The 144,179-nt window shown below is 41.1% G+C and overlaps 4 protein-coding genes across 4 annotated transcripts; 1 reads left to right on the top strand and 3 right to left on the bottom strand.

The window, feature by feature from the left end:
- Positions 1-54,412: 54,412 nt before the first annotated feature.
- On the bottom strand, positions 54,413-67,571 carry LOC127975806 (ankyrin repeat and SOCS box protein 2). Its single transcript, XM_052579793.1, has 8 exons — positions 67,348-67,571; positions 66,452-66,567; positions 66,089-66,244; positions 65,141-65,386; positions 63,611-63,782; positions 61,144-61,588; positions 60,430-60,583; positions 54,413-54,959 (listed from the first exon to the last, which is right to left on the bottom strand). Exons 1-8 carry the CDS (start codon positions 67,470-67,472, stop codon positions 54,826-54,828), a joined length of 1,548 nt encoding a protein of 515 aa, XP_052435753.1. The 5' UTR covers positions 67,473-67,571; the 3' UTR covers positions 54,413-54,825.
- An 8,062-nt stretch (positions 67,572-75,633) lies between these two features.
- LOC127975817 (ataxin-3-like) lies at positions 75,634-96,206 on the bottom strand. The gene is made up of 11 exons (XM_052579811.1): positions 96,139-96,206; positions 90,443-90,607; positions 90,324-90,368; positions 82,280-82,365; positions 82,135-82,201; positions 81,969-82,056; positions 81,749-81,869; positions 79,013-79,176; positions 77,476-77,599; positions 76,363-76,403; positions 75,634-76,286 (listed from the first exon to the last, which is right to left on the bottom strand). The coding sequence occupies exons 1-11, from the start codon at positions 96,160-96,162 to the stop codon at positions 76,249-76,251; spliced, it is 963 nt and encodes a 320-aa protein (XP_052435771.1). The 5' UTR covers positions 96,163-96,206; the 3' UTR covers positions 75,634-76,248.
- A 10,279-nt stretch (positions 96,207-106,485) lies between these two features.
- LOC127975809 (gamma-aminobutyric acid receptor subunit rho-1-like) lies at positions 106,486-114,512 on the top strand. Its single transcript, XM_052579797.1, has 10 exons — positions 106,486-106,936; positions 108,198-108,248; positions 108,490-108,596; positions 109,313-109,380; positions 109,857-110,080; positions 111,242-111,324; positions 111,525-111,665; positions 113,259-113,411; positions 113,723-113,919; positions 114,030-114,512. Exons 1-10 carry the CDS (start codon positions 106,821-106,823, stop codon positions 114,324-114,326), a joined length of 1,437 nt encoding a protein of 478 aa, XP_052435757.1. The 5' UTR covers positions 106,486-106,820; the 3' UTR covers positions 114,327-114,512.
- Positions 114,513-123,254: 8,742 nt separating this feature from the next.
- Positions 123,255-124,342, bottom strand: LOC127975962 (involucrin-like). The gene is made up of 2 exons (XM_052580026.1): positions 123,499-124,342; positions 123,255-123,468 (listed from the first exon to the last, which is right to left on the bottom strand). The coding sequence occupies exons 1-2, from the start codon at positions 124,329-124,331 to the stop codon at positions 123,255-123,257; spliced, it is 1,047 nt and encodes a 348-aa protein (XP_052435986.1). The 5' UTR covers positions 124,332-124,342.
- Between the last annotated feature and the right edge of the window lie 19,837 nt (positions 124,343-144,179).

Raw genomic sequence — 144,179 nt, 5'->3', positions numbered from 1 at the left:
TCAAATTTGTTAAATACAGTCAGCACAAAAATATCAAAAAGCAAATTAAGTTCAGGATTGGGTCAAAAGAAAATGTTTAAACAAAAAATACAGACACTAAACTGACTCCCTTACTGGCCAAAAACTAGAGAAAACGTAATGTGTTTGTGTCTGAGTTTGTGTGTGTGTATGTGTGAGAGAGAGAGAGACCATACACAACATGTCTCACCATAACTATGTATTATAATATTATCGAAGGTGATGGTTTCCCTCCGTACAGTGGCGACCCAAGCCATCTGACGCCTCTTGGTGATTTCAGACACCTTGTGTTTTTTTTCCAAGTAGGAAACTGTTGAAAACTAATATGATTCACGAGGCGTTTGCCCTGTCGATCATGAAACCGATTACAGCAGTTCACAATACAGCAATACTGAACCATTTTCCCAAAAATAATCAAAATTAATGACCAAATGACCAACGTTACCTAATGCCTACTATACAGTACATCTACTTCTGTACCGCGATTCCCACAATGCATTGCGACGTGACGCAACGATCCCGACCTCTATAGTTAGCCTCTGTTAGTTCACGGTTGTGATGATAATGGACTTATTCCCATGACAATGAACCATTTGTGTAAAGTAAATATTCAACAGAAGCATGTCAATTACATGTAAGAAAGTGTCAGTAAAAGTTGTATGTATTATTTGTGTAATTTTAGGGACTAAACTTAAAAAAAACAACTTAGTAAAAACAACCGTTAGAGAGAAAGTAGTTTGCTACTTGTCAGCTGAGCTGCCGCCCGGTTTCCATGGTATCTCCCTCCACACAGTTTAAATGCACCTCGAATGCGCATGCCCATCAAACACATTACACAGCGTTTACACAGTACATAAAACTATAAACTTGTCCTGACACTTGATAACATATTTATTAAGTTGATAGTAGGCCTAAACTGAATTAGAACATAGGATCAATATAATATAATATAATATAATATAATATAATATAATATAATATAATATAATATAATATAATATAATAATAGCTTTAAAAATGGTAAACATAGTGTAGAAACTAAATACATTGCTGCACTACAAAAACACATTGATTCAAAGTTATTTGAAGCATGAATAAAATTTCACAAATAGCCTATGTAAACACACATGTATTTTTAAAATTTATTTTCAAAATATATTTCAATATATTTAACAGTTCTTCACACATATGTGAATATATTAAATTTCCATATGGGTAATGAACACTTATTTTCATGAACCTTGCAAACTTAGTTGAATCCAGCTGAGAGATCTTGTGAAGTGTGCATTTTTATCCAGCATGATCTCGTATTCTCTGTGTGACGGTCGGTCTGTGTGAATTAAATGCTTTAAACTTTAAACTCGTGATTTCAAATTATGCTGTGCTTTATGCATTTGCCCACTGTCATATTTATGTAATTTTCTCTGTGTGCTGTATGTAAAATGAGGGTTATACTGGCTTTATTTGAAAAATATAATTCTCAGTGCACACAAACTTCCAGAATACTGAGTGCTCTGTTGGTTACAGTGTTGACTTTCTTTTTAATTATATTTTTATTAAATGCTTATATATTTGTGAAAAATCTAAAGTATAAGTATGCTTTTTTTATCTGCGATTTTTTTCACACCAAACCCAATTTTCGATTTTAATCGATTTTTTTTTTTCTATTTAAAAACAAACTACAACCGACAAAGAAATTGCTCAAAACAAATGTATTCTTTATTTTGTTCTGATTTTCACTTATGCAGTTTAATCTAAATTTCCCCTTTGTGCATAAGTGTAACAGGAAACAAGCCTCAAAACATGCTTGTAAACGAGATGGCAGGCACTGCCATTGTAAACAGTAAACATTTAGCTTATCAGCTTTCTAATAACTTACAGTGACACAATGCACCTTCAAAATAAATTAAAATATAAATAAAAAATAAAATTGTGTGTCCCTCTTTGATAAAACACTTTTGGTTAAATAAATGTAACAAAAATTACAAAATTAGATCTATTACAAAAATACATACTTGTCACAGTGGTATTCATAAAGTGCTAACAAAACTTTAAACTCATTAGCATTAGCATTACAGAAAGGTCTGATTTACGCACTGTTACAACAGTCATTGTTTATTTCTTTTTTTCTTTTTACATTGACATTTGAGTTCATGATTTTAATGTTGTTGTTTTTTGTGGCACACTAAAGACTAATGACAGACTGTTGATCTTTGAATAATCTCATCTGGTCACCCCAGAGCCATATAGAGTGAGAGTTGCGACAACTCCATTGACTCCAATGGAACGCTTTTTTACAGCAATGGCGGCTCGTGGAGCCTCTAAATAGTTCCCGGAAGTAGCAGCAAACCGATGCCGCGCCGTAGAGATGCAGCAGAACAAACCGTTTGCGACGCACTTTTAAAAGGTAAGACGTCAAAATAATACGATTGTATATTATCAGTACATCTAAATAACAATAAATTGTAAGTTAAAACCTTGTAGTAGATTATTACTCATTAAATGAGTAGATTTAAGGGATGTTATCAGATAACTAACAGATTAGGCTAGGATTGGAGCTGAATAAAGTTAGTAACGAACACCCTAATAATTGTAAAATCTGTTCTCTTAATTCAGTTTCATCCATCGTGTTTGCAATTAGAAAAAAAGGAGTATAAACATATTTTTTTGCAGGGTGGGGAAAGTTAGCTAACGTTACATAGCCTATTACGTTAAATATAACGTGTGACAACGGTGAGAGGAAGTGATAAAAATGAGGTTATAACGTTTGTTCCTTATTACACGTATTAAATTCCTTAATAATAAAATACACCCTATTGATTTAAATTTAGAGTGAATTGAGTTTGCAAAAACATGGGTGGAGTGTTTTTTAGTCATTGTGATTCATTGACTATTACCTATCTATATTATATAATAATACTGTATTATATACTTAAACTTGTTAGTGTATAAAAGTAACATACTGTGGGTGCTGGTGGGTGGATTAGTGGTGCCACTGGACTGTTCTGGGATGGATCATCAGTGATGATCTTTATTTTTCTTAGTGCTGCCTTTGCATTGTTTGATATTTTTTTTCTTGTCTCTTTAATTTTTTTAATAGACCCAGGTAACTGGCTGATGGTTCACTGGAATGCTGACTGGCTGCTGACTGACTTGCTGCTGGCTGACTGGGCTGTGTCACCTGTCCCTGTCTCTCCTCTCTAGCCATGTCCTTTTTCTTCACTCTCACTTTCCCTTCTCTGAGTGTCCTCGTTCTTTTTTCCTTCTTCTTTTCCTTTGAAACTGGTTGAGGCAGAATACATGGTATTGCTAATTTTAAATATTTAAAATATCACATTACTTCAACTAGTACGAGTTTGTACATATTATATATGAATCACCTGAAATAACATAGCTGTAATCAGCAGCCATTTCTTGTATGTTCACAGGTCTAGGGGTGCATCGTGGATTAGGGCCCTCCTCTTTTTGACCACAGGATGATGTACAAAGATTGTGGGAATAGCATCTGGTCTCAGCCTACTCTTGAATTTTTTGGTCAGGACAAATTGCTTTGGTCATTTCCACAGACAACTTTTTTTTGTCTACCCACATATAGTACATATCACATGGTGGTTAAATGCACAGTTATAGGTAACACTGATGACTCTCTGCAATGTCTCACCATGAGTCTCAGCTCCCTGGGTTTTGCAAGGCTTTGCTTGTTCCTTATTTCTAGTAAATCATTTTCAATGTAAAAAAGTGCAAATAAATTTAAGTATAATTACCTAACAATTTTTTGTTGTTGTAATTTTTATTTATATTTAGATTGCTCCTGCTGACTTGAGCCAACCATTATTTTCTCCTCTCTATGTCAGCTGGGAAGCCATACATTCGCACACCTTCCTCTGACCGACTGGAGCAACCCCACGCAGCACAGCAAACCATGGTGGATACTATGCAAGGACAACATGAAAGAAAGGATACATACAAAATGCTTGCCATGCTATTAAATTTATTAGAAATGTATTCATGAATTGGTGTAAATAGTTAATTGTATTTATTTGAATAAAAATACAAAGTAATCTCGTAATATATAATCACAATTTAAAATAACTGTTTTCTATTTTAAAATGTAATATACTCCTGTGATGCCAACCTGAATTTTCAGCATCATTACTTTTGAATTGCAGTGTACATGTTTATATATGCTTAAGTTGTTTTAAACCTGAATATATTGTGTACATGAATAAGTATTGTAAGAATTATACTAGATATAATAGATATATTATTTATAATACATAATTATATTACTATATGTAATTGTAAGAATTATAAACAGTAAGCTTCATTTTACATTTATTTAACATGCTAATTACTGCTGCTAAAAGTTAATTGACCCATACTGTAGTTCGGAGCGAGCTGAAAATCACCTGTCACCAGCCTGTCTCTGTACTACCTGAAAGTCATCAATATGACATTAGTTAACATGAGATCAGTGAAAAAAAAGGACAATATGTAACGTAAAAAGGCAACAGCAACCCGTGTTTATACAACTTAACGTTAGCATGAAATACGTTTTTAAAATAATGGTACTTGAACACATCCTCAAATATTACCCGATTTTATATTTTATAAACAACATTGCTGTAACTACATACTCATGCTACATACATATGTCGATGTGTTGTATAAATATATAAAATAAATGCATTTATTGACTCCTTATTACCAGAAATCGCAGTTCTGTCACTCTACTCTTTCAGTTTGAATGGCCGCCAATGCACTTCCTGGAACTATTTGAAGTCTACACGAATCACGTGACAACCAAACATTTCGAACTTCCATTGTCGCAAATCTCTCTCTATATGGCTCTGGGTCACCCTAACGTTTTGCTCTCTCCGCCATCATCACTCTTTATTATTAAGCGTGAGTTTTCGTTCTGTTATTCGTGTGTGTGCGCCGCGCTCGTTCTTGTTGTGTGTGTGTGACTGACAGACAGCCTCCGCAGCGTGCATGACAGATTTCGCAGATCTCACAGACAAACAACTTAATATGATCACACATTAGAAATGTTTGGTGAGATAAAATGTGCACGATAACATTATTCAGGAAAAATACATAGTACATAATTTTTTTTCCCCTCCAGTACCGAAAGCAGAACCGATAGCGTCAGATCTTACTGATACTACGGTCTTTCATAATTTAGCCCCGGGGCCAGTTTAATACCAGGTTTCGGTACCCATCCCTGCTGTTTAAGATGCTGGAATAAATTTGTTGTGCTGGTACCTTTTGTAGCAACGGCTTTTAAACACACTTTGGAATGTGGCGTTATTTTTTCTGTGTCTGACACTAAAAAAGCAAACCAATTCCAAACAATGGATGAAACGTTGCCTTTGTTTGGAACGAGCTCTGCACTGTTAACTGTCATGTTGTCTGTGTGCGGCTGTAAGGAAAGCGGGGGGAGGGCGAGCCCACACTCTGAACTACAGAAGCCTAAGCAGAGAGCCGGTGGTGGAAGTTAAATAGAAAACGTCTCCGGTTACTATCGTAACCTCGGTTCCCTGAGAGGCGGGAACGAGACATTACGTCAGCTAAGACGTATATGGGAACTCTTCCCTTCTCCACTTTCACTGAAATCTTATTGGTTAACGCCAGCTGAGGACAGCTGGCCAATTGACGCGAAGCATGCAAATACTGGCGGGTCACCGGGCAGTATAAAATGCATGGGCGCGAAAATTACGTCAGAATCACGACTGAACGCTAGCACAGCTGATCAAACAGCGACCACGGCGGCTAACGTAATGTCTCGTTCCCGCCTCTCAGGGAACCGAGGTTACGATAGTAACCGGAGACGTTCCCTCTCGAGGTGGTAACTCAACATTATGTCAGCTAAGACGTATATGGGAACTGTATAAAATCCCGCCGTGAGAGCAGTGAAGATAAGCCCTGAACGGAGTCAATCACCCCCTCGCATAAGCAGTACAGTTCTAGCCAATGGCCGTGTCGCTAAGAGTGCTTGCATCTGATAGGTGGAACTAGACCAATGAGACATCTGCTCCGAGCCTAACTAAATTAGCATAATTTCAAGCAATATATCGAAATCTGCACTAGCCAGGGCAGACACCAAGCATAAGCACTCAAGCATGAGAGTTAAACAGAGTCGACGGCGTTTGCGGTGACTACTGCATAAACCATATAATCCATAACACAGAGTTAGCAGCCATGGTAACTACTGTATAGCTGGTTATAACAGAATGAATAAAACTTAACTCACCGAAAGTAGATGTGACGCTACAGAGGGTACATCCAGCTTGTAAAACCTGGCGATTGTGTTCTGGGAAGACCAGCCAGCAGCAAAACATAAATACTGGACAGACATACCTCTAGACCAGGCCCATCAGGAAGCCTTTATATTGACCTCGCAGAATGAGCTCTGATATTGAGGGGATAATCCTTCCCCTGGCATTCGATAGCGTCCACGATCCAGTGAGAAAGTCTCTGTTTAGAAACAGCACATCCCTTATTAGATCCACCAAGCACATGAACAGCTGGTCCGACTGACGAAAGGTGGCCGAGCAATTCATATACATCCGTAAAACCCTAACAGGGTCCTGGCGCTCTGAGCATCAGCGTCACGCGAGGCTGACGGCTCAACAGATAAGGCGGGCAGGGAAACAAAACGGTGTATTGAGTGATTTCGGAACGAAACACGGTCTCGGCTGGAGAGTGACATAACAGTCGCCAGGCCCGAAACCAATGCAATATCGTTCACCGAAAAAAACCATGAAATTCTCCAAGGCACTTCGTCGAGGTGAGAGCAAGAAGCAAGGCAGTCTTCAGGGAAGCTCCTTAACCGCAATCGAGGTTAATGGCTCGAACGGTAGTAAGAGACAGAGCCCTCAAAACTAGAGCGAAATCCCACGGCGGCACGGAGGGCGGCCATGAAGTGCACAATCTCCTCGCTCCTCTGAGAAAACTGATTACCAGAGCGTGCTTACCGATCGTTTGCCCGTAACCGGGGAACGAAAGCGGCAATAGAGGTCACATACACCTTAGTGTGGATGGTTTCAAACTCCCGCTATCCATGCTCCGCCCACAACAGGAGACCCGCTGCCTGTTTGAATAGAGCTCTGGAGCGCACGCCGTCCTGGCGATTTATGTACGAGACCACAGACGTGTTGTCGGTTTGAATCAGTACATGTTTCCACTCCAATTTCGACCGAAAGGCTTGCAGGGCCATTAGGACACCGCTTCCATTATTCCAAACGGTTTATGTGCCACCATCTCTGTGACTCCGACCACAGGCCCAGGAGCACTGCTCTCCAGCCTAGATTCGCGTTCGCAGAGAAAAGAACTTCTGGGCTGAACATATCCGGGCTGTACCACGGTCTCAGAGTGCTGACGCAACTGTGAATGACCGTATGTGCTTGTGGACCGAAGACCACGCCTTCGGCGGACCTCGAGTTACAGCCAAAACTGTAGCGGCCGCAATGTAGCAGACCCAGATGGCACACCGAAGAAGCCACCGCCATCAGCCCCAGAAGCCTTTGGAATTCCCTCAGTGTAAATGACCTGCCCGGTCTGAAACAGCGCAGAGTCAATGAAATGCTCTAGAGAAAGATGGGCTCGCATCGCCATCGAGTCCAAACATATTCCAGATATGCTACAGTCCGACTCATAAAAATACGCTCTTCTGCATATTCACACGCAGTCCCAACGTATCCAAACGGCGAAGCTTTGTTTCCACGTGACTGATAGCACATCTCTTGAGTGGGCTAAAATCAGCCAATCGTCCAGATAATTCAACATGCGCATTCTGCTCGATCTGAGGGGAAAATTCGCTCTATCGCTCTCTCTCGAGCAGACTGAGAACTTCCTGTCGCAGAACAGGACGGTTTTGGGGCAAAGTCAGTGACGGGACCACGCCATTGAAGCGGGGAGGTCTCCGTTTGAATTGGAGAGAATATCCGTCGTGAATTATTCCCAGTATCCACGGTGAAACGCCTGGGATTCCGTCCATGAGATGACACCGCGGACGCGTTAAGTCTACACCCACTGATGGGATATTTTGACCAGGGCCCTGCCCCCGCGAGGCTGGAAGCACTGGCGGGAGGGCGGGCGCGTCTCGTAATGGTGTGACACTCTTGCGCCATCGAGAGGCCATTATAATCATTGACTGTGGCTCTGCGCTGTTTGAGACAGGGCGAGTGACACAATACTGGGTGCAATAATTAGTATACATGCTTCTATAGTATAATTTTTATTCATAAAAACATCATTTAAACACATATAGCAATCGTCACCCATAGTGATGTGGGGGACATGATTTATGTGTCTTAGTGGTGTTGGCACTCTCGCTCCTTCGCGAGGCCATTATAATAATAGGTTGTGGCTCTGCACTGTTCTGAGACAGGGCGAGTGACACAGTGATGAGTGTAAGAGGAAGTAAAGCTCTTTCGTTGATTGTATAATGCTTTTATTGTGGAACTCACACAAACAGCATTTAAACAGACATAGCAATCGTCGCCCGAAGAAAAATGGGGGACATGATTCATCTGAACATGGAGGGTGACACCGTGTTTATGTGGTGTTGGCACTCTGGCGAGGCCATTATAATCATAGGTTGCGGCTTTGCACTGTTCTGAGACAGGGCGAGTGACACAGTGATGAGTGTAAGAGGAAGTAAAGCTCTTTCGTTGATTGTATAATGCTTTTATTGTGGAACTCACACAAACAGCATTTAAACAGACATAGCAATCGTCACCCGAAGAAAAATGGGGGACATGATGCATCTGAACATGGAGGGTGACACCGTGTTTATGTGGTGTTGGCACTCTAGCGAGGCCATTATAATCATGGGTTTGTGGCTCAGCGCTGCTATGAGACAGGGCGAGTGACACAGTGTTGAGTGTAAGAGAAGAAAAGCTCTTTTGTTGATTGTGTACATGCTTCTACTGTGGAACTCACACAAACCGCAATTAAACACACATAGCAATCGTCTCCCGAAGGAAATGGGGGACATGATGCATTTGAACATGGCGCTTGGGGGCGGGGCCTCCCGCTCACTCACTCTTTCACCATCAGGGAGACGGCTCGATGGCGCGGTGGCTCTCTCGCGGCGCGGGGTCCTCGTCCTCAACTGACCCTGACGTTTCCTCCCAGGCTCTTACCACTGCTGGTTTCGGCCGAAACGAGCGTCCGGTTCAGAGCGGGGTGCCACTGCGGGCTATTTTAGCTGGTTTTAGAGCCTGGTGAGGTGCATAAGAACCTCGCAGAAGAAGACTGGAGTGAGCGACGGGGCATCACGTGGCTCATTGCCTTGGCGCGCTTTCTGCGTCTCGTCTGAGAAAAGTTCCATGACGTCATCAATGAGGCCGGAGGGAGCAACTGGAACGTTTAGGGGCATCTTACTGTCCGCGTCTTTCAGGATAGCTAGGGTAAGCCCTAGGTGCCTGTAAGGACGACCATGAGTCCCATGAAATGGCTGAGCAGAGCGCTAGTAGCCATCAGCGCGAGATCAGTTGCCGCGCGCAGATCCTTGATGACGTCAGCGCTACTGTGCCGCCGTCTGCCTGAAACACCTTGAGTATTGGGGCGGGGGGTGGGATTTGGGGGGGTGTTCCGCCCCATCCTCGTGCGTGAACATGGCCTGCGTAGCAGAGTGGGTGCGAGCCGATTGGGGTGCAGCCCACGACTTCACCACGAGCTCTCGCACGCCTCAATGCCGTCTGGTAGCAGCTCGACTGGAGGAGCCACCAGTCCAGTTACCTTCCACAGGCTCGTCAGGTGCGTTTTGTAAGTGAAACCCAGCTCTGTGAGGGCGCCTTTCCGAAGACCCTGATGAGCTCCTCCTGGAGGTCTGCAGGGCCCTCTTGGTCGGGGCGGTCTTTTTTCCAAACCTTTTCCGACGTCGAAAGCGACATGGAGTCGTTTTGCTCGCCAGCTCCGAAGAGGACGAAGTTCGCGGGGTGGAAGCTATCGTCCACCACGTCTTCGGGCGGGGGAGGGCCCACCAGCGGCTCGCTGGCGGCAGTGGGCCTCATTCCCACTATTTTCCGAGCCACTGGCTCTGAGGGCGCGCACTGGCAGCTCGGCACAGTGGGAGCACATGTGGTCCGTGTGAGAAACCCAGGCAGGTCCCACAGAACTGGTGAAGGTCCGAATCTAGCATTAGCAGCCATCGGATGCGGAGAGGAAAACAGGGTGAGTAGTCCTCTATTTCAACTTCCACAATGACTTAGATAAGACTTCTAGCGTGAAGAAAGAGATTCTGACGTAATTTTCGCGCCCATGCATTTTATACTGCCCGCTGACCCGCCAGTATTTGCATGCTTTGCGTCAATTGGCCAGCTGTCCCCAGCTGGCGTTAGCCAATAAGATTTCAGTGAAAGTGGAGAAGGGAAGAGTTCCCATATACGTCTTAGCTGACGTAATGTTGAGTTACCGCCTCGAGAGGGAACCGATTTTCATTAAAAACAAATCGCCCTTAACCTCAAATTCGAGTTAATCGATAAAATCGATTTATCACCCAGCCCTAGTTTGGTACCAGCTCACACAGGAATCAATGGAAATGAAATAGCAGATAAGTTAGCAAAAAATTCAAAAAATGCAAATAAATTAATAAAAATAAAGGATATTGAGATCCCATTAGGAAGAGGAGAAATGTAATAATTTATTAAATCAAATATTCAAAAGAGTAAATTTTATAATCAAATGAATTCATCAGTTAAAGAAGTAAATAATTTTGGAAGATGTAGGAAAGATGAGGTGATTTGAAATATATTACAATTTGCACACGCCGGGCTAAATGCATTATTATAAAAAAATAGGTAAACATATTACAGGTAAATATAGTTTTTGTGTGGCAATGGAAACGTTGAATATGTAATATTAAAATGTGGGAAATATAATATAGAGAGAATAAAATTGATAAAGAATTTAAAAGGTAATCATAAAGAAAAAAAAGAAGATAAATTGGATATTAGGGAAAGGATAAAAGGAAGGCATTAATCATAGAATAGCAATGAAATATATAGCAGAGACAGGATTAAATAAACAAATTTGATTGTCAAATGAATAAAAAAATAAATAAATAAACAAAGAAATAAAGCAAAGAAATAGGGGACACACTGGGTTTTTTAAACACGCAGCAGCCAGAAGTACAGAACCCGAAATAAAATTCATATTAAAATAAATAAATGAATAGATTCTGAATGGAGGCGAGACTATCACCCACATATGAATAGGAACATGTGGTAGCGGTATGTGCCAGTGGTGCGGAGTACGCCAAAAAAATCCAACCCAGCCGGCATTTCAGCGTTGAAACAATGTCAGGTACCATGGTTGAATCAACACTGAATTACCTTTCGATTTTGCAAATTGGATCAACGTTGAAATCGCGACGCTGTTTCACCTTCATCACGGGTGAATTATGGTCGTTCTGCAGACCTTGGATTAACGCTGAATGAGGTGTTGATTTTAAAAAGTGAATCAACGTTGATAACACGATGTTGTTTCACCGTCGTACCTTCCACCATGTATAAATACACAATTGTATGTTCATTTAGATCCTAGTTTGCATTTAGATCAACACCGTACAGGATAAAGGCTATAAATCAAATGACTGGCACCAATGGCTTTATAATCAACTTCAATAAACTACCACATGCTCAAAATTGATTTTTAGTGATTTCTAACGGGAATCCCCCCGGAATGTGTCTTCTTTACCATGGGGAATGCTGAATGAGATTTCTACCGAAGGGGACTCTAAAATGTCAGAACCAACAGCCTCGTGCATACAGTGTGGTTGTGCTTCGGGTGATCCTTGAAAGTGTCCCAGCGTTAGGTCCTTTCTGGCACTGTCCCCTCCACTTGAACGCTTTTATGTACCATACTGTATAAACATTTACATTAACATTTAATCATTTAACGGACGCTTTTATCCAAAGCGACTTACAAATGAGAACAATAGAAGCAGTCAGGTCAACAAGAGAACAACAACAATATACAAGTGCCATGACAAGTCTCAGTTAGTCTAGCACAGAACACATAGCCAGGTTTTTAGCCATTATTTGTATTTATTTATTTATTTTTAATGTGAAAGACAAGAAAAGAAGGAAAAGTGCTAGTATTAGTTGGTTAAGTGCTGGCGAAATAGATGAGTCTTTAGATGTTTCTTGAAAATGAGTAAAGAGTAAAGATTGGGAGGTCATTCCACCAGCTGGGCACAGTCCAGGAAAAGGTCTGTGAGAGTGATTTTGAACCTCTTTGGGATGGCACCACAAAGAGTCATTCATTTGCAGAGCGCAAACTTCTGGAGTGCACATAAGATTTAACCAATGAGTTTAGGTATGTTCACAATATTTCACAATAACTTTGATTTCACTAGCTAGGACCACGCCACAAACCAGCTATGCAACTGGGGAAGAGTAGAAAGAGGATGAAGGGGTAGAGGGAATGGGATGATGGTCAGGTTGATCAGGGCATTTTGAATTGATGGCTCGAGACTAGCAGAGCAGTGTGAGGTGGCCCGGTATATATGGAGGTTTGGAAGTCAGGTGATTGTTTGAGGCGTGGCCCTGCTCCCGAACTTTAGTTAACCTCACTTAACTCCATATTGTAAAAAATATATTTAACTGAAAACTGAATGCAAAATAAATCACAGAATATTTTAACTTTACAGTTCAGCAACAGTGAGGTTGGAAACAAAGTGGACAACACTATTCATTAAACACTTGTTTAATGTATTCAGATGAAAATTTACAATATTAACAAATTATTCATAAGCAGTATTTTCAGAGACCCCAGTTAAACTGTTTTAATCAGAACACTAGCAATGCAGTGTAGTAAAACAAGTCAAATCAAATTCAGTACATTTTTTATTTACATTTATTAAACTGAGTACAATCAAAACCTATCACAAAATGTGACCAATCACGGAAAGTAGGGACACAAGTCGGTTCTGGGGCATTTTGAGTTATTCACAGATTCTGAAAAGTGTAGTCTCCAAGCTTTTTCCAACGATGTGTAACACATGAAAATCTGATAATATTTGGAGAAGTTGTGGCCATTTGAAGGTAGGCACTCAAAAAAACTCAAAAAGCAGAAAATAGCCTCTGAAGATAAGCCATACCCCCTGCATAGCAACGACAACGGGAAAAATCGGACCGCATACTATTAATAATAAAGGAGAATGTGCATTGTAAATGTCAGTAATTTATCTTTTTTGAGTTTTATAAAAAAGATTTAGAGACTGAAATATGTGAATTTTATCTTTTTATAAAAAATCTTTAATCTTTCAAATGTGGCCATCATTTTTAATGTTATTATTTTAATGTTTATGTAAACAAAAAGTACATATTGATGCTAATTTTATTTGTTATTTGCTGGTTTTCTACATAAAACTTGGTGAATTGATTTCATTGTGTAGCATTAGGACTTTTTTTAACAGGATTCTGTGATAACCGATGAGCTAGCTAATAACAATAGGTAGATATGGGATGGTCTAAACAGGAGATAACGTGTACGTGTTCTTAGAATGAACACAAAATGACAAACTTTGATGTTTATGGAAACTCACCCCATAAGAAACAAAAGTATTCTTGCAGATCTCGATGCCTCCAATGAAATAAGTCGTTCGGGCACACTTTCTCTTTGTCGGGGTCTTCTTTGTGGATGTAACCATCTCCGAAGTTTGCACTGTGCGTCTGTTTGCCTCTAAATGTTACGGATTTTCCCCATTTCTCTGTCTTTATCCCCATCAAATGTTACTATCGATATAGCCTCTGATATCTTACGGTCCAACTCGTCTGATGCCAGTCCAATACATTCTTCCTCGCCATCATCTTCGCTCGGTTGTAGATTAGGGATATTACAGTCTTATTATGCTGCTTTCATCATCGCTCAGATCGTCTTCAGAATCAGTGAGCGCTTGTATATATAAGCATCCGGCTTGTTGAAGAAGTACTTAAAAACATTTTCGGTGTAACGGCCACGGTTCAGCTCGTCTGCGATCATCTTTGCGGCGTACATCTTCATTGAATTTTGATATCAGCTACAGCTGGCCAGAGCGCTGCATACTAAGTAAAGTGAAAGTGATGTGACATACAGCCAGGTATGGTGACCCATACTCAGAATTTGTGCTCTGCATTTAACCCATCTGAAGTGCACACACACAGAGCAGTGAACACACACACACACACACACACACACACACACTGTGAACACACACCCGGAGCAGTGGGCATCATTTATGCTGCAGCGCCCGGGAGCAGTTGGGGGTTCGGTGCCTTGCTCAAGGTGGAAAGAGCACTGTACATGAACTCCCCCGACCCACAATTCCTGCCGGCCTGAGACTCGAACTCACAACCTTTCGAATGGGAGTCTGACTCTCTAACCATTAGGCCACGACTTCCCTCAGAGGGCGGGGGCAATAACAAAAGAAACAAAAGCCGGCTTATCCAGTATGGAAATACACAGACAATGAAACGCCCCTACTGCGTGCTAGAATCTCCGACAAACAAGCTGATTTCAACCTCAAAATGTACGCTTTTAAATATACCAATACTGCTATCTCAAACACGGAGAGGCTTCTTTGTGATCTCAACTAACAGATTCTGCAAAAAAACAAAAATCACCAATTTTGAAATTTTTTTTCAAGTTTTTTCATTTAGCTCGAAAGTTGTGCTGCCGACTTGTGTCACTGGTTTCCGTGACGGGTCACAAATGTCAATGAATCTCTAGCAGAAGTGACAGTGCAGTGTAGCAGATGAACAATTTCTTACCAATGTTTCAAGAATAAGCTGGATCCTTAATGACTCTACAAGGAGAAAGGAGAAATGGTTTACTGAAAAGTTTTTAAAAAGCAGAATTTCATTTTATACCATTTCTTTAAACCAGTGGTTCTCAAACTTTTTATACCAAGTACCACTTCAGAAAATATTTGTTATTAATATTAAGTTCCACCATAATGACCAACATTAAATTTCAGCAGCGTAGTAAGCCTAACTATTCAGCTACAGCTCTACAGTTAAAAAATGAGGCAGTTTTTATTCTAATAAGAATATTAATTGTTGTCAGCCACTTAACCATGGTAAGGCAAGTTTATTTACATAGCATATTTCGTACACAATGGTAATTCAAAGTGCTTTACATAAAAGAAAGTAAAATAATAATGAAGAAAAATAATAACAAGAATAAAACAAGCCATTTTTAAACTTTTAAAATTATATTTAAAATGAATTTAAAACAGTTAGAAAATTATTTTACATAAAATAAAAAAACAGTGGAAATATAGTGCAATCAGTTTGGACATTGCACAGTGCTCATTTAATAAATACACAGCTAAACAGATGAGTTTTGAGTCTAGATTTAAATGTGACTAGTGTTTTAGCACATCTGATCTCTTCTGGAAGCTGATTCCAACTGAGGGCAGCATAGTAACTAAAAGTGGACTCCCTTTGTTTTGTGTGAACCCTTGGTATTTCTATCTGACTCGATCCTAATGATCTGAGTGCTCTGTTAGGTTTATATTCAGTGAACATATCTGCAATATATTTCAGTCCTAGGTCATTTAGTGACTTATATACGAGTAAAAGTACTTTAAAATCAATCCTAAATGTAACTGGAAACCAGTGTAAGGACCTGAGGACTGGTGTGATATGCTCAGATTTTCTGGTTCTAGTCAGAATCCTGGCAGCAGTGTTCTGGATGAGCTGCAGCTGTCTAATGCTCTTTTTGGGAAGAACGGTGAGGAGCCCATTACAGTAGTCCACCCTGCTGGTGATAAAGACAAGTTTCTCTAAGTCTTGGCTGGAAACAATGTTTTTTAAATGATAGTATGCTGATAGTTACTGCTTTGACATGACTACTGAAACTAAGGTCTGTCTCCAGAATCACACCAAGATTCCTGACTTGATTTTTAGTTGTTTGACCCCTAGAGTCAAGTTATGCATTCACCTTGAACACTTCATCTTTGTTTCCAAATGCAATGACTTTAGTTTTTTCCTTGTTTAACTGATATATATTCTGGCACATCCAACTATTAATTTCATCAATGCATTGGCAGAGGGAGTCAATGGGGCTGTAGTCATTTGGAGATAAGGCTAGGTAAATCTGGGTATCATCAGCATAGCTGTGATAGGCAATTTGGTTCTTTCTCATTATTTGACTTAGTGGAAGCATATCCAGGCTAAACAAGAGCGGTGCAAGAATTGAGCCTTGTGGCACTCCGCATGTCAAGGACGTCCACTTAGACTTATGCTCTCTTAGACTCACATATTAGCCTCTCCCTTCTAAGTCTAAGTATGATCTGAACCATTTGAGTACCATCCCAGAAAGCCGACCCAGTTTTCCAGTCTCTCTAGTAGTATGTTATGATTGACAGTGTCAAACGCAGCACTGAGATCTAGCAATACCAGCACCGATATTTTGCCAGAGTCACAATTTAAGCAAATACTGTATAATTTATTATCTCAACGAGTGCTGTCTCTGTGCTGTGATGCGGTCGAAAACCAGATTGAAAATTGTCCAGGTATCCATTTGAGTTTAAGTATTTGTTCAACTGTTTAAAAACTACCTTTTCTATAATTTTGCCTATAAAAGGAAGATTAGATATTGGTCTAAAATTGCTCAAAATGGTGTTATCAGGAGCCTATTTTTCAGGATAGACTTAACAACTGCAGTTTTTAGGGAGTTCGGAAATGTCCCAGAAAGAAGTGAGGCATTCACCACTTCTAAAAGATCTGCTTCCAAGAGGTTAAGCACACTTTTGAAAAATAATTTAGGTGTTGTCTTTACTATGTCTTCGAGAACTTTGCTATCAATTGCTTCAAAAATAGACATAGTATCTTTTTGATATTGTGGCCTAATCTGTCTGACCTCTGCATTACTTGAGGGTGTGCTAATAACCTTCCTGATATTGATGATTTTCTCAGAAAAGAAGGATCCAAACTCACAGCATTTGCTGTCTGATAGCATATCACTGAGAATCTGACTTGGGGGGTTTGTCAGTCTCTCAACAGTGGAAAAAAGAGTACCATTGTTATTTAAGTTACTGTTTATAAGGTTTGAGAATAAATTCTGTCTACCTGTGGCTAGTTTCACGTTAAAAACATGAAGGATGTCTTTATAGATGCTATAGTGAATTTCAAGTTTTGTCTTCCTCCACATCCGCTCGGCTTTTCTGCATTGTCTTTTCATAGTCTGAACTGCTGTTGATCTTCTCCAAACTGATTTCTGTCTGTTTGTGTTCTTACTGACTATTATTGGAGCAATATCATCAATAACATTCTTAACTTTTGAGTTGAAGGAATCAAGGAGAATATCAACAGAGTCTGCAGAAATGCTTGGTGTTAAAGATATAGCCTCCATAAATAGTACACTTGTGTTCTCATTTATGCATCTCCTTCTGACAGAGACAGATCTAGATTCAGTGGTAGCAGAGATCAAAAAATCAAAGAAAATACAGAAGTGATCATATAGTGCTACGTCCTTAATAACAGTGGATAAAATGTTTAGACCCCTACTGATGATTAGATCCAGAGTGTGTCCACCTTTGTGTGTGGGTCCATGCACATGCTGAGTCAAGTAAAAAGTGTTTAGAACCGTTATCATTTCTTTTGTAGTTTTTTTTTTCTGTGTTATCTATGTGAAAATTAAAATCCCCTGCAAAAGCAAAACAGTCAAACTCTAAGGAAATCATTGATAACATTTCTGTGACCTCTTCAACAAAGGCTGGAGAGTATTTTGGAGGCCTGTAAATAATAATAAACAGAATGCGTGGAGCACCTTTCAGCACAATCCCTAAATATTCAAAAGACAAGTACTGACCAAATGAAACTTGCTTGCATTGATAGACATCTTGAAATAGAGCAGCTACACCTCTATGGAAGCATATGGGTAGCATTATTCAATTTGGAATGTAATATGCAAAATGACAATGCAATATGTCAAATGACAATGCATTTCTGTATTTACATTTACATTTTCCAATACATTTGTGCAACGTATGGTGCAAAATGAAAATGAAAAATAAATTACATAATTTTCATTTGCCATTTCACACACTAGTTTTAATCTGTAAAATGAATACTAATTTTAACGCTTTATAAGTTGCAAAATGAAAATGAAAATGTTCTACAGAAATTAGATTAGATATGTATAACATGTTCAAGCAAAAACTGTGGCAAAATTATCATTCAAATGCAATTTTTCTTAATTGCATTAACACTCACAGTCAAGACACTTACAGTTGCATTTTCATTCAATGTCCCGCAATGAATGTAGCAAAATTTAATGTGCACATTGAAAATGCATTCCGAGCCGATCACGTGTCTGCCCCCTCGCGCCACGTCAATCACTACGTGAACAAGGCGGGGCTTGCAGAAGGTCAGGAGACTCAAATCTCAATTAGAGGATTCAAGTGAGAGAACATAGACAAGACAGTTGGCCCGTGTGCGTTTTCATCATCTCGGTTTATGGCTTCAATATTTCATCCGCACTTGTGGGCGGAGCTGAAACACAGCTTTTATCTGATTGGTCGAATCGCTCCACCTTCTGCTCGGTCTTTTCATTCTTTCAGGCAGAATAAGAGTCAGTGCGAGTAAAGCACTGTGATGTCTGAAACCACCGCTCACTGTTAATTAGCATAATATTTGATTCAGATGTAGCTGGGCACATAATTCGTGCTGCTGAGACCTGCAAAAGACCCTGTAAAATTATTTCTAGGTTACTGTATTGTATAAATATTGTCCCACTGATAAAAGCAGTGCAAATAGTTCTGTCTCCTTGGATAACAGTGAAGTGGAAATAAATATAGTTACATTTATGAAATAGAATTAAATAGGATTTTTTGGGAAGGTAAGTCTGGTCAGTTATACAGCAACGCGAGTCAGACGAGTCTGAAGATTTGAACTGAATTTGGTGAAACATTAAAATTCTAGTCTGTGTCAATTACTCTCATAATAAATAATAATAATAATGTTACCAGTATTTATAAGTTGCATCAGTCCAAAAATACTTGATGTGATGAAAATACATGATGAGGAAAAAAACATAAGTCGCACTGGACTAAATCGCATTTATTCAGAACCAAGAGAAAACATTACCGTCTACAGCCACGAGAGGGCGCTCTGGGGTAGGCTACAGGAGCACTGAGCAGCCCTCTCGCGGCTGTAGGCTGTAGATCTTGGTTCATTTCTCTTGGTTCATTTCAAATTAATTTTGATAAATAAGTCGCACCTGACTGTAAGTCGCTGGACCACCAAACTATGAAAAGAAGTGCGACTTATAATCCGGAAAATATGGTAAATATATGTTGTCTTACTCAAGCCCAACAAAGAAGACTAAAAAGAGAAACATCATTCAATTTAGTATGTAATAAAACGAATATTACTAATTTAAGAAATGTAACTATATACATTTTCACAATTATTTATTAATGTCACACACACATACCTGGTCCCTTTAGACTTAAAAGATGATGAGAGTGGTAAATGTTACAGACATGGAACTGTTCAGTCTATTATTGATTTTTTTTCCACTTCACTTTTATCTAAAGAGACACAACTATTTGCGTTGTATTTATCAGTGGGACAATATTCATACAATACTACAACTTGATTACGTAATCAGATTCCAAAACTCAAGTACTTGTAATTAGAGTAAACTACTTTTTAAAATACTCGTAATCAGAATACAGTTACTTTTTTATGGATTACAGGATTACATATTATTTGCACAATGGTAATAAGTGGTTCACAATTATCTGATTCATCTAAGTTTATTTTTTAACGTTTATATTTTTCCTAATAAACCTGCCACTTATATACGTTCATAATTCTTCAAGTTTTTCCAGCGGAAACAGGGAGGGGTGTCAGAATTGCGCTCAAAAGAAATCAGCGACAAGATAATGAAAAATGGAGGGGAACCTCTTTTTATACAGTCTATGAGGGGAATGCAGTTTCACTGTAAACAGTGACTAATAACGGATAATGTATTGACAGTATCAAGATCGCGTCAGTTGAGGCTTGTGCAGTCCGTCTGACTCGTGGAGAAATCAAAACTATAAGCACAACCACACACACAAAGAAACAAAACATGAACAAACACACTGTGGTAGAAAAAAATCTAAATATTCTGTATAATATGTGCAACATCACACGACCAGGAGTGATGTTTTCCCGACTTTCTGCTCGATTGCAAATGTGATACTGATTTTATACATATTCAGTTAAATAAACAAGTAATGTTAACTGACTTACATTTTAGAGACATTGTGGATCGTTTTTACTTCATTTCAAACAAAAATAACTATAAGCAAAGCCACAGCAGATCTCATCCCCAAGCAACATACAAGTGTTTCGTTACTAAATTATTCATTTTCAAATGAGTCAGTGATTCAGTGAGCCGGTTACTTGCTTCATTTGTTGAATGAATCAGCCATTTGAACGAATCGGTTGAATCAATGATTCAATCATTAAGACAGTGACTTGTCACCACCTACTGTTGGTTTAATATAATTTTTAAAAGTATCATTGCATTTTTCCAACATTTCATATTTTGTATGTCAAAAAAGTACAACATTAATCTAATAACATTATTTATGCATTTGGACAGATGGAGTTTGTTGATATTGTTTTCATTTTAATAATAACAACCATAATGTTATATTATTCTAATTTAATGTATCTTATTGATCACATGTAAGAATTCAACATAAATGTAGACATCTACATTTAATCAGTTTAGGAAAATATTTCCCTTTATAAAGTTAAAAAGTATAACAGTAATCAATTTAAGGCAAATATATATAATATATATATATATATATATATATATATATATATATATATATATATATATATATATATATATATATATATATATATATATGTTGAATAAAATAATACCTGATAGAACACTGATGAGACTGCTTCAGAATATATTACATTTGTGCCAAAAAAAAAAAAAAAAAAAAATCCCCAGACAGTAACTTCCCCAGGTAACTTTTTTTCTCGGACAAGTGAATTATTTATTTACTTTTTACATGACAAGCTCATGTAAAAGCTTAATGTCAAGCCCTGTATTAGCAATATTATTGTTGTGAGTTTCATCCTCTTTAATTCATTTTTGTAAAGTTGTTATTGTTTGTCTTTTTCTCATTGTTACTCTGCACTTAAAATGGTTTGAGATGGATAGAAATGTAATTGCTGTGTGTCTTTTTCAAAATTCATGTTTACAATGTACCTATAGTTTGATGTTTATCAATGATACAGTCATATTCACTTCTAGATTCAAATTCGAGATTTTTCAAACAGTTGTATCTCGGCCAAATACTGTCCAATCATAACAAACCATACAGCAATGGAAAACTCATTTATTAGGAGGTGCTTATTTCCTCTGAATAAATTTTAAAAACTTTAAATTTGATCACCCTCAAGTAGAAATTAAGTAGCATGTGACCTGTGCTGGCAAAATTAGTCACAATGAGCAAAATTAGTTGAGTTTTTTAATTTTTTATTCTCATTAGAAGTCCTAGAAATCTGGCCAAAAATGACTGAGCTACACCCGTTTGAAGTCGAAAGAGTTGGCAAAGTCAATTTTGAGAAAAATCAGGTTAAAGTTTTCTAAAGGTTCCAAAGCAAAATCACAGAGCAATGTTGAATCTTTTCCTCCAGTTCTTTTCTTAATAATAATTCACGTTTTTTATTTTACATCTGAACAAAAGCATTCAACTAAGAAAAACAAATAATCAAATGTAAAATCCCTTTATTGTGTTCATTACAAATAAATGAATTATTAAAAATTCATTGAAGAGCAGTGCGTGACTGTGATTCTGTGTATATTTATCAGGATATATATAATTGTAATTTGAATGTCGGATTGAAATGAACACTGTTATTAGAATAGTTAATTGTTAGTATATGTGCGGCTAATAATAATGATAATAAAAATAATAATAATAATAATAATGTGACGAGTGGGACGGGGCCGAGGGACGTGGGAGGAGCGAGGGCAGTGGAGTGATTGGAGATGAGCTACACCTGTTCGACCCACGGAGGAGATGGAAGAATATAAAACTGGAGCGATGACAGTGAAGGACGAGAGAGGACCAGGCCTGGGCTTTTAGTTGTGTTTGCTTTTTATGTGTGTGCATCAGTCGTCCGTGAGGGGCTGATGCGCTGTTTTGTGTTTATTTTGTAATTAAAGTTTCAGTTTGATTGTCCGCCGGTTCCCGCCTCCTTCATCCCGATGATTATGGAGTTTTTATTATTACAAATAATTAGCATGTTTTTGTGTTTTGTTTTGGTACTAAAATTGGTACAGAGTACCATGGATTTTCACGGGCACTGGTACCGAATACAGACTGGTACCGTGACACCACTAATAGTTAGTAAAACTGAAGACCTTGATTAATCTGTTCAGGTGCACTGCAGGTTGGAGCAAAACTCTTCATGTAAGTGGATCTCCTGCAATATATTCTGAACATTTATATTTACATTTAATAATTTAGCAGACGCTTTTATCCAAAGTGACTTACAAATGAGAACAATAGAAGCAATCAGACCAACAAAAAAAAAACAAAAAAAAAAACAACAGAATACAAGTTGATCATTCAAACAGGCAGAATGACTTCTAGACTGATGACTTACAACACTGGTGTCCAGTCCTGGGCTGGAGGACCAACGCAGAGTTTCTGCTTATCCTTGATCAGCTGCAAGGGTCTGCTTAACTGGGGTTGGATCTTAACTCTGAAAAAAGAGAAGGCAACCAATATTATGATGTTAAAATTTAAAGTAAAAAAATATGATTTAGAAATATGCACAACCTCTGAAAATGCACAAAGATGAGAAGAAAGCTATGTGTTTGAGAACTTTCAACCCACTGAAATGTATTATTTTAAATTATTAGCAATACTAAGTCACAGATGCATTTTTATTTAATATTATTAATATTCTTGAAATATGTTACAATTACCTTGTGGTTTATGAAGGTATTTTAATCTCTGAAATAGAAAAGATCTGTCAGTGATGAATGGTACCATACATACATCATATGTAATGATATTTAATAAGAGCTCTCACAAAATACAACAGATCCTATTATAAACAGAGATGCTGTCTACAATGGATGTGGAACGGCACGACACAACACATTCCTGACAGTAAACTGATGCTTCATTCTATTTATGATGTACTGCCACAAAGTTCAAATGATTTTTAACAGTCACTTTGTCGCGTCCAATGTAGACACGGTGTGAGAGTGTGTAGCTTGCAGATAGAGAATGGGAATCTACGTCACTGTGCATTGCATTCAGGATATACAATACAACTCACCAAGTTTGCTGCAATTACGTCAGTCATGGCAGATCACGTGGCGTTTGCTTACTTGATCGCGTTTAAGATGTGTGTATAAGTGGTGTTTTGGAAGGGTGTCTTCCAAAACAAGATAACATATTGGATATACACTTTAGCAGTAGCTATGACATGGGTGTTTCTGCTAATACAAAATGATAAAAGTAACCTATAAAAAAAATTCCCTGGTTTAACACACAAGATTTACAGTACCCTCCTGCTGAGCTCTTTTTAACATTTTAAACATAACACCACTGATTTTCATATACAGAAAATCACAATTCTGTTGGATTTATATTGTGATTTAGACCAACTATTTGAAAGTGAACAGAATGTTGTCAAGTTGTTAGCATTTTGCTAACCACACGCAGGTGAAGTATAAACACAGCAAAATAAACTAGACAATATGAAGAAACCAAACAAATAACATAATGTATTATGTATCATTTGTATAGGAGCATACATTTATGACCACATTAGATTGTATGTTTTTAAGATTAACATTTTAGTTATTGAAAAAAGTCATGCAAAATAAACATACACAAACTTTATATTAACAATAAAGTAAATACAAAGTAAATACAATAAAATAATGTTTAATAAACATGATTTATAAGATGAAGACGACATAAAAACGTATTGAACTGTTTTAAAAGTCCATATCAGAATTTCTGAAACTGAAGGCGACTCGCAATAAACGTGAAACACACGTCATCGGTGTCATCAGTGAATCCAGCCAATCGTGGATCAGTTGTGTCGCCATCAGAACCTGTGCCGCTGCTCTTAACAGTTCTCGGGCTACTCTCGAATCGTTCTCACGGTACTTTGATGGCACACGTCACAGTCACGTGGAGTCAGCGCTGTATCAAGTCGGACAAAATTTCTAACCGGCATGCACTGCTTCAAGTCACCCGACGATCGGTCTTCGCAGAGCTCCATGAAGTCAAACAAGCCTTATGTGGAAAATAATGTGTTTTTTGAACCTTAAACTGCATAAACACATTGCATTACACCAAATACATAAAAATGCTCTTTTCAACAGCATCATTTCATTAAAGTCTGCATGAAATTAAAATTGACTTTACTATACTAGCACACATCCGTGCAAACAGATCCCCTGTAAAAAAAAAAAAATAATAATAATAAAGAAAAAAAAAAAGTCTTCTTAATCTTTAATCAAAATCAGAACAATTCCGCTCTGAAATGACAACTTCTTTTCTGATGACGTCAGTTTGACAATTTGGTCAGAATATTCTTAAACATACCTCCAACCATTAGATTGCTATAAATGAGAGACAGAGAGAAAGAGCGCAAACAATAAAACTATGCCCTCTACACGGACTTTAAAGGAAAGGATGCATATGTGTATCCTTCGCACTCTTCGCGCTCTCAAATCACCCACAATCCTTTGCGTGCAGCTTTGCTATATAACATTAGTTCAAAAATTCTAAAAAGTCGAACGTTAACGTAGTCGGAGCGTTGACGGTTTTTATTTACGTTACCAAACATTTGTTATAACTGTAGTAAATATAAGTAAAGTTTGACGTTTAAATGCCAGTACAAATTACTACCGTATTGATATTGTAAATTATACAAATACAAATGGTTAACTGAACCGGACCTGTCATTTAACAATTGGTTGCTTCATCTGCATTTCTTTTATAAATAACTAGTTAAGTTGTCCAAAGTAATTTAATGATACCATTCACAGCGTTATTCAAACGGACCTTTTCACTGGCATAATGACGCAATTATGTGCACTTGCTAGCCTGTTCCATTTACGTGTTCTCCGTATGCTAAAGAGGAGTCTCACCTAGCCTCTGAAGGAAGTGACTTGGAAGGATCAGTCCTACCAAGGAAGTATCCTTGACATTGAGAAACGCCTACTGTTTGTAATGTTCCTGTAAATAGTAAAATACAGTTTTTGAAACTGTTCCTATAAATACCTCTCATCTTCACTGTCCTGAGTTTCTAAGCAAGCAGGAATATCTGAAGGAGTATCATCTGTGAAGATGATGTTTGTTAAAGAGGAGAGTGAGGAGAACACGATTAAAGCAGAACTCTGGAGAATAAAACACGAGGAACAAAGAGGTGCGTCTTTAGTCTTCATTCATCTTTAATGACTGTTTCTGATACATTAAAATCAATCTAACAAAGATTTAACCGGATGCCAGTGAACCCCTTAACAGTTTTACATTCCTTAATGTGAAAATAAGAGCTTAATTATCATTAAAGTGGCTTAACTATGTGATGAGATGTATATTTTATTTTCGCTCATTGTTGTTTTAGAGTTTCCTGAGACAGGTGCCCTGTTTGTGATATGAAACAACCCTCAGCTTACAGATTGTGTACGTTTTAATACAAAATTCTACGAATAAATAGCGTTTTGGAGCTATTTGTGTATTCTATTTGTGGCGTTACTTGTCAAATGTAGCGCTTCAGTTAGAGCTTTTATCTCGCCGGCGCCGCCGCGCGGTCACGTGACATCCAGAGCGCGCCAAACTAATGAGTGGTGAATTATGCAGCTATATAGCTGTATTGTCTGTGGCAGTTTTTTGGTAAACATTACAGCATATTATACATTGACTATTACGTCTAGGACATTTACACTGTCATTTTATTCTGTGAGTAATGGGAGAGGCAACATTAATATGGGTTTCTTAACCCTCAGTCAAGTACTCATAATGTGACCATACAGCTTAACTATTTTTTTTTTTCAGTGGAATAAATGTTGTATATTTTACTTCAATAATATTTATTTCATATTCAGAGGAGATATTTTGGTAGTAAACACTATTTGTGCAATAAATATGGCCCATTAATGACTTAAAATATATGTTAAATATGTCTATTACTTCTATCACAATTAGTGTAGTATGAAGGTTACAATTGTAGAGAAAATGGTTTTAAATTCCAAAAAAAAAAAAAATAATAATAATTTGTGATTCCATGGTTTATCTATAGGTACCTATGTGGCTCTTTACTAAATATATCTACAATATTGTTATCCTTACCGTAATTTGATGTTCTTCATTTAAAAAAATATTAAGACATGATTAAACATCTCAATTCTTAAATGAGAAATGTAAAAAGTTAATAACTTATTAATTAAAAAAAATATATATACATTAATTAGTCATTTTTATGTATATAAAAAAATACTGGTAAATATAGATTAATCTCACTGTGATCTTGAAATTAATCTAGATTAATCGAGATTAAAATGGCTCATTCGAATTCTGCCGAATGCATTCAGAATATGTGTGTTACCCAAATAAAATTGACAAACAGTAAGTATTTGAGAAGGGGTTTATCAAGATAGGTGGTGCATTAGAAAAGGGGCTCATCTCCTGTTTCCAAAATGCATCACAAAGTGCTTGAAAAAGCTGTAAACTAATTCCACATTGCACAAGGTGCAAACAACCTTACGCCTGCTTCACACCAATGTTTAAGTTTGTAGGTGTCAATGTACAGAAACCAAATAATTAAATGTAAAATAGCAATGGTGTAACGCTGAGTCAGGGGCGTTAGGATCCATAAGCAGCTTTATTTCAATAATCAACAGAGTAAACAGAAACAGATCAATCAGGGGCGTTAGATACAACGTAAACAAATCAGAATCATAAACCTTGACAGAGCGTAGAATCAGGGCTGGCGGCTGGCAGGCAGAGACGAGAGAACAAGGCAGTGGTCGGTAAGGCAGGCGGCAAAGAATCAGAGTCCGATAAGCAGTCCAGGTCATACACGGGAGATCAAACAATGGGAAAACGCTCGGTAATGTCTGCATGGGCACAACAAGACTTTGCGTTTGAGAGAACAGGGCGAGTTCATTAAATAGGGGATGGAGATGAGCGACACCTGTGCAGGTAATCAGCCCCAGGTACGGGGTGTTATGGGAAATGGAGTTTTGAAAGAGGTTAATACTCAGGCGACGGTTCCCTCTGGTGGTGATCGGAGGGAGCCACAGAGGTTGTGTTTGTGACAGAGCCCTCCCCCTGCGAGCGGCTCCTGACGCGATGAGGTGATCGTCGCCGGGGTCTTCCTCGGGGTCTAGGAGCGGGTCTGTCTGGGTGATCTCGATGGAAGTCCGTGATGAGAGTGGGGTCCAGTATGTCATCAGCATTGACCCAGGACCTTTCCTCCGGACCGTACCCCTCCCAATCGACCAGATACTGTAGGAATCGGCCCCGGCGACGTGAATGCAGGATTTCGTGTACCTGATAGGTCTCCTGGCCATCGATGATGAGGGGAGGCGCTCTCTGGTCACCAGCCTCCTCTAGGTTCTCCGCTCCTCTCGGTCCACCAGCGGGCTTGAGCAAGGAAACATGAAAAGTGGGTGAGATACGGTAATGAGATGGGAGAGATAGTCTAAATGATACTGGGATGATTTGACGGAGGATTTTGAAAGGGCCCACGTACCTGGGACTAAGTTTCTTGGATGGTAGTCTGAGGCGAAGATCCCGTGTGGACAGCCAGACCCATTGTCCGGGCTGGTAATCCGGATGAGCTCTGCGGTGTCGATTGGCCTGATTTCTGGTCCGACGAACTGCTCGGAGAAGGTGAACATGAGCGCTGTCCCAGGTCTCCTCACAGCGTCTCAGCCAAGCATCAACTGCAGGTAATTCGGATGGTTCGCCAGACCATGGGAAGAGAGGAGGTTGAAATCCTAGGATGCACTGGAAGGGAGTCATGCCAGTGGAAGGTTTTTGAAGGGAATTTTGTGCGTACTCGGCCCAGAGAAGGAAGCGGCTCCAATCATTTTGATTCTGGATGCAGTAGGATCGAAGGAAACGGGAGAGTTCTTGGTTCAGACGTTCGACCTGTCCGTTGGATTGTGGGTGGTAACCTGATGTGAGACTAACATTGATGCCCAACTGTTGGCAGAATGCCGACCATACTCTGGAGGTAAATTGGGGACCCCTATCGGAGACAATGTCCTCCGGGAGGCCATAGAACCGGAACACATTCTCACAAAGTGCCTCTGCTGTTTCGAAGGCAGTCGGGAGTTTGGGTAATGGGATGAAGCGGCAGGCTTTGGAGAAGCGGTCGATCACAGATAGAATTGTGGTTTTGCCCTGCGAGAGAGGCAGATCAGTAACAAAGTCGATGGCTATGTGGGACCAAGGACGTTGAGGAACGGGTAACGGGTGAAGAAGACCAGCGGGTAATTGATGGGATGATTTGTTGGTGTTGCAAGTGATACAGTTTCTAACGTAATTGATGGTGTTTGCTTGCATTGAGGGCCACCAGAAGCGGTTAGATAGGAGCTGGATGGTGGCGGTTATACCGGGGTGTCCTGAGCTTGGGGTAGAGTGGACCTGATGTAGTACTCGTTGTCTCAGTGTTTGAGGGACGAATGTGCGATTCTGGGGAGTCTCAGGAGGTGGAGGTTCGATGCGTTGGGCCTCAATGATCTCAGTCATAATATCCCATTGGATGGGTCCAAGAACGATCGTGGGAGGAATGATGGGTTCGTGGTCTGGAGTTTGGTTGTTGGTTTCGTAGAGACGAGAGAGTGCATCTGCTTTGGTATTCTGGGAACCCGGACGATAAGTGACTTGAAAATTAAATCTTGTGAAGAAGAGCGACCACCTGGCTTGTCTGTGATTCAAGCGTTTGGCTGACCGGAGGTATTCAAGGTTGCGGTGATCCGTAAGGACTGTGAAGGTGTGTTTAGCCCCCTCTAGCCAGTGCCTCCATTCCTCGAATGCTGCTTTCATAGCGAGGAGCTCGCGATCTCCAACATCATAATTCCTCTCGGCTGCGTTTAGTTTCCGAGAATAAAAGGCACATCGGTATAATTTCGGTGGATCTCCCTGACGTTGTGAGAGTACAGCCCCGAGACCTGAACTTGAAGCGTCTACTTCCACAATGAATTCCTGCTCTGGATCAGGATGATGTAAGATGGGCGCTGTGGTGAATCTATCCTTGAGGGCCTGGAAGGCGTTGAGGGCGGCGAAGGACCAGTGGAGACGCTGAGAGCCCTTCTTAACCATAGAAGTCATTGGTGCTGCGATGGAGCTGAAGTCGCGGATGAACCTTCTATAGAAGTTAGCGAAACCCAGGAAGCGTTGTAGTTCTTTGAGAGTCTGGGGTAGGGGCCAGTTGACTACAGCGCGAACCTTCCCCTCCTCCATGGCTACTCCTCCAGCGCTGATTACATAACCCAGGAAGGAGATAGTCTGCTTGTGGAATTCACATTTCTCCAGTTTAGCATACAGTTGGTGCTGGATTAGGCGTTGGAGGATGGCTTTGACCTGTTTCACATGTTCTGTATACGTTTCGGAGTAGATGAGGATATCGTCTATGTAGACTATGACCCAACGATTCAACATATCCCTGAATACGTCGTTCACAAAGGCTTGGAACACGGAAGGACTGTTGGAAAGGCCGAACGGCATGACCTGGTATTCGTAGTGCCCAGTGGTGGTTGAAAAGGCCGTCTTCCACTCATCCCCTTCTCGAATTCGGATCAGGTTGTAGGCGCTTCGGAGGTCCAACTTCGTGAAGTACTTTGCTCGGCGTAGTTGCTCTAGAGCCGCTGGGACGAGTGGCAAGGGATATCGGTACTTCACCGTAATGTCGTTGAGGCCGCGGTAATCTATACAAGGGCGGAGTCCTCCGTCCTTCTTCTTCACGAAGAAGAATCCTGCAGAAGCTGGTGAAGTTGAAGGTCGAATGAATCCCTTGGCTAATTCCTCCTCGATATACTCCTTCATGGCTGCGGCTTCGGGTTGAGATAACGGAAACACTCGGCCCTTGGGTGGTTGAGCGCCTGGCATCAGCTCAATGGCGCAATCGCCTGGTCGATGAGGAGGTAGTTGCGCAGCCTTGGTTTTACTGAAAGCCTCCTGGAGATCGTCATACTCTTGAGGCAGTTGAGAGGCCGATGAGGAAGTATGAGTGATCGTGGGTCGGGTGCAGGAATGGAGACAATGTTGTTTGCAGTAATCTGACCATTGTGATATCTGTTTCTTGGACCAGGAGATGATTGGATTGTGTTTTTCCAGCCAGGGCAGTCCCAAGATGATGGGGTTATGAGGAGATTGGAAGCTGTAGAGGTGGATCTTTTCAGAATGGAGGGCCCCGACGGTGAGTTCTAACTCCTCAGTGATGGTTTGGATGCGACCGGAGCCCAGCGGTCGCCCATCTAGAGCTGCCACTGCCAAGTGAGAGGTACATGGAATACAAGGGATGTTATGAGTCTCCATGAAAGTGGTATCAATAAAATTTCCCGCAGCTCTGGAATCAATCAATGCCCTCACCTCGATGCTAATTCCCTTAACATATAACATGACTGGTATTTCTAACATAGAAGAAGATCTAGAAGGATAACTCACCGCAGCTGAATGTCGCGGCGGTCGAGTGGGGCATGAAGCCCGTAGATGTCCAGCCAAGCCACAGTATAAACACAAGTTGTGCTGTCGCCTGCGTGACTTTTCCTCCTCGCTTAATCGGGTAACTCCGATTTGCATGGGTTCTGGATCCGGGCTTGAGCTGTTGACTGGGGTGAGTGATGAAGTTCGGTATCGGGGCCGACGTGCCCGAATCAGATTGTCTACCTTGATGGACAGATCGATGAGTTGTTCGAGGGTTTTGCCCTCATCTCGGCAGGCTAGTTCGGTCTGCAGCTCAGCATCCAGTCCCCTCCTGAAGTGCAGGCGTAAAGGGTCGTCTGGCCAGCCAGTTTGTGCAGCTAGGGTGCGGAATGAGAGAGCATAATCTGCGGCCGATCTTCCTCCTTGACGGAGTGCGATAAGCTGTTCGCCAACCTCCTTTCCTCCCGCGGGATGTTCGAAAACCTCTCTGAATCGGAGCAGAAATGCTGAAAAGGTGGTGAAAACTGATCGATCACCGTTCCAGATGGCTGTGGCCCACTCTAGTGCTCTCCCCGTGAGCAAAGAGCACACAAACGAAATTCGGCTGTCCTCTGTGGGATATAACGAGGGCTGCTGGTTAACAAACATCGAACATTGTAATAGGAACCCCTTGCATCTGGCAGGTGATCCATCGAACTTTTCTGGGAACGCCAAGCGCGGGCTTACTGAAGCGGGAGGTGTGGCCACGGCGGCGGCCATTTGCTGTGGTTGAGGTGCTGCTGGAATATTTCCCTCCGGGGTTTGCAGGCGGAGTGATTGGAGGGTTCGGATCATTTCTTCGGTGAGAGAGGTGAGTCGATTCAGCTGCTGCTGATGGGCTGTCAGCGCCGCGGCTTGAGCGGATACTTCTGCAGTGAACTGGAAAAAAGCCGCTGGATCAATATCTGGCAAAGTCTTCTGTAACGCTGAGTCAGGGGCGTTAGGATCCATAAGCAGCTTTATTTCAATAATCAACAGAGTAAACAGAAACAGATCAATCAGGGGCGTTAGATACAACGTAGACAAATCAGAATCATAAACCTTGACAGAGCGTAGAATCAGGGCTGGCGGCTGGCAGGCAGAGACGAGAGAACAAGGCAGTGGTCGGTAAGGCAGGCGGCAAAGAATCAGAGTCCGATAAGCAGTCCAGGTCATACACGGGAGATCAAACAATGGGAAAACGCTCGGTAATGTCTGCATGGGCACAACAAGACTTTGCGTTTGAGAGAACAGGGCGAGTTCATTAAATAGGGGATGGAGATGAGCGACACCTGTGCAGGTAATCAGCCCCAGGTACGGGGTGTTATGGGAAATGGAGTTTTGAAAGAGGTTAATACTCGGGCGACGGTTCCCTCTGGTGGTGATCGGAGGGAGCCACAGAGGTTGTGTTTGTGACAAATGGATAGTCTTCAATGTAAAAATGAAATATACAATCAAACTTACATTTATTCAGACACCTTCAACATTTCACACATTAAAACAGTTTTGCTATATATATCAAAAATTATACCTGGTGTCTGAATAATTTTGAGTTTGACTGTTAAAACTACAAAGTAATTCAGTCAAGAGCAGTGAGTGATTTTCATTTTCATTTTCTTGGATTAACATTACAGCAGCCAGTCGCTAAAATAGTCCCAGTCACTTTAAGAGACGATGAACGCATCCAATATAATACACATCCCAGTTTTTTCCTCAACTGTTTACTTTCACTTAAGAAATAACTGACCGTTCCCTTTCAGTCGGTCACGTTCGACGTTACGAATGGGATCTCGCCCGAGAGCCCAATCACCTTCAAGTGGTACAAAACGAGCCAATGGTACACAAAGTGTACCCCGCAGAGCGGGTATATAAGGAGCAACGCGAGCAACTCGCATTCAAGCTTTCGCTTCGGAGCCGAGCACATCACTTGCTGCAATCACCGGAGTGTTTGCAAGCAAGAGCTTGTGTTGGTGTGACGGCGCGATTCAGCGGTTCGTCTGGGTTTCCTGCGACAGCTCCCGCGTTCCCCTGAGCGCTTCAACACCTCTAAAAGAGACAAATTTCTCTCACAAAAGAGATACGGGCCGATTTGCGTCTTTTTAAAGATGTCATTTCGCCCGTGTGTTTCTGGGTGCGGTCGATATATCGTTCCTCGTGACGGTCACGATCGTTGTGTCACGTGTCTGGGCTTCCAGCACGCTGAGACTGCGTACGTGGATGGCTCATGTTCTCATTGCGGGGACATGACCATCTCGGCGTTGAGATCGAGACTCGATTACCTTAAAAGGTATAGAGTCCCCTCTACCACACCCCGTTGTAGCTCTTCTTCTCGTGAGAGGGCTACTTCGGCTGGTGGCAAGGGTGATCTGAGGGTTACCGTGTGGGCTTCCCCAACGAGCGAACCTCCTCGGGCCACACCCCCCTCACATACGCCGCAGCCGGTCGAGTTCCCGGATGAGTTTGCTGGACCCTCTCAGGCTCCTGACATCTCATTCGGGGCTCGCGAAGAGGACCGTATGTCGATCGCCGCATCACTCGGCGGGCTTGAGTCCTCGGGAGATGAGGGTTCGGCTGCGTTGCCTCCCTCGGGAGTGCCAGCATTGTCCGAGTCCGATCCCGAGCTGACGGCCGTGCTTTCCCGGGCAGCGGAGAGCATCGGGCTTGTGTGGAATCCTCCACCCTGTCCCGAGCGCTCGAGGCTGGATGATTGGTTCCTGGGGGCTGCTCATGCGGATCGCCAGCACCCCCCTCTGGTTCCTTTCTTCCCGGAAGTGCACCAGGAAGTAACTAGTTCATGGAAGGCACCTTTAACTGCCCGAAACCATTCTGGTTCTTCCTTCGCCTTCACTGCCCTCGATGGCGGGGCGGCCAAGGGGTATGCTGGGATTCCCCCGGTGGAGCGTTCTGTTGCGATGCAACTGTGTCCACAGAGCGCCTCCACTTGGCGTGGTGGTCCCAAGTTGCCCTCCAAGGCCTGTAAGTTCTCATCCACGCTTGTGGCCAAGGCTTACAGAGCTGCGGGCGAGGCCGCTTCCGCCCTGCATGCCATGGTCTCACTTCAGGTCTATCAGGCCAAGCTGCTCCGGCAGCTGCACGAGGGCGGTGCTGACCCAGGGGTTTTGCAGGAGGTGCGCACTGCTACCGACTCCTGCTCCTTGGGTCTGGTGATGTCCACTTTGGTGGTCCAGGAGCGCCACCTATGGCTGAACCTGGCAGACATGAGGGAGTCTGATCGGGCTCAGTTCCTCAACTCCCCGGTCTCCCAGGATGGCCTCTTCGGTGATGCGGTAGAGAGCTTTGCCCAGCAGTTCTCTGCCGCCCAGAAGCAGTCTGAGGCCATTAGACACATCCTGCCCTGGCGGCCCATTGCTGCTTCCACCCCGCCGCCGGCGCAACCTCAGCCTGCTCATCGCCGAGGGCGCCCCCCTGCGGCCTCCTCCACTCCGGCTCGGCCACAGCAGCAGCCTTCACCCCGGCCACAGCGAGGAGATGGCCGCAGAAGGGCGGCGCAACCCGTCTCTGCCCTTAAACCTGCCAAACGCCAGGCCAAGCAGCGTTCCTGAGACGGGCGACCTGGAGTTGGAGACGTCAGCTCATCAGGAGATGGTAGCAGGACCACTCCTTCCCCCGGAGGAGGGCCGGGGGAGAATCCTTTGTTCTCGTTTTCTTTTTGTTCCGCCACTGGCCCTGCGGCCGGTGGTACCCAAACCTTCACTAAAAGAGCTGTTTCCTCTACCTCCGGGTCCCAAGAGGCCACGAATGACAGCTGGCGACGTGCTTCCTCGCCGCTCTCGTTCTCCTCTCCCCTTGCCAGTTTCCATGCAAAGACGGCTCAAGAACGCTTCGCCTTCTCATGCCCTCTTTGCCACTTGGATTCAGACGAGTACCCGCACACGCTATGCCTCCCATGCCGGGGCTGTCTGCTCCACCACGCTGCCCCACTGTGGGTACGCCTGTAGTCCCCTTGACCCTGCTGGTTTGGTTCCTGGGAGCCTGGCTAGAGCTCCCCATGCCTTGCCGCTGGCTCATCCGGACACTCAGGCTCGGCTACGCGAATCAGTTCGCCCGGCGTCCCCCCAGGTTTCAGGGTGTCCACGTGACGATGGTGGGCAAAGATGCCCCTGTCATGCGCGCGGAGGTTGCGACCCTGCTGGCAAAGGGCACGATAGAGCCGGTCCCTCCAGCCAACATGAAGTCCGGCTTTTACAGCCCTTACTTCATAGTACCCAAGAAGACAGGTGGGTTACGGCCAATCCTGGACCTGCGTGCCTTGAACCGAGCTCTGCACAGACTCCCGTTCAAGATGGTAACGCCCAAGCGCATTTTCGAATGCATTCGTCCGATGGATTGGTTTGCAGCGATCGACCTGAAGGACGCGTACTTTCATGTCTACATTCTTCCTCAACACAGACCGTTTCTTCGGTTTGCTTTTGAGGGGCAGACATATCAGTACAAGGTTCTCCCATTCGGGTTGGCCCTGTCTCCCCGCGTCTTTACGAAGGTCGCGGAGGGAGCCCTGGCTCTTCTCAGGGAACAAGGTGTCCGTACTAGAGCTCCCCATGCCTTGCCGCTGGCTCATCCGGACACTCAGGCTCGGCTACGCGAATCAGTTCGCCCGACGTCCCCCCAGGTTTCGGGGTGTCCACGTGATGATGGTGGGCAAAGATGCCCCTGTCATGCGCGCGGAGGTTGCGACCCTGCTGGCAAAGGGCACGATAGAGCCGGTCCCTCCAGCCAACATGAAGTCCGGCTTTTACAGCCCTTACTTCATAGTACCCAAGAAGACAGGTGGGTTACGGCCAATCCTGGACCTGCGTGCCTTGAACCGAGCTCTGCACAGACTCCCGTTCAAGATGGTAACGCCCAAGCGCATTTTCAAATGCATTCGTCCGATGGATTGGTTTGCAGCGATCGACCTGAAGGACGCGTACTTTCATGTCTCCATTCTTCCTCAACATAGACCGTTTCTTCGGCTTGCTTTCGAGGGGCAGACATATCAGTACAAGGTTCTCCCATTCGGGTTGGCCCTGTCTCCCCGCGTCTTTACGAAGGTCGCGGAGGGAGCCCTGGCTCCTCTCAGGGAACAAGGTGTCCTTATCCTCAACTACATCGACGACTGGCTGATCCTAGCTCACTCTCGAGAGTGGTTATGCGAGCACAGGGATCTGGTGCTCAGACACCTCGCCCGACTGGGTCTTCAGGACAACTGGGAAAAGAGCAAACTCTCCCCTGTGCAGAGAATCTCTTTTCTCGGTATGGAAATAGACTCGGTCGCCATGTTCGCGCAGCTTACAAATGAGCGTGCGCAGTCACTGTTGAATTGCCTGAAACAATTCGAGGGCAAGAGAGCGGTTCCACTGAAACTGTTTCAGAGGCTCCTGGTGCATATGGCGTCCGCGGCGGCAGTCATACCGCTCGGGCTACTCCATATGAGACAGCTTCAGCACTGGCTTCACGACCGAGTCCCGAGATGGGCATGGCAATCACGACCATCACTCCGGCCTGCCGCCGATACTTCACCCCGTGGTTGGACCCCTCATTTCTACGGGCCGGTGTGCCCCTAGAACCGGTGTCCAGACATGTTGTTGTGTCAACAGATACCTCTGCCACTGGCTGGGGTGCCATGTGCAACGGGCATGCTGCGTCAGGCTCCCCAGACTTCAGTGGCATGTCAATTGCCTCGAGTTGCTAGCAGTACGTCTTGCTCTGCACCGCTTCAGGGCCCTGCTGAAGGACAAGCACGTTCTGGTCCGTACGGACAACACTGCGGCTGTAGCGTACATCAACCGTCAGGGTGGTCTACGCTCCAGCCGCATGTCGCAACTCGCTCGCCATCTCCTCCTGTGGAGTCACAAGCATCTGAGGTCGCTTCGTGCCATTCACATTCCGGGCAGGCTCAATCGTGCAGCCGACGAGCTCTCATGACAGCAGTCTCGCCCCGGGGAATGGAGATTCCAGCCCCAGTCGGTTCAGCTGATTTGGGAACACTTCAGAGACGCTCAGGTAGACCTGTTTGCCTCTCCAGAAAATTCCCACTGCCAGTTGTTTTACTCCCTGACCGAGGGCACCCTCGGCACGGATGCCCTGGCACACAGCTGGCCGCTGGGCCTGCGCAAGTATGCGTTTCCCCCAGTGAGCCTTCTTGCACAGACGTTGTGCAAGATCAGGGAGGACGAGGAGCAGGTCCTCATGGTTGCGCCTTTTTGGCCCGGCCGGACCTGGTTCCCCGAACTTGTACTCCTCGTGACAGCCCCTCCCTGGCCAATTACTCTGAGGAAGGACCTTTTTTCTCAGAGACGGGTCACCCACGTCCCGATCTGTGGAACCTACATGTGTGGGTTCTGGATGGGTCACGGAAGGTTTAGGTACCTTGCCACCACTGGTGGTAGCTACCATCACTTCAGCTAGAGCCATGTCCACCAGACATGCCTATGCTTTGAAGTGGAACCTCTTCGTCACTTGGTGTTCTTCACGGCGTGAGGACCCCTGGAAATGCCCGATTGGGTCAGTGCTTTCCTTTCTTCAGGAGGGGTTGGAATGAAGGCTGTCTCCTTCCACGCTCAAGGTCTATGTGGCTGCCATTTCGGCTCACCATGACCCTGTTGAAGGTAAGTCTCTTGGAAGGCACGATCTGATCATCAGGTTCCTGAGAGGAGCAAGGAGGCTCAATCCGCCTCACCCTCAGCAAGTCCCCTCTTGGGACCTCGCAGTGGTTCTATCAGCACTGCAGAGAGCTCCCTTTGAACCCTTGCTCTCGGTAGAGCTAAAGTTTTTATCTTTGAAAACTGTGCTCCTGACGGCTTTGGCTTCGGTGAAGAAGGTCGGGGACCTGCAGGCATTTTCAGTTGACGAAGCGTTCCTGGAATTCGGGCCGGCTAACTCTCACGTTATCTTGAGACCCCGGCCTGGGTACGTGCCCAAAGTTCCCACCACTCCTTTTAGGGATCAGGTGGTGAACTTGCAAGCGCTGCCCCTGGAGGAGGCAGACCCAGCCCTGGCGCTGCTCTGTCCAGTACGTGTGCTCCGCACCTACGTGGACAGAACTCGGTGCCTTAGGACCTCAGACCAGCTCTTTGTCTGTTACGGAGGCCAGCAGAATGGAAAGGCTGTCTCCAAGCAGAGGTTATCCCACTGGATAGTGGATGCTATTGTCCTGGCTTATCAGGCTCGAGACCTGCCATGCCCCCTAGGGGTGAGAGCTCACTCAACTAGGAGCGTAGCTTGCTCCTGGGCGCTGGCGCATGGCGCCTCGCTAGCAGACATCTGTAGAGCTGCGGGCTGGGCGACACCTAACACATTCGCAAGATTTTATAATCTCCTTGTAGAGCCTGTGTCCTCCCGGGTACTCGCCCCTTCGGGCCAGTAAGGACCTGCTCGGTGTCAATCCGCTTGCTGCGCCATTCCACTCCGCGGACTGGATGCGTGCGCTATTCCCCTCAGGTGAGTTCCTCAGTCAGAAACCTGGGTTCCTCCAGCACTGTTGATGTCCAACACTTGCGTACATGGCCTTTGGTCAGCCATGTGTGGGACTAGGTGCCTCCATGTGTCGTGATTCCCCTTTCTGGGTAATCCCACGTGTGTATGTCCACAGTAAGTCTCACCGCAGCATGTGTCTTTCCCTTGGCAAGCCCCTTGCAAGCTCTGTCGTTGAAACTTCCACCCTGTGGGCTGGGTACTTCAGAGTTCTTATGTATCACCACCTTGGTAGATACCTGCTTTCTGTAAGTCCTCCCACGGGCAGGCAGCCTTCTAGTACATGTCCAGCTGGAATATGCTACCCAGTGTATTCTGTGCGAGCTATAGGCCCTCACTCGTGCTGGCCTCACGACAGGGTGCTATCACTCACACGGGTCACTGGAAGACAGCCATGTGGCGTTTTGTAAGAGACCCCATTCGTAACGTTGAACGTGACCGACTGAAAGGGAACGTCTTGGTTACGTATGTAACCCTCGTTCCCTGAAGGAGGGAATGGAGACGTTAGGTCCCTTTGCCACATCACTGTTCCGCTGAACGGCCGGGTCACTGGCTCGGCTCCTCAGCGAAGACTTGAATGCGAGTTGCTCGCGTTGCTCCTTATATACCCGCTCTGCGGGGCGGAGCTCGCGATGCAAATTCCGCAGACCAAGGTACTTTGTGTACCATTGGCTCGTTTTGTACCACTCGAAGGTGATTGGGCTCTCGGGCGAGATCCCATTCGTAACGTCTCCATTCCCTCCTTCAGGGAACGAGGGTTACATACGTAACCAAGATGTTTTTTCGAGCATAATTTCCAAGGTGGATATTTTGACATATTTTGTATGTATTGGTCGGCACAAGAGCAAAAATAAGCAAATTCGATGTTCAAGTGTTTAGAGACGCCTTTCTCTTCGCAGAAGAGAGCTCGGTTCAGTGTTGCTGTCCGTGATACGCGGCTCTCTCTCTCTCTCTCTCGCGATCAAATTATCAACAAGTAAGTTAAATGGTCACACAGGTCAATATTTTTTACTTCACTTTTTTTACAACTTTGGAGTCTAAACTGGGAATCGATTATTTGAAATCAATAAGCAATATCAGAATCGGAATGGACAAAATTCTAACAATACCCAACCCAAGCCACATGTTGTGAAATTCACTGATTTATGAGTATTTTATGAACACTGATCAGTTGATGGCAAAATTAAAAAAAGATAGGTCTTTGATGCAATGTGCATACCCATGGCCATACTGAGAGAGTACTGTATGTAGGAGCCGCATTTGAGTTTATTTTTTGGTTTCATAATTTATTTATATTTGTCTTTTCTGTTGCATTTGAGTAGTATATCTTCCACAGCCAGGAGAGGGCGCTATCGTATAAATTGGAGCGTTCAGAGCATGACGAGGAGAAGGCGTGCCAGCAGATACAGTCTTTGACCTCGGCCTGGATCTGTGTTGCAGGAGCTTTTGCTTATAGGAGAAAGCTAAACTCCAAGCGCTACAAAGGAATATTTAAAGTCATTTAAATCAGTTCACATTTTTTGTTTTGTACTTTGTTTATTTGCAATAAATATCCACAAACATTCCATGACAACACTTGGATTTTCTTGGATTTGGGCTGTGAGTCTGGCCCTGTACGCGCATTCTCCAGGTGGTTGGAAACAATAACAGGGGGTTACAGGGAAAACCCAACATTGTTTTTTGCCATTACACTGTATGTTCCAGTTATCTAAAAAGACTAAAGATTTGTTTTTCTTTTCAATATTTGCTTTGTTTTCCTAAAATGAACCATATATCCCTCAATATCCCTTTGAAAAAAAAAAAAAACTTTGGAACTTTTAAACAGTTAGTTCAATGTAGTGGTAGGAGTGTTAAATAAAAAAAAAAAATAAAGATTATTATTTTCAGTTGTTCCATTTCTATAGGGTTGGTAACATAAAAGCTCTTAATTCCAAAGATAGTACAATCTAATCAGTGTATTCAGTAGGTAGCATTAGTGGCATTAGGAATTTAAATTATACAACATTGTGACAATAAAATGTTAAAATCTTTTGAGGATGCAAAATTAATAAAAACAATGGTTTTGTAACAATGCATTTATTTTTTACCACAGTATGTTTGATGTTTGGCAATTTGGTGTGAGGGACACATGCTCCTTTAGACACAGTTCATACATGGCTGTTGTACAGTTCCAGCCATTTACTGTTTAGAGCTCGCCTGAGGAAGGATCACATAGTCTGAAACGTCGCGCGGAAGGCTTGAACCCAACTATGGGCCTCCTTCATAAATCTGGTTGATTTTGAGTGCCATACAAAAATTATTTCCTTCATCTACACCGATTATGTGATGTGCTCAGTATTTATTTATTTGAGGAAATGTACACTTTCACCACATATCCTAAACATACCAACCAATTTTGTTGTTTGAAAAATAGCCACTAGTCTTCTGAACCTTATTTGGGAATTTATTGCACTGATGGGAAAATATTTCTGGGCCTCTGGAAGCTTTAGATTGGTGGGCACTTGGTTCAAAGGACCATGCATAACCGTAATTGGACTTTGTTCTGATTGCTGGGTATACAATTCCTAAGCCCAACCCCCAGCATTGTTAAAGATCTGTCTCAACAAGCCATTGAGGTCCATTTCCTTGTTATCAATATTAGTTTAGAAATTCGCCACCTCAGCCATGAAGTACACAGGGAATAAAGTTCCTCTTCTTCCCACCATCTCCTGCAGTCCAAATCTGGACCAAAGCAAATCAATGAATGGGTCCAATGGAGACACATTGACTGCTGCATGATTTGACACATTGTTGACCCCCTCTGTGTCGACTAAGGCACCAAAATTTAACACACGATCGTCCTTCTATCCTAACTTGCTAAGGCTCATTAGGATGTGCATGTTAAGATCGTTGTTGATGGCTGACACAGCCTGATTAAACACCTCTGGTACAAATATCTGATCGCAGTGCAGAATATTCATTCTGGTCAGGTTACTCTGGTTATTCTTGATGATGCTGGGCCGCTCAAGATCTTTGGGGAAAGAATCTTCAGCTACTGTGCAGGAACACAGCATTTATTACAGCAATTGCATGGGCTTTCACTGTCAGCTCATTTTTGAACAATGGTTGGGCACGGTCCGGGTAGTTAGGAACACACGTCATGTTTAGAAAGTACCCACCATCAACCAGGGCCAACACACTGCACATGGATTTGTGAAGTGCATTCACCCCATCTGGTCTGCTCTGGACTACTCTAACTTCTTTTCCCCACCTTTACTGAAGATTTTTGAAGAAACAGAGAATCCTTTCCCCTTTGGTACAAGGGGAGTCCTTAAATCTCATGTCAGGATCAATCCCGGTCAGTTCCTTAAAATGAGCGCATAAGAATCTCTTCTTAAAGAGAAAAGGCCTCCTTGCCTGAAGATCTGAGATACTGGGCGGAGGGCTGGCATTAATGCTGTGATGTTGTGCAATGCATGTCATTTTCAGTAATTCCTGGACTTTGCTGCGCTCGGCTGCACGAGGTCCTTCTTGGGAAAATAGACTAAGTATCGCCTGTCTCTTTATCTCTAAAGAACCAAAGGTTTCCCTTTCAGGAAGTTCAGTAGGGTCCCAGTTCACACATCCATAGCTATCCAGTTTAGGGGATTTAGATGTTGAAGGTTGGCTATCATCCACTTCATCTTCTGTTCGTTTAGGTTTTCTAAGTCGAGCCATTATATTGTTCCGGTTAAGATATTCCACCCTTGTCTTCAACTGACATAACAAAGAGTAATAACCACAACCAATTAACTCTCCTTCCTCTGCTTTGTCACTGAAACTGTTTGGATACTTATGGATGATTGACTGTGCAACTTCTGAACATTGCCGCTTGGTTGGATTTAAACATACCTCTATGACTGAATCCACAATCACCCTAACCATGTGTCTCCTATCTGAGGCTTCAGGTCGCTTTCCTTGTGCAAGACATGTTCTTAAATTTGGTGTCATCTTACCCCAGGGTATTTGAAAATCTGACACCCATGCTGCACTTTGAACTGGGACTGGAGTGGATATTGGACTCTGATTTGTAACTTGATTGGATCCATGACACTGCACAGGGAATGTAGAAGAGTACGGACGGTTGCTTGGCTGAGTAGCTAGAATATTTTCATTGCCTAAATGAAATATTGAACATAACAAATTTAACAGATGTAGTGTAGAAACGTGAAATCGTGAAATCGTGAAAACGTGAAATCGCTGGCGCCGATACAGGATGGCTGCCTCCGTGACGAGCTCCGCATATGTTTTTGTGTTTTTGTTAGTTTGTCCTGTCTTTAGTTATATTCCTGCCATCAGTTTCACCAGGGAAGAACTGCTGAACATTCGGCAGAACGCACCATAAGATGTTTTTCCGGATTTCAATTATTCAGATGTTTTAGTGAACGTTGTTATCGGAGGAGCGGCGGCGCTGATCAAGCACTTCAGGACGCACAGACGGGGGAAGCGAGCGGGAGCACTCGTCAGACTCAGGAAGCGCGGATTTCGAACGCCGTTGCCTAGCATCCATCTGGCAAATCTCCGCTCTCTACCCAACAAAACGGACGAACTCCTTCTGCTTTCTCGGACTAATAAGGATTTCACACACTCTGCTGCTCTGTGTTTCACGGAAACCTGGCTGAATGACACCATACCGGACAGCGCGCTCCATCTGCCGGGCTTTCAGCTGTTCAGAGCGGATCGCGAATCAGAATCCACTGGGAAGTCGCGCGGCGGCGGGACATGCTTTTACATCAATGAACGGTGGTGTACAGATGTAACTGTGTTAAAGAAGACGTGCTGCTCAAATCTCGAAACACTCTTCATTAACTGCAAGCCGTTCTATTCGCCGCGGGAGTTTCACTCGTTCATTCTGGTCAGTGTTTACATCCATCCTCAAGCGCATGTGAGCTCAGCTTTACAGAAACTCGCTGATCAGATCACAGAGACAGAACAACAACACCCTGACTCTGTTTTAATCATTCTCGGGGACTTTAATAAAGCCAATCTGTCCCGTGAACTGCCAAAATACAGACAGCATGTTACATGTCCCACAAGAGACAGTAATATATTGGATCACTGTTACACCACAATAAAGGATGCATTTCACTCTGTTCCACGAGCAGCTTTGGGACGTTCTGATCACCTTCTGGTTCATCTTATACCGTCCTACAGGCAGAAACTAAAATCAGCTAAACCTGTATCAAGGACTGTAAAAAGATGGACTAATGAAGCAGAGCAGGATTTACAATCTTGTTTTGACCTCACTGATTGGAGTGTTTTTGAAGCTGCTGCCACCGATCTGGACGAACTCACAGAGACCGTAACATCATATATCAGTTTCTGTGAGGATATGTGTATTCCTACAAAGACTCAAATAATTTACAATAATGACAAACCGTGGTTCACTGCAAAACTCAGACAGCTCCGTCAGGCCAAAGAAGATGCTTACGTGAAGGGGGACAATGTCTTGTATAAACAGGCTAAATACACATTGGAAAAGGAGATCAAAGTGGCAAAGAGGAATTATTCTGAAAAAATAAGGACTCAGTTCACTTCCAACGACTCCGCATCAGTGTGGAAAAGTCTAAAGAAGATCACCAATTACAAGTCACCACCCCCCAGCACCGTAGAGAATCAACGACTGGCAGACGATCTGAACGAGTTTTACTGCAGGTTTGAAAGAATACCCATCACCTGCCCTGAACGCCACCCCACACAACCATTCACACCATTCACAACTCCTGCATCCAGCCCTGAATGCCTCTCCAAACTACCGTTCTCACCATTAACAGCTCCTGCAACCCATCCTGAACACTTCTCCAATCAAGCACTCTCACCATTCTCACCTCCTGCATCCCCCCTCTCCCCCACACCTGCAATTCAGATCAGCGAGGATGCGGTGCGCCAGGTCTTCCGGAAGCAGAAAAGGAAAAAAGCACCAGGCCCAGATTGTGTTACACCAGCCTGTCTGAAATCCTGTGCTGACCAGCTGGCCCCCATCTTCACACAGATCTTCAACAGATCGCTGGAGCTGTGCGAAGTCCCTTCATGCCTCAAACGTTCCACCATCATCCCCATCCCTAAGAAACCCAAAATTACAGGACTAAATGACTACAGGCCTGTGGCTCTAACGTCTGTAGTCATGAAGTCATTTGAAAAACTGGTGCTGGCCCACCTGAAGGACATCACTGGGCCCTTGCTGGATCCTCTTCAGTTTGCCTACAGAGCAAACAGGTCTGTGGACGATGCAGTAAACATTGGACTGCATTATGTTCTGCAACACCTAGACAGACCGGGGACTTATGTGAGGATCCTGTTTGTGGACTTCAGCTCGGCCTTCAACACGATCATCCCAAACCTCCTCCTGCCCAAACTAAATCAGCTCTCCGTGCTCACCTCCATCTGTCAGTGGATCAACAGCTTCCTGACAGACAGGCAGCAGCTAGTGAGGCTGGGAAAATACACATCAAGCACCCGTACAATCAGCACTAGAGCTCCCCAGGGCTGCGTTCTCTCCCCACTGCTCTTCTCCCTGTACACTAATGATTGCACATCTAAGGACCTCTCTGTCAAGCTCCTGAAGTTTGCAGATGACACCACACTCATCGGCCTCATCCAGGACGGTGACGAGTCTGCTTACAGACAGGAGGTAAAAGAGCTGGCTGTCTGGTGCAGTCTCAACAACCTGTAGCTTAACACGCTCAAAACAGTGGAGATGATCGTGGACTTCAGGAGACACCCCCCTGCACTCCCCCCACTCACCATCATGAACAGCACTGTGACTGCAGTGGAGTCATTCAGGTTCCTGGGCACCACTATCTCTCAGGACCTGAAGTGGGACATTCACATTGACTCCATCGTAAAAAAGGCCCAGCAAAGGTTGTACTTTCTCCGCCAGCTGAGGAAGTTTAACCTGCCACAGGAGCTGCTGAAACAGTTCTACTCCACCATCATCGAATCCATCCTCTGCACTTCAGTAACTGTCTGGTTCAGCTCAGCTTCTAAATCTGACCTCAGAAGACTACAGAGAGTAGTCCGGACTGCTGAGCGAATCATCGGTACAACTCTCCCATCTATTCAAGAACTGTACTTATCCAGAGTGAGAAAAAGGGCTGTTAAAATCACTTTGGACCCCTCACATCCAGCACACTCCCTCTTTGAACTGTTGCCATCTGGTCGACGCTACAGAGCACTGAGCACTAGAACGACCAGACACAGGACCAGTTTCTTCCCTCAGGCAATCCATCTTATGAACAGCTGACAATAATGGCGAACACACTACACTTTATATTTATATACACACACACTTTATTTATCTAACACACATACTTAGTATACACTTAAATTTTGCACACAATATATATGTACATACATAACTTCACTTTGTAATATACCTGCCTACAATTGTCATTTGTATATTGTCATTCACTGTCTACATATTTGTATTTTTTATTCTTTTATTATGTGTTTTATGTTCTGTCACTGTCATTCTATTGTACTGCGGAGCTTCTGTCACGAAAACAAATTCCTCGTATGTGTACATACCTGGCAATAAAGCTCATTCTGATTCTGATTCTGATTCTGATTCTGAAATTATGAGTATTCACTAACAGTAAATTAATTATTTGACAAATATATATATATATTTCTACTTCATTGATCATGCTTAAAACCCACATAAGCCGTTTTTACTACTGTATATTACAAAACTAAATGAAATACTGACCATAAAAATGTAACAAATTTAACAGATGTAGTGTAGAAACATGACAAAGTATTTACTAACAGTAAATTAACATTATCAAATATACATATTTCTACTTCACTGATAATGAATATGGCTTAAAACCCACATTAACAGTTTTTACAATAGTATATTATATTATATACAAATGACTAACCTCTGATTTTGAAAAAATGAATTAATTTCCTGCAGTCTGCTGGTGAAAGGAAGTCTTTGAGGTCATCTGATGTTTAATATTGGAGGTCATCGTCTGTTTTCACACCAATTCTAGTCAATTCTGATATCAGGTGGTTAAATTGATCATCATCCAGCATTGGGAGAACACCTCTAATGACGGCTTCCATCTTTTAGCTTCTCACCTAAGACAAACAGAGTGGTGAAGTGCAACAAAATTAGCATCAAATCGTTTATATATTGGCAGAGGGTAATAATAGTCAGCTAGATTCTCTGCATTTACACAAATACTGGGGACTTGACTCTTGTTGCAGAAAGTGTAAACCCAGATCAACAACTGGCACTGATTTACACTTTTCAACAACAAAGAATAATTTTGAGAAGTGTATCAGAATCATTTAAATTTTTCAGAATGTGTATACATCATCAGTTTGATCTACCACAACAACCATTGATGTCTGGTACTTGGTTCCTTTGTATGTAGCAGTTAATGTTATAAAGGTGGAGTCATGAATGCCTTGCATCCTTACAGCTTCCTGAATGTGGGTGTTGTATAAGTGACTGCAAAACTAATCTGCTTCACCTACTTGCACATCTGGAGGAAAGATGGAGCCAGCACTCAAATAGGCTTGCAATAGCTGATGTCTTTCAGCTAGTGTACTCCCAAGGTTTTTGAAATTTCTTAATTTTCTTGCACATTGTTTAAAATATGTGTGCTTGCTTTCAAACCGCAAAGTCCATAGTCTAATCAGTGGTCCGAATTTAAGTGTGAGTTCAGGGTAGTGAAGTAAAAAATGATGTTTTGGTTTCAGTGGTGCATCTGGAAACAAGGTAGCTCTTAAGTGCACATATTCTTCAGTCAGACATTTCATGTAGGCTACTTGATCATGATGAATTTTTGTTGCACATATCATTTCAACAAGCTCCCTTAACTTCAAGCACAACTGCCAAATTTCATCATCAAGTGGATTTTTTATTCGATCCCTAATTAGTAATGGGAGCAATCGAAGCAGACACCAGTTCTGAGCTGCATGTCCTGTCAACCTCCACCATCAAGTTTTATTTCACATGGCTTATCATTCATGTCACTTCCACTTAAAGCTAGATATGTTTCTGTTCAGCTGAACATAGCTGAAGTGTTTCCCTACAGTGACAAGCTGTTTTATGTACAAAGCCAGATCTGTTGAAATAACTCCTTCAAAAAGATCATGTGCCAAACATAGAGGAAGCCCAGGATCACAAACGTGAAAGTGTTTTAGGCAGTTGAACACAGTCAAACTTGACACCATCACACATTTCTTGCCCTTCAGACATTGCCACACTGTTTTGGTAACTCTTTTTTGTTTTTGTTGGTCCTAAGTCTGTGCCCTTGCTTTCAAACATGTCTCTGTTTATAAGACAGTAACGGCAGAAATGTCTACTCTTACTGAAATTCTCAGTAAACCCTCCGATTCGATGTGACCCCAAATTATCTCCAACAATGGCAATCACTGCTCCCCTCACTGTCTCTCCATTCTCCAGTACAATTCCACTTTCCTCCATGTCCTTGAGATCACTCAAAAGAGGTGTGAAAACTTGTTGCTGCCCAAAAAACTTAAAATCTTCCTCTCTACAAAGCATGACCAATTGCATAGGATCAATAGATGATCTATTATGGGGACAGATTTTAAGATGTCAAGTACACAGCAACTAGTTTGTGTTTTTTTTTCTTCCAGAGCCAAGCGTATTAACTACCTCGAATGCATCTTGATATAAAATTAGAGACACTACTGATGAAGACTCTTTAAAAAGAGTGTTTTCTTTAAAATTTCTCTTACTGGTATGTACTGACAAAAGCGCTCTTTCCCTGATGCATCACAGCCTAGGTACACCTGCACAGGCTCCACATAATTGAAATGTTTTTTGAAAAAGGACTTCCGAGTCTGATCTGACTTAAAATATCCCTCATTATACATCTTAAGTAAGTTTTCTTTAGATAACCCACTTATTATTTCACTTATTTGACAGTCTGGAATTTTTAGCTTTTGTCAATTCTTCATTAACTTTGGACAAGGCAGAAATGTGTGTGTCAAGCTGAATGGCTGAACTACTGTCTTGAAATTCCACATCATCTAAGCCTTCAGTATTCACATCTGGCACAGCAACAGAAATCTCAGTAATATCTGCACAAACAGTTTTTTCTCTAAAACGTTTTTATGTTTTCTACTGAGATGTGCTGAAAATGACGACTTCACTCGAAAATATTTTTTACAGCCAGTAATTGGACATTACATTTTTTGCTATCTCGAATATGCCATTTTAGATGTTCACAAAGACTGGCGAATTTGGTGGACACGAATGCACAGCCTTCAACACTGCATCTAGAATTCAGATTGTGCTGTTCTGATCTGTTCAGGTTTTTTGCGGTTTGTTTGCAGTAAATGTGAGACTGAAGGGCAGAGAGGCTTTGGAAAGTGCATGGGCATTCAGGAACTGCACACGAAAACCTGAAGTTCGCCGTGTTTTTATGCCCTTTGGCATGATTAATAAAGTCTCCACAGAGACGCCACAGTGTTTGCACAAGAACATTGCGGGTTTTACTCTAGCACTATATGCATGACATGCATTTATCTGGGGTAATCAGTTGTCAAGCGATAATAGCGGGAAAAAAAACGACTTGACTTGACTGACTTGAAACCAAATCCACGAAAGCTTTGTTGAAAGCTTTGTTATTCAGCCAACAGTTCACATGAAGACTCACCAGCTCCTGGTGTGGTCAAACCCCAGGCAGAGACCCGTTAATTTCCAGATTTTGACGGTGAAACGTTCAAAAAAGGGAAAGAAAGGAGAGAAATGTGAATGTTTGCACAGTTTCACCAAAGCTCTCTCTAGCTCTCTTCACATCATAAATGTGAGGTGAATGCGCGCCGTTAAGTGGCAGCATTTATGTTTCATTTTTTTTTTTTTTAGTTACAGTAAACCAAAGAAATAATATATGTAAAGTAAAAGGAGGAATATTTGTACACACCTTAGCATCTGACTGGTTCTTCTTGCATCTGTGTGTCTTCCTTTTCTTCTTTCTCCAAGCGGGAAATAACAGCTTTTCTGTGATTGGTCAGGTTTCGCGCTATTTTGTTTTTAAACTGTATTTAGATTTACAGTAAATTAAAAATACTGTATTTTAGTGGCGCCAAGAGGATATTTCCCAAAATGTTACTTTAAAATACAGTAACATGCTGTATAACTGTCCTACAGTAAAATACAGTTCATTTTACAGTCAAATACTGTTCAATTTACAGAAATTTCTAACAGTGCAGCCAGAACTAACTCGGATGTAAAATCACCAAACTCTTTAATAAAGTCTGTATGGTGGCCTGGTGGCCTGTATACAGTAGCCAGTACAAACATAACAGGGGATTTATCATTAACATCTGTTTCTCTGGATAATGTTATATGAAACACCATTACTTCAAACGAGTTATACTTGAAGCCTGTCCTCTGAGAAATCTTGAAAACTTCTTCAGGCTTTCAATCATCCGATCTGCTACCTCTTTTGGGGTAGTTATCTTTTTGCTATTTTGCTGTCAATGACAATTTTACGTTTTTCAGTACCAGGGATTCAATTCAATTGTATTTTTTCAGTGCTTTTCAGAAGACATATCGTTCCTAAGAACCTTTACAGAAAGACATGTTTGTGTTACAATCAAAGCAGAACTTACTGAAATGTACATTTTACTTCTCCTAGATTCACTTACAGTGATATTGGCCAGGTCGTCATTGTAAATGAGAACTGGTTCTCAACTAACTTACCAAGTTAAATAAATACAGAATCTTCACATTATCTCCATACAATTTTTTATCGATGTTATTACATGTTTTGGTGGCTGTTCATCCTCCGTCACTATTATTGTCTGTAAAAAAAAAAAAAAAAAAAAAAGTATTGTGTACATAACACTTTGAAAAACAGGGTCCCTCAGCTTTCCCTAAAAACAGACTATCAGTTGTATGCTCATATGTATGTATGTGTGTGTGTGTGTGTGTGAGTGTGTGTGTACGCGCGCATATATACATACTTTTTAATGTTCTGTTAAATACGTTTAGTCTGTCATGATTAGTGATGCTAACCTTATTAAAAATGTTAAAGTACTTACCAACGAACATTAAACCCTTTGCAGGAAAAGGGCCGGACCCTTCTTTCTTCTGCCTCTGTCCCACTCCACACTTATCACAGCTTCATCAAGCTGGGACACTGAGTAATCATTGTTTAACATGTCTGCTGGTCTTCAGTACTCATCCTACAATTTTACCTACTTCCACGGTATTGTCTATGAAATAATATAAGGCAAAATCCATTGTTAAATTTTTGTCACTAATAATTATGGTGTTTTTTTTATTTATTGATTTTTCTTGTCTGGTGTTTAAATGATAACATCGGTGGATCGTGTTAATTCAGAGGTGTGTGACTATATCACAAGACAGATGGTCACTGCTCTGATTATTTTATCCTTTTTTTCAATATTATTTATTTATTTATTCTGAGATTCTATCAATGTTTTGTTGATAGCAGGTGCTTGCAGCATAAATGTCCTCCACGTGCACGCGTCTGGCATCGGTGTAGAGAAATTCATTTAAAGTTTGTGTTGCCCTCTGCTTTTCATTTCAACTTAATTTATTTTATGATATCCTATCCTCATGTGGATAAACATTGTTTGCTAAATGTCTTGAGAACATACATTTTATTTTTTAAATGAATTTAAAATATGACAATGGTTAAAATAAATAATTAAATAAAGCTCAGCGATGTTTGCCCTTTAAATCTTTTTGTAACTAAATATTTTTCACCCAAGTAACACCACAGCATCATCGAGCGATCAGCCATGGCTCCTGTAATATATTATTTAGCTGTAATAACATGATTCTTGTGAAGGCCTATATTCAGTACAAGTGAAGTAATGAGCACAGTGAATAAATATTCACTAGTGGGTCTATCAGCCAATAATTCAATAATTAACTTAACATTTTATTTCTGACAATGTACTGCTTGTATAATGTTTGCTTTATATGCACATTGAAATACATTTCAGAAGCCTCCATTAAATTGATCATTAACATACTTTTAAAAAAATCTAACTTTCTATTTAAAATCATGTAATGACAAATGTATCACATTGCACAACTTTCTTACAGCATTAATGATAATAAATGCTATGGTCACGCAGGTTTGTCGTTCCCTTAACACAGGATCTCAAGGCCATGACCGGTTAAGTACGTGTCCCCTCCTGATCACCGTAGATTACCAATTATTTCTCACAATTTTTAGTATTTGTACAATTTCTTGTATTTTTATTTTATTTTTTACATCAACAGTATTCTATAGCAATTAATTTAATTAGATTAAAGTGGATTTATTAAATATGACAGCATGAATGAAAGTTTCTTAATCCACAAGATCCCAAGACATAGGCCTAATTTTATATTAATTTTGCATCAAAACAGCATTTTGAGATTTGTGAAGTGCATCTCCTGTGATTCATCAAAGTCACCAGCATCTAGGCTCAAATGAATGCATGACTCATGCAAACTGCAGGTAATGTGTGTATGACTCTGATAAAATCATGAGATAATTATTCCTGCACAAATTAATCTCTAAATGAGGTGGTGTCTATTATTATAGTTTATGCAACATTTTAAGAATAAGAAAGTAGCAATGGCTGGGACAGACTTTTAGATGCAATCAAATCCCGTTTATGTGAGATTATCCTGATCCCGAGCAGGTTTGAGCTGACGGACCTGTTGCTATCACAGCAACTCTAGGATGAGCTTCAGAGAACTTTATGCTCCTGGAACACGTCAAATCCCCAGCAATAATATAGAGCATAAGAACAGGCCCCTCATCAAACACAACTGAATCAGCAAACATCAGGAACACTTGATGATTACAGACAGAACTTCCTGCAGAGTTTAGCTCCAACCGTAAGTAAATACAGCTGAACTTGTTAATCAAGGTACAACTGTTTTATCTTTCTCCTCAAAGGCTATTGAGGTTCAAATCTGAGTTGGAGCCATGTAAAAAAGTAGCATAATTTTCATATGATTTACAGTTTGATATTTTAATGAATATTAAACATTCAATTCAATTGTGCATTATAGCTGACACCTAGATGAACAATTACAGTTGTTTTTATGACTGTAAGTCCAGTAAGGTCCAGCACCTCCGAAATCTGATCCGGCACCTCAATTTGGCCAAACCCTTCTCCTCCAGGGGTGGCGTTTCAGTAAAGCAGACGGAAAAATGTGTCTTGAAAAACTATCCAAAATTCATATCTCTATTATAATTCGTTATTATTATTTTAAATCACATGGTTTTAGAAATATTTAACCAATGATAAGTATTTAAAGGAGCTTGTAAAACTTCATTACGGCATTGGATCCTCAAGCTCTAAGCGAAACATCGTCACTTCACGCGCATCCACTCAGATTGACGCGCGCACAGCCTGGAGGAGACAGATCTCCGCTTATTCCCAAACCCAGGGTATACGAATAACTGTTTGAATAGTACAGCATTTCTTTACTCAAACACTATGTCTGTAAAGGCTAATGTCTTTGTGTGTTTGAAGACTGGAGAAGTAGTTTTTTTTTTTTTTTTTTGCCATCTAGCCGATATTCTCTTGTATGTTTAGAATATCCTGTGCACAAGTGCTTAATCGTTTATATCATGAGACTTTGGCCAAGTGTATTAAACAGCAAAAAAAAAATATAAATTCTTAAAAAGGTGTGCAAATTATTATACTTTTGTTATTATCAATTTATTATACTAATGACCCGATTAATTGACAGTTCTGTCAGCTGTCCTGAAATGCGAGTGGGTCTTGTATCGCAGCGTGCAGGTCACTGATGTGCTGATGAGAAGCGCGCTCTGAGAGAGGTCATGGATTCAAATGACTGATTTAATCTTAGACTTTGTGTGGATTTATTTTATTTTATTCAAACCTACAAGGGGTCAAACAACTAAAAATCAAATCAGGAATCTTGGTGTGATTCTGGAGACAGACCTTAGTTTCAGTAGTCATGTCAAAGCAGTAACTAAATCAGCATACTATCATCTAAAAAACATTGCAAGAATTAGATGATTTGTTTCCAGCCAAGACTTGGAGAAACTAGTTCATGCCTTTATCACCAGCAGGGTGGACTCTTGTTATGGGCTCCTCACCGGCCTTCCCAAAAAGACCATTAGACAGCTGCAGCTCATCCAGAACGCTGCTGCCAGGATTCTGACTAGAACCAGAAAATCTGAGCATATCACACCAGTCCTTAGTTCCTTACAATGGCTTCCAGTTACATTTAAGATTGATTTTAAAGTACTTTTACTCGTATATAAGTCACTGCATGACCTAGGACTGAAATATATTGCAGATATGTTCACTGAATATAAACCTAACAGAGCACTCAGATCATTAGGATCAAGTCAGATAGAAATACCAAGGGTTCACACAAAACAAGGGGAGTCCTCCTTTAGTTACTATGCCGCCCGCAGTTGGAATCAGCTTCCAGAAGAGATCAGATGTGCTAAAACACTAGTCACATTTAAATCTAGACTCAAAACCCATCTGTTTAGCTGTGTATTTACTGAATGAGCACTGTGCAATGTCCGAACTGATTGCAGTATATTTTCACTAAAATCATTTTCTAACTGTTTTTAAGTGTTTTAATCATTTTAAAAGTTTTAAAATTGCTTGTTTTATTTTTGTTATTATTTTTCTTCATGATTATTTTACTTTCTTTTATGTAAAGCACTTTGAATTACCATTGTGTATGAAATATGCTATGTAAATAAACTTGCCTTGCCTTACAAGCCATGTTGAATAAATGCAAGAATTTCACTCATTCTAACCTTGAAAGCTGTGATTAAAACCATGCGACACATAGTCCCCTATGTTTTTAGGCCTGGAAATCGTTGTTTTAAAATCGCATGGTATTTCCATGTTATTCATGACCTTACAGACCCTATAAAAGCATCTGATGCACGCTCTTAATCACTTAAATTGGTCCACCAATGTGATTGTGCGAGTGCTCTGTTGCCTCTCTCTTCTGTAATCACGTGCCGGATCCGTTGCCCCACTTTGTTCCGGTACCTTGCAATTTACAAATTAAGCACTGGTGTATACCAATATCATGTAACATGTAACTTTAGAGATGGCCCCTAGATTTGAGACTCTCGAACGTCCAATGTCAAGCCAACCTTATGCCAGTTGTTTTTTGTTTTTTTACTTTAGTTTTCTTTTCTCTGCGCCGGATTGCTGAAGTCCTTTACCCGGGCATAGAGGTCCATCCAGAAAATTGTTGATAGACAGAAATTGTTGAATAAAGTCGTTATTTTAGTTTTATTTGTGTACAAAAAGGGTTCCCGTCACTTCATAACGTTACAGTTGAACCACTAATGGCAGATGAATTATTCTGATGACGTCTTTGATACGTCTATGGGACAGTCATAAGCCTCCCAGTTTTCATCCAAAATATCTTACATGGTGTTCCGAAGATGAACATTTTGGGGTGGAGTATCCCTTTAATGCTTAATCATCACTCAATCGACTAATTTCCTCATTAACTTTTCACTGCTTCATGTTACTTTTTTAACACTGAGTGAAAGTTATATAAACACTGGGAGGGTAAGTTTAACACTTTAAAAAGTATTAAAAGTTATATGAATACACAGTGCACAGTGGACAGGAGTGAGTGTCCAGCAGAGTCCGGTTTGGTGAATGTTGTGCTAAAGGCCCCTGGAGCTCAGGAAGCGCAGCATGGGGCCCGGCAGCGGCAGTGACTCCACACATCTCAGTCTCTGTGGCCCCAGCTGCTCTCGGATCCTCAGCCGACAGAGATGCGTCAGGCCTCGTGGAGACGCTGTGGAGACATAAACGTCACACACATCCTGCTCAGTATGCAGACACACAACTACATCACACCAACAAACACAACACTGTTCCCTCTGGAGCTGACCACGACGAGCTGGTGTTCACCTTTAATATGCACACGACAAGTAACTCCAATTTCTGGATGACTGACAGGCTAATAAAAGACAAACAGATATCATGAAAAGTAAGTTAACAAGTTCCTTAATTAAAAACAAAAAACAAAATCCTCATTTGAAATTTAAAGTTGAAACACTGAAATTGTCTTTTGTGTAAAAAAACAAAGAATGAAAGAACAACAACATTTATATTATTACTCTAGCAGTTAAAGGTTTTTGAACCGTAAGGTTTATATTGTTTTTTAAAGTCTCTTCTGCTAACCAAAACTTTTAACATTTATTTGAAGTACAGCAAAAAAAAAAAAGAAATGTGTAAATATTTTTTACTATTTAAAATAACTTTTGTATTTGAATACATTTTAAATGTATTCCTGTGATTAAAAAGCATTTATTAGGGGCCAAGCACCCGAAGGTGCCTATTGAAATCGTTGGCGTTATTTTTCTTCTTGGCAGCCCATAGAACCGCTTGCGGGAAAGCTGTGAACTTTGACACACTGATAGAGGACAGTCCCCACATTAACCATAGTAAAAGCACCACCACTTGTCCAAAGTGCTAATAACTTCTGATCCATAAGCCAGAAAATGAAAATTATTTTTTCCTCTGAATCCTTGGATCATGTCAAGTCGAATGGACCCCGAAACTGTTTTCTTTTTTTTTTTGCAATTTTCAATTGTTCGAAAAACCTACTTTTTCAAACTCATCCTAGATGGTTTGTCTGATTCACACCAAAATTGGCTCAGACAGGGACGGACTGGGACTAAAAAACGGCCCTGGACTTTGACTAGGCCCGGCCCAAAGCAATCGGCGCGTAAACTCGACAACAACAAAAATAATGCCTAGCGTGAGTGTCATGAGACTTTAATTGTGGCTCATGATACTATATCATCCAAATTATAGCAATAGCACTGATGTTGACTAGATGTTGAGCTGGAGTGGGTGTCTTTCTCTGCTCTTGGTCTAAGCTCAACCTGAATAAACAAACGATGGAATAATAATAAAAGAAACAGGTTTTATTCCAAGATAGCATGGAATAGTTTATATAATATGCTGTTATAAAACGTATATTATAAAATCTATTCCATGCTGTCTTAAAATGAATTTATTACTTAATAATCTTAATTTATGCAGTAATTAATCTTACTGCACAGATTATAATACCACATCTAAATGAAAATACACCATTACAAATTTAACTTCTATATTCAAAATCTTCAAAATTTGTAAATATTAAGTGTGATGTTACCAACATTTTTAAAAGTAAAAGCACAACATATTTCTTAATATTAGCTACTGCATGTTACATTTTACATCTAAAAGTTTAGCTTTTTTAACTACTGTAATCATTAAAAATGTAGCAACCTGAATATCACTTCCTAACATCATCTCTAGCAAGTAACTCTCTGTCTCCTCTCATGTTCCATACTTGGATCTGGATCTGCCTGTGGAACCCGCTCATCTTTCTGTTCCTCATCATCATCACTGATGGCATGTTGCTGCATAACTGTCTGGCTCACTTCACTGCTGCTAATATTTATCTGAGAGGTGCTGCTACTGGAAAATACTGATATATATTTCAGTTAGTTTGGGACATTTAGCGGCTTCAGTATCTAACTTCCGCATTTTTTTTTCTCAGCCCCACCCTTTGCTTTCAGTTTTTTTACCCGCGGTCGCGTAATGCATATTGTTTGTTTGTTGCTATGCTTCTTCTATCTAACGTTAAAGGGGGGGTGAAATGTTATTTCATGCATACTGAGTTTTTTACACTGTTAAATAGTTGGATTCCCATGCTAAACATGGACAAAGTTTCAAAAATTAAGTTGTACGTTTGAAGGAGTATTTTTGTTCCAAAAAAACCTCTTCCGGTTTGTCACAAGTTTCGGAAAGTTTTTTTCGAGTATGGCTCTGTGTGACGTTAGATGGAGCGGAATTTCCTTATATGGGTCCTGAGGCACTTCTGCCGGAAGAGCGTGCTCCCGTATAGCAGAGCACTGAGAGCACAACAGACTTCACTGATCAGAGCGAGAGCGTCGCTAAATGTCACAAAAGACGTGTGTTTTTGGTTGCCAGGGCAAGACAACTCTGCACAGATTACCAAAAAAAAAAAAAAAAAAAACGCATTAAGGGACCAGTGGATGGAGTTTATTTTTACAGAGCATCAACGGAGTTGTGCAAGTGTTTGTGTTTGTTCCCTGCATTTCGAAGATGCTTGTTTTACAAACAAGGCCCAGTTTGACGACGGATTTGCGTATCGTTTATTTCTTAAGGATAATGCAGTCCCAACGAAAAAGGGTCACGATCGTGTGTTGGAACCGCAGGCGGTGAGTAAAACTGCTTCAAATATCTCTGCCTTCTTGTTAGTGCGTCCCCTCCCATGCCGGAGACCCGGGTTCGAGCCCCGCTTGGAGCGAGTCGTTGCTGCTGCTGCTCTCGTTCAGTTTCAGCCTCGGGATCTGATTCTGGATCATAAATATACACTGAATCTGACTGTTAGCCATGGTTGTTTTGGTTGTTTTTTTCCTCACGGTAATGTCACAGCTTCCACATCCTCTCAACGCAAAAGCCTATTCGCGCTCGTGATTCTTTAGCTCCGCCCACACGTCACGCCTAAAGTCGGTCGTGTTTTTCCGGGAAAAATGGGTACAGACTATCTTTCTCTTATGAATATAATAAAACTAAAGACTTTTTGGAGTTATGAAGGATGCAGTACTACTCTATAGGTACTCAAGATTAACAGGATATTGAGTGAAAACGAGCATTTCACCCCCCCTTTAACGTCTTTGCTGTTGGTTTCTTCCTACTCTTCCACTTCATCTTCTCCTTACTTGGCGGCCAAGGCCTTTGCAGTGCATTGCTGCCACCTACAGTACTGGAGTGTAAAGACAGATTAGTGGGGGAAAAAAGGGTGATGACTGCATACTTGGCGGGTGGTGGGCCGGCCCGCCGGCCGTCCTGGAGTACCGGCCGTTCTGTGATTCTCCAGATCACACAGATGGCCAGTCCGCCCCTGGGCTCAGATCATCTTCAGACGATGCTGGCAAAAAGTTTTGGAATTCAAGTTGATTTGTCCAACCGTTCTCGAATGACACGTGAACAAATTTGACGAAAAGCATGCAAAAATGCATGTGAGGTTATATCTCGGCAACGGTTTGGCATATTGAGATCAAACTTGGTGTGTCTCATAATAAGCATGACCTGAGACTACCTGCAGTGGTTCGGTGCAGTGCCACCTAGTGGTCAGGAGATATGATAAATGCATATTCTTGCTTATAACTTCTGAATAGTTTGGCCAAAAAAAAAAAAAAGGTGGGTCATGCTGAGTCAAATGATATGCAGGATGATATGTTCTAAAATGCTGTATTTTTTTTAACGCATTATCGTATCATTACGAAAATAATTACAAGAATATTCAGCTCCATGCCCTGATGCTACTCAAAAAGTTTGGGGGTAGCGTCCCTTTGTGGTCAAAAGTTATCATCAAAAATTTGAATAACTTTTGAATAAATTAGACTATTGAAATGAAAGTGGTCTCTCTATATTCTTTGGGTCATGCCGAGAACATCGATACCAATTATGCCAAATTTGACCATACTTCCTGTCTGCCATTTTAATGTTGAAAACCTACTTTTTCAAACTCTTCCTTGACTGTTAATCCAATTTTCACCAAATTTGATGCAGATCATCTTTGGACCCCACTGGCGAAAAGTTATTGTCGTGTCGATATACGAAACAGTTCTCATTTAGTGCATCAACGAATTTGCTGGAAAGACTCCAAAATGCATCTGAGGCTGTATCTCAGCAAAACTACATATTTGCACCAAACTTTGTAAGTCACCCCACACTGACCATGCCACATCAATTTGGTAACAGCACCACCTATTGGTCAAGAGTAATAAACAATCAATAACCATTTATAATTACACTTATAAAAATGCTTATAACTTTTTTATTGCATTAGCCAATTGCAATGAAAATATTCCCTGGCTTCTGCCGACAACATTCATACTAAATATGCCAGAGTAAGATGAACTTCCTGTCCGCCATTTTTATTTAGGTTGAAAAACGACTTTTTTTTAACTTCTCATCAAACGGTGGTCCGATTTTCACCAAAAATCGAGTCAGATGATCTTCAGACTGTCCTGACAGAAAGTTATGGATTTTGTGTTTTCGCATTCCGCCGTGATGAATTTGAGGCATGGTGCCAAAATGACACTTGAGGCTGTATCTCTGCAACACTTTTACCTCACACAAAACACAACAAAATGATTTGATTACAGCACTACCTGTGGCTCAAGAGTCGTAAGCCATTTAATAATATTACTAATGGCTGTATTTATGATTTTTCAGCCATTTCAATTACAATCATCCTGAAATTGCTGTAATTGCTCATTGTTGCATTTGGTGTGATGCTCCATGTCATGCTTAGCTCCTCAATTTGCCGGTGGAGTGCTTGGCCCCAAAATTGCGGCTTGCAGCTATATTTATTATTATTATTATTATTATTATTATTATGTTAAAAACAGTCACTTTGGAGAAAAGTATCTGCTAAATAAATAAATGTAAAATTAATAGAAAGTTCAGAAGAACAGCATTTATCTGAAATAAAAATGTCTTTGTCACCAGTTTTGATCGATTTAAAGCATCCTTGCTAAATAAAAGAATGATACTGACTCCAAGCTCTTGAATGGTGTAGTGTATAATGCTTATCTTTGGATCTTTATATTCATCACATAATCCTGAAAAAAGGTACTCAAATGTTTTAAATACCGATGATAATAATAATAATCAGAAGTGTTTGTTGAGCAGTAAATCATCATATTAGAACGATTTCTGAAGATCATCTTCAGTTATTTTACACTGTAATAATATTTAACAATTTTAACAGTATTTTTGATCAGATAAATTGTGCAGCACAACTGTTTTCAACATTGATAATAATCAGAAATGTTTCTTGAGCAGTAAATGATCATATTATCATGATTTCTGAAGATTATGTGACACTGAAGACTGGAGGAATGATGCTGAAAATACAGCGGAGCATCACAGAAATACATTACACTTTAACACAGATTCACACAGAAAACAACTGTCAGATTGACATAATATTTCATAATTTTAATGATTTTGCTGTATTTTAGATGAAATAAATGCAGGTTTGGTAAACAGAAGAGATTTCTGTAAAAACAAAAACTTTTGACTGGTAGTGTAAATGTGTCACTGTTTGTTGAAATAGTTCAAAGGGCAGGGAGATAATCATAGCGATGCCAGCATCTCTGCATTTCTGCTATGGTTTTACTGCTGAATGTGTTGTGGCTCTTCGTGCAAACAGACACTCGTGAACTCACTTGTTTTCTCCTTAATGCTGGTCCACTCCGGCTGGTCCAGAAGGAGATCTCTGATCCTGCTGCAGAGCTGAACATTTCCTACATAGTCCAGCAGCAGATCGATGAGCCGCCCGGCTGTGTGTCTCCAGCAGGAGGACCAGATCCAGTCACAGAACTGAAAGTGAACCGATCGACACGGACAGAGCTTCAGAAGCTAAAACACACTACATACAGAGAACGCTCTGTGTATGCATAATATTCTAACCATGAAATATATATAGTTATATTACATGAAATAACTTCAATTTTACAAATCAAAACCGATTTTTTTTAAAAACAAAACAAAAAGACATTTGTGGGGTATTTAGGAAATCGTTGCCATATGCCAACAGTGTCCTACAATAGAAAAATACCAAATAAGTAGTTTTTTTTTTATTAAATTATGATTTTCTTTCAATTGAAATGCACATTTATTTTAGAAATCGGTGCATCCATTCATTATTCCCTTAAAATCTCCCGCAACACACACATGCACTCACACTTAACACTTTCTACTTCTTAACTCACAATTTTTGACTTAAAAACAGCACATCATTAACTACCTTGAAGCCAGCCCTTTTAATAACCCTGTTGCAATATATTATATTTGTTTCTCAAAATAACACTGAGATATGTAGAAATGAATTGCTGGCATCTGGGTTAACAGGTCAGACAGCACAGAATCAGCACCTTTACCTGTGCGTGAGTGGTGCTGGTGTGTGTCTGGTGCGGGTGAGTTCTGAGGGGAGCGTGCTGCCCGCTGTGGTGTGTGTCGCAGGTAAAGCAGGCTCGAGCATCGCAGCCGTGCTCCAGCAGCAGGGCCACAGTCTCCAGACAGCCGTGACGTGCCGCTAGCAGCAGCGGGCTGCAGGGGTCAGTGTTGGGGTCAGCTCCTGCCCTCAGCAGAGCGGCGGCGGCCCCTGTGTTCCTGGCAGCGACGGCGCAGTATAGAGCCGAAACACACCGGTTCTGGAACCCAGCAGAGCGCTCCTGAGAGAGTTTGCAGTTGACGTCGAATCCCGACTCGATCAGCAGACTCAGAATGGCCCGCTGGTCGTGCTCCGCCGCCAGATGAAGCGGAGAGATACCGCTCCGCCGGACCCTCGCCCGGCTGCTGACCGGGAGCAGTGAGGAAACTATCCTGAAAACACATCATTTCCCAGATTATCCTACAAATCAATCATTCATCAACACACTATTAAATGTCTTAAATTGTTCACAAATTTTTTTATAATCCACAACACTTCCTCCAGTGAAAAAGGGTTCTGGTCTGAATCAGGAGAGAAATCTGCACAGATCAACCAGCGTTTAAACAGCTCTAAACAAATATGTGACTGGATTTTGCTGTGAAAGACATTATATTTTATTGGATTCTAGTTAAAAATGTAATTATGGATTTGTTTCTTACAAGCACACAGCTTTTGGCTTCTTAAATCATGTGGATTGTGATGTTTTTATCAGCTGTTTAGACTCCAATTCTGACGGCACCCATTCACTGCAGAGCATCCATTGCTGAGACACTGATGCAGTGCTGCATTTCTACAAACCTGATGAAAATAACCCTAATCTTGCATGAACACATTTTCAGCAGATTATTATCTTTGGGTGAACTATTTTTTAAGACTGGATAATAATAAATTCAAATGTCAGTATAAACCCAATTTCCAAAAAAGTTGGGACACTGTACAAATTGTGATTAAAGAAGGAATAGAATATACAAAAATGGAACTTATATTTTATTCACGATGGAATATAGATAATATATCAAATGTTGAAAGTGAGACATTTTGAAATGTCATGTCAAATATTGGCTCATTTTGGATTTCATGAGAGCTACACATTCCAAAAAAGTTGGGACAAGTAGCAATAAGAGGCTGGAAAAGTTAAATGTACATATAAGGAACAGCTGGAGGACCAATTTGCAACTTATTAGGTCAACTGTGAACATGATTGGGTATAAAAAGAGCCTCTCAGAGTGACAGTGTCTCTCAGAAGTCAAGATGGGCAGAGGATCACCAATTCCCCCAATGCTGCCGCGAACAATAGTGGAGCAATACCAGAAGGAGTTTCTCAGAGAAAAATTGGAAAGAGTTTGAAGTTATCATCATCTACAGTGCATAATATCATCCAAAGATTCAGAGAATCTGGAACAATCTCTGTGTGTAAGGGTCAAGGCTGGAAAACCACACTAGATGACCATGATCTTCGGCCCTTAGACGACACTGCATCACATATAGGCATGCTACTGTAATGGAAATCACAACATGGGCTCAGGAATACTTTCAGAAAACACTGTCGGTGAACACAATCCACCGTGCCATGCGTTGTTATCAGCACTCAGTTCAGAAGCCTGCATCTCTGATGGTGTGGGGTTGCATGAGTGTGTGTGGCATGGGCAGCTTACACATCTGGAAAGATGAGCTCCATCAATGCTGAAAGGTATATCCAAGTTCTAGAACAACATATGCTCCCATCCAGACGTCATCTCTTTCAGGGAAGACCTTGCATTTTCCAACATGACAATGCCAGACCACATACTGCATCACTTACAACATCATGGCTGTGTAGAAGAAGGTTCCTGGTACTGAAATGGCCAGCCTGCAGTCCAGATCTTTCACCAATAGAAAACATTTGGCACATCATAAAGAGGAAGATGTGACAAAGAAGACCCAAGACATTTGAGCAACTAGAAGCCTGTATTAGACAAGAATGGGAGAACATTACTGTTCCTAAACTTGAGCAAATGGTCTCCTCAGTCCCCAGACGTTTACAGACTGTTAGAAAAAGAAGAGGGAATGCCACACAGTGGGAAACATGGCCTTGTCCCAACTTTCTTGAGATGTGTTGATGCCAAAATTTAAAAATGATACATTTTCTCAGTTTAAATATTTGATATGTCATCTATGTTGTGTTCTGAATAAAATATTGAAATCTGAACCTTCCACATCATTGAATTCTGTTTTTATTCACAATTTGTACAGTGTCCCAACTTTGGAATCGGGTTTGTACAAATCTGATGAAGAAACACACTCATCCTGATCTCAGATGACCTGAGGCTGAGCTGTAGGTTTAAACACAGCTGTGGACTGCAGTAATCAGCTGCCGTGTGTCGGAGGCGTCAGATCACAGATCATTAGTTCTCTAGATTAGACTGGACTCTTACTCTTTGTGTCCGTGCTGGCTGGCGATGTGCAGTGGCAGAAGGCCGGTGTGGGTGGCTTTGTTGGCGTCTGCGTGATGTCTGAGCAGGAGCTTCACTGTGTGTGTGTGACCGTGTCTGCAGGCCTCAGTTAAAGCTGTGTTTCCGTCACACGTCTGAGCGTTCACATCAGCACCTGTCGGGACAAACACAACCATGCTAGTGTTTCTGCTCTTCTGCTTTACAAAGACATTCCTCCATAGGAAATTCCTCTTCTAGTTTTGTGTTTTATATCTACTGTTGTAGCGGCTCTCTGAAAACATCTAAATCTTTTTTGCTTGGTCTTTGTTTTTAGTTAGCTATCATATTCATTTAATTGATTCGTGTCATGGTATTTAAATGTAAAATGATCGATGGATCAAACGGATAAGAAACTCTTATCACAAAGACTGAAGAAATAACGCTGATGACTCTATTTGGCATAGAGTAGCACGTTTGTGTAAAAAAAATCACCATCAGAGGGAAAACAGACATCTGACATGTCTAAAAATAGCTGTTGTTGGAGAATAGTTTATAACACAGCTCTCACTACAAAAAGCACAGATTGCATTGAAGTATTTAAAAACATTAACAGGACAACAAAGTGAACGGCCACTTCTACAGATACTAACAGACGATCCCAAATGATTGAATGTTAGTGAGAGTCTGAATAAATATATATTAGGGCCGGGACTCTGAATCTAATTAATTAGAGGCGTTGTAATTAATTAATCGAAATTAATCGCATTTTAATCGCATATAAATATTTGACCTGAGAACAGTGATAAGTATTTTTTTTTTCACATGGATTTATAGTATACCATTGAATAATGACTGAATACATAAGCTTAAGCAACAAAATATTGTTTATTTTTGTTCAACCAAGTCTAGCAGACCAGTGCAATTTTTGCCATGAAGTGTAGCAATAGCATATTTAGAAACAATTTAGAAATAGTACATTTCAGAAATTCAGGAAGCTTATAGGTGCTGGAACCTTCTGTAAAGAGTTTTTTAAGTAAAACACAATACTGTCAATTACATTCAGAACATTGGAAACACTGACTATTAGAAAACATCTCTCTGTTGCTTCAGAGGCCATAACATACTAAGTCCAACTCTCAATAACCTTGGCCAAAACAATAAAGAGTTCAACATAAACTGCCAGTTGCACCAACAAAATAATACATAGTTCAACATAAAGTGTAAAGTCCACGCTAGCTGCGATATGTTTTGCGTTGAAGTGATACTTGAGGCTCGATGTGCTGCAGTGATATCATAGACAGTATGCGAAGCGAACGCTAGTTGGTGCTTCAGTATAATCGGTCCGCCGAAACAAATCCAGTGAGAAACGTTCCGCGGTGCAAAAATAAGTTATTAAAAATGCGGGAATTTTTTTTTCTGTAATTAATTAATCTTAGTTAACGCGTTATTTTTTGTGTAATTAATTAATCTCAATTAACGCGTTAAAGTCCCGGCTCTAATATATATATATATAATAAACCCGGTGCTCAGTACCGTTCTTGATCAGGTGAGCGAGCGCTTCTGTGCGTCCGTGTCGAGCCGCTTCTATCGCGGGTGTGACGTGGTCAGCGTTGCGGGCGTCTACAGCGGCTCTGGCCCTCAGGAGCGTCTCACAGAGCTCAGGGTTGTCTCGTCTCGCTGCTTCATGCAGCGCGGTCCAGCCGTGATAACAGCGCTGATTCACAGCCGCACCGAACGCCAGCAGCAGCTTCACCGCGCTCACACTCTCCTGCTCACACGCTAAACACCAGCAGACAGAAGAAGAAGAAGGAGCTTTACAACACTTACTGAACCCAGCTGCAGAATGAAGACTTTGTCTTCTGTAGAGCTGCTTTACAACTGATGCAAATCTGTTTCATAAGATGGAAATGTGCTGAAGATGTGCTCCCCCTCTGGAGAAGACAAAAGAGGAAACTAATCCAGCAGATGTTGTTAACTCAAATATGACTCTATAATCCATAATAACACTTCCTCCAGTGAGAAAGTGTTCTGGTCTGAATCAGGAGAGAAATCTGCACAGAGAAAGCAGTGTTTAAACAGCTCTAAACTAATATATTTTACTAATATGTGAAACTAATTTTTCACTGGAGGAAGTGTTATTATGGATTATAGTCTCTATGTGTTTGAGTTAAAATCATCTTAATGCTGGATGTGTTTCATCTTTTGTCTTCTCCAGATGTTCACTGATGGACTGGAGTGCTGTGGATTATTGTGATGTTTTTATCAGACTCTCATTCTGACGGCACCCATTCACTGCAGAGCATCCACTGATGAGACACTGATGCAGTGCTACATTTCTACAAACCTGATGAAGACACACACTTCTGGTGATCCTGGATGATCTGAGAGTGAGCACATCTTCAGCAGATCTTTATTTGGCATTGTTCTTGAACTAAACTGAGGTGAACATCAACACTATTGTTTAGTGTAGAGTGAAGGCACCTTTATAAAGAGGCGTCTCTTTGTTCTTGTTGCTGATGTCGGGGTCGGCTCCTGCCTCCAGAAGAGTCCTCACACACTCCAGGTGTGTGCCCTGAACGGCGAGCAGCAGCGGCGTCTGCTCCTGAAGCGTGCGCTTGTCCACACACACACCACCATCTGACACACAGCACAGGAACATGCTTCATTACTGCAGCTGACCAATAATGACTAACACAATTAAACACTTATGAGCCAAGCCAAAGCACAGGAGTAACTCAACTTGTTCAACAAGTTTTTTGGGGGGAAATTTCTTCCGAATGATTTGAGACAAAGCCCTCCAGCTGTCAGTGCTCTGTGTAGGACAGGTGTGTCCCGAGCTCTCACCTGTCAGTAGAGTCCTCAGGCAGCGCGTCTGGCCGCGGTGAGCCGCTTCATGCAGAGCCGTCCAGTCCTCTTCACTCCCGCTCTGCACATGTGCTCTTCTCACAGAAGAGCTGACTCTGGAGGAGAATCCACCAGACTGAATCAGTGTGTGTCTGTTATAGTGGAGGCCGGGGCTAGCTGTCACATGGGGATGTTACCACAAGCTCAAGTCTCTAAACCTGTTTTCTCTTGCAGTGCTTTTTATAAAAATCTTAAATTGAAATATGTTTTGTCACTTCTGTCATCCAGGCTACACTTACAGTAGCTATCTGAAATATCTTATGAAGTGAACTTAATAATAGCACACACATACATTAAACATGTCATGAAGACAGATCTGTTCCCGAGACAAGGGTCATTTTCATGTCAGATCGGGGCAATTTGTCACATGATTTTTACTTAATGAATATACAGTATTTTATATTTCTGTTTCTGTTTTTGTATTTATTTATTTTTTGTATATTTTCTTCCTTTTTATATTTGATTAATTGTGTTTCATAATCGTTACATTCGCACAAAAAGCGCGTGATATGGGTTTTAATAGCAGTTCCACTGGGACAACTTACCCCAATCGCACAAATGACCATCGCCGTGTCTGTGTGTGTGTGTGTGTGTGTGTGTGTGTGTGTGTGTGTTTATAAAGAGACATTTCAAACTCAAGCCACGAAGACTGGCTGAAGAAAAGTGTGACAACCAGCCCCTGCTCTTTAAAGAGGAGTGTTTCCCGCTCCGATGCAATGAGAGCTGAAGATCACGCAGACACAAATCACACAGCTGTCTTAAACTGAGCGCATTCACTCGAGATGTATTCTGTTAATGGACGAACAGCGATAGTAAACACACACACACACACTCACTGTGACGGCTCGGTCTCGTCCCGGTTCGCATCTCCACCAGATGATGATGTTTTCTGAGGCGAGTTTGGTTTTGTGTTTCTAGACCGAAATAATGCGATATATTCGGCGTAAGAGAAGCGTCTCATCCTGTTATTGTCACACAGACAAAGACGCTCGTGCCGCGCGCGCCTGCGAGTGTGTGTGTGTGTGGACGTCAGTGAATGAACACACACACATACACGAGAGAGAGCACTCAGCTGTTCGCTGGGTTAATTTTAGGTTGTTCTTGACACGTGAGGACTGGAGTTTACCTTATTAGTCTAGCCCCTCGACCAGCTCAGATAATTACTGAGGAATGAGGGACAGGCTTTAGTTGAGTCAGGGCTCTATTGTCATGGCCTGCAGTCAAATGCTTGGGACTTTTGTTTAGCTTCCTTACAAGCGTTCCTCAGAAACGATTAAAGAGCTACACAAGAAGTGACTCTTCCAGTTAAGTGTGAGGGTTAGATTCTCTCTCATTCCTGACATGAATAACACTGATATCTGTGTAACTGTTTTGAGTTCTCTTACTGTCATGCATCAGATGAGGACTATGCTGGTATTCAGCCTGTTCGTCTCGTTTCAGAGATTCTGGCAAACTGGTTCTGTGAATTAGCACGTTACATGTTTATGAATAGGTCATGGAGCATTTATGGCATTTAAAATCTTCATGATTGTCATAAATGCTGTGATGTGTAAATGATCAAGAAATGAAGAGTTTTTAAATGTTTTGTAGTCACAGCACAAACACACGAGATGGAGTGTGTGTGTCTGTTTGTGTGTGAGTGTGTGCCTGTGTGTCTGTTTGTGTGCATGTGACAGAGTGTGTGTGTCTGTTTGTGTGCCTGTGTGGGTTGCCGAGATTTTGCCAGGTGAGACATGTTCCTGGATCAACATTATTGTCCAAAAATATAGACTTAGCCTAACCCTACCCATAATGTATTCCCAGAATCAGTGAAATGATATCTGATTAACAAGAGCATAGAAGCACCTCACTCTGGCTGTAAGCCTAAAACAGATATTTTCTGAAGAGTTATATCTCAGTTCTTATTGGTTGATTGGAATGTTGATCCAGGACCATGTTTTACTTGGTGATATCACACTCGTCGTGTGTGTGTGTGTGTGTGTGTGTGTGTGTGTGTGTGTGTGTGTGTGTGTGTGTTCAGAGCCTCCAGCTGATGCCTTTTATGGACATACTCCACTCTGTTTAGCTTCGCTTAAACTCATTACAGCAGGATTGATGAAGTGGACAGACATCTTTCAGCAATGTTACACTTCTGTTAAAACATGTAAGGGTTGACATCTAAAACTGAACGTATAATAATCAGGCCTGAAACACTGGCGGTGCATTTTAAAAACCCATGAAAGGGTTGACATTTTCTGCTTTAAGCTGCATTTATATAATGCATTTACAGTACAGAACCATGAATCTGTGTAGTGCAGGTTGAATCATCCTTTATAATGAGATACACTACATGTGAACTACACAAGCAGCAAACATTAGGGATACATGTTTTCTCATCAAGACTTTTATATAATACATTTTATTTTTCAGGGTTCTTTAATGAAAATAAAGTTCAAAACAACAGCATTCATCTGAAATCGGTTGTAATATAGAAATGTCTTTTCTCTCATTTTTGAACAATGTAATGTTTCCTTGATTAAGAAAGGTAATTCCTTTTCAACATTGATGATAATCAGAAATGTTTCTTGAGCAGTAAATGATCATATTATTCTGATTTCTGAAGATCATGTGACACTGAAGACTGGAGGAATGATGCTGATAATACAGAATCAGTTGCAGTTCAACAGACATTCACACAGAAAACAGCACCAGAGCGGCAAGAGACTGGTTTTTTTGGAAAAATTTCTGAGAAAACTGAACCAGAAGTCACAAGGAGACACAGGAGGAGGAAGGAGGTTAAATGGATTCTTTCTATCAAGAAATGAAGCTTTAATGAAAACACAGTGCTAGCATAGTTGAGACTTTGAGATGATAAATATCGTTATATATCGTTACGTTATTTCACTAACTAATGTTACAGTGGTGTAGTCTACTACGTGATACATTACCCACTTTTAAGAAGCGTGAGGATACATAACAACTTTCACACTTTCATTCATAAATTGACCTGTCTGTGTTTGCAAAGCGACAGGGATTGAATCACGGAATTCAGTCACAAATTATGTTTCTTATTTTGTATATACAGTCACAGTCAGAAACAGTTCGCTTCCCCTCTCACACATCTGCCACTCATCACCTGTGTCTTAACATTAATGTCTTTCCTGTGATAATGTCCTTTACTTCTATCACACTTCTGTCTCCTCTTAAGTGAGATCACATTGTATGCTCACTTATTCCTCAAATGAACTGTTTCAAATACAAGACATTGCATGAGATTAAGTTTGTAAATTATAGCCTGTGCCCTTTTGTAGTGTATACATATACTATTTATCATCAAACTATGATAACTGTGACTTAATTCAGTACATGTACGTCTGCCATATGTTGCCACCCCTCAAACATTCCTGCCCCCTTCTCACCACCCCATCAATATTTTCCTAGATCCGCCCCTGCATGCTGAACGGGTCAGGACCAGAGATGAGTGTCAGTCACGTCCAAGAGCTTCATCAGGGCCTGTGGATTATCAAAATAATATCTGACTAGATGAGTGCAGCCTCCTGAAGCAAACCACACTGCCAGAGTCACGCGAGAGTTTCTGAAGAAGAGAAAGTGAAACTGCAGGCCAAGTATGTCACCCGACTTCAATCCTTTGGTCTTCTGAAGAGAAAGACAGAACAACAAACCCTCTGCAAAGAGCCGCTGAGAAACAAGCTTTCTGTGAATCTGTGCATAATAATAAAATCCTAAAATATCGTAACTAATTACTAATAAATTCGAAATAATATTACATTTACTGTTCAAAAAAAAAAAAAAAAAAAAAAAAAAAGCCTAATTACATATACATGTATACTATTGGATGTACAAAATACATACATATATGAAATAGGCGCTTGCACACATATAAACTCGATCCACACACAACACTCGCACATAGGCCGGATTATATAACTTCTATAATCCACTCTTAATATATTCCAAGCTCAAGCACATGCATAAAGTTTGCCACAATGCGCAGGAAGAAGTAGCCTAACAATTCTGAAAAAGGAGACATTTTAATTATTTATTAATACACAAATGTTCTCTTGTCGGCTGCAAGATGTAATTCACAGTGCTGGCTCTCTCCACAAGGACGGGCAGTAAAGAGTAATGCAACCTTCACAGTATTTTCAGTTATTTCATTATCAGGAGAAAAATCATGTGATCGAGAGGACGCCTCCCTGTCATGCATAGCCTACATATTAATCATTTTCACACAAACACTTGAATATGAATAATAAGTCACATTGTGCATATGCATTTCAAATTAAATAATTTATTTTACATGCAATTATCCAAAATAAAACCATTTGTAATGAAAATAAAATATGTAGACAAATAAGTATAAATGCTGCGTGTGCACTGAGTCAGCATCATGCGCGCTACACAAATCTTGCACGCTGGAGTTTTGGGGAATATGATATGAAAACACCTGCATTTAAATGCGTCTGCAATTTATTTATTAAATACTTTTAGCAGACGCTTTTATCCAGAGCGACTTACAGTGCATTCAGGCTAAAATTTTTTACCTAACTTGTTCCCTGGGAATCGAACCCACAACCCTCTGCGCTGTTAACGCAATGCTCTACCACTGAGTCACAGGAACACAATACTTAAATTATATGAACGCAAGTAAAGAAAGTTCCCTCAAAAATCACTAAAGTTGTCAATTACTGAAGGTCTTTTTTACATCATGTGCATTTTGCTGATTATAATGAGAGAACTTGTTTAAACGTGAGGACGTTTTATTAATCAGTCCATTCTTTAGAGTTTCAACGATTTAGCTAAATTGTGCAGGTTTAATTTATTCATTTCTTGTTTTAATTAAGTCTAAATAATGGAAGTGAAATTATATTATATGTTTCTAAAATAAAGAAAATAATTTATAAAACACGCAACAATTTCTTAATCTTTTCCTCAAGAAGTTATCTGTCAAAATAAAGGATATGTAATGAATAACAAAGTAGTGTGTGACAAAAATACATGTTGTTTTATTAAAGGAATTTTAAAATATAAATTAAAATATAGGCCTAATGTGTGAAAATATTTATATTTTGCAAATAAATCCATGTAGCCTACCCCCCCTAAAATGATCCGATGCAAAGTAAACTATAATTTATTTAGAATAATATAACACATAATTCATATTATATAAATAACACTGCACACCTATTAAATGTGTCAAATCAAACATTTGGCGTGATGCTGTGCAGCTTAGAGATAAGCAAGCTCATAGGCTTGACATTTATCCTGCTTGAATTCGTTCTAAGAAATGCAAAACTCCATAAGGCCTAAACTTCTGTAAATCTGTAAATATTCAATATTTTAACTACAGTGTTTTTCTTTAATTTTCCCCAACTGCAGCCGTCAAATCGGTGAGGCAAAACTGACGGCTATTTGCAAAAATGTGCTTTGATGCGCTTGTTTGATAACTTTGGTTAAAGTGCCACCCAGCGGTCAAAGGCTGCAAATGCACTTTACAGACGCGACAGCGGCGGTAAAAACTACATTTTGGTTGAGATACTATTGTTTTGGTTGACCACCTACGCAGCATGCAGACACAGCCATGAAACAGTAGCGCAAACATTCAAAATAATATTCACAAAGGAATACAATTCTGATAAGAAAGATGCATGCTTCGTGTATATACATGCAGGTGATTTCATATGTGCATGTGCGTGAACTTTTCAGTGCAAACAGAAGGCATTTCAGTGTAAAAATAAGCCGTTTGAGCATTAAATGTCATGCGGCATCTGCATCTCGCAGTGGCACATCTACAGATGCAAGGACTTAAAACACTTGATGTGGCTTAATGTATTAAAACAGTGTTTTTAAAATACCAAAGAAACTCACTTCGGTAAATACAACATTTACAGTTAAACAATGTGTTATTTTAAATAACGTTTTAACCCTCTAATCAAAAAAAAAAAAATATATATATATATATATATATATATATATATATATATATATATATATATATATATATATATCATTAAACATCAAAGAATTACAGAATGATCTTGAATCTTCCTTTTCTGTCTAAGATACTAGAAAAGGTGGTATCCTTACAGTTATATTCCTTCTTAGAGAAAAATTGTATGTGTGAGGATTTCCAGTCAGGATCTAGACCGTATCATAGTACTGAGACTGCTCTCCTTAGAGTTACAAATGATCTGCTCTTATCATCTGATCGTGGGTGTATCTCTCTATTAGTTTTATTGGATCTTAGTGCTGCGTTTGACACAATTGACCAAAACATTCTTTTGCATAGACTTGAACACTTTGTTGGCATCAGTGGAAGTGCATTAGCATGGTTTAAATCGTACTTATATGACCGCCATCAGTTCGTAGCAGTGAATGAAGATGTATCATATCGATCACAAGTGCAGTATGGAGTACCTCAGGGCTCAGTACTAGGGCCGCTACTCTTCACGCTTTATATGTTACCCTTGGGAGATATCATCAGGAAACATGGTGTTAGCTTTCACTGTTATGCTGATTATACTCAGCTCTCTATTTATTCGCGGCCCGGTGAAACACACCAATTTGAAAAACTAATGGAATGCATAGTCGATATAAAAAACTGGATGACGAGTAATTTCTTACTGCTAAACTCAGAAAAAACAGAGGTGTTAATTATAGGACCTAAAAACTCCGCTTGTAATAACCTAGAACACTGTCTAAGACTTAAAGACTGCACTGTCAATTCTTCGTCATCAGTTAGGAACCTAGGTGTGCTATTTGTAAAACTGCATTATTTCATCTAAAAAAATATATCTAAATTACGATCTATGCTCTCAATATCAAATGCAGAAACATTAATTCATGATTAGATTATTGTAATGCTTTATTGGGTGGTTGTTCTGCACACTTAGTAAACAAACTACAGCTAGTCCAAAATGCAGCAGCAAGAGTTCTTACTAGAACCAGGAAGTATGACCATATTAGCCCGGTCCTGTCCACACTGCACTGGCTCCCTATGAAACATCGTATAGATTTTAAAATATTGCTTATTACTTATAAAGCCCTGAATGGTTTAGCACCTCAGTATTTGAATGAGCTCCTTTTACATTATACTCCTCTACGTCCGCTACGTTCTCAAAACTCAGGCAATTTGATAATACCTAGAATATCAAAATCAACTGCGGGTGGCAGATCCTTTTCCTATTTGGCGCCTAAACTCTGGAATAACCTACCTAACATTGTTCGGGAGGCAGACACACTCTTGCAGTTTAAATCTAGATTAAAGACCCTGGAACCTGAAACACTTCCCATAACACCCGATGTACTTGCTACATCATTAGAAGAATGGCATCTACGCTAATATTAGTCTGTTTCTCTCTTATTCCGAGGTCACCGTGGCCACCAGATCCAGTCTGTATCCAGATCAGAGGGTCACTGCAGTCACCCGGATCCAGTACGTATCCAGACCAGATGGTGGATCAGCACCTAGAAAGGACCTCTACATCCCTGAAAGACAGCGGAGACCAGGACAACTAGAGCCCCAGAAACAGATCCCCTGTAAAGACCTTGTCTCAGAGGACCACCAGGACAAGACCACAGGAAACAGATGATTCTTCTGCACAATCTGACTTTGCTGCAGTCTGGAATTGAACTACTGGTTTTCGTCTGGTCAGAGGAGAACTGACCCCCAACTGAGTCTGGTTTCTCCCAAGGTTTTTTTCTCCATTCTGTCCTCTGGCTTGCTTAGTTGGGACACTGCATATACAGCGATATCATTGACTTGATTGCACAGACACTATTTAAACTGAACTGGATGATGACCTCACTGAATTCAATGATGAATTACCTTTTTGCATTATCGAAACACTATTTTCCTATTTAATGCTGTTCAGTAGCTTTGTTACAATCTGAATTGTTAAAAGTGCTATATAAATAAAGGTGACTTGACTTAACAGCTGTTTTTAAAGCATGCATTGCCATCTGCTGTTCAAAACTAAGGTCAGAATTAACTCTAGAAAGAATCACCATGCATTCGGAAAATCTCAGAATCGATGATAAATCATTTCTCATGTCGCGATGCATGGATAAATTTCCCCAGGACTAATAGAAACTCACCCTGAAAGAAAATGGTGTTGAGGAGAATCATCTGTGTCAGCAGCTCAATGCTCGTATCCATTTCATTCACTTTGCAACTGGTCTTTCTGCTCCAATACTCGTTGATGGTGCTCTTGCTGAGCTCGGCCTTGCTGAAATCCATATTGTTCACATCAGCACAGAAAAATGTCTTGAACTGATCATTGAAGAGTCTCGAAGTTTAACCATCCTGCTAGATATTCTTCTGCAGCTGCTTGAAGAGCTGTGGGATGAGAGTCACTTCTTCTCCAGATGTTCACTGATGGACTGGAGTGCTGTGGATTATTGAGATGTTTTTATCAGCTGTTTGGACTCCCATTCTGACGGCACCCATTCACTGCAGAGCATCCATTGATGAGAATTTTCAGCAAATTACTAATTTTTTTTTTTTTTGGTTAACTATTCCTTTAAGAATGATTGTAGGAAACTTGCTGTAATTTCTTTCAGAATTTAATAGATATTCATATCTACAGATCAATAAATGAATACAATAATTTGCTCAAAAATGATTCAGCTTGTGTTTATGTACAAAGTCAAACATTAGCTTTTCTCTGGGACTTTGAAAAACTGAGGGAGTTAATTAACTGAATCATTTTTGGCCAAACTATTGTATCAAGTTGATGACCTGTAGATATGAATATCTTACTTATAATATTTACTTATTATATGATTATTGTTTTTATTACCAATCTTGTCTTTTCACTGTCATTCTGTTTGTACTGTGGGAGCTTCTGTCACTAAAACAAATGACTTTATTTGTAAACGCACATGCCAATAAAGCTCATTCTGATTCTTTCAGTTGGATATGATTTTAATGTGGGAATGTTTCACAATTTCGACAGTACATCTCTCCATCATGTTTACTTGTACACTGCTGAAGCTGTATGACGAGGTTCAGAATCAGATAGACCTTTTCTCCTTCTTTCCATTGTGAATGAAACTCCAGCACATCTTCAAGAGAGTCACAGAATCAAATTAATCCAGAGAGAAGAAACAAACAACATCCATTTAGGGGGGAAAGAAACATTTTTATTTAAGAAACAATAAGTTTATATAAGAGTGCAAGAATAACCAATCACTTAAAAACTATTGCTGAATGTGAAATGAGTTCAAGAAACGCTGCTGTGCCACCAAACGTATGAAATTATAGAAAAGAATGTGAAAACCATCCGATAGATCCAAAAGAGCTGCTGCCTGTCAACAAATGAGGGATGACTGATGAATGACTAAAACACGTGAAGGGCTGAATCTGAACGATGACTGAATCTGCCCTCACTATGCCGTCTACCTAGGGCACGTCCCCCGCCGCTCAGCGGTGACCAGCAGAAGTTCTTCACAACAGTCCACAGAGGAGAAGAGCAGAGAGATCCCAGAATGCAGCAGTGATCCCAGCGCTGACAGCTCCCTCCTCACGCCGTCCGTCTGAGGGAGAGGAATGAACCGGGGAAACACTTTCCTTTCACCTCGTTCAACTCAAAGAGGAGAAGCGAAGCTAAACGAATGTCCCTTGATTACACAGCAGGACCCGGGGCAGTTCTGAGAGGGGATGTGAGTCCCATCATTCCCAAAGAGAGTTGGGGTCGAGGGCGTTCAGGGCATCTGTCACCGGCGCTGGTGGACCGTCACTGGTCGGGTTTGGTCCCGCTTTCCTTCGCTCCGTCTACAAAACAACAACAACATCAGATCCCAGCCAGATTCATAGAGCAGACGTCTGTAATCAGGGAAGACTGTCTTACCGGCGGAGCTCCTGTCGTGAGCGGAGGACTGAGCTTGCTGCCTGGGAGGACATCAGACCGTCAGCATCACACCGTTACTGTATTCTGATTACTTTTCCTGATAACACTCTCATGTCATGCAATTTGATCAGTTCCTAATGTCTATAAAATTACGTTACTTAAGTTACAAATGCAGTGTTGAAAAATATGAAGTAAACACTGTGTTTTGTGTGTCAGTATGGCCTTAAATAAATCACCAGAGAAGGTGAGCTAAACATGCAGACGAGTCCTACAACATTTAGGTTTCCTATCATATTTCAAAATGTTGCACTCAATTTCCCATATTTTAATATGGCATTATAGTTTGGGAAAGGTTCTACTACTAAATGTGTACAACTTTGTTAAATTAACACTGATATAAGTCCAAATAAATGACTCTGGATTAAGCCGCATCTCATTCTTCTTCTGAGGTAAATTGAAGGCTTATTCCTCACAGCGTGTCTTGTTTCAGAAACAAAAAGCAGCCTAGATGAACTTGATGAATCGTAATGCTTTGTTTTCACAGGTGATGTGGTGCGTCTCAAGCCTGGCTTCACATGGATGATTACTTTATAGAGCAAGATGTGTGAGAAACCATTATAGGTGAGCTCAGACGCGCAGGACTGTACCTCATTTTTGTTTTAAACTGATTATTTATCAGAGAATATTTGTTGTCAGTATTACTTCCTTTAAAAACCGACGCTTCAAGCTTTCTGTAGATATCTTTCTCATGTCGTGTCAAGTATTTGCTGATTTTTTATTCATTTTAGAGACCCATTTCATAAGTATACAAATAAAATAACTTTAACAGTTTCAAATTATGTATTAATATTTTCTGTGCGAATTGTAAACCATGTTTATGTTCATTTCTCTATTATTCGGAAAAATTGCAAGTGATCATTTCAGTTGTTTTAACAAGCAATTTTTCAGTCAATATTAAATAACTGCAAGAACTCAGTTTCACTTTATAGAGTATTCTTTAGGTTTGGATAAGTAACCTTGAAAGTAAGGAAATTAATAATCAATCATTAATGTAATCAAATGACAAGTTTAAGGACTGAATCATTAATTTGCCGTCGATTACTTCGCGCTCACCTGTCGAAGTAAGCCTGTCTCCTCCTGCGCAGCTCCTCCGCTGTCATCGCCTCCTCGCTGCTTCCCGAATCATGAGACGAGCCGGCCGTCACAGCGGCGCCGGGGCTTCTGGGATCACTGCCACCTACAGCCGGCGGAGAGCCAAGAAACAGCAGATTAGAAAACCGCTCTGTTCTGACCTGAAGCTCGGGAGACGACGTGAACCTCAGATCTTTAGTTTCCAGTGGTTTAACAACACATGTTATTTTGTTAATATTTCTTCCTGAAGAAAGATAAATATGTGTAGTGATGGCAGCCAAAATAGTCCCCCCCATAAGACTTATATATTTTTTTTTTTGGGTGGGGGTGTGGGTCAGTCTCGCAATATACAATTTAAATACACAATATATTTGATCATAATATTCATAACTATATACTATTTATTAAAAACAGGCTTGCATAAAAGAACAGGCTTTTATGTTGATAAACAATAATCAGTCCAGCAGAAATGACTTTTGGACAGTGATGTATGTCCAACAGAATAATTCTACCATTATCTATTAATGTAGTATCTATTATTTCCCCTAAAACAGAGCGGAGCACAAGCCTGAGCGACAGATCCTGACCGTCAGACCGTTCTTGTGTGTGTGTGTGTGTGTGTGTGGGCAGCACACAGTTCCTAAGCCTCCTGATCATCCCAAACAAATGTATTTATATTTTGAAACGTACAGTGCTCCGTTCATTCAAGGAACTATAAGCCTTTTGGAAAATGTATTTGTGGCAGTCAGTTTTGATGTTGGGACTCAATGTATGGGAAACACTGGACACTGCTGTAAGTCAAATGGCCATAGTGATAACAAAACTAAAAGAGTCCACTCAAATTACCCAGTGTGCAGCACACGAGCGATGAGATGTGGAGGCTAGCTGTGAGGACAGCTGATGCCCAGAAGTCTGAGTCGCACGTGTTTCTTCACATGAAAGGTACTTGTTCCACTTATGAATAGGATAATCATTGGCATCAATTCTAGTAAGGTAAAATGTAATTATGCTTTCAGTCTTGCCCTGGCATCATTATCTGAAGCTGTGCGTGTACAAGATGTGTCTGCAGAGTCAGCTTCTTCATCTCACACAGACACGAGGGATTCTCTGGTACGGTCTCCTGCAACAACACTTAGCTGCCCGCAGATGGTCCTGCCAATAGAAATGACCTAATTTGCATGACCTAATCAAACCGATCAATCGGTCAACCTCTATTAGCATTCAGGTGTGTCTTGTTAGTCATCTCCACTTGCTTTAGTATAGTCTGTGAATATAGTGCAGTCTGTCCTGTGCTCTCTCGTCTGGTATTGAGTCCTCTGTCTGTGATTTACCCTTCTGTGCATTTATTAAAGAATATTTGACTTGTTCTTCATCTTCATGCATGTTTTATAGACCGCATTACGTGACAAGAATGAAATAAAAATAATAATACTAAATAAAAAAACCTGAATATAATAAAAAAGAAATGCAATCCCTGATTGTTCTGCCTATTTCTGTGATGAAGAACAGTGTGTCTCACCCTGCATGCTGAGCTGAATGGCCCTGCGCAGGTCAGCCTCCTCGTCCTCCACCTCCATGCCCTGTCTGCTGAGCGCCAGAGCCTTCCTCAGCTCCTCCTCATCCTCATCCAGCAGCACTTCATCTGCGGTGTGTCCGGCGTCTGACGTCTGCTGCACTGACACCCTGAACAAACCCATCAGTGACAGCAGGACTTCATCATGCAGATCTGTGTCATACACTCAGTGCTCGTGTGTTCAACCCTCCTGTTGTGCTGAAATCATGGATTTACAGTGACTTTCCATACAGTTATGCTTTTACTGCAGCTGGTCAGAGACTTCAATATTAAATATGAACATTATGAACTGCTATTTTGTTAAAATTAGCTGCACAGGCACAAATTAAAAACAATTTAATGACTAATGATGTGTAAATGACTACAAATGAGAAGTATAAATCATATGTAACATTACTGAGAATTGGTGTAGTCCTTATTGCTGTTTAGTTTTTATCAATAGCCTCTACATCAGGGGTCGCCATGTACATTTGGCATCAGCCCAAAAAAATCGGCACTAGATGGTGAGCCAGGAGCATAGTCAAGGGATAATTTAAGAAATTAATAATTGATGAAAAATGCAACTAGAATTGCCTGTGACAGACTGCTCATCCTTCACACCGCGTCTAAAGTATCTAAGCTTGTTTTATATATCACAGTTCTGTTCACAACGTATATTAAAACATTTAATTACATTTCAGCAGAGTTTCAAAGTGGCTTATTGAAACAATGGTGTTTAAACGTTATTCCTACAACATGACAAGCTAATAAAAAGGTATAATTACTGCTTTTTGCTGTGCAAATTTTGTTTTGTGATGAAGATAACAGTACATTTCCATCAGTTATTTTTACAGATTTCCGCTCATTTGAAATCAGATACAGATGAAGTAGCACTGTAAGATTAGATTTGTTTGAATGCGTTATTGAGAGAGTGATTGCTTGTGAATAAGTGTTGTTGTAGTAGGCCTACTTGTTTAAACAAGCTTTCAGCTGAAAATATTCAGAATAGAATAAACAAACAAATCCTTTGAGTACTATAACTTCCTGTTCACTTCACGACTGCTGCTCTACATTATCTTACGTCTGCTTCTCCAACCCTTGTGAAGGTAAAATGGGTTTATCACACTTATTTACTAGGCGCGCTGCTTTCTCCTTCTTTCCAAAGCGCTCGGACAGAAGCGCCCCTGAGGCGTCTGCTGTTGCTAAGCAACAATGACGTGCTCTCTCCATGAAGACGCAGAAATTTCAGCAAAGGATAAATGGATTTTCAGCACAAAAAAATCACTTTCAGTAGCTCTGGTACTAAATTTATTTCAAAATGGCAATCCATATACAGCTATGATCAGCTGTTCCTTCATCTTGGCTGAGCTTTCAACGTTGTTACGGGAAAGGATGAAGCTGATTGGTTAGTTCTTGTCACATGACCCGCGGTGCGCTTGAGGCATTCTGAAGAGTTGAGATGTTTTTATCTTGACGCGCCTGGAAAAAACGTGCGCATCGCACAGTGTGTGCATCCCGACCGCGTCGCTTCCATTATGAGAGAGCATACCGCGCACCTACATTGGAAATAACGAACTTGAGCAAAAGAAGCGATATGTGAACGGCCCCTAAGAATCGCGATCTTCTACAGTACTTCAAATATGCCGTGGACAATCACAGAAAGTGACCGAATTCAAGAACATGGTTGCGGCATCTCTCAAGCAACGAATAAACACCGATAACTTGGAGAATGCAGTGAATACTCCTCTTCTCGCGTCTGCCCTAGACCCTCGGCACAAACATCTCAGGTTTCTCGATGAAAACACGAGATAAGTAAGAAAAAAAAAAAACTATTTTGAACATTATCAGAACATTTTCCTTGATGGTGCATCATCAACGATTAAGAGGATGTAATGCCCACTCGTGGGAAAAAGCTGAGCCAGTTCTTCAGTGATGATTACAGAGAGTCCAGCCGAGACGAGTGGGAACCGTTCTTGCTGGAGACATGTATTCACCAGATGAGGATCCCATTCAGTGGTGAAACCAAAACACAAAGCGCTTCACAAAACGTATTCGCTTAGCACACCGTTATTTGTGAGTCCCGACAACGTCTGTGCCGTCAGAGTGCGTTTTCTCCGTGCTCTGCCTTATTGTTAACAGACTATGGAACCGAGTTTCCCCCGATCATGTCTACATGCCTGTGTTTCTTAACAAGAACATTTAAAACGATAGGAAAAAAAAGCAAAAAAGATTTGCTGACAGTTTAAAGTTAAGTGTAGGCTACGTTCTACAATAGCCTAATTGCTGCAGGCTGCTTTACGTTTTTTCTTTGTTCACTTTTTCATTTTTTTTGCTTTTAATCTGTACTTCTGTTTGTTTGCACGCATTGTTAAAGTTTTTCAGCTACAAAACATGATGTGTAATGTTCAAGCTTATTGTGTGTAAGCTTGTTCAAAATGACGGAAACAATAAATGTTGCTGAAAACTAACGTCTGTGTCATAAACTTAATTTAAATAAACGAATATTCCTTTTTTTTTTTTTGCTCAAATATTCTAATGTGATATTTGCGGAAAACGCCCATCCCTATTTTTAACGCATGTTTACAAATTGATGCTAATTACTTGTGTTCCTCTCTTGTAAAGGCACTGAGTGTGGGTCAAACAGCACAACAGGATGGTGAAGACTGTCTTGTTCTGTATGTCATGTGATGACGGCCAGTGCACCTCTGGGCCTCGTCCTCTCCAATCAGCTTCGGCCGCTGCTGCTGCTCCACTCGCATGATCCGCAAAATCTGATCGGCTTCACACTCCGGCAGGCTTCCCCGGATCACAAATATGCAATAACCTGCAGAGACGTTCAGCTGAGCAAGATTTCCAGCATTATCACTGTGACATACATGACGACGCAGAGGTCACGCAACACATGATCATGTATGAGTTTTACCTTCCTGCTGTAGCTGCGCTAAGAAAAGAGCCAAGTATGTGTCTGATATGAGCTCCGGACCGGTCAGCAGCGAGTTCAGATTAAACCACTAGATGAAGAGAGAGAGGCTGTAAACTCAACATCATCTCACACAGACTCAGACTAATGCTGCGGGTTAAACACGTACCTGCTGTCCCAGCTTACGCACCGTAAACCAGTGCTCCTTATAGTTACATATAAAGGCCTTCTCCTGTCTGAGAGCAAACATGAAGAGGATGAACGGTCACACAGTGGACAACAGGACTCAAGATAAAGCTTTCAGAAATACTCACATGGGATTGATCTGTAACTGCTGGTACTCTCTACTGTTGAAGAGAATGATCTCTAAACCCCAAACCCCCAGAGCGTTACTGATCACCTGCAAAACACAGTACATCCACTCAAGACACACCATCAAAACATCATCAAAACACACCATCAAGACACAACACATCCACTCAACACTAGGGCTGTATGAAATGGACAAAACCCTTCATTGTAGCTGTGATTCAGGTGTTGAAATATACACTAAGTAGACATTCAAAAGGCCCTTTTTACCGCCACACGTACTGCCGCGGCGGCGGTATAAAGTGCATGTGCAGCCTTTGACCGCTGAGTGGCGATTTAATCACAAGTTATCAAACAAGCGCATCAAAGCACATTTTCGCTAATAGACGTCAGTTTTGCCTCTCTGATGTGTAAGATGGCTTCAGTCAGGGAAAATGAAAGAAAAACACTGTAGTTAAAATATTTAATATATTTAATATTTAATATCCACAGACAAAGGTTGGTATTTATGAAGTTATGTGCATTTCTTAGGAATTCAAGCAGGATAAATGTCAAGCCTGTGCCTGAACCTGTGATTACATTTTCTCTAAGCTACATGGTATTAAAAGTGCTAGCCTATTTTAGGGGGGTAGGCTACATGGATTAATATGCAAAATGTCAACATTTTCATATATTATGCCTATATATTAATTTATATTTTCAATATAAATATATTTTTTCCTTTAATAACACAACATGCATTTTTGTTATTTGTTACATGTCCTTTAATTTATTGGGGAAAAAAACATTTGTCTGTAAACTGATTAAGAAATTGTTTAAACTTGAAGCACTGTATAATTTTGTTCCCATTATTTATGCCTAATTAGCCTAAAAAAAAGAAACAAATAGAATTGTACGATTAAATCTTTGAAACTCTAATAAATGGATGGATTAATAAACTGTCCTCACGATTAAACTCAAGTTCTTTCATTATCATCAACACAATACACACAATGTAAAAAAGAGCTTTAGTAATTGACAGCTTAAGTGATTTTAAAGGGAGCCGTCTTTACTTGCTTTTCTAGTAGTGCAATAGCATATGGCCTAAAAAAAAAAAAAAAACATTTAAACTGATTTTTAAATCAATATTTATAAATTTAAGACCTACAAAAGTAAAGCTTGGCGAGTCGAGCAACGAGCATTGCTACAGGTTGATTTTTGGCGGATGTGCTGTGCTTGTGTTCCCACGGTCGTCTTCATTTCGTCGGGTGAAACATCTCTCTCACTCACAGCAGAGTCTATGAGCAGCTGATACCAGAAACACGCTCCGCCTTCACTCCGTGAATAAAGGATTTCAGTATGTTTGAAATGTTATGTTCATAACACAGCATATAAAATAATAATAATAAAATAAAATAACAGGAGAGTTTCAAAGTGGCTTAAGCTATTTTGTGTAAACTTTTTTACCTATATCACATGCCAAACTAATAACATTGTAAGCATTAAATCTTTAATTGCTGCTTTCTGCTGTGAAAATTTTGTTTGTGATGAAAATAACATCTTTGTCAGTTATTTTATCTAAACAGATCGATTAACTTCAAGATTTCAAAATCAGAGAGCATGCTGATAATGTAGCACTGTAAGATTACATTTGTTTGAACGCTTATTGCGAAAGCGATTGAGTGTGAATATGTTTAAATCATGCTTTAACCCGAAAATAATCAGTAAAAGAAACAGACAAACTCTTAGCACCCCGCTCGACTCTGGCAGTCATTGTAACCTTTTGATCAAGCTATAGCTAAATATGTGTAACATGAATTCTTGCTGAATATACAGTTATATTATGGGCTGTTGGCATGAATTGTACTCGTGATGGAGCGCTCTTGGAGCGAGTGAAAACCACGACGCTCATAATCAAGTGTTTGTGCAAAAATGATTAAGGTGCATTAATGACAGGGAGGATATATTAAGATTTGATTATGTAAATTTAATATAAACATCTATTTAGTTGAATATAACAAACGAACGACTAGAACTAGAAAAATCTTAGGTGGGATCAGACCATTTTTTAGTCTATAACCAAAACAACAGTTCTATATAAACCGGTTCAGCAAGTGAAAGCCTCATAAGACATATGAAAGAGCAATTCACACCTTTATCTTGACCCCCACAAGCCATGAATAACTATCCAAAACCCAACCCCCTCCAGCTGAACAGAATTCGGTCTGTGTTTTGGCTCTGAAGAACACGGTGTGTTACTGGGCTGAAACATGCCTGCACTACACTTCATAATTTTCTCGCAGCCCATATTATTATTTTCACAAGACCATAATGATAAAAACAAATCATCAATTAATAATTAATCATTATTTTACAAATATCATTGTTATTTGTGATCGTGGATGTTTCCGGGAGGCTTTAAGACCAAGCAGAGTCCTCTGTTCCCGCCTCACAGCGCGCGGGTCTCCGAGGCTTCACTGTCTGCGGTTTGACTTTACTGAATCAGATTGAGCCGAACTTATTGATCATGAGCCCAACATTTAGCAAGCAGGAGAAGTCTAACGGAAGGAAGACGTATATCATTGAGCTAATGCTGTTAAAGAGAGAGAGAGAGAGAGAGAGAGAGAAACTAGTCTAGGGCTATTCTTAAACTTGGAGCTCATTATATTGAAGTACAAATCCAAACACCAGAGATGTTATGCATTTTATCAATAATGATATCTTATGAAAAGTGTTCATTTTATTTATTCACATGCTGTATGGTTGAAATAATATTTTAGTTCACAACTTTAAGTTCCGTTATTTAAAAAATGCTTTATTGGCTAATGTTTCATAAACGTTCAGTTATTAAGAATAAACATGATAACATATTATTAATTAATAAAAATATATATATTTTTTTTACTTGAATTTAAATACTATTAAACTAATTTAAAATTCGCAAGGAGTTTATAAGTAAAAAAGGATAAAATTTCACAGGGCATGTTAAATAGTCTAAATGAACTTGTGTTAATAATATAATTAGAACTAACGATATAATTCGATTTTTTTTTTTTAAATGAACAATTCCTGTATAAAATGGGACAGCAACCTTTATATCAAACATTTTTAAATCTTCCACAGCCGAGCATCGCGGGAGGCTGATCAAGTCATTTTCAGATGCAAAAAAAAAAAAAAAAAAAAAAAAACTGGATAGCCTATATTAGGCATAGGCTTTGCTCTGAAGTATAAAATTTTTACGGATTAATCGCCTAATTTCATTCGCTGCATGTCTTTATTTTTTATTTTTTAAACACGCTAAAAATAAATTAAGTTTGTCAGAGGAGAAAATATATAAGTCGTCTATAGTTTCATTTTGACGGATTCATCACCTATTCTCTGTTTGCTGCATGTTTTTTTTTTTTTTTAAACGATAAAAAATAAACCAGAGTTTGTGAGAGGAAAAATATAAGAAAGGTATAAGTAGGGATGAGTACTGAAACCCGGTATTAAACTGGCCCCGGGGCTAAATGATGAAAGACCGAATCAGTAAGATCTGACTCTATCGGTTCTGCTTTCTTTACTGGAACAAGGGGAAAAACATGTATATTTGCTTAATAATGTTATCGTGTTCATTTTATCTCACCAAATATTTCTAATGTGTGATTATATTAAGAAGTTTGTCTGTGAGATCTGCGAGATCTCTAATGCACGCCGCGGAGGCTGTCTGTCAGTCACACACACACACACACACACACACACACACACACACACACACACACACACACACACACACACACACACACACACACACACACACACACACACACACCACAACGAGCCCGGCGCACGCACACGCATTAACGTAAACTCCTGCTTAATAATAAAGAGTGACGATGGCGAAGAGATTTGCTTAATGTTATCGTGCACATTTTATCTCACCAAACATTTCTAATGTGCGATTATATTAAGACGTTCGTCTGATCTGCGATTTATAAAAATAATAAAACCTATATTTCCCACAAGACTAGTCATGTTTTTGTGGTTGTTTTAATTTAAACGTGTCTGCTTCTATTTTAGCCAATTTATTTTCAATAAACTAAAACAAAAATAATAATAACAAAAAGGAAAACGAATACAGCTCGTTATCAGACTGCAAAAAAAAAAAAAAAAAAAAGAAAATGAAAGAAGTCATGACAACACATTTTTAAAGGGACAATAAGTAACTTTTTAGGTATTTTATTATCTAAAATCAATATTTTTATTCATAAATATGCCCTCAATGGTGTACAAATACCTATGCCAATGTTTAAACTAATCCTTGTAAATGAAGAATTTATTATCTTTATATACATGGGACGGGTAGGTCGACGGAGGCTTCCATGTAGTTCCGCCATCTTGCAAAACTATAATAGCAGAGAGGGACAAAAAGTACTAAGCCAACGCGTTTCCACAACGCGTTTTCGGTCAGAGCCAGAAACGCAGGTGCAGAGCAGTGAGAGGCGCTTGAAACTGCACCGGCAAGTTTAAAAGTCTGGATTGCATTCTTATTATGGACCATACATATGCCGCGCCACAGGAGAAGAAAACATCAGCGCCAAAACAGTCAAAAATAGAACGTAAAAGGAAACGTGACCGTAGATTACAGAAAACAAGAGTTAATGTCGGGGAAGCTTTTTCTAGGTGGAAAGAGCTAATGCTGGATAAAGATTTCAAAAGAGACGCTGAAGTGGCCAGTTTTCTTCTCGACAGGTAAGTCAGTGTTACAGTCTATATTACAATATTTTTTTATATCTAACACTGCATATAATTCAGAAAATATAACGAATAAATTAGACATAACTACTAATTACAATATTTCATGTTTTCCACAGTCAGTAATTCATACTGTAACATTCGTTTGTTAGTTGTCATGTTGCTGTTTGTTTGAAATAACACACCTGTTCACCTGAAGGAAAACTCCACGAAGTGCTATTAGAAGACATCCTGTCAAAGCTTTTTGGTACATATCGCCTACCGTAGATGCAACGCGCATTTGAAAAAGCGAGGCGCTGGAGAGCAAAATTAGTTTGAATGCAAAATACAATTTCACCACTAGGTGGGAGTAATTCCTACTTAGTGTCCATTTAAGGTTGTCTATCAGTGGGCGGTTTCTCCATTAGGGCTACGCACCACCATAGGAAGGTGAGGGATTTTTTTTTATTTTACATTCAACCACGTGATACGCTAGCTTTCACTATTCTAGACTGTTTTTGCTGCCTCCAAATAGTCAAATCAGCGCCGAGTCGCGTTCTGTGTAGTACTGCCCCTTTTTCGGCGATTTCTGTCAAACTGTGAATCACACCGAGTGCTCCCATAGACTTCCATTCAAAGATCTTTTTTTTTTTCGAACTGCAGCCACTGCAATGCAATCTCAATGAGTTCCGGGAGGGTTCGCCCCAACGTGCTTTTGTCATCGTGCGTAACCTTAACTTGTGCAACGACTGGTGGGAACAGTGACATCCAATAATATTTAAAAACTATTTCGAATTTTTTTCGAGCTATGCAAATTCAGTTGTCAGCTGAACTTGATCGACATCACAGCGAACGTTACCTCAGCGTATATTAATTATATCATGTCACTGAAAGAAATACCATTCATTCATTGTAGCAATAAGGATAAATTGGCATTAAAGAATTAGGAAAACCAAGACCAAATTTAAACATCAAACATGTATCTACAAAGGGTGGGAAGTCGTATAAACAAGGATTTACTGCTGCATTTTGTTACATCACGAGAGCATGACGGACATTGCATGGACAACTACAGGTGTCACCGAAATGCATCATCTCTCGGAGAAGGTGAAAAAAACACGAAAGAGCAAAGATGCATATGGATAGTAGGGAGCAGTGTAATATAAATGAGTAATTTAAGTAAGCAGTGTAATGTAAGTGAGGAATGTGATATAAAGGAGCAGTGTAATATAAGAGTTGTGTAAACAGTGATTTATGTGACTTCAATTATTTCAATAATTACAATAATTTTTGTTTTTTTCAAGTTTTCGAGTATGGCTCTGTGTGACGTTAGATGGAGCAGAATTTCCTTACATGGGTCCTGAGGCACTTCTGCCGGAAGAGCGTGCTCCCGTATAGCAGAGCACTGAGAGCACAACAGACTTCACTGATCAGAGCGAGAGCGTCGCCAAATGTCACAAAAGAAGTGTGTTTTTGGTTGCCAGGGCAAGACAACCCTGCACAGATTACCAAAAGAAACAGCATTAAGGGACCAGTGGATGGAGTTTATTTTTACAGAGCATCATGCGATGTTGTCATCAAACTGCACTTTTCACATGTACAGCTTAAAAAAGACGACATAAAGTGGAACTTAGTCATTTTCCAAAACCGCTAAGCAAATATATACAGTTTCAGTACATACCACATAGAGACGTCGTTGCTGATGCTGCTCTTGTTAAATTTCAGCCTCTGGATCTGATTCTGGATCATAAATATACGGCTGAATCTGACTGTTAGCCATGGTTTGTTTTGGTTGGTTTTTTCCTCACGGTAATGTCACAGCTTCCAAACTCTCTCAACACAAAATCCTACTGGCGCTCGTGATTCTTTAGCTCCGCCCACACGTCACGCCTCCAGACGCTCGTGTTTTTCCGGGAAAGTCTGTACAGACTATCTTTCTCTTATGAATATAATAAAACTAAAGACTTTTTGGAGTTATGAAGGATGCAGTACTACTCTATAGGTACTCAAGATTAACAGGATATTGAGTGAAAACCAGCATTTCACCCCCCCTTTTAACATTCAAATCATTGGCGCCAGACTGATGTGAACGCAGCATAAGAGGTCGCTTTCAACGTCACTGGGTCTTATAGGCGTGTAGAATTGCTGGTATTTTCTGTCTAGCTTTCTAACCCTTTCTGTTCACATCTTTTGCGTCTTTTACAGCATACGGTGTGAACGCTCTGGCTCCTCACAGACGGAGTGTGTGAACCTGGAGTTATGTAGCATATGCCCGGTCTGCTCTGTTCTCGTACTGCATTTAGGCGCACTTCATTCTGATGGTTTCAGACAGCATACTGCGGGAGGTCGGGCCATGGAAAATCATGCTATAAAACGATTCAGAAATCGTGCACGCACAAATCATGATTTTATGACTATTTCTATTAATCACACAGCCCTACTCAAGACACAACGAAAACACAGCGCATGTGTTTATTCCATCACAACACTGCCAGATCTGTGCAGAAGATAGTCAACATGAAACTGATGCAACTCATGTGACGACAGACTCAGACCATCAGACTGGGAAATTAGGAAAAGCAAGCTATCTCAGAGGTGGAGCGAGTCTGTACAGTATGATGAAAGACAAACATGTTCTCATTCTTCAGAATATCAAGCACAAATAGACCAGAAACATGAATTAAGAAAGTGTACGTTTGCATTGCTCTCACCATGGCCACCTTCTCCAATTACCCACACTAGCCGTCTCAACAGTCCCAGGTCTTAAAAACAACAGAGCACAATGCCCTTAACACACACTAAATCTGCTCCGGAGCGCTATTTGAGGCTCTTGCATCATGTTTTTGATTAAATGATGGGATTTTTGCAGATCATGCAAAATGTTCTAATGTAAGATAAATATTAACAGTTAGATAAATATTAATAGTTAGACAGGTCATATTATTACTTAAAATTTGGTAGAAAAACTAAGTGTTGCACGTTTAATTGGTGCAAAGTTAGTAGTGGTGATATTTCATTTGTACAACATTTGCAACTGCATTTTAGCACTTAATTAGAGGCACCACTAATTAAATTGTGTCACATTATAGAGACTACTGAACAAACATTTAGCCAAGATTTGGTTTTAAATTGCAAAGTATTTAAAACTAAAGTAAATTGCATTTTTACAACACTATATAGATGTGTCCCATCAGTAATGAAAAGTATGGCACATAGTTGTGTTCTTTATCCTCACTTGGACACTAAGGCCAAATACAGGAAATAAATCATAGAAGTAGTCAAGTGCTCAAGTGACATCAAGTGTGGGTATTTGGACAAGGGGACGATCCTCCATTAAACTGCTTCACTGTGCCTCACCTGAATGGAAAAGAAGCCGCTGTCATCCATGTTTCCCGACGGTTGCTGAAGATGTGAGACCACAAGAGTATTAGGACAGTGATCGTGTGTAACGGTGAAATGATTGGTGTGTGGAGCACCTGCAGGAAGGTCCTGTACTCCTCGGTCTGCACGCCTCCTTCAGCCATGCGCACGCGCTCCTCCTCGTCCAGCTGCTGCGCGATGGAGGACAGCTCCACTGGACTGAAGTACTCTCCCTGCAGGAGGTTATTCAAGCAGTGCTGCGCACACAGAGAGCCCTCTTGCTGAACACACAGAGACAATGGCACTTTAAAAAAATATGTTTTTATTCAGTCATTGAATAAACTAATGCACATAATAAACAAACATAAAAAAAACAAAACAACAATAAATGTATCACCATTCTCAGGCCTGTGAACATACAATACACTGACAATCCAAAACAACTTTTACAATACATTGATTTAAGGAAAATAACTGCTTCTGATGTAACAGAATACGAGTCCCAAATCTTGTGAAATTGTCCAGTGTTGTCTTAACCCTCTGGGCCTTTTCTGTCCTTTTTGACCCGAAAATAAAAATTATTTTGAAATGTAAAAAAACGTGGCTTCATCGGAATGAGATGACACTTGGACATTTGTCTCATTTGCTATGTGAACACACAAAAACATCAGGCATGATTCAGATATGTTAAGGTGTGTGTGTGTGTGGGGGGGGGGGGGGGGGGTCCACAGCAATCAAGAATCAGAATGAATCAGAATCAGAATCAGAATGAGCTTTATTGCCAGGTATGTTTACACATACGAGGAATTTGTTTTCGTGACAGAAGCTCCGCAGTACAATAGAATGACAGTGACAGAACATAAAACACATAATAAAAGAATAAAAAATACAAATATGTAGACAGTGAATGACAATATACAAATGACAATTGTAGGCAGGTATATTACAAGTGAAGTTATGTATGTACATATATATTGTGTGCAAAATTTAAGTGTATACTAAGTATGTGTGTTAGATAAATAAAGTGTGTGTGTATATAAATATAAAGTGTAGTGTGTTCGCCATTATTGTCAGCTGTTCATAAGATGGATTGCCTGAGGGAAGAAACTGGTCCTGTGTCTGGTCGTTCTAGTGCTCAGTGCTCTGTAGCGTCGACCAGATGGCAACAGTTCAAAGAGGGAGTGTGCTGGATGTGAGGGGTCCAGAGTGATTTTAACAGCCCTTTTTCTCACTCTGGATAAGTACAGTTCTTGAATAGATGGGAGAGTTGTACCGATGATTCGCTCAGCAGTCCGGACTACTCTCTGTAGTCTTCTGAGGTCAGATTTAGAAGCTGAGCTGAACCAGACAGTTACTGAAGTGCAGAGGATGGATTCAATGATGGTGGAGTAGAACTGTTTCAGCAGCTCCTGTGGCAGGTTAAACTTCCTCAGCTGGCGAAGGAAGTACAACCTCTGCTGGGCCTTTTTAACAATGGAGTCAATGTGAATGTCCCACTTCAGGTCCTGAGAGATGGTGGTTCCCAGGAACCTGAATGACTCCACTGCAGTCACAGTGCTGTTCATGATGGTGAGTGGGGGGAGTGCAGGGGGGTTTCTCCTGAAGTCCACGATCATCTCCACTGTTTTGAGCGTGTTAAGCTCCAGGTTGTTGAGACTGCACCAGACAGCCAGCTCTTTTACCTCCTGTCTGTAAGCAGACTCGTCACCGTCCTGGATGAGGCCGATGAGTGTGGTGTCATCTGCAAACTTCAGGAGCTTGACAGAGAGGTCCTTAGATGTGCAATCATTAGTGTACAGGGAGAAGAGCAGTGGGGAGAGAACGCAGCCCTGGGGAGCTCCGGTGCTGATTGTACGGGTGCTGGATGTGTATTTTCCCAGCCTCACTAGCTGCTGCCTGTCTGTCAGGAAGCTGTTGATCCACTGGCAGATGGAGGTGGGCACGGAGAGCTGATTTAGTTTGGGCAGGAGGAGGTTTGGGATGATCGTGTTGAAGGCCGAGCTGAAGTCCACAAACAGGATCCTCACATAAGTCCCCGGTCTGTCTAGGTGTTGCAGAACATAATGCAGTCCAATGTTTACTGCATCGTCCACAGACCTGTTTGCTCTGTAGGCAAACTGAAGAGGATCCAGCAAGGGCCCAGTGATGTCCTTCAGGTGGGCCAGCACCAGTTTTTCAAATGACTTCATGACTACAGACGTTAGAGCCACAGGCCTGTAGTCATTTAGTCCTGTAATTTTGGGTTTCTTAGGGATGGGGATGATGGTGGAACGTTTGAGGCATGAGGGGACTTCGCACAGCTCCAGCGATCTGTTGAAGATCTGGGTGAAGATGGGGGCCAGCTGGTCAGCACAGGATTTCAGACAGGCTGGTGTAACACAATCTGGGCCTGGTGCTTTTTTCCTTTTCTGCTTCCGGAAGACCTGGCGCACCGCATCCTCGCTGATCTGAATTGCAGGTGTGGGGGAGAGGGGGGATGCAGGAGGTGAGAATGGTGAGAGTGCTTGATTGGAGAAGTGTTCAGGATGGGATTCAGGAGCTGTTAATGGTGAGAACGGTAGTTTGGAGAGGCATTCAGGGCTGGATGCAGGAGTTGTGAATGGTGTGAATGGTTGTGTGGGGTGGCGTTCAGGGCAGGTGATGGGTGTTCTTTCAAACCTGCAGTAAAACTCGTTCAGATCGTCTGCCAGTCGTTGATTCTCTACAGTGCTAGGGGGTGGTGACTTGTAATTGGTGATCTTCTTTAGACTTTTCCACACTGATGCGGAGTCGTTGGAAGTGAACTGAGTCCTTATTTTTTCAGAATAATTCCTCTTTGCCACTTTGATCTCCTTTTCCAATGTGTATTTAGCCTGTTTATACAAGACATTGTCCCCCTTCACGTAAGCATCTTCTTTGGCCTGACGGAGCTGTCTGAGTTTTGCAGTGAACCACGGTTTGTCATTATTGTAAATTAGTTGAGTCTTTGTAGGAATACACATATCCTCACAGAAACTGATATATGATGTTACGGTCTCTGTGAGTTCATCCAGATCGGTGGCAGCAGCTTCAAAAACACTCCAATCAGTGAGGTCAAAACAAGATTGTAAATCCTGCTCTGCTTCATTAGTCCATCTTTTTACAGTCCTTGATACAGGTTTAGCTGATTTTAGTTTCTGCCTGTAGGACGGTATAAGATGAACCAGAAGGTGATCAGAACGTTCCAAAGCACCTCGTGGAACAGAGTGAAATGCATCCTTTATTGTGGTTTAACAGTGATCCAATATATTACTGTCTCTGGTGGGACAAGTAACATGCTGTCTGTATTTTGGCAGTTCACGGGACAGATTGGCTTTATTAAAGTCCCCGAGAATGATTAAAACAGAGTCCGGGTGTTGTTGTTCTGTCTCTGTAATCTGATCAGCGAGTTTCTGTAAATCTGAGCTCACATGCGCTTGAGGATGGATGTAAACACTGACCAGAATGAACGAGTGAAACTCCCGCGGCGAATAGAACGGCTTGCAGTTAATGAAGAGTGTTTCGAGATTTGAGCAGCACGTCTTCTTTAACACAGTTACATCTGTACACCACCGTTCATTGATGTAAAAGCATGTCCCGCCGCCGCGCGATTTCCCAGTGGATTCTGATTCGCGATCCGCTCTGAACAGCTGAAAGTCCGGCAGATGGAGCGCGCTGTCCGGTATGGTGTCATTCAGCCAGGTTTCCGTGAAACACAGAGCAGCAGAGTGTGTGAAATCCTTATTTGTCCGAGAGAGCAGAAGGAGTTCGTCCGTTTTGTTGGGTAGAGAGCGGAGATTTGCCAGATGGATGCTAGGCAACGGCGTTCGAAATCCGCGCTTCCTGAGTCTGACGAGCGCTCCCGCTCGCTTCCCCCGTCTGCGCGTCCTGAAGCGCTTGATCAGCGCCGCCGCTCCTCCGATAACAACGTTCACTAAAACATCTGAATAATTGAAATCCGGAAAAACATCTTGTGGTGCATTCTGCCGAATGTTCAGCAGTTCTTCCCTGGTGAAACTGATGGCAGGAATATAACTAAAGACAGGACAAACTAACAAAAACACAAAAACATATGCGGAGCTCGTCACGGAGGCAGCCATCCTGTATCGGCGCCAGCGATCACATGGGGTGACTCTCTAAAATATCAAGAGTGCAAAGTTACCTTACACACTCACACACACACACAAACACTCACACTCTCTCTCGCACACACACACACACACACACACACACAAACACTCACACTAACACTCTCTCTCGCACACACACACACACTCACACACACACACACTCACACTCTCTATCACCAACACACACACTCACACACACACACACACACACAGACACACACACACAGACACACAGACACGCGCACACACACACACACACACACACACTCAGACACACACTCACACACACACACACACACACACACTCAGACACGCAAGCACACACACACATACACACACATTTATCTAGCCAAACATATCTAAACGTCCTTAGAATGTCTAAATCTATATCTTAAAGTAAAACCTAATAAAATTAGGAAATTATGTCTAACAAACGCTGGGAATCCAAATATCTCTGTATGGATGTATACAGGAACTACACAGAAGTTTACATGACACCAGATGGCACAATTCTACATGTTTACAGTCTGTTTTAACATGAAAGATTGCATTTATTGAACAAATAAATAAAGAAAAAATATATATTAACTTTAATTTAAAATGTGTTAATTAAAATGTATAAATACTGCATAGTATCATAAAATCCCTCAAAATACAAAATAATAATAAAAAAACATTATTAAACTAAATTTTATTAGACCGATGTTCTGGAAAAGAAAAAAAAAAGTTATATTTCAAGGCTTCTGTCATTTTTGACCATGAAGGAGCCAAGTGTGACCACTGAACGAAGATGAGTTCACTTTCACAGAAGAGGACGACATGGGGTGAGTACATTATCAGGAAATTTTCATTAGAAAGTGAACTAATGCTTTAAGAAGTATGTGGTTCGTTCCAGAAGTATAGAGTAGATATCAGTGTCCCCAGCCCTAGTTTGGCAGCACGAGGGTTAACCTTTATCAGCTTCCCGGCTCTTATCAAACAATACCACATACCCATTTCTGTTGAGCACCCTTCATTGAACATGTTTAATTATAATGTCCTCATATAATCCAGGTTTACATTGAAAACTTCACACCAGAATGCCTGTATGTCATGACAGAAAATAAAACTATGAGGCAAGTCATCCTGATTTATCACAAAGAGGGGAGACAGTGGGGAAATCGTGTAATTTCTGTCTTGTTTTTGAAAAGTGTAATCTATGTAAGACATTAAACAGAATGAGGCATTGACCGACTGTTTATCAATATATTCTCCAAACCATTTATTCCTCTCTGATCGACCCTCCATAACAGTATCACTTACTAACCATAGTTATTACTTCAGTTCTTGATCTGACAGTCAATCCACTGATGGCTCTGCACCAGAACATCCCATAATAACTACAGTGTTAGTCATGTGACTATCATTCATTCAGTGCCACGGTACCATGGTACATGTTTGTGAACGCAGTTACTGTGATGTTAATAGAAACACAACCAGAAGCGGAACACGAGAATGATGAGAGCGACAGTAAACAAACATCTCAGTCCATGTCTGATTGAGAAACCTTCATATAAACACGGCTGAACACATGCGTGTTCACATAAGATGACACGCAGCAGACACATCTCTCATTTATGGGTGATGCACATGTGAGAAATATAAACATAAGTCATAAATATTATTCATAAAAAACCGATTCTTACTTTTTCGTGGAAAATAGACTCCATGTTTGAAAGTGTGAATGACGGAAGAGCCGGAAACAACGACGCGTCAAAACATGTCAAAGTAAAAGTCACCCGAAACACAAACACAAATCAAATGAAATCGCTGGAACAATTTACAAATTAGAATTATACTGCATTGTTTATTAAATCATTATGAAATAATAACTGATTGTTTTTTTATTGTAGGCTAATCGTACAGTTATTGACAGTGGTAGAAGGGCATTCTGGAAATGTCCATATTTCTGTCCCTAGCAGTTACAGAAATCTTACAGTTGAAAAGCACATTAGGGTTAGAATTTGTTATTTGAGCAATTACACCTTCTTGAGCAATCAGTGTGATAATATTTGTTTTTAATTAAGTATAAAGAATTCCAAGAGCCACAAAACTGTTCGTCCCCACAGCCATGTACAGAGGGAAAGTGCTTTATGTTGACCTCAAAAACAGGGTTTTCTAACATTTAAAATACAATAATATATTCATAACTATCAAATATATGATTTAAATTACAAAAAAGGAGTCGTGTCACTGATGTAATCATTTAACAGAAATAAAAGTAATGTATTTTGAAATAAAATAATCACACTGATGACGACATTTGACTTCCTTCCTTCCATTTCCTGATGATCGAAGTTTTTTTTTTTTTTTATTAAATGAAAATAATTACAAACATACAAGGCATTAACCAGTTAAGCATCTCGTATACTACAGTAAAGATTGAGCAGAATCAGCAATAAAAAATAAATAAATAAATAAAATAAATAAGTTAAAAAAAAAACATAACAAAAAAAAAAAAAAAAAAAAAAAAAAAAACTTAACGGGGCCATTTCAAATTAACTTAAATGTTTCAAGTAAAGTAAATAATTTATGGGCTTTCCTTTCCTCCACAAGTTTAATAGATTTACTTAGAAGACTCAACTCATTCCTCCAATGAGTCAAAATAGGTTTGATTTTATAATACCTGCATTTATGAATGAAAAACTTACCAAATAAAAAAAGAGAATTAAGTACAAAATCCACATTCTTATTTTCATCAAAAACACCAAAAATAATTGTCTTCACAGATAAAGACAATACAATTTCCCTGGACATTAGCCAGCTCTGCATTTCTCTCCACAAAAATTGGACTGGGTCACAGTAAAAAAAAGGTGTTCTAACGATTCAATGTTTTCGACACAGAAGACACAATTATTTAGATCGAAATTGAATCTCAATCTCAAGAATTCGTTTGTTGGGTAAATTTCATTTAAGATTTTGAAGTTGACTTCTTTTACTTTAGGTGGGAGTGGAAATGAAATGTAATTTTTCCTTATTTTCTTAATTGTTTCCATTTCAAAGTCCTTAAGTATGTAAAACCTTTTTACTGGATTGGGATAATATTTTTTAATCAGAAGATTCTTAATAACTTTGTTGTTGCATTTAAAATCACAAAAATCCAAACTTCAATGCAGAACTGACTAAGGACAGGGGAGACGGCAGAGTATCGAGTGTCTTCTCTAACCATTGCTCTCATAATACTGTCATGACCATTCTGTCATAATACTTAACATTACATTGAAGTTGGTATTTTTTACAGAATTCCTCATGTTGTAACATGTTTCCAGTCTCATCCATAAAATGTGCAACAGCCCAAATGCCCTTGGATCTCCATTCCTCTATATACACAGATTTTCTGCTGAGCCGTATGTACCTGTTTTTCCAAACTGGAGTATTATGTGGCGTAAAATTATGGTTATAGACTAATTTCCAATAGAGAAGTACTTGCTGATGGAAAGCAGAGAGTTTAATCGGTAATGAGCTACATTCAAAGTCACAGCGCAGGAGAAAGTCTATCCCACCCATTTTTTTAAAAATCATATTCGGGACAGTGAACCAAAATGAATTTCTATTTGTCAGATAAGACTTTAACCACTTCAGCTTCAGGACACCATTCATAATATCAAAATCAATCGCATTCAACCCCCCGTCCTCATAGTTTTTAACCAAATCAATCTTTCTTATATACTGACATCTATTCCTCCATATGAATTAAAAATTAACAGTGTTTATCTTTTTAATCATTCTTGTTGAGATGGGTAATGAGAAAGCCGGGTAAATAAGTCTAGACAAACTATCCATTTTCGATAATAACACTCTCCCAAAAATTGAGACATCCCTCTGCAGCCACCTATTGAGAATAGACTTACATTTGTCCACATTGTTACACACATTCATATTTTCAGTTGTTGCTTTATCTTTAGAGATAATAATCCCTAAATATTTAACTTCCTTTTTAATCTCTATGTTGTATAAGGAATGCGAATGATAATCATGTAATGCCAGAATTTCACATTTATTCATATTCAGCTGCAAACCAGATGCTTAAATTGGTTAATAAATTGCAGTGCTACGGGAATTTGCACTTCATTTTTTAGGAATAAAGTTGTGTCATCTGCTAGCTGACTTATTATAATTTGTCTGTCCATCATATTTAGACCTTCAATATGACTGGTTTTAATTAAAATAGCTAAAATTTCAGCGACCATTATGAACAGTAATGGTGCACACCCCTGTCTAATTTCCTTCCTAATCTCAAATCTAGAACAAGTGCCATATCCTAAAGCAACAGAGCTATTAATTCCATTATATAACATTCCAATCATATCTATAAATTTTCTTCCAAAACCAAAATAATCTAAAGTCTTTAAAATAAAAGAGTGTTCAACGGAATCGAATGCTTTTTAAAAGTCTAGAAATAAAATAAACCCCCTTTCTTGAACCATCTGATTATAATCAAGCAAATCTAATACAAGTCTAATATTATTATGAATAAGCCTTCCTTTCAGAAAGCCAGATTGTGTCTCACTAATTATAGACTGATGATCGAAGTCCATGTGAAGCAGGTGGCAAGGAACTCGACCGGAAGTTGAAGTCGGGTGGGGGCTGCCATCTTTTAGCAGAACTTCACTTGCGTTAGCATTCCCATTGACTCCCATTCATTTTGGCGTCACTTTGACAGCGAATAACTTTACATCTGAGGCGTTTGAAGACTCCATTTGTCCATTATTTATTTCTAAAGATGTATAAATGTATAAAGGGCTCCATTACCTTCTATGTTACATTATGGCCCCGTAGAAACAGTTTTTGTAAAAATAGGCTAACGATTGCGTCATAGCCACTCGGCTCTCTGTCGCATTACCGTGCAGACAGGAGGAGAAGCTCGCAGGCAATTAACTTAATATGGCGTACTGGCGTTACATTTTAAAATACTATACAAAATAATTAATCAGAATACTTACTCCTGCTCACTCACGACAAAGAACTCCCCGCTCAAGCTCGCCGTCTCTGCAAGATTAACGATGGCAGTTTGCACGCACAGCTACTAGAAGATTTACATCTGTCAGACAGGTTGCTGACGTCATCAAGCTTCGTTTGAGTCTGCGCGTCAGAAACGGAAGTGCTAAAAAACGCTAAAAATGGGCTTCACTTGTCTCAGTTGAGTTCCAATGGGGTCGCTGTGTCCATTTCTTTTACTGTCTATGATGTGAAGTCACCTCTCTTTTCGGTTATAAGAAATGTTCTCATTTATCTCATGATTTCATTTGAAGCTTTAAGTGGAAGTCACTGGTATGACCTTCTTATTGTTAGGGAATTGTAAAAAACTAGAATACAAATTGATTAAACTACTTAATTTAGTGAGTATACCCTGATTGACAACATGTGGTTTGATACCTTGTAGCAGGCATTTTTCCACGAAAATTGTCACTGTAAAGATCAGTTTGTTTATTTTCTCAATTTAGTCTCATGTAATAATTATAGCTGAAGAACAAGGATCTTTGGTCTTATGGATATGTCACTGGTGATTCATTGTGTCATGGGTGTTATGTGTTTTTTATTCTGTCACATTAAATAAAATAACGCACACCTTGCATGATAATAATTTTCCATCCATTGAATTCTGCTTCACCCAGGAGTTAAGTGTTAAAGGGTTGCATCATTACTTGTTTGTAACTGTTTATTTATTTATTTTATTAACAATTTATTTTCATTGTTATAGCAAATAAATGGTTGCGCAAATGATCTAACATAATTAAATCACACTTTTAACAAACCTGATTAAAACATAACCTCCTTATTTGTTGCATTATAATAATAATAATAATTATTATTATTATTATTATTATTATTATTATTATTATTATTATTAATCTGTAACTCTGACTATGTGCTGAAAAAAATCGGACACGGGAAACACGGGTCTAAACCGAGCGGCAACCTCCCGCTCTCTCTCGTGAAGCCAATAAGGAAGTGACTAAAACTGCAATTCATCGACTGGCCGCTTGAGGCTGGCTGCAGAAGAGAGTCAGTCCCATAGACTCCCCATGTTAAAATGCCCAACTTTACAGCAGAAAAAAACATGTTTACAGCCTGGTTCAAAAAATGATTTTGGTCTATATTGCTAATTTTGCCCTTCATGACAACGGTGAGGGGGTGAATTTTTTTATAACTCATCCGTTTAAATTATATTAAGCCTTAAAGTTCTGCATAATTAAGGGCGTGGCCACTTGAGTGACAGGTGGATTGCTGCTGCTAACAATGCCGTCGCACTATGTGGTCCTCCGTCCAGCGACGTGGGCCGGTGGCACTGGACCCACTCGGCCATCTTCTTGGGTAGGCGAGCGACGAACTGCTCCAGCACCACCAGGTCAATGACATGCTCCACGTCACTACCTTCGGCCAGTAGCCACTTGCGGCAGGAGTCCCGGAGCTGTTGGGCCATCGTGAAGGGCCGACAGGCTTCCCCCAAGTCCAGGGACCTGAAGCGTTGGCGATGTTGCTCGGGGGACCGGCCGACCCGCTGGATGATGGCCCTCTTGAGGTCGTCGAAGTCCAGGAGTTTCGCCACCGGGAGCTGTTGCACGGCCCCCTGGGCTTCGCAGGAGAGCAGGGGGATGAGGCGCACCGTCCACTGCTCGCGGGACCAGCCGCATGCTTCCGCCGATTTCTGGAACAGCTCCAGGAACGCTTCCGGATCATCCTGGGGCGCCATCTTGTGCATCGGCAGATGCATGGGCGCAGCGGGCGGCGCGGCGCGAACCTCCCGATCGATCCAGCTCTGGAACCTCTCGCGGTCCTCCTGCTGGGCCTGGACAATGGCCTGGAACCGCCTCTCCTGGTCGGTCCTCAAGTCCAGCAGAGCCTGGTGTTGTTCGCGGTGCAGGACCGCGAGGGAGGCGATGATGTCCGCAAGCGGCGACGAGGAAGGGCTTTGCATGGCGGAGGCGGTCCTTCTTCCATCCCGGCTTTCGGCACCAGTGTAAATGAGTTCAGAGGTTGAAAGTAAGAGGACTAGGGGTCGGATTTACTGCTGACGATTTTAATTAAACAAAACATAAAACAAAGATGGTGCCTCTCGCACCATAGACAGAAAACTCAGTCCGGTATGCATGCCGTTCACGCTCGTCAGCAGCGGGTCTCTTTCGTTTCTCCTGGCGTTAAATACTCTCTCCACGATAATTACTGAAACAAGAGACAGGTGTTGATTATTTCCGTTCAGCCCGCTCACTCAACGTTCATCTCCCAATTCTCTCTCCGGCTGCAGACTTCCCTAAACCATGCCTCCGCCTCCACAAACCACAAATAAGTAAATATTATAATATATTAAAACTGTTCTTATGAATATTCATGAGATGATACAACATATTATAAATTATTTCTGTCTAGCTTGTACTTATTTATACCATGCTTGAAACTTAGTATGACGAGCACTTCCTGTGTCTATTTGCCTCTTTAAGATGGATCACTTGATGTATTCCCCAATTGTAAGTCGCTTCAGATAAAAGCGTCTGCTAAATTAATAAATGTAAATGTAAATGAATGATTGGAAAGCTAAGTTCTAGGGCCTCTTAAAAGGGAAGTCTAGCCCACACACAGTCACCCAGGTGGGCATGAAACTTCACTGATGACTGCTACTCTAGTAATTGACCATTCTTATTAGCCACTAAGGCTGAGTTCCAGGGTCTCTTTTTAGGGGTATCTAAGCATCATAGCCTAACCCTGGCGGACACAATAGCCTAAGTGGTCATCTTCAGCCTCTTTCTGTCTAGAAAACTTTCTCTGTCTGCTCAGTTTGGACTTCTATTCTTAGACATACTTCACCAGCAACCCTGGACAGCAGGGGTTTGTGCTAGCCTACCATCCCTACTATCTCCTCTTGTCTTCCACTACTCCACCACTTTTCTGGACAGTTTGTTTATATTGCTTGATTAATTCCTGTTGAACATCTAGAATATGTTCCTTAAAGGAGGAGCTCTGTCAAACTGGTTTGCCTGGTTGCTGTTCCTGTTTCCCAAGAGATCAGTTTAATTTGTTTTCAGCTGTGTCTCCTTCACCCGTGTATATAAGCCTTTATGTTTCCAGTGTTCATTGTCTGTTGTTTATCCACTGTTGGATGTATCATTTGTGTTCTCAGTTCTGTTATATATATATATATATATATATATATATATATATATATATATATATATATATATATATATATATATATATATATGAAAGGGCAAATAGCATCTCAGGAACCACACTTCAGTGGTTTGAGTATTACCTATCAGATAGGTCCTTCAAATTATCTTGGAGAGGTGAGGTGTCCAAGTCACAACATCTAACTACTGGAGTGCCTCAGGGCTCAGTTCTTGGACCACTTCTCTTCTCTGTCTACATGGCATCATTAGGTTATGTTATTCAGAAACATGGCTTTTCATACCACTAATATTATGATGACACTCAGGTAGAGCCTCTCATCAACATCAAGAAGATCAAGCCCTTTCTTTGGGAACATGCTGCACAACTCCTTGTTCAAGCTCTTGTTCTGTCCAGGCTGGACTATTGCAATGCCCTCTTGGCAGGTCTTCAAGACAATTCTATCAAACCTTTACAATTCATTCAGAACGCGGCAGCAAGATTAATTTTTAATGAGCCAAAAAGAATACAGGTTACACCTCTGTTTATCAATTTGCACTGGCTTCCAATAGCTGCTCGCATAAAATTCAAGGCGTTGATGTTTGCCTACAAAACTACCACTGGATCTGCACCCATTTACCTAAATTCGTTACTTCAGACTTATGTGCCCTCTAGAAGCTTGCGTTCTGCAAGTGAACGTCGCTTGATTGTGCCATCCCAAAGAAGCACAAAGTCAATTTTGCGGACTTTTAAATTAAATGTTCCTCCTGGTGGAATGACCTGCACAACTCAATCCGAGCAGCTGAGTCCTTAGCCATCTTCAAGAATCGGCTTAATAACCATCTCTTCCATCTTTATTTGACCCTCGAACTTTAACATTCACTATTCTACACTATCTAATTCTATTCTTTAAAAAAATCTAACTACCTTTATAATATTTTTGTATTCTATTTTCTTTTAATTTATTATGCAATTGTGTGTGTGTGTGTGTGTCTGTGTGTGTGTGTGTGTGTGTGTATATATATATATATATATATATATATATATATATATATATATATAAAAGACCTCTAACACTAGCTTGCTCTATTCTTTTTCTATTCTATCTGTTTTCTTTTTATTTATTATATTATTTAAAAGCCCTTGCTACGTGTACTGTGTTAAGCTAACTGAGACTTGTTATTGCTTCCACTGTCCTCATTTGTAAGTCGCTTTGGATAAAAGCGTCTGCTAAATGAATAAATGTAAATGTAAATGTATGTATGTATAAACACACACACACACCCACACACCCACACACACACACACACACACACACACACACACACACACACACATATATATATATATATATATATATATATATATATATACAGGATTTGGCACCTGCCCACACTGCCATAAGCACCAAAAGTTGGTTAAATGACCATGGTGTTGGTGTGCTTGACTGGCCAACAAACTCACCAGACCTGAACCCCAGAGAGAATCTATGGGCTATTGTCAAGAGGAAAATGAGAAACAAGAGATCAAACAAAGCAGATGAGCTGAAGGCCACTGTCAAAGAAACCTGGGCTTCCAAACCACCTCAATGAGCGACACCTGCCCCACTCACCGGTCTCGAGTCCCACAGAGGAGATTGGAAGGATACAAAAGAGGAGCTACGACAGTGAAGGACGAGAGAGAACCAGACCTGGATTTTATTTTGTGTTTAGGTTTTGTTTGTGTGTGGCAGTTGTCCGTGAGGGGCTTTCGCACTGTTTTGTGTATATTTAGTTATTAAAGTTTCATGCAAATGTCCGCCGATTCCCGCCTCCTTCTTCCAGTGATTATGAAGTTTTTATATTATTTTATATTGTTACAAACATACTTTTCAGAAGGCCATCAATTCACTAAAACATTTTTTTTTATTGGTCTTATGAAGTATTCTAATTTGTTGAGTGAATTGATGGGTTTTTTGTTAAATGTGAGCCAAAATCATCAGAATTAAAGGAACCAAAGACTTAAACTACTTCAGTCTTTGTGAATTTAATTTATTTAATAAACGATTTTCACAATTTGACTTGAATTACTGAAATAAATGAACTTTTCCTCAACATTCTAATTTATTGAGACGCACCTGTATAGTATATGTACTACATAGTAATGTATATAGTAATTATATAGCAAGTACAGTATACAGTATGCTTTATCCAGTGTATGGGTTCCCTCAGCCTCAACCCTAACTCTGCTAGATCAATCCACAAAAGCAATATGTGCTGTCAGGTCACATACTTAGTATTTATATGTTAAGAGAAAAACAAACAAACAAAAAAAACACTATTTTATATTTTCTATAATTGAAAATGACTTGAAAACCACAAAAATATGATGACTTCATGTTGAATGTCAACTGTCAGACAGAAAATCTGATGGTGTTGAAAAATTTGACATTTCTTTCACAGAACATGCGTCATTAAAAACAACCTTGCTTTGATATATTTTATATATTTGAGATATTATTAAGTGCTGCTTTTGATAAAACAAGCTCTTTTTCATCCTTATTTTTTTTTTCATTTAACCGCATATAATTGAACCCTTATCTGTGGACACACTGTTTTAAATGTAGTGAGAAGACAATACATTTCAGAAATTTTATATAATAATGATCTAATTAAATTGAAGGTGATAATTGTGTTAAATACATTCTATTATTAATCCCTTATAATATTTACAATTGAAGATATTTTTAAACCTAATAGCAGTTACTGGAGATGTTTTGTCCCATGTCTTAAGAATCAGTGGCTGTCTAAAACACACTCTGAAGGTTTGTCTTTGAGGATCATTGATCAGAAAATGAAGAAATCCGAGCTGGTGCTGTGATCTTATCTCCCTTACTCAATTTCTGATCAAGTGAAGTTCGGTTTATTTGAATAGCGCTTTTCACAATACACATCGCTTCAAAGCAGCTTTACAGATTATAGCTGACACAGATATTGTGGTATGTACTAATAATGTATGTGAAAAATAATTACTTATTTTATGATGTAAATCCATAATCCTTTTTTAGTGCTTTAGTCGCCCAGTGAACAAAACAAAGGCAAAAACAATATAAAAACAATCGAAATTTTGGTGTTATACAGGAGGAAAAATGCTTTGGGAGACACCAGCCTACACTAAATAATTAATCACTGAGTTATGACAGTCACTTGGAACAGAGTGTGATTGTGCTCATCAGATATATAGTGGGAGCATCAAAACATCCGACTGGATCCTGAAGGATCTGGGGCCAAAATCCCACAGGTGAGAAAGAAAACAAAAAGACGTAGATGCCACTGGTTTCTTAATTTAGTGATACTGTTATAAAATGCTTCTCAGCTCATAAAGTGGCTTTGTTGAGAAAGAGGAGTGCCTGAGTTTGCCACTCTGTTGACTAAACCATTAAAGTCTACTCAATGACTCTTCCATTACTTTTCTCTGTGATGATGCTCAGGATTATCACATGCTTTTTCATTTCATAATTCCACAGCAACTGCTCTGCCATTATTTTCTTCTGCCTCCCATGCATCAGTCCTTGCAATTACTAGATGTAAATTACAGCTACCCATTTATCCAGAGTTTTGAGATTGTAATAGTGATGTTCCTGTGGCTCAGTGACCACTGTGTCAGCAGCGCAAAGGGTCGTGGGTTCAATTCCCAGGAAACACACATACTGATACAAAAAAAAGCCCTAATGCACTGTAAGTCACTTTGATAAAAGTATCTGCCAAATGCAATTTAAAATGGTCAGTTTAATGACAAAAATATGCTACTTTCTTTTTATCAAAAAACTGTTTTACTGGAGACACACGTCTCAGCTGTGTTTCAGAGGCTCGGGTGTCTCTCTCATCAACGTCATCTGTCTGTCTGTCTGTCTCTCTGTCTGTCTGTCTGTCTGTCTGTTTGTCTGCGCTGCATCCTCTCGACTGACCTCGTCAGAGGAATGCAGAGCACAGTATCATTAGGAGAATTGGTTTGGGGCGGTGCATCACGAGCAGAGCCCATCCACCACTGGAGGGATCAAATCTGTGCCATCTGACGCTCAAGGATTTATGGGTTTAGTCGAAATTGCTTTTCCCAGTGTGGAGATTAAGCTGCGTGTGATGTTAACAGGACAGACATCCGTGTTCGTTCAAGCTGCGCCACTAAAGAAAGGACTGAGGCTGGCTCCGGCTGCAGAGCGTGGAGGATGTGAACACTGAACAGGGATATGAGCACCATGCAGCTGGAGACTGTGTTTGTGTTCTTCTGCGTCTGTCTGGTGGGCGCCACCGGAAGAACGGCCCACAAAAGAGGTCACAGACCGGAGCCCTACAAGCAAAGCAGGTAATAATCCTGTTGTGAACGTGGCCTGTCGAGTGCAAAGGAATGAAATCAACTCTGATGGGAAATAGAGTTGTACTTTTTTCCACCAATGAATAGAGCAGAGAAAACAGATAAGTCTCTGAAAATGAGGATGTTTTGTTGTGAGTTTAAATTTGATGATATTCTTTCTGCCTGCTTGTTTAATGAAGGACTTCATATCAGTATCTGAAGCTTCTCTTTCATTCTTGTGAGTCGTACTCTTCTCATGTGTCCAGAATCATCCCTTAAGAGCTGTTAATCAGACAGCATATGGTGATTAACTGGGAGTTTCTCATCAGTGATCCTCGTCTAGTAGCTGTAAACCATTCAACTTGGTTTGATACCAAAGCTTCAAGCAGTTTCTTTTAAAACATCCTCGTCTCAGTCAAATGTGTCTCACTTTACACACACTTCTAAAAATAACGGTTCCAAAAGGGGGTTTTGCAGTGATGCCATAGAAAAACTATTTTTTTGTCTCCCCACCCTTCAAAATCGCTTAAGTGAGCAGTTCTTAAAAGACACATTATTTTCTTCATGTGAAGAACATCTAAAAAACATTTTCCACTATAAAGATCCGTTTGTGTAAGGGAAGGTTTCTGTGGATGTTCATAGACCCATGATGCCAATGACCAAACTTTATTTGTAAGAGTGTCGGATCCGGCGTGTGATTGTCATGATGTCAGACGAGTGTTGTGTCGTGGCAGTGGAGGAGACACACTGCTGCTTTGTTCTGGAGAACAGAAAGGATTTCTGCTGAGCGGATTATTAACCAGCTGCCGGTGAGCAGCCACAACCAGCAACATCACATCAAACATCACTTCACGCTCACAGATTCTCAGCTGTCATCTGTACATAATGATGAGCATGATGTGTTTGATCTGAGCTGAAGACCAAAGATGCTTTGAAACCGCTCAGATGTATGGGATGCACAGTCGCTGTACAACACAAGCTGAAAAAGATCAAAAAGTACAAATGTCTACTGCATTAAAGCAAACACTGAAGAATGTACAATAACACAGATGAAGAGCAGCACTCGTCAAACATCCCTGTCTGTTTGTGTGCTCGTTTTAACTATTTAGTCAAATGTGAGCAATACAAGTGCAGCACAATCAGCTCCATTGAAAAGCTGCCATCATGTTTACATGCAATCCACCGAATCAGTGCAGAAATGCAGGAGAAAGGTATGCAGATCCCGTTGATTGCTGATATAACAGAGTTTCATTTAATTCTCTTTATCTTGTAGATTTAGGAGAGAAACGACACGAGTGGATGGAGGAACCCACAAGTCTGGCAGGTACAACATAATTCAGTTTAGATCTTTATAGGATCTCACAGTCTTTTGTTAGTATTTCTCTTAAAATACTTTATGGTTTTATGGTGTCCATCTGGATTTTAAATGTATTTTGACTGCGGAGAGAAAAATAAGATACTTCTAAGATCATAATTTATCATTGCCATATTCTGTTGGATGTGTTTTTGAGTTCCTCGTCCACACAGAGCTTTGTCTCATAGTTCTACTCTTATTGTCCTTCTAGCCCAATCTTCAGAAGAAGTCCAGACATGACAAAGTCTCCTATGACCAAATCTGAGCAGCTGTTGAGGATAGATGACCATGATTTCACAATGAGACCTGCGTTTGGAGGTGAGCACGAGCCACATATAACATCCAGAGGTCTGCAGTGACTGCATGGACTTGTGTGGTTTGTGGTTTGACGGCTAACACACTGCAGACGTTTGATGCAACACATCTCAGAATGTTTGTCTTGCCATTATCTTTTGTATCTATGGATGCTTTTAATTGCTTAGTTCATGTTATGCTGTCCAACTCTACCTAAAACAATAGACACACATTTATGCATTTGTCCGGCTCTTTAGTTCAAAGGTATGCATTTATATCAGGAATCAAACCCACAGCAATGCTGCATGTTAAAAACACCCTCTTGATTCAGCCTCACAAGGCATTTCTACCGCAGAGAAGAGCATGAGTTTCTTTATGACAGAGGCATCATAACTGAGTGATGATAACATTACAACAGTCTTTTCATGAGCTCTTCAGCTTTGCCTTGTTGTGTGCGTGTAGGAAAAGAAAAAACTGAGCCGGGTGTCCAGATGTGAGACGGCAGCATTGGTGGTGACCCACTTGTGTTTGAGCGCTCGTGTCACAGACGATAGAGAGTCTGAGCTAAAATAGGACACAGATACTGCAGCATTAAATCCTGTCTGCTCACAGAAAGAGAGCACTGCGCTACTGTAATATCTAATGATAGTGATTTATGCTTTCATATTAATGAATAAAAATATAACTGACACAAGTGAGGAGCGAAAACACAATTTTTGTCTTTGCCTGTCCACATACAGGACCTCCGATTCCAGTAGGTGTGGATGTCCAGGTTGAAAGCCTCGACACCATCTCTGAGGCTGACATGGTGAGCGCTTGATTAAAAGCATGCCATTGTTGTTGTGAGTCTTTTGTCAATCTTTGAATCAACAGACATATTCACTGAAAGGAATCATCTCATTCACTACATCACTATCACTGCGTGTTGTTTTCTATAATTTAAAATATCAAAGATTGATGTGGTTTATGAAATGAAGTACAGTAGAGGTGAAAATACTGTTACTGTCTGTCACTGGTCAATTTTTTTTTTAGAGATTATAACCAACGTATATTTTGGAACTCTTGTTTTTACTAAAGAAAATAGTAATGCAATCAAATCAGTCATGTTTAAAGTGCTATTTCCTATAGCACTCTGTTGTTCAGTGGTTATTAATCATTAAATGTAACACTGATGTCATAATGCTTTGCGTCATGGTTAGCAACCTCAAGTGACTCTTACATCTGCTGCTTTCACCTTTTTCGCTTGGCTTTTAATTGATTTTAGCATCTGGTGTTTCTCCTCAGGATTTTACCATGACCCTGTATTTGAGACATTACTGGAAAGACGAGCGCCTGTCCTTCCCGAGCACCAATAATCAAAGCATGACGTTCGACAGCCGGCTGGTGAAGAAGATCTGGGTGCCCGACATGTTCTTTGTTCATTCCAAAAGATCTTTCATTCACGACACAACAACAGAAAACTTGATGCTACGAGTGTATCCTGACGGAAACGTCCTGTACAGTCTGAGGTGAACACTTTCATGACAGAAACAGTCACATATGTTAATGATCTCAGTCAATCATGAGACTCTCTAATCATCTGTGACTCTCTAATCATCTGTACCAAATGTGAATACAAAAGCAGTCATAAGAGTCAATTTTTTTAAATTGTTAATTGTTTAAATAAGATTCGAAGGCTGAATAAATTATCTTTTCATTGATGTATGGTTTGATAGGAGATACAACTATTTGAAAATCTAGAATCTGAGAGTGAAAAATCTAAATCTATATACTGAGAAAATCATCTTTAAAGTTGTCCAAATGAAGTTCTTAGCAATGCATATTACTAATCAAAAATACATTTTTAAAATATTTACAGTAGGAATTTTCCAAAAATCTTCATGGAACATGATCTTTTCTTAATATCCCAATGATTTTTGGCATAAAAGAGAAATGGATAATTTTGACCCATACATTGTATTGTTGTCTATAGATACAATTATATCTATCTGTGCTACTTATGACTGCTTCTGTGCTCCGGGGACGCGTATAGTCTGAACAGGGCCTACAATTAACACTCGGCAAGCACCAAATGAAGGTAACACCTGCCATTGGCGAGTTTAAGAAACAGTGTTACTTGGCCAATGACTTTTATATTAATTCTAACAATGTCTGAGATAAGCGTGATTATCAAAATGCACTGTAATTCTATAAATATGCCATCTGATTCATAGTAATGCCATGTAGTGTTTTCACATGAGCTGCTCGGGATAACAATGTTTCAGTGTCACGTTCACAGTAAACACAATCACTGTAAGTCATTTATAACATGCTTTAAAATGTGCATAAAATTTAAAACAATCTTCCAGAAAAAAAAAAAAATTGCAATTAGATGTGTTTGCCCAATTGTTTGTATGTATATAGCTGTACTGTCAGTCAGCAATGACATAAACAGCACAGAATAGACTTCTCCTCAACTCACATGTCTTACAATACAACAATTCAATCTCTTGTTCCTGCTTCTTTAAAGAAGAAAAAGGTAGAACATGTAAATCCAACAAAGGTGATACTCTTAAATACAAAAAAATGTCAATATATAAAAATAAAAAAATACTGAATACAGCCATATTTACGATTTCTCCACTCTTCTGGACGATGTGGTGAATCATCTGACTGTTGTGTTGTTGTAGAGTGACCGTCACAGCCATGTGTAACATGGACCTGAGTCGATTTCCTCTGGACACACAGACGTGCTCACTGGAGATTGAGAGCTGTACGTACACAAACACAGCACACATGTATCTATGTTGTCTTCTCTGACATCGACGTGAATGTGGTTTTGTTGAACTGAATAAATAAGCTGCATGTGGGCCAAATGTGCAGAGGCCAAGCCCTTTTTCTACTAAAGACAGTGATTTATTTGAACTACCAGCAGTGATGTGATGATGGGGGTTAAATGTGTTATTATTTCAGATGCGTACACTGACGACGATCTAATGCTTTACTGGAAGAAGGGCAACGAGTCGCTGAACACCGATGACAAGATTTCTCTGTCCCAGTTTCTCATCCAGAAGTTCCACACCACAACCAAGCTTGCGTTCTACAGCAGCACAGGTACTGTGAAGGTGTCACTTATTCACCCAGAGATTCAGGCCACCAGAGAGTGAGAGATCATCTACAGCTAGAGCCTGGAGCAGGAGCTAAGCATTCAAGATTCAAGATTTGTATTCGTCATATATACAATTATATAGAGCATATATAACCAGCAGTGAAATGTGAGTTAGGTTCGCTCCATGGACAGTGCAATTATTAAATAATACAACACAGATAAAATAATATATGAAAAAGAAATATGAAAGAAATAAGGGTCAATATAAGAATAAAACATAAAAAATATGTATATTCTAGAATTAAATGTAGAATAGAAAATAATGTGCATGAAAGATACCCATGAATTTACAAGAGGCAATGTGCATATGTGCATTATATTGTAGTCCTAAATGTTAAGATACTCAGGAATGTGCAAGAGTCAATGTGCAAACAGGTTGACACTGTCAGTATTTCAATGTGAGGTAGAGATTGATGAATAACTTACTGATAAAGTGAATGTTAAGTGGAGACATGAAGATGCTAAGAGGCTGGTTTAGGGTTTAGGAGCCTGATGGCCTCGGAGAAGAAACTCCTCCTGAGTCTCTCGGTTTTTGCCATCAGGCTACAGAAGTGCTTACCAGATGGCAGCAAAGTGAAAAGATGGTTACTGGGGTGGGTGGAGTCCTTGATGATTTTAACAGCTCTGCTTTTGCAGCGTTTGAGGTAGATGTCCTGCAGAAAGGGGACAGTAGACCCAGAGATGTTCCCATACCCATATATATCAAGGTTCTAGCAGCCTAGATCAAAGCTCCGTTCCAAAGGCAAACCAAGATGAAACATAAGTAAATGATGTGAAGTATTTATCTTACTTCATCTGCCAAATTTATTTCATTTTATTCACTCAGATGATCTCAATGCATTTTGACAGAAGTGTCCATCTATTCCCAATTAAACACACTTGAACCAGCTAGTCAAGGTCTTCAATAGAGACTTCCAGAGGAGCAGGACAGAACTGTAAGGGTATTGTAAATAACCTCTTTAATTGTGGTGTTCTTGCCAGCCCACTAGGGGGCCTCGATGAGTACTGAATAGACAAGTGACATGTAAGCGAGTAAGCGACCTTCCTCATGTAAACAAGCCAAATGCAGTATGGTTCTACATGGCTCTTCAATAGACTAAATAGAGATGATTAATGCCTCCTTGCAAATGCATTTAAGACAAGGACTGCACAAAGGATATGTTCAGTAAAACTCACCTGTGTGATCTCCTAACCTTCCCAAACTGTGTTTTTTCTTTATATAAACTCACTAATATCAGATGTTTCTGTACACTACTGTTGGTGAATCACTGGCTGATATCCACACAGCACCGCGGCTCTTGATTGAAGGCTTGGATCAGCCTACTCCATGTGGTTATTAAACCAACATGTGATCTTGTGATCTATGATATGAAATGCAAATGAAGTGTATAAAGCAGTTACAGTGTACATGTCAGCCCTCTTTTTAAATGCTCACATCAACGTTTCCACAGTTTCTTTAACAGCACTGTCTAAGGTTTGAAAATGATGTGCATCACAACACAATTCTGTGCACATTAATCCAGGTTTGTGTTTTCCAGGCTGGTACAATCGTCTCTACATACACTTCACTCTTCGGCGTCATGTCTTCTTCTTCCTGCTACAAACATATTTTCCGGCCACGCTGATGGTCATGCTGTCCTGGGTGTCCTTCTGGATTGACCGCAGAGCCGTACCTGCGAGAGTTCCTCTCGGTAAGATAAAACCGCTCCACATGGACATGATCAAATACAATTAAACATGTACTAATTATGTAAGTCAGTAAGTATTATATAAGTGAGTGTATTTTCATTTTGAAAGATAAAGCAATGCTGAGATCACGGGTTTGATTCACAGGGAATGCATGAATGTAATTAATTGTATACTTTGAATGCACTATAAATTGACCTGAATAAATGTTTAATTTGGACAAAAAACATCTTTAAAAAATCATGTTGTGTCCTTTGTTCAGCTGTAATATTCCTCAAAGTCACGTCCATGCACTGAATGCTGCTTTCACTCACAGGCATCACGACGGTTCTCACGATGTCCACCATCATCACTGGGGTCAATGCCGCAATGCCCAGAGTCTCCTACATCAAAGCGGTGGACATTTACCTGTGGGTCAGCTTCGTCTTCGTCTTCCTCTCTGTCATCGAGTATGCGGCCGTCAATTACCTGACCACGGTGCAGGAGCGCCGAGAGAGAAAGCTCAGGAATCAAGTAAGACCACTGTTTGCTTTCCTCTAATGCTGGTAAATTAAGACGATGAGAAGAAAGTGATCCCTCTGTGTCATGTTTGTCTCTCCTGTGTTTATGGCTTGATATTGCAGTTACCTTGCACGTGTGGAATAGTGAACCCAGACGGGGACATGATGATGACCACATGCTACAGTGACGTTGATCCCAACACAGCAGGGACTTATGGGATGCCTGAAAACGGCGCGAGGCAGGAGCGAATCTTGGCCCAGCTGACCCTTGCTGACAGCCAGAGGACGAGTCGTGTGAAGACGCCCCGGGGATACGTCAACGTCTGGATAGACACTCATGCCATAGACAAGTACTCAAGAGTGATCTTTCCTGCCGCTTACACGCTCTTCAACATCATCTACTGGTCCATCTACTCCTAACACCACAGCGGATCTGAGAGAACCAGAACATCATCCACTGCATCTCTCTGCCTTCTCCATCCAGGATCTCGAACTCTTCGTATTTTTAAGTGTTGCATGTTTTTATTATTTAACAAAAGCAACTACTTGAGTTGAAATATGTATTTAAATAATTTGTTATTCCTCACAAATAAAAATAAGAAGCCATTGGTGTGAAAGTCTCAGAATCAGAGGACTGAGTCCATTTCTCCTTCAAGAATGAGTAAACATTAGTTATTTTAATGCCTGTATTTACCAGGGACGTCAATCAGTGAAATTCTTTTAATTGTTATTTGCAAAATGTTGTTGTGATCACACATTAAGAAAACTGAATGATGTGCTTTTTTGTCAGTTTGTGTGAATATACAGTTTCCTTACACTTCATGGACATACAGTAACTTTACATACGTAGTCCTCCAATGCGCTCACATGAACCATTCTGCACAATATTGATATTTTCTTGGGTTGGGTGTTGGGTGTTTCTAAATCATGCAATCAAAATGATTCCCCTTACCCAACCCCACCCCTAAACCTCCTATCGCTATGACTTCAGCCAATCAGGTATCATGGTCTTAAACACCCTGATCTGGTAACTACCTTTACTTTCCTGCAGAGACCTATACTTGACAGAATTGGGCAATACTTTAACACGGTTGCCACAGGTTGCTTTTCATGTTCACGGGAGGGTTTTGTTGTGAAAACCTGGCAACCCTCCCTTCTCAGAAGAGTGCAATCTTCAGGAGCTCATGCTCGTGGGCAGACTGGTGTTACGGTTTAACTGGTGGTGACCATGTTACTGACCTCACACATTGCTTCCAAATGCAGTTTTTAACTTCCACATTCCTATTCATGATCATTGTGGTAGTTCATGAAGGCAGCATTAGGGAAAACAGGCAGAGACAATGGTAGCTTTAGCAACGTTAGCAATACAGAGAGTCAAGATGCTCTTTTGGAAAACAAAATATTGGGCGTGATGCTTACTTAGTCTGGAGTTTGCACACAAAGCGTTGGTATCAATCCCTCTTTCAGAAGCAATCTTTGCACAACTCCAGCGCTGAACTGACCCTTGTTTGTGAGGAAGTCCAGTGTAAAATGTTAGCTCAAAGTATAGGATATTTCAGTTTTTTTTTTTTTTTTGGCACATTATCTTTGAAAATGAAAGATAAAGTTCACAACCATGTCCTCAGCGGTCTATGGAGACTCCTGTGGTTCATTGGTGCATCCCAACACACGACACTTTTAATGTCTCTTTGGTGCTGATATTGTACCTCCAGCATCTACAGCAGGAGAACAGTAATGATGGACCGCTGCTTCACACACAGAGCTGTCTGTATGCTAATAGTGCAGAGAGCGTCACAAATGGGTGGATTTTCACCGACTACAGTATGTTGTCATAGAAGTGAGTAATCTGGAGCTGCTAGTGAGAAGAGACAGTTTAGGAATTATTGGGATTATAAAACAATGAGTGAGTGGACTTTTTACATTATAGGCTGGTAGGTTTCAAACACTGCGGACACACAACTGTGTTCAAACAACGTATAAAATTTATTTTTGCATTCTATGGCACCTTGTACAAAATACATGTTGGGTATGATTAAAAAATATATATAATTTTTTTTTTGAAACAGACAATGTTGCATGATTTGGCATTGTGAATTACTCATCTGAAAATATGGATGATTTAAAAACTTTAATCCTTTGGAAATATAAATGACCTTTGCTATTTTCTTCTGCTGTCTAGTTATCTCTAGTAATCTAAACCAGCCTGCTAATGAATCATGCCATTTGTGACATGAATGCTGGGCACTGAGAAACATGCATGATGAGCCTCCTGTCCATGGAACAGACTCTCTCCGGACTGTATGAGTGTTATTAGCTAGCAGATATCCATTACTTGTCCCTATTAATAAATCCAGCGTAAGCCAGTGCTGTCCTCAAGAAAATTTGAGCTGGTGATGCTGGTTCACCAGCATGGGCTTTGTAGGGTTTAATGTCAGTTGGTAAGCACTTTGTGTGCAAGTAGTGTTTTGGGACATACATAGTTTTTACTTTCATATTTCTCTATTTAACACATTAATGGTATGAAGGCAAAACAATATAAGAGTAAAACAGTTGATTTACTTAATTATATGATGACTTTGTAATATTTTTTGCTCCCTAAGCTGAAAGTAGAAGTAAAAAATGTAATTGCTTAAGTTATGATTACATTAATCAATGTCACTGATAAACTGGTAAAATGTTTCACAGGATCAAAGGAATTGTCTTTCATAAGATCTGTGAATAAATCAGTTAAAAAGAGCTTAGGTACATTGAACAAAAAGGGTTATGAGGAGAGCTGTCACGGTTGGGTTTGGGAAAACACAAAGAGAGGGTAGATCCAAATGCAGGTAAGGGTTTTTATTTAAACAGAGGGGTAACTACAAAAATAAACAGTCATGAGAGACAAACATAACCAAAAGAGGGAACCGGATGAAACGGGGAACTCGGAAGAATGAGAAGGTAGAGGAAGTCTCGGGGGAACGAGAGCATGAGACACATAGGGTAAGGACTCCATGAAGACAACAGAGAAAGACAGCTCTATATAGGGAAACTAATGACAGAGTATTGTCAACACCTGTGCGATTCTAATTGGAGTGCAATTACTGTGAAGACACAACCAGACTAGCGGAATTAAAGTGCCTATGGTGAAGTGCCTAAGGGGAAGTGAGCTCATTAGGGAACACCCAGGAAAACAAAGACTGGCAGCGTGACATTACCCCCTCCCTACGGAGCAGCTACCAGATGCTCCACCTAAACCCAGGAAAACCCCAACAGAAAAAGAGGCAGGAGGGATGTGGAACGGCGGCGGACCAGGGGGAGGGACGGAGGGACAGAAAACAGGGACAGGAGCAACCAGGAGGAATGGAAAGGTGCAACACAAAACAAGGAGTCCAGGAGGGAGGCGGACAGGTGGAGGCTCAGGGGGAGGGAAGGAGGGCCAGACTAAACTAAAAGGAACAGACAGAAACAGAACTCAAAAAACACAAAACATAAGTCCATGAAGGGCCCGTTGAGGCGTCCACCAGGACGGAGCAGATGACCACCACATCTTTGTGGTCGAGGCCGGAGTCCACCAGGGCGGAGCGGAAGACCACCACGGCCTTGTGGTCAAAGTCAAAGCCCTCCAGGGCGGAGCGGAAGACCACCACGTCTTTGTGGTCGAGGCCGGAGTCCACCAGGGCGGAGCAGAAGACCACCACGTCCTCATGGTCACCGCCGGAGTCCCCCAGAGCGGAGCGGACGACCACCACGTCCTCGTGGTCACCGCCCGAGTCCCCCAGGGTGGAGCGGACGACCACCACGTCCTCGTGGTCACCGCCAGAGTCCCCCAGGGCGGAGTAGAAGACCACCACGGCCTTGTGGTCACCGCCTCGGGAACTGTATCGGGCACCGCCTCGGGAACAGCATCGGGCACCGCCTCGGGAACTGCATCGAGCACCGCCTCGGGAACTGCATCGAGCACCGCCTCGGGAACTGCATCGGGCACCGCCTCGGGAACAACATCGAGCACCGCCTCGGGAACTGCATCGGGCACCGCCTCGGGAATCGCCTCGGGAACAGCATCGGGCACTGCATCGGGCACCGCCTCGGGAACAGCATCGGGCACTGCATCGGGCACCGCCTCGGGAACAACATCGGGCACCGCCTCGGGAACTGCATCGGGCACCGCCTCGGGCACCGCCTCGGGAACCGCATCGGGCACCGCCTCGGGAACTGCATCGGGCACCGCCTCGGGAACTGCATCGGGCACCGCCTCGGGAACTGCATCGGGCACCGCCTCGGGAACTGCATCGGGCACCGCCTCGGGAACTGCATCGGGCACCGCCTCGGGAACTGCATCGGGCACCGCCTCGGGAACTGCATCGGGCACCGCCTCGGGAACTGCATCGGGCACCGCCTCGGGAACTGCATCGGGCACCGCCTCGGGAACTGCCTCGGGCACCGCCTCGGGAACTGCATCGGGCACCGCCTCGGGAACTGCATCGGGCACCGCCTCGGCCTCCGGAACAGCAACGGGAACCGCATCGGGAACGGCTTCGGTCACCACCTCGGCCTCCGGAACAGCAGCGGGCACCGCCTCGGCCTCCAGAACAGCAACGGGAACCGCATCGGGAACGGCCTCGGCCACCGCCTCGGCCTCCGGAACAGCAGCGGGTACCGCCTCGGCCTCCAGAACCGCAGCGGGCACCCCATCGGGAACAGCATCGGGCATTGCCTCGGCCTCTCGAACAGCATCGAGCACCTTCTCGGGAACAGCCTCGGCCTCGGAAACAGCATCGGGCACCGCCTCGGGAACTGCATCGGGCACCGCCTCGGAGACTGCATCGGGCACCGCCTCGGCCTCCGGAACATTAGCGGGCACCGCCTCGGGAACAGCATCGGTCACCGCCTCGGGAACTGCATCGGGCACCGCCTCGGGAACTGCATCAGGCACCACCTCGGGAACAGCCTCGGCCTCCGGAGCAGCAGCGGGCACCGCATCGGGAACGACCTCGGCCACCGCCCCGGCCTCCGGAACAGCAACGGGAACCGCATCGGGAACGGCTTCGGTCACCGCCTCGGCCTCCGGAACAGCAGCGGGCACCGCCTCGGCCTCCAGAACAGCAACGGGAACCGCATCGGGAACGGCCTCGGCCACCGCCTCGGCCTCCGGAACAGCAGCGGGTACCGTCTCGGCCTCCAGAACCGCAGCGGGCACCACATCGGGAACAGCATCGGGCATTGCCTCGGCCTCTCGAACAGCATCGAGCACCTTCTCGGGAACAGCCTCGGTCTCGGAAACAGCATCGGGCACCGCCTCGGGAACTGCATCGGTCACCGCCTCGGGAACTGCATCGGTCACCGCCTCGGGAACTGCATCGGTCACCGCCTCGGGAACAGCATCGGGCACCGCCTCGGGAACTGCATCGGGCACCGCCTCGGAGACTGCATCGGGCACCGCCTCGGCCTCCGGAACATTAGCGGGCACCGCATCGGGAACGGCCTCGGCCACCGCCTCGGTCTCCGGAACAGCAGCGGGCACCGCATCGGGAACAGCCTCGGCCACCGCCTCCGGAACAGCAGCGGGCACCGCATCGGGAATGGCCTCTTGGACGGCAGCCGCCCGCTCGGGAGCGTTCTCCGGGTCCTGAGGAACAGTAGCTGCCTGTCTCCTCCTCCGCCCTCTACGATGGAGAGTCGGTGGCGTTGAGTCGGCCATCTTGTGCTGTGGTGCTGGGCTGGCGGCCATCTTGAGCTGTGGCGCTAGGCTGGCGGCCATCTTGGGCTGTGGGGCTGGGCTGGTGGCCATCTTGGGTTGTGGGGCTGAGCTGGCAGCCTTGTCTGGAAACTCTGGTGTGGTTGTTGCATTCCACTGAGCACGATGGTGCAGGTAATTGGTAAACCCCCAAAAGTCCAGGATCTCTAACCCCTTCATCTCCCATTGAGGTAAAGGATCATCCAGGCAATTATTAAACCAATCCTTTAGTGCTGCATCATTGTAACCTAACCCGACTGCCAAAGTCCAAAACAATTGCGCCAGGCCACCCACCTCCCTTCCTTCTTGATGAAGGGTGGTTAAGTTCCGGACTCTCCCCCTCCGTTCCTCCATGGTGGCTGGGGAACCGATTCGAAATCTCACACCGCTGGATCTAGGCATGCTGGAGTCCTTCTGTCACGGTTGGGTTTGGGAAAACACAAAGAGAGGGTAGATCCAAATGCAGGTAAGGGTTTTTATTTAAACAGAGGGGTAACTACAAAAATAAACAGTCATGAGAGACAAACATAACCAAAAGAGGGAACCGGATGAAACGGGGAACTCGGAAGAATGAGAAGGTAGAGGAAGTCTCGGGGGAACGAGAGCATGAGACACATAGGGTAAGGACTCCATGAAGACAACAGAGAAAGACAGCTCTATATAGGGAAACTAATGACAGAGTATTGTCAACACCTGTGCGATTCTAATTGGAGTGCAATTACTGTGAAGACACAACCAGACTAGCGGAATTAAAGTGCCTATGGTGAAGTGCCTAAGGGGAAGTGAGCTCATTAGGGAACACCCAGGAAAACAAAGACTGGCAGCGTGACAAGAGCTCTCTCAATGGGACAATTAATAACAACTTCTTCATCAAAAAGTTCAAACTGAAAGTTGTTATTTTTAAAGAATTTCATACTTATAATGGAAGTCACATTTGTCCAAATCCAGCTGTCAGTCACTGATTTAAAAAAGTACACATAGTTAAAGGTATGTCAGTGCAGTCAGGACCATAAAATATTACAGAAAATAGCATGCTTTCAACAATTGCTGAAACAGAGTTAATTCAACCAAAGTCAAAGGCCAAGTGCCCAGCTAAAGGGAGCACTAATCACCTAATAGTAACAGACTTTAGCAACCTTTGTGCATGTCCAATATTAAAGAAATAAAGCCTAAATTGTTTGAAATACGCGTATATGGTAATTCTGTTTCTTTAGATTTGTGGCTGTAAGAAGTTTTTGTATTTCTGCTTACCTCTTCTCTTTCATGCCGCTTGAAGTGACGCAGTTGTGAATAAAGAACCGAAACGGAGCAACGCTTCTATTTGTCTTCTTATACATGACATCCAAACATTACAATACATACCCAAAAATCATAAAGAATGTACCCCTCTTATCTTTTTAAAACTAAATGATTTTATATCTAACTTTAGTCTATGATTTTTCATCACATTAGACGGAAATAAACAGTGCTTTTTTATTTTTCTCATTTCAAATTATCAAAGGTGTAAAAAGTACCTGAAAAAAACATACTTGATTACAGTGTTTGGTGTAACGCATTACAAGTAACGTGAATTTCGTAGTAACATTACTTTTTCAAAGTAAAGCATTACTTAAAGTAAAGTAACGCACTATTTTTTATTTACAAAAAATTTCTGAGTTACCCCTTTCCAAGATGGCAGCATACCCTTTGTCCGTGTTTGTTTGTTTTAAAGGTCCCCTTATTCGTGACCCCATGTTTTAAACTTTAGTTAGTGTGTAATGTTGTTGTTAGAGTATAAATAATATCTGTACAATTCTAAAGCTCAAAGTTCAATGCCAAGCGAGATATTATATTTAACAGAATTCGCCTACAAAAAACGACCCGTTTGGACTACATCCCTCTAGTTCCTGCAGTAATGACGTTACTAAAACAGTTTTTTGACCAAGCTCTGCCCACATGAATTCACAAACAGGGGGCATGGTCTTGTTGCGCTCCGATGGAGAAGAAGGAAGAGCTGCGTTTGTGTTCGACATGTTGTTGAAACGCTATTATTTTTATCTTGGAGTCAAATCATCTTTGTTTGGGCTTCCCAGGAACGCTGTACTTGGAGATTAATGGTTACAATTTATGTTTAACTCGGTTCTCGGTTTTTGTGACATTGAAAACAGCGGTATGCAGATAGGTGAATTGTGTGAAAAGTACTGTGTTTTTTTACATGCGAAACATGAACACATGTTATATTGCAGACTGTAAACACAATCAAAGATGCAAAAAAGCGTGAAAAACGGGACCTTTAACTAGTTTTATTGGGTTTTTAATGGATTTTAACATCCTCTCTAACTATTTATTGGCCTTGAACAACGCCTTAAAAAATGTTTGGTGCAATACAATTTAAAAGTTGTGGTTTAACCCACAACTTATGAACAATTTTTAACAGGAGAACTATTTCATGTGCTGTGCCTAACCAGTTTGGCCCTTTAACTACAAACTATCTGCTGCTGAGTTAGGTGTTTGCCTGGATTTCCATGTTCATCTATTTTCTGTGTAAACCTGTATCACTCTTTCTGCACCAGTTACAGCCTGGGTCTACATTCATTACAGCCCTGGCTCCTGCTCCATCTACAGCCTGGCCTCCATTCCATCAACTACCAGCTGAAACCTGGGTTTTCACTAGCTATCAGCTATAACCTTGGATCTCTACTAGCAATAGTCTGGCTACCCTGCTCTGTGGTGTGCAAATTCCATCATGGCGATTATGTTTTATTCCATCAAAAAAATTCTTTGCTCAAAATCACAATGCAAAAATTGCAGAAAGCACTGTATTTTGAAATGTATAATTGCAATTATGTTGCTGATGTCAGGAAATGTGCAACCTAACCCAGGTCCTGTGCCAGATATGATATCACTGCAAATTCCTGCATATTTTTTAAAGTGGGCAGGTATTGGTTTCGTGCACATAAACAAAAGAAGTCTATTACCAAAAACTGATAAGGTCAGAATTTGGGCCAAATTGTCACAGTGTCTGGTCTGTGTTGCCCTGGGTTTCCACTAGTGGTCTCACTTCCCCATAGTCACCCCAGGCTCTCATTTCTCACGAGCCTTTGTCCCATTCATCACGGTTAATTTTGTATCCTTTCCCCAGCCACCATGGAGGAGCGGATGGGGAGACTTTCAAAATTAACCACCCTCCATCAAAAGGGAAGTGAGGTGGGACCATGGCGGTAGGCATGGGGTACAATGATGAGGCACTTAAAGACCTTTTTAATGCCTGCTTGGATAACACTGTGCATGAGTGGGAAATGAATGAGCTGGAGATCTTGGATTTTTTAAGGTTTACAATGTACCTACAACATCGGTCTCAGTGGGATACCCCAGCCACACCTGTCTCTCCAGGTGTGATGGCCAACTCTAGACCTGTGTCTCCAGACAGGAGGACCGACCAGCTCAGCACCACTGCACAAGATGGCTGCCAGCCCAGCGCCACAGCGCAAGGTGGCCGCCAGCCCAGAGCCAATGTGCAGGATGACAGCCACAGGTCGAGTCAGGTTCCTGTTGACCCTCCAGAGTCAAATCAGGTTCCCGTTGACCCTCCAGAGTTGAGTCAGGTCTCTGTTGACCCCCCAGAGTCAGGTCAAGTCACCATTAACACTCATGAGTCAAGCACTACCACAATTAGACCTCAGGAGACAAGTCAAGTCACCAATGATCTTCATGAGCAAAGTCAAGTCACCGATCATCTTCATGGGCAAGGTCAAGTCACCGTTGATCTTCCTGAGCAAAGTCAAGTCACCGTTGATCTTCATGAGCAAAGTCAAGTCACCGTTGATCTTCATGAGCAAAGTCAAGTCACCGTTGATCTTCATGAGCAAAGTCAAATCACCGATCATCTTCATGGGCAAGGTCAAGTCACCGTTGATCTTCATGAGCAAAGTCAAGTCACCGTTGATCTTCATGAGCAAAGTCAAGTCACCGTTGATCTTCATGGGCAAGGTCAAGTCACCGTTGATCTTCCTGAGCAAAGTCAAGTCACCGTTGATCTTCATGAGCAAAGTCAAGTCACCGTTGATCTTCATGAGCAAAGTCAAGTCACCGTTGATCTTCATGAGCAAAGTCAAATCACCGATCATCTTCATGGGCAAGGTCAAGTCACCGTTGATCTTCATGAGCAAAGTCAAGTCACCGTTGATCTTCATGAGCAAAGTCAAGTCACCGTTGATCTTCATGGGCAAGGTCAAGTCACCGTTGATCTTCCTGAGCAAAGTCAAGTCACCGTTGATCTTCATGAGCAAAGTCAAGTCACCGTTGATCTTCATGAGCAAAGTCAAGTCACCGTTGATCTTCATGAGCAAAGTCAAATCACCGATCATCTTCATGAGAAAAGTCAAATCACCGTTGATCTTCCTGAGCAAAGTCAAGTCACCGATCATCTTCATGAGCAAAGTCAAGTCACCGATCATCTTCATGAGCAAAGTCAAATCACCGTTGATCTTCATGAGCAAAGTCAAGTCACCGTTGATCTTCATGAGCAAAGTCAAGTCACCGTTGATCTTCCTGAGCAAAGTCAAGTCACCGTTGATCTTCCTGAGCAAAGTCAAGTCACCGATCATCTTCATGGGCAAGGTCAAGTCACCGTTGATCTTCATGAGAAAAGTCAAATCACCGATCATCTTCATGGGCAAAGTCAAGTCACCGTTGATCTTCATGAGAAAAGTCAAATCACCGATCATCTTCATGGGCAAGGTCAAGTCACCGTTGATCTTCATGAGCAAAGTCAAGTCACCGTTGATCTTCATGAGCAAAGTCAAGTCACCGATCATCTTCATGAGCAAAGTCAAGTCACCATTGATCTTCATGAGCAAAGTCAAGTCACCGTTGATCTTCCTGAGCAAAGTCAAGTCACCGTTGATCTTCCTGAGCAAAGTCAAGTCACCGTTGATCTTCATGAGAAAAGTCAAGTCACCGATCATCTTCATGGGCAAGGTCAAGTCACCGTTGATCTTCCTGAGCAAAGTCAAGTCACCGTTGATCTTCCTGAGCAAAGTCAAGTCACCGTTGATCTTCCTGAACGAAGTCAACCCACCATTCATCTTTCTGAACCCAGTCAAATTAAAAATAACAGGTATATGAATATGTATATGAATCTATTGAATACTTCTGCCGTGAGAACAGCATGAAGTAGACTAAAAATAAGCGATATGAAACCATTGAATGTTCCTGCCCTGAGAGCAACATAGACAAAATAATAACAGAAATATGAATCTATTGAATACTTCTGCCCCTAGAGCAGCATAGACTAAAAATAACAGCGATATGAAACCACTGAATATTAAAAATAAAAGCGATATGAATATATTGAATAACGTTACTCCTGCCCCAAGAGCAGCATAGACTAAAAATAACAGCAATATTAAATCACTGAATATTAAAAATAACAGCAATATGAATCAATTGAATACTCCTGCTCCAAGAGCAGCATAGACTAAAAATAACAGCGATATTAAATCACTGAATATTAAAAATAACAGCGATATGAAACCACTGAATATTAAAAATAACAGAAATATGAATCTACTGAATACTCCTACCCTGAGAGCAGCATAGACTAAAAATAACAGCGATATGAAACCACTGAATATTAAAAAATAACATCAATATGAATCTATTGAATACTTCTGCCCCAAGAGCAGCAGACTAAAAATAACACCGATACGAAACCACTGAATATTAAAAATAACAACGAAATTAATTTATTGAATACTCCTGCCCCAAGAGCAGCAGACTAAAAATAACACAGATACGAAACCACTGAATATGAAATATAAAACAGAAATATGAATCTATTGAATACTTCTGCCCCCTGAGAGCAGCATAGACTAAAAATAACCGCGCTGAAACCACTTAGTATTAAAAATAACAGCGATATGAATCAATTGAATACTCCTGCCCCAAGAGCAGTAGACTAAAAATGACAGCGATAGGAAAACACTGAATATTAAAAATAACAGCGATATGAATCTATTGAATACTTCTGCCCCGAGAGCAGCATAGACTAAAAATAACCGCGATATGAAACCACTGAATATTAAAAATAACAGAAATATGAATCTATTGAATACTTCTGCCCCAAGAGCAGCATAGAATAAAAAGAAAAGCGATATGAAACCACTGAATATTAAAAATAACAGCGATATGAAAACACTGAATATTAAAAATAACAGAAATATGAATCTATTGAATACTTCTGCCCCGAGAGCAGCATAGACTAAAAATAACAGCGATATGAAATATGTCAGTCCCGCTTGCAGCGCTAGACAGCGGGGTAGGTTAGCACTGGAAAACCATGTTTTACCATAGTTATCCAATTAAGTTAACAGCTTTGGCGCGGTGAACTGAAAAACTCTAATCAAAATACGATCGGATGTTTAGACAAGGATTATTATTTTTGTGCACTTTCAATGTTTCCCTAATTATCTTAGTACACTTAGAGGCTGTTTATGTTTTTTTTTTTTTTTTTTTTACAATATATCGTAAATGTACTTACCATACAATAAATGTGATCTCTCAGTCCAACGAACAGTCAATAACGTGTCTTCCCTCCAAATTTCCAAACGTCTTGATCCCGCCTCTGATCCAATTTCATTGGTTGAATCTGTCAACCAATCATTTTCTTTTCTGCCCTTAGAACAACTTTGAGTAAGTAAAACTCCCACGAGCCTTTACCACATCAACATCTCTATCTCCCCTAATTAAAACTGTTTTTATAATAATTTAACAAATTGCTGGGAGTTTTGAAAGTTAATCTGTAACCCTGTTAAATCTTTCCTTAATTTACATAACAGCGGTTCTATAATTATACTATAAAGTTGGCCCGAAAGGGGACAGCCCTGTCTAATTCCCCTCTGTTCTTTCACAGGGGTGCCATTTTTATCATACATGTGGCTTCAGTGTACAATAACCGTATCATTGAAATAAAATTATCACCAAAACCAAAGGCCTTTAAAGCATCAAAGAGAAAAACGTGATCCACCCGTTTCTCTTGGTCTAATGATAAAAATCTCATTTCAATCTTGTTATCAAAAGCATAGTCATACACGTCTCTCACTAAATGTAAATTATCTACAATAGATCTATCTTTTATGTAGTAAGATTGATCTTCATTTATGATTCCATGCAGTACATTACTTACTCTTGTAGACAAACATTTGGAAATTATTTTATAATCCGAGCACAAAACTGCCACAGGCCTCCAGTTCTTTAAGAGTGTCAGATCTCCCTTCTTAGGGAGTAGTGTGAGTACTGCACGCTGAAAGCTCTTTGGAAGAATTCTTTCAGTGACACTTTTTTGCAGAACTTCAAAGTAATCTTGACCAATAACATGCTACAAAGCCTTATAGAAATCAGCAGACAGTCCATCTCTCCCGGGTGCACGTCCTACAGAGAGTCCCATAACAGTAGCCGTGACTTCTTCATAGGTGAGTTTGGTCTCTAAAAAAAACTTTATGCTTCGGGGTTAAAACCGGAAGGTCAGAAAGCAATTCTTTCCTACATTGTTCTTCTGATTCCTCAGAGGTGTATAAACTTGAATAGAAAGCCACAGCAATTTTTCGCATCTCTGTTTTATCAGAAATATCTTGACCATTACAGTCTTACAGTACATCAATTTATCATTATCATTAAGGCTTTTCACCAACGCTCTCAGAGCCCCAATCAGTCTCCACACCGACACCCCCAACAGTCACACCGAAAGTGAAAGTGAGAGAGATTGAAATCACCTTTATTTACAACATAGGTAAAACCAGTCTGTGATTGTCTGTGACAATCTACATTACAAAATCTTAATTATAAAAAACACATAACAATTCTAAGTGACTTAAAAAGTCAACAGTAAATAATCATTTTTGATTGACTGTGCACAAAACCCCATTTATGGCCCAAGTCTTCACAAACACTGGTAAGCACCCAACCAGCTTATAATATGCATACTCTATCTTAAGCCTTGATGCTACCAGACCCTTGAACATCAGCAAAGGATCTAAAGTATCTTTGCCAAGCATCTTATTTTTCCTTGTTTTCCAAATAGTGAGTTAAGCAGTTCCAAACACAAAATTTAGTAAAACCAAAACATGTTTACGACTAGCAAAATACGTTGGCCCAAATATAAACAATTGAGGAGATAAATCTTCACCTAGAGATGATACCCATTGAGATAAAAAAGGAACAAATCTCCCAACCGTACACATTGCACAAAGAGATGAAAAATTGTTTCATTTTCAGAACAAAATAAACACCCCACCTCTACATTTGGGTTGAGGTGCACCACATGTCTGTTCGTAGCTACTGCACTGTGTACAATCCTCCATTGTAAATCGCCAGTCCGTTTATCAATGGGGCGTTTGTACAGTGACCACCAGCTACCTTTGGGGGAGGTATTTGCTCCAAAAAATCTGTCCATTTAGATGATTTCACTCCAGAGAGAATATGTATATTGATCACTTTCACACAAGTCACATACAAAGCTTTTTTCCGACAGACTCAAAAGTGTCCAGCTGAGGAGTTTTGAAAGACAATAAAAGATTCTCCTCCTGATTCCATTCCCTTGCGTTAGCAGCTATCATCAATGATGGAAAATCATAGTCACGTCCAGCCATCCACTCTTTAATATGGTTAGAGTTGTTGATAAAAAGTATCTGATCATAGTTCAGTCCTCCAAGCACTTCATCAGTAACTTGTTTCAAAAACCGAATAGAATTTATTCCAGTTCTCTCACTCAGGGTCTCTGAACTGATGCTTAAAATGTGTCCAAGTTTTACACATCCAACAGCTATCAGCCATCATGACAAATGAAAAGAGCACAGGGGTCTAGAGGGTAAAAAGGGGTTCTGGAACAATGGCTCTTCCATCAGCCAAAACCCTGCATGTATTCCAGTAGGTCTTGAGACAGAGAAAACTTTCCAGGCTTCCATTACAGATCTGTAGAAGGGTGTCAATTCTGTAAGAGTTGATTCATTCAGATTCAATAAAAAGAGATGTTTGTCAAGTCCCATGTTGCCTGCTTTCCTCAAGAGTGCAACTGCAGTATTGGACCAAGCCATATCACCATAATACAGCAGTCTCTGAGCAGCTTGCAGACGAAAAGCCATGAGTCTCGACCTGATGTCCACAAGACCTTGCCCCCCTTCTTGCACTGGCAAAAACAGAACAGCTGATCGGACCCAATGCTGTCCTGACCAAAAAAAATTCACCAGCATCCTTTGAATGTCTTGAGCAAGTCCAACAGGAGGCTGTAACACAATAAATATATGCCACAGCGCGGAAGCGATCAAATTATTGGCAACTAAAACTCTCCCCCTATAGGATAGCTGGGGTAGCAACCATTTCCATCTAGACAATCGGGTGGACAGTAGTGTCAGTAGTGATTGTAGTTCTTAAATGTTGAGGCATTGTGGGTATTGAAAAACCATTTAGAGTATTTCTTATATTACAAAGTAAGGGTTCAATGGCAATTATATACAATTGTCCTGATAGAGGGCAACCTTGTCTGATGCCCCTTGAAACCACAATAGGCCGACTTAGGCCACCCCCCACCTTGACCATACAGGAAGCTCCAGTGTACAACAAACGTATCCATTTGATAAAATCCTGACCAAACCCGAATGCAGCAAGTAAATTAAAAAGATAGTGATGATCAACGCGATCAAACGCCTTTTCTTGGGCTAAAGCAACCAATCCAACCTCTGCATTAAACATTTTACAGATATCCAAAGTATCCCTCGCTAAAAAAAGATTATCCATTATAGATCTTTTTGGAATGCAATAGGTTTGGTCTTGATGAATTATCAAATGTAAAACCTTCTTAAGCCTATTAGACAGACATTTAGACAAGATTTTATACTCTGTTGTTACTAAAGCAACAGGTCTCCAGTTCTTTAACAGAGTCAAGTCTCCCTTTTTAGGCAACAAGGACAATACAGCACATTGACAAGTAGCAGGTAAAGTGCCATATTTACAGTATTGTTCAAAATAATAGCAGTACAATGTGACTAACCAGAATATTCAAGGTTTTTAGTATATTTTTTATTGCTACGTGGCAAACAAGTTACCAGTAGGTTCAGTAGATTGTCAGAAAACAAACAAGACCCAGCATTCATGATATGCACGCTCTTAAGGCTGTGCAATTTGGCAATTAGTTGAAAGGGGTATGTTCAAAAAAATAGCAGTGTCTACCTTTGACTGTACAAACTCAAAACTATTTTGTACAAACATTTTTTTTTTTCTGGGATTTAGCAATCCTGTGAATCACTAAACTAATATTTAGTTGTATGACCACAGTTTTTTAAAACTGCTTGACATCTGTGTGGCATGGAGTCAACCAACTTGTGGCACCTCTCAGCTGTTATTCCACTCCATGATTCTTTAACAACATTCCACAATTCATTCACATTTCTTGGTTTTGCTTCAGAAACAGCATTTTTGATATCACCCCACAAGTTCTCAATTGGATTAAGGTCTGGAGATTGGGCTGGCCACTCCATAACATTAATTTTGTTGGTTTGGAACCAAGACTTTGCCCGTTTACTAGTGTGTTTTGGGTCATTGTCTTGTTGAAACAACCATTTCAAGGGCATGTCCTCTTCAGCATAGGGCAACATGACCTCTTCAAGTATTTTAACATATGCAAACTGATCCATGATCCCTGGTATGCGATAAATAGGCCCAACACCATAGTAGGAGAAACATGCCCATATCATGATGCTTGCACCTCCATGCTTCACTGTCTTCACTGTGTACTGTGGCTTGAATTCAGAGTTTGGGGGTCGTCTCACAAACTGCCTGTGGCCCTTGGACCCAAAAAGAACAATTTTACTCTCATCAGTCCACAAAATGTTCCTCCATTTCTCTTTAGGCCAGTTGATGTGTTCTTTGGCAAATTGTAACCTCTTCTGCACATGCCTTTTTTTTAACAGAGGGACTTTGCGGGGGATTCTTGAAAATAGATTAGCTTCACACAGACGTCTTCTAACTGTCACAGTACTTACAGGTAACTCCAGACTGTCTTTGATCATCCTGGAGGTGATCATTGGCTGAGCCTTTGCCATTCTGGTTATTCTTCTATCCATTTTGATGGTTGTCTTCCGTTTTCTTCCACGTCTCTCTGGTTTTGCTCTCCCTTTTAAGGCATTGGAGATCATTTTAGCTGAACAGCCTATCATTTTTTGCACCTCTTTATAGGTTTTCCCCTCTCTAATCAACTTTTTAATCAAAGTACGCTGTTCTTCTGAACAATGTCTTGAACGACCCATTTTCCTCAGCTTTCAAATGCATGTTCAACAAGTGTTGGCTTCATCCTTAAATAGGGGCCACCTGATTCACACCTGTTTCTTCACAAAATTGATGACCTCAGTGATTGAATGCCACACTGCTATTTTTTTGAACACACCCCTTTCAACTAATTCAACTAATTGCCCAATTGCACAGCCTTAAGAGCGTGCATATCATGAATGCTGGGTCTCATTTGTTTTCTGAGAATCTACTGAACCTACTGGTAACTTGTTTGCCACGTAGCAATAAAAAAATATACGAAAAACCTTGATTATTCTGGTTAGTCACATTGTACTGCTATTATTTTGAACAATACTGTATAACTCTCACAAAAAACTTCATAAAGGTCCATTCCAATATATTCCCAAAAATGTTTATAAAATTCAGACGTCAACCCATCAATTCCAGGAGAGCGACCGGAATTCAACTGTCCAACAGCAATAGTGAGTTCTTGAAAAGTCGTTTGAGTGTCCAAAGCAATCTTAGAAATAGAGTCTATTTGAGGAAGTTCATAGAAAAGTTGCGCTTTACAACTAGAGTTGCAATAATCGGCTTTGTATAGAGAAGAATAAAACCCAACAGCATGACGACGCATTTTTATAAAGTCATTTGTAATCTTCCCATCTGGAAGACGTAAACATGTCATCTGCTTGGACTGTGCCGTTGAACGTTCTAAATTAAAAAAATAGGCACTTGGGGCATCCATCTCATTAACTGATGTAAAGCGTGCTCTCACCAAAGCTGCTTTCACCCTCTCATTCAACCCTCTCATTTTTTTGAAACGTAAATTCTGTCTAAGCGAGCAGCACTTACTCTATTGTCAGAAATTTTAACCCATGTATATTGTTTATCTAGCGGATGCTTGATTCTCCACATATCTAAAAGTTCGGCCTCTTTCATTAATCTTGACAAATAGTTGGATGAAGGCACGTGAGGCTCTACATTATTACAGTCAACATTGAAACATTCTGTACAATTCCAATCTCCACCAATGATGATGTCTCCATCACTAAAATCCTGTTTTAAAACATTAGATAGCATTCTAAACAACTGTAATCGCTCTTTTCCCACATTTGGTGCAGAAACATTTATAAAATAAATTGTCATCCCCTCAATAATAGTTTTGAAAAGAACCAAACGACCTTTTACAACTTCTTCAGTTTTTCAATGCTAACTTTTATGTCTGGAGAAAAAAGGGAGCAATTCCAGCACTCAGATTTGTACCATGGCTAAGTACATGTTGGCCTTTCCACCACATTCCCCACTCCACTTCGTTATCCATATCACTATGTGTTTCTTGCAATAGAATGACATGTAACTTTTTATTTTGCATGATTTCAGAGACCATACCTCGTTTATGACTATCCCTCCCTCCATTAATATTTAATGAACCCACCCTCAAAAGATCCATGTATAAATTTAGGTAGGAGAGAAAAAGAACAACGGCAGAGGAAACCAGAAGAAGTAGAGAGAAGAACACCACGTGATGCATGGCTAAACGTTTATAAAAATGCTTTTAGCCTTGTAACGGATATGCAGATCAACTCTTTTTGCACCAAGTGCCTGGCCTGGCGCCAGCCTGGCTGGACTTAAATTATTTACGATGCCCATGCGAGCTTCAAAGAAGAAATGAAAACCCCCAACCCAAATTCCTCTAAACACACTGGAGACAAAGGAAACCTTTCGTATAAGTTCCTTACTTTCATTTTATTATTAATATGTATTTTAAATATGTTTATGGATTGCATAAAATGGTTAATCCTTGTTATGTGAAGAGTATAAGTTGCTAAGCTTATACTTTAGGAAATGTCTCTCCTCACTTTAACCTTCTCAAAGAGAGCCATGTTTCTGCAACCCCCACTTTTGCAGGTCGTAAAAGTTTACGACCACACAGGACAGGAGAGAAGCCAAATCACTGGCTTCTTTTGAACAATGCATTCTATGGAATGTATTCATTAACTTTCTGTTTTTATGTTTTATACATGTATTACGTATTCCCTTTTGGTACATTTAGATGTTTCCCAACATCTGCAGTGTTATCATGTGTTAAGCAAATCTTTAAATATGTGTAATTCTACATTTGAATGTAACTTCATGTTTTGATCACATATATCTATTATGTTTAGTCTTGTTCTAATCGTCATGCTCTGACAGACCCATTTATCTAGCGCAAAGTAATGAAATATGTATGTAATCTGAATTACAAACTTGCTAGAATAATCCCTGGAATTTGGACAAGCCCTAGATCTCCAGGGGGGGTTGTCTTCACAGAGACAAAGGAACTTTTCCCTCCGCCTCAGATCGCGGACTTTCATTGGCTGTTTACGCGAAAAAGGGGCGTGAACTATTTCAAGCTATAAGAATTGACCAAACAAGGTCCACCGGCTCTTCTTCCTCTTTCTCTCATTCTCCGTTCTCGGACACGCTGCTCTCCAACGTTGCTTCCCATAGCGCAAACCCCCTCAGCACAGGGGCTGAGAGAAAAAGCCATTTTAATGGCTCCTTTAGAAGCTTTCGTTTTCGTTTCTTTTCTTTTCTTTACTAAGTTTATTCAACTATTCGCCTCTCCACGCAAGGAAGACGAATTCTGGAACATTGTTTGTTGAACCTTTCAAATACCGCGCGAGGACAGAACAAAGGACCACGTGCTCCACGCTGACGCCAAGATCAAGCGCAGCGTGCACGCGCGTCACATGGCCTCCGGCACACGCCACGCACATTTGGACATTTTGCAAGTATCACTTTCTCTATGGAGATTTAAATGCTGCTTTAAAGTGTTGTTATGATCTGATTTGTTGTTGGCTTCCAAAAGTTACTGACTATGATTTTCATACCTGAGCTCCTTATGTGATCTAATTCTATTTTCTCTCCCTCTCTCTCTCTCTCTCTTTTATTTGGATTCGTTATGTCTTGTATAAAGCTTACTGTTTGTATTGTCGTACGCATATTTACTCTGTGTGATTTGTAGTTTGATGTATTACTAGTTTAATTATTAAAAACCCATATACTGACAATTGGCTTGGACTCCACCCCACTCACATTACGAGTCACTGAGATGTCTGATCTTTAGCTACAAGCTCTAAATTTAGAAACTAAATTTATCATAAGGATAGGATAATATTTTCATGGCCAGAGAATACTTTTCCTTGAATTATAAGGCGTGATAACTTTATTGAAAATTGATAGGTCTACAGTGGTTTGCTGGACATACCACGGTTTGATTTGCAGTAATTTACAGTAAGAGATATCACAATAATTGATATGAAGAATGTAATATTGACATATTAATGAGTAAGTTACAGTGCCCTGTGATTATTTATTGTTATAGGCAATTGAGCTATTTTTCATAATCAATCAAATTTAATGTAACTGTCATCTGAGATATAAATTAATCATATTCCTGATTAATTATTCAAATTCCCTATATATCATTTGAGTTAATTATTCTGTAAAACTCATTGTTGCTACAGCCTCTTCTTTTTATCCACCATTCTGCATTTTATAACTGTAACATGTTTTTTTTTAAAACGAAAACGTTTCTTTTCACTCAGCTGATCAAGATTTACAGTCTTTTGAAGAATCGCCACTGACCTCTCAAATTTCTCAACATCAGGAAAAAATGATTTAATATTGACTTGTTTTCCAAATGTCTCATCTAGAAACCCATTAATTTCCTCTAATGTATATAAAGAGGGATCTATGGACATTTCTTGAGAATCGCCCTTAATTCCACATACAGACCCTCCTTGGGAGTCACATTCGTAATCAAGAAGAGAAACATTTTCGTCAGATGCATCATCGTCTACTGCACTACAATCATTACTCAAACACAACTCTCTCTTTCTTGTAACCAACAAACCAGCCTCACACCTGCTTGGTTCAGCAATTTCCACACCCTCATCTTGCTTTTGAAAAGTATTCGGAGTATTTTCATTTTGCTGTCGTTCATACACATTAGTATTAATCACAACATTCTCATGTACTTCACTAGCGGACGGTGCCGCACCAGAAACGCTCACCTCTGCCGGACCTGCGTGTTCCTCCTGACCAGCGCGCTCCGGCTCCACCACGTCTCCCTCTCCTGAGACAGTAAGCCTTTGCCTATCCTCTGGTGCGCGCTCTCTATGTGGGCATGCAAACTTTTTATGCCCTAAATCGCCGCAATCAAAACATCTTAAGCTACCAGTGCTGGCGTACACCATATACGTTTTGCCATCGTGACGTACTTGGAATGAAACATCCAGCGTATTTTCGGGGGAGTCCAGAAACATAAACACCTGTCTTCTAAAAGATGTGACGTGTTTCAAAGACAAGTGTTTACAGCCTAACGTGATTGTTTTAAAACCACTGGCAAATTTGCCAAACCGTACTAATTCCCGTTCCAACGCTTCATCCGGAATGAAAGGTGGAACATTCAAAACCGTAATTTTCACTGTCTGAACGTATAACGGGGTAACCTGAACAAAGTTTTCATTTATAACGAGGCCACTCTCGACTAAACGATTAACAAAGTTTTGTTCTTTCAAGAACACTACAACAGCTTTATTCATACGAGAAGCAGACACTATATTCTCGTGTCCTACTTCCTCTCCGGCCGAAATAAGCACGTCTTCCACTGTGACGCCATCCTCGGGCACACACCTAAAGCCATTGTGCAAGGACAAAGATGGCGTCTCTGCATGAGACGCATCTCTCCCTGCACAATATCGCAACAAAACTAACTAAATAAACAACCTTTAACCCATGCAGAAAAAAAAGAGAGAAGGGGGAAAATAAATCCCAGAAATTAGGAGTTGGTAAAAACGCAGAGCTCAGGTCTCGCCCAACACTACTCTCACCCGCAACCACCCAGCATGCACCGCGTGAGAGAGAGAGAGCGAGAGAGAGAGAGAGTGTGTGTGTGTGTATGTGTGTGTGTGTCTGTGAGAGAGAGAGAGAGAGAGTGTGTGTGTGTGTGTGTGAGACAGAGAGAGAGAGAGAGAGAGAGAGAGTGTGTGCGTGTGTGTGTGTGGGTGTGTAAGAGATTTTTTTTTTTTGATTTTCACAATCGATTTATTATAAAATTTTTAATATAACACTTTACACACACCATCCATCCATCCATCCATCATCTTCCGCTTATCCGGGGCCGGGTCGCGGGGGCAACAGTCTAAGCAGAGACGCCCAGACTTCCCTCTCCCTAGCCACTTCCTCCAGCTCTTCCGGGGGGACCCCGAGGCGTTCCCAGGCCAGCCGGGAGACATAGTCCCTCCAGCGTGTCCTAGGTCTTCCCCGGGGCCTCCTCCCGGTGAGACGTGCCTGGAACACCTCCCTGGGAAGGCGTCCAGGAGGCATCCGAAATAGATGCCCGAGCCACCTCAGCTGGCTCCTCTCGATGTGGAGGAGCAACGGCTCTACTCTGAGCTCCTCCCGAGTGACCGAGCTTCTCACCCTATCTCTAAGGGAGCGCCCAGCCACCCGACGGAGAAAGCTCATTTCGGCCGCCTGTATCCGGGATCTTGTCCTTTCGGTCATGACCCACAGCTCATGACCATAGGTGAGAGTAGGAACGTAGATTGACCGGTAAATCGAGAGCTTTGCCTTACAGCTCAGCTCCTTCTTCACCACGACAGACCGGTACAGCGACCGCATTACTGCAGAAGCTGCACCGATCCGTCTGTCAATCTCACGTTCCATCCTTCCCTCACTCGTGAACAAGACTCCAAGATACCTGAACTCCTCCACTTGAGGCAGGAACTCTCCACCAACCTGGAGTGGGCAATCCACCCTTTTCCGACTGAGAACCATGGCCTCGGACTTGGAGGTGCTGATTCTCATCCCAGCCGATTCACACTCGGCTGCAAACCGTCCCAATGCACACTGAAGGTCCTGGTCTGAGGATGCCAACACGACAACATCATCCGCAAAAAGCAGCGACGAAATCGTATGGTCCCCAAACCGGACACTCTCCGGCCCTTGGCTGCGCCTAGAAATTCTGTCCATAAAAATTATGAACAGAACCGGTGACAAAGGGCAGCCCTGCCGGAGTCCAACATGCACCGGGAACAGGTCTGACTTACTGCCGGCAATGCGAACCAAGCTCTTGCTCCGGTCGTACAGGGACCGAACAGCCCTAAGTAGGGAGCCGCCGACCCCATACTCCCGGAGCACCCTCCACAGGATGTCGCGAGGAACACGGTCGAATGCCTTCTCCAAGTCCACAAAACACATGTGGACTGGTTGGGCAAACTCCCATGAACCCTCCAGCACCCTGGAAAGGGTATAGAGCTGGTCCAGTGTTCCACGACCGGGACGAAAACCACACTGTTCCTCCTGGATCCGAGGTTCCACTATCGGCCGAATTCTCCTCTCCAGTACCCTGGCATAGACTTTTCCAGGGAGGCTGAGAAGTGTGATCCCCCTATAGTTGGAACACACTCTCCGGTCCCCCTTCTTGAAAAGAGGGACCACCACCCCGGTCTGCCAGTCCAGAGGTACTGTCCCCAACCGCCATGCGATGTTGCAGAGGCGTGCCAGCCAAGACAGCCCCACAACATCCAGAGACTTGAGGTACTCGGGGCGGATCTCGTCCACCCCCGGTGCCTTGCCACCGAGGAGCTTTTTAACTACCTCGATGACTTCAGCCCGGGTGATGGACGAGTGCCCCCCCGAGTCCCCAGCCACTGCTTCCTCAACGGAACACAAGTCGGTGGGATTGAGAAGATCCTCGAAGTATTCCTTCCACCGCCCGACGATATCCCCAGTTGAGGTCAACAGGTGCCCATCTCTACTGTAAACAGTGTTGGTAGGGCACTGCTTCCCCCTCCTGAGGCGTCGAACAGTTTGCCAGAATCTCTTCGAGGCCAACCGATAGTCCTTCTCCATGGCCTCACCGAACTCCTCCCAGGCCCGAGTTTTTGCCTCCACGACTACCCGGGCTGCAGTCCGCTTGGCCTGCCGGTACCCGTCAGCTGCCTCCGGAGTCCCACAAGCCATCCAGGCCCGATAGGACTCCTTCTTCAGCTTGACAGCATCCCTTACTTCCGGTGTCCACCACCGGGTTCGGGGATTGCCGCCTCGACAGGCACCGGAGACCTTACGGCCACAGCTCCGAGCAGCCGCAGCGACAATGGAGGTGGAGAACATGGTCCACTCGGACTCAATATCTCCAGACTCCCTCGGGATCCGGTCGAAGCTCTGCCGGAGGTGGGAGTTGAAGATCTCTCTGACAGGGGGCTCGGCCAAACGTTCCCAACAGACCCTCACAGTACGTTTGGGTCTGCCGAGTCTGTCCAGCTTCCTCCCCCGCCATCGGATCCAACTCACCACCAGGTGGTGATCAGTTGACAGCTCCGCCCCTCTCTTCACCCGAGTGTCCAAGACATATGACCGAAGGTCTGATGACACGACCACAAAGTCGATCATCGACCTCCGGCCAAGGGTGTCCTGGTGCCACGTGCACTGGTGGACACCCTTATGCTTGAACATGGTGTTCGTTATGGACAAACCGTGGTTAGCACAGAAATCCAATAACAGAACACCGCTCGGATTCAGGTCAGGGGGGCCGTTCCTCCCAATCACGCCCCTCCAGGTGTCACTGTCACTGCCCACGTGAGCGTTGAAGTCCCCCAGTAGAACTACGGAGTCTCCAGTTGGAGCACTTTCCAGCACCCCTCCCAGAGACTCCAAGAAGGCCGGGTAGTCCGCACTGCCGTTCGGCCCGTAGGCACAAACGACAGTGAGAGACCTATCCCCGACTCGAAGGCGCAGGGAAGCGACCCTCTCGTTCACCGGGGTAAACTCCAACACATGGCGGCTGAGCTGGGGGGCTATTAGCAAACCCACTCCTGCCCTCCGCCTCTCACCATGGGCAACTCCAGAGTGGTAGAGAGTCCAGCCTCTCTCAAGAAGTGTGGTTCCAGAGCCCAAGCTGTGCGTTGAGGTGAGCCCGACTATCTCTAGTCGGTACCTCTCGACCTCCCGCACAAGCTCAGGCTCCTTCCCCGCCAACGAGGTGACATTCCACGTCCCTAAAGCCAGATTCCGTGTCCAGAGATCGGGTCGTCGGGGGTCTCGCCTTCGACTGTCGCCCGATCCTCTATGCACCGGCCCCTTACGCTCCCTCCTGCAGGTGGTGAGCCCACAGGAGGGCGGCCCCACGTCACTCCTTCGGGCTAAGCCCGGCCGGACCCCATGGGGGAAGGCCCGGCCACCAGGCGCTCGCATACGGGCCCCAACCCCGGGCCTGGCTCCAGGGTGGGGCCCCGGCTGCGCCATGCCGGGCGACGTCACGGTCCTTGATTTTAAATCTGCCATAAGGGGTTTTATGAACTGTTCTTAGTCTGGCCCGTCACCAAGGACCTGTTTGCCTTGGGAGACCCTACCAGGAGCATATAGCCCCAGACAACATAGCTCCCAGGATCATTCGGGTACTCAAACCTCTCCACCACGATAAGGTGACAGTTCAAGGAGACTTTACACACACTTGAAAAAAAAAATAAAAAAATAAAAATAAAAAATAATAATAATAATAATAATAATAATAATATATATATTACATTAAATCTCTTGCAAAGACAATTTCTTTATTTTCAACTGAAACCAGAGCATAATTACAACACCACTGAGTTTCAAAAGCCTTTAACGTACTCATCAATTTATGAAAATTAAAATCAATAAGTATTCTTGATTTTACCATATTTTTAAAAACTAAAACAACATCTTGTCCTGACTTCTCTTCAATCTTATTTCTCCTAGTGATATAAACAGCATATTTTGCTTGTCCCACAATAAAATTGATGACTTGACATTTGAACTTTTGTTTTGAATTGTAAAAAAAACCCAAAATATAATTTTGTTTTGAAAAACTAGTATTAAAATAATCTAAAAAAACACTTAATAAGTCAAAAAGAGGGTTTAGTCGCTTACAATACATGAAGCAATGAAAAATAGTCTCTCGTTCTGAACAAAAAGGACATTTGTCGCTTACAGTGGGGTTTAAAATAGACACAAATGCATTTACAGCAATGGCTCCATGTAAAATCCGCCACTGCAAATCACCAATATTCTTTTTTAATGGTGGTTTGTAAAGTGCTCGCCAGACAGGTTTAGTTTCAGAATTGATTCCTAATTTTTCTCTCCATACTGTATCTGTTTTAGTACTTAAATTTTGCTGATGAGTAACTTTAACAATGCATTTATATAATATTTTCCCTTCTACTGTACAAAAATCAATATAATCATTACTTCCAAAATTGAACAGGGGGCTATTAAAACAAAACTCATCTATAACAGGGAAAATTTCAAGTTCAGGAAAAAGATCTTTACTATCAGGGCTTAAAGTCCCTGCACCAAACTCTTGTAAAAGTATCTTCTCTTCATCAGTTAAAATCATAGTTAATTTTTCTAGAAATTTTTTTACAAACCGTATTGATCGAACTCCTAATAGGTTAGCTACTTTTTCAGCTCTCAGTAAATTATAGCCTGATTCATTTATAATGCATTTTAGTTTAAAAAGCTTTTTATTACATAATAAATCTGTTAAACCAGGAAAATCTTCTGCCGAAGTATCAAACCTAGCTCCAAAAACAACTGGTTCTTCCAATAACCAATGAAGAGAAGTTGCTGGTTCCATCCAGCGATGTTTAAAGAAACCCCACACTTTGAACAGATTTTGATAGAAAGAAGGAATTTCATTAAAAGTCAATCTTTTATGGTCCATTAGAAACAATGTTAAATCCACTTCCATATTGCCAACTCTTCTCAAGATACTAAAGGCCAGTGGTCTCCACACCAATGAATAAGGTCCCATCATAAGTTTCTGTATATATTGGAGACGGTAAGTGGCTCTTCTACAAGCGAGATTTACAAGACCTTGACCTCCTTCCTCTTTGGGCAAAAAGAGAATGCTTTGAGGAGTCCAATGATACTTGTCCCAAAAAAAGTTCACCAGTTCTCTTTGAATATTAACAAGGAGTCCGTTTGGAGGGTCAACACAAGCAAGTTTATGCCATAATGAGGATGCCACAAGATTATTAATTATAAGAATACGTCCTCTATAAGATATCTGAGGCAGCAACCATTTCCACTTTTCCAATCGACCTTTTATTTTCTCTATTAAACCTTCCCAATTTTTCCTAATAAAGTTTTCATTTCCTAGATAGACACCAAGGTATTTTAAACCTCCTCTTTTCCAAATCAGTCCTCCAGGTAAAGCAGGAAGATCTCCACTCCAACTTCCCACCATTATAGCTTCACTTTTCCTCCAATTTACTTTGGCAGAGGAAACTAGTTTAAAATCATTTACAATTTTTTCTAGCTTAATAACATCTTCCTTCTCATTTACAAAAACAATAACATCATCAGCATATGCAGAAAGGTGTAAAGAATTATTACAATCAGGAAAACTCAAACCTTTTAAATGAATTCGTAGTTTTTGCAGTAAGGGTTCAATTTCCAGGGAGTACAACATACCAGACATAGGACATCCCTGCCTGACCCCCCTTTCAACTTTAAAAGGAGCACACAAACCACCATTAATTTTAAGAACACTCACAATGTTACAGTACACAGCCTTTATCATTGATATAAACGTATGGTTAAACCCAAAAGCCTTTAAACTACTCCATAGAAACAAATGTTCAACTCTGTCGAATGCTTTCTCTTGATCAAGAGAAATCATTCCAGAGTTAATTCCCAGGAGTTTAGAAGCATCAAAAACATCTCTTATTAAAGCAATATTATCAAAAATAGACCTGTTGGGAATACAGTAAGTCTGATCACAGTGTATCAATTTGCTTATAATTTTACTAAGTCTCATAGCTAAAGTTTTGGACAAAATTTTGTACTCTGAACATAAAAGTGAAACAGGGCGCCAATTGCTGATATACTGAAGATCCCCTTTTTTGGGTAACAGCGTAATGACTGCTCTTCTGCAGCTTAGAGGCAATAGTCCTCTTTTCAGACTGTCATTAAAAACTGTCAGCAGATCTTCTCCTATGACGGGCCATAGAGTCTTATAGAACTCAACAGGCAGCCCATCAATTCCTGGAGATTTACCATTATCCAAGCTCATCATGGCAGTATAAAGCTCTTTCAATGACAACGTCTGTTGTAGATCATTGTTAGACTCTTCATCCACCTTTGGCAGTCCTTCAAGAAAATGATCAGCCTCTGCACCCCATTTCCTCAGTTCAGATTTATAAAGGTCAGAAAAAAACTCTACAGCACAGCAACGTATGTCAGCAGGCTCAGTTAGTTCTTGTCCTGTAGCTGAGCGTAAAGTATGGATCATTTTACTTTGACCTTTTTTAATTTCTAAATTAAAAAAGAATTTTGAGGGAGCATCCATTTGTGCCACAGTTTGAAACCGTGACCGGACTAAAGCTCCCTTTGCTTTAATTCCCAACAGGTCTACCAAAATAGATTTCTTTTCTTTCAGATCATCAATATGTTTTCTGTTGTTTTTTTTTTGATGCTAATAAATCTTGTAAAACAGTAATTTCCGTCTCTAAAATCTTCATTGACTGGGCTAGGTCTCGAGTAACATTAAGAGTGTACTTTTGACAAAAATCTCTAATAAGAACTTTTCCACAATCCCACCATTGCGATAAAGATAAATAAAAATGTTTTTGCTGCTTAAAAGTTTTCCAAAAAAAAACTAAAATTTTCTAAGAATTTTTCATCATTCAGCAATGAAGTATTAAAATTCCAATAAGCACTTTTATACTTAACACATTTAAACAAAACACTACACAGAACTGAGCTGTGGTCAGAAAAACCCACTGGAATAATTTTACAGAACTTAAAAAGATTTCGTTGATGTTGAACACTATATATTCTGTCAAGCCTTGCTAAGGATATATAATTTTCAGTACTATGAGCCCAAGTATACTGTCTAATATCTTGATTCATATTTCTCCAAATATCACATAAATCATGTGTTTCAATTAATTGTATAAGTATTTTCTGAGAAGCAGCATGTGGTTCTATATGATTTCTATCTAACTTAGAATTTGCGGTACAATTAAAATCCCCACCTATAAATAACATATCATCTGGATTTAAGTCTTTTAAGACAGCATCCACCTTATCAAAAAACAAAACTCTTTCTAACCCCTTTGTAGGAGCATATAAATTCAAAAGCACCATGGTAACTTTCTCATATTTTACTTTGATCTTTAACAAACGACCACCAACTATTTCTTCAACTTCACAGACAAAGGTAAAATGTGTTTTGAAAACAAAACAGCAACACCTCCACTAACAGAGGATTTATGACTTAGGACAATCTGTCCATCCCATTCTCTTTTCCAGTCGTTCTCATTTTTAAAATCACTGTGTGTTTCTTGTAAAAACAAAATATCAATTTGCTTTTGTCTACTAAATTCATATAACATCATTCTTTTATAACCATCTCTGGCACAATTTAAATTTAAAGTTCCAATTTTAAAATTTGTCATATTTATTTTAGAGACAAGAAAAATAAATAAAAAAGTTGCCAAAAAAACTATTTTTGGCAAAATTTTAGAAGTTGACAGCTTCATCTTTATTAAATTTTTTTTTCAGTTTGTTCACCAATTTTCTAAGACGATAAATCTCCACATCTTGAAAAGCTCCCTCTTTTATTAGATACCTTACATCATTAATAAATTGCTTACTATCAGGGAAGAAATCTTCTACTTGCACTCCTTTTACTCCTTTTGTTTCTTGCAGAAATTTGCTAATATCATTAGCACTATACAAGCAGATCAAGGTTTCATTTTGGGAACTTAGAGACAGATTTGAACATTGAGATATATTGGAATCAGAGGAATCTCCATCACTATCTGATGCCACACTCTCTTCACCACCCTCATCTTTCTTTACTTGTTTAAGTAACTTTTCTTTTCCACCACTTTTTTTCTTTCTTTTAACTGGGATCTTGAAAACAGATTTTGCTTCATTCTCAAAAACTACAGCATTTTCTTGCATATCCATTTCAACAACATCTGTTATGCAAACGTTCTCAGAAGGTTCAGCCTGCTCATAAGGCCTAGCGAATTCATCATTTTTACTAGACATGGTAACAATCTCAGACTCAGTTTTATCAGATCTTAACTCAGCAGCCACAACTGCAACCGGCCCAAGCTCACCGGCTTCGACCACTGACACACCAGCAATGTCAGTGTCATTTACGATCTCAGCCAGCGGAACAACAGACACCCCCATTTCAGTGCTTGTGTTCACAGCTGCATTTTCCTTTTTATTCGGACAATCACGAACAAGATGTCCAATCTTACTGC

This window comes from Carassius gibelio, chromosome B17 (genome assembly GCF_023724105.1).
Source record: "Carassius gibelio isolate Cgi1373 ecotype wild population from Czech Republic chromosome B17, carGib1.2-hapl.c, whole genome shotgun sequence".
NCBI classification, from domain to species: domain Eukaryota; kingdom Metazoa; phylum Chordata; class Actinopteri; order Cypriniformes; family Cyprinidae; genus Carassius; species Carassius gibelio.
Note: the sequence above shows the minus strand (reverse complement) of the source record. Positions and strands in the feature narration are given on the sequence as shown.

Excerpts from the sequence above, each read along its gene's own strand:
- LOC127975806 (XM_052579793.1), bottom strand. The coding sequence starts at position 67,472 with ATGAGACGCTTCTCTTACGCCGAATATATCGCATTATTTCGGTCTAGA. Across the intron at positions 65,387-66,088 it reads AGAGACGCCTCTTTATAAAG|CGTGTGAGCAGGAGAGTGTG; the intron begins GTGCCTTCACTC and ends GCTGGTGTTTAG. Across the intron at positions 60,584-61,143 it reads CCAGCACCACTCACGCACAG|TTCTGTGACTGGATCTGGTC; the intron begins GTAAAGGTGCTG and ends GTTCACTTTCAG.
- LOC127975817 (XM_052579811.1), bottom strand. The coding sequence starts at position 96,162 with ATGGAGTCTATTTTCCACGAAAAA. Across the intron at positions 90,608-96,138 it reads AGTCTATTTTCCACGAAAAA|CAAGAGGGCTCTCTGTGTGC; the intron begins GTAAGAATCGGT and ends CTGTGTGTTCAG. Across the intron at positions 79,177-81,748 it reads GGAGAGGACGAGGCCCAGAG|GGTGTCAGTGCAGCAGACGT; the intron begins GTGCACTGGCCG and ends GGGTTTGTTCAG.
- LOC127975809 (XM_052579797.1), top strand. The coding sequence starts at position 106,821 with ATGAGCACCATGCAGCTGGAGACTGTGTTTGTGTTCTTCTGCGTCTGT. Across the intron at positions 108,249-108,489 it reads GGAACCCACAAGTCTGGCAG|CCCAATCTTCAGAAGAAGTC; the intron begins GTACAACATAAT and ends TTGTCCTTCTAG. Across the intron at positions 113,920-114,029 it reads AGAGAAAGCTCAGGAATCAA|TTACCTTGCACGTGTGGAAT; the intron begins GTAAGACCACTG and ends TTGATATTGCAG.
- LOC127975962 (XM_052580026.1), bottom strand. The coding sequence starts at position 124,331 with ATGAAGATGATCGGTGATTTGACTTTTCTCATGAAGATCAACGGTGAC. Across the intron at positions 123,469-123,498 it reads AAGATCAACGGTGACTTGAC|TTTGCTCATGAAGATCAACG; the intron begins CTTGCCCATGAA and ends CGGTGATTTGAC.